Raw genomic sequence first — 144,179 nt, forward strand, 5'->3', positions numbered from 1 at the left:
AACTATTAATGCAATGGATGATGTTGTTGCTTGTTTACTACTTTACATTGTTATGATACATATATGACGTCCTCCACCCCAGAACGTTTCCGCTGTTCTCGGTTTTGGAGTGTGATAGATTGGTATCAGAGCATTGTTTATAGCGAATTAAGTATATCAACCCATAAAAGTTATACTAACTATAAATACAATGGGATTAAAAATACTCTGACCAAGAGTTTATACTTTTAAATAATAAAATACTTGATTGAGTATACGTGCCTGCATTCATACTAAAATATGTGTCACAATGACAAGAACAAAAGTATTACGATTGTTGAATATCACAGGTAAGCTTGCGGATGTATGGTCAATCCTAGGAATGGCATAGCCTGATCAACTATGCTGGTCCGAGGAGTGATTAGCACATGCCGAAGAATGGTTGTGATGTGTCAACAAGTCAAAAAACTTACCAACACTACCACAATGAGAACATTATAACATAACATAAGTCTAATATACTATAGGAGTATTTTGTGTTACTATAATTACTTACTTGAGAACTAAAAAGGATCTTCATTACTAAGTTGATGGTTTCTAAGTGGATATACTAAGGTTATATGTAACTAGGATGTCATAGACTTAGAATTTGTGAAATTCTGCTTTACGCCAGTCCCTTGTGAATTTGGAGTTGAGGTCACTTATTCGAAGGACTATCCTGTTTTGATCACATATAACTGGTATGCACTTTACAAATAATGATGTAACTAATGAAGATTATCTAATAATTATCTAGATAGTTCGTCTAATAATTAATTCTTTACCCAAATTCTCGTGTAGATAAGATGGCTTGACTCCATCCCCACGGCAACCCGTACTTCCCAAACAAAGGCAATGTTGAATTGTTCAGAGAAGAACCAGAGAATGATCATCCAATCCCTTTTGAATGATCACCATGCTGAAGACCTTTTAGATGATGATAACTCTGAACTCGAGGATGAGAACCTACCCCCGGTAGCTCCCAATTCAAACCCTAACCCTCTTCTAGCTCTTCATGGCCCGGCGCCTCCTTGGGTAGAATACTTGGGAAACATGGAGCAAAGACCAAGATCAACCTATGTCGTTTAAAGGAGAACCAAGCTTCTACAACGTAAACGAAGGGAGCTCAGCAAATAGAGCTCTACAAATCCTAATCCGTAGAGTTGCCCAAAACGAAATTCAGGGTAGGACGACTTTTCAACGTATCGAAGAGGTTAATGCCAATGAAAAAATGCATACCATTCATACCAATCGCCTTGATCACGAGTGAGAGATCTAAGAGAAACCATGAAACCCTGCTACGAACACTAGCTGAAACCCAAGCCGAAGTCATAGAACTCCAAGTACGCCAGAGGGTTGTACAAGAGATACCTGCTTGATATGGAACGTCAACTAACCAAACTAAGGGTTCACCGTAGGGGTAACCGTCACCAGTATGAGATACTTTACTTCCTTCATTGTTTTAAAGAACCATGTTCCGTATATGTTCGGTATAGTACTTTCTATGTGACTATCTTGTAGTGTAAGTACTTTTAGTTAGGACTTTATGTTGTCAAAGACTTTTCTACTCCGAATATGATGTATGACCTACAACAAGGTCAATTTCCCCAAACCTATTACATCTTAAACATCAAATATATGAACAGTCGGCTAACTTGTGTGTTATTCTTTGTTCAAATACTTTCATGATATTATCGTTGGAGTCTATCTGAAACCCTATCTAGTCAAGTTATTGGACTATGGTAATTTAACTCCAGAGTCATTTTCAAGCCACTTTTAAAGGTTGAATCATATTATCCGCCAACCTATAATACCTCGGCTTGAATGACAAACGTCTTAAGACCATTCTACAAACATACTTCTACTCTGAACTAGGACTGCATCATAGGGATGTAGGTCAAACCATCATGAACATACTTCTAATCTGTACTAGGGCTGCATCATAGGGATGTAGGTCAAACCTTCAAGACCATACTTCTACTCATTACTTAAGCGATCGAAGTACATCCAGGTTTAACCATACTCACTCACAAATTCATTTTTCTTTCCGTGTAACAGAATCATGTCGCCGAAGAAAAACGATCAACCCATCAACCAAACACCAACTCTTCAGATTGATGCGGCTACCTTTCAAGCTGCAGTCTCGGCCGCCGTGTCAGCTGTTCTGATCCACCTTAACGCTAACAATGCGAATGTTATAGGGATTGTTAACAATAATTCCAATCCAAGTAACAATCAAATACCTCAACGAGCAACAAACTACCATGACACCCCGAATCCCGAGCCCAAGAATATCAAACGAAAGTTTTGGGATAAAGTTAAAGCCAAATCACCACAAGGGGTGAGCAAAAGACAAAAAACTGTGGAAGCCTTCGTAGCCACGACATCTGTACCTCTTTCTACCATCCCTTCTGCTATCCCAATTTCCCCTAACCCAGCCAGACAGTATGCTGGAAACCTACCAAAGTGCAATAAGTGCATCTTCCATCACCTAGGTAGTTGTCGTCTGTTACACTACAACAGCTGCAACAAGAACGGACACACTACCCGCTTCTGCAGGACTCGGATCCAACACATTACTTCAACCACCAATGTCGAAATTTCCCGGATATGCCATCTATATGGCTTGATGGGACACTTCAAGAGGGACTGCCCAACAGAGAAGAATGACAGTGGAACGGGAGGAGTTTGACCTCAGAATGGAAAAAGGCAATGAAGGACCCGACTATAATAAGAGTTCACTTCCAATCGTCAGTATTAAGTATGTTGTTAAACACGTTTAAAACTAGTGCAACTCGAGTCTTATCTTTTGTGAGATCCCGTCAGTAAAGGGGACCCTCGTGCTGCGTATACTTGCCTTTTGTAGTATACCTTGTTCGTAGCAATAGTCTTGTAGTAAAACTAAAGTACTGTAACTCTATTAAAAGTTGCATTGTTGTGTTTTGTCTATAACACCCTTATGATAAAATCAAATGCCTTTATTTCCAAGTAAGTTCGATACCATCATACAATTTGACTCAATTCGATCCTCACAAAACCAGCTTCGTGATCTCTTTCTCCGAAATCACCTTTCTAAGCAGAGCCATTATTCCAGAACTATGAATTACTCATGCATAGAGTACCTTATTTTTTGTAACCTTTCCAAAGAAACCTCAGCAACCCCCCCCCCCCCCCCCCCCGCGCGAAGTACCACGTGTACAGTATGTCAAGTTCAATCCAAAGACCCATATGGTTGATCTATCGGTGAAGAATGTATACATAGGGGGCATGTAATCAAGGTTGTACATGCTTAGAATTGATGATTCCACTTTAACTTTTTTCCTCATTGGGATGTGGGCTTAAAGAAAAATCATTTATTCGACTACCTTTTCAATGTTAATTATATATGACTCGTATACCCGAAACTTTGATTGATGAACCAGGTATGAGTTCTACTATGAACTTTAGGACGGAGACAGCCCAAGACTGCGAGTGATCGTGATTCCGTGAGAATAAACTTAGAAATATCTATCCGTTTTCCTCAATTCAGGAGTAATGATACTATCTTTTAGATCTTCATGACATCTAATCGACCACAAGGTTTTGACTTTATAATCAGTATGAATTGGTTGTGTTCTTATGCAAGAGGAAAGGTCACTACCTATACCTCAAGATAGCTTAAGACACAGGAAGTTAACTATACAACACATGATCTTGAGTCAGGAGCAGCGATAATTGCTCAGAGGATCTGGAGACACTACTCGTAGGGTACAAGGTGTACTAATTTAACAATCCACAAAACATTCAACATACATTCGACCATGAAGAGTTATCACACCAGTAAGGCAAACGAAAGAAACAAAGTCGTTCCCCGATAGTGAAAGGTTCGCTGGAAGGCCATGAGAGGATCTGAATTCACATGGGAACACAAAGATCAAATCAAACTTCTATTCGTAGCTTAGTATCAATTGTGCTTAAACTCTAATTTCGGGACGAAATTCCCTCTAACGGGGGATGATGTAACAACCCGATATTTTGAGACAATGAAATGTAACACCAGTCAAATATAGGTAACAATTTAACTTTCCTAAAATCTTATTTGGGTTAAATAAAGTGGTAGGAATCATATCAAGGTTTTTGTGCATATAAAGAACACTAAAATCCGAGTTATAACGAAGAAGTTATGACTAATCTAAGATTCGCAGCAAAAATCAGCAACGCTGATAGATGTAAAACGCGAAGTATCAATACAATAATTTTTAGCCTTAGGTATCTAAATGAAAGTCTAATATATCCCAAAACCTGAGCATACATAAAAAGAATGCCCAAATCTGACTTCACATGAGGAAGTTATGATTTTTCGAAGTTTCAGACATAGCAGTAGACAGCTAAAAACTCAAAATCGAGATCGAGCGGATTTTTGCCAACATGACCTAAACGATAATCGAAGATATCATCAATGGTATTACAACGGTAAAAAGTCTGGCGAAAACAGACAGCGGATGGAGTTATGAAATTTTAATGGACTTTTCCTGTTCCGGCCTATTAAAAATATAATATTACAAATAAATTCAAAATTAGCCGACGGAGTCTACATGAAATTTGTAGTTCGTAGTCTCACCTACGTGTGGATATAAAGAACGTCGAAAACGGAGTTGGTATGAGGAAGATATGAATTTTTGAAGATTACTAAATAATTAAAATATAAATTTAATTAAAATCCGGTATTATCCGAAGGAGGAGTCATCGGACCAATCTAGATTACACCCAACGTACTCGGATGCTAGGCTCCGGCTCATCCACATTGCTCCAATGCTTCGACCGAGGATGCGGTCATGCCTGACGTTACGTACGCCCTGCATACCCTCGTACGCGAGGCTTTCAGCCACTATAAAAAGGTTACGAGGGTGCCGGCCATTTTTGCTCATTTCCTTCCTTTCTCGCGCCGAAGCTCTGTGTTTCAACCCTCAGAGTCATCCCAAAGTCCCAGTTTTCATATCCATGTTTGGAAGGAAGTTTTATGCTCCCAAGATTACTGAGAATCCCGAGAAATCCGCTTTCTCGAGTAGAAGTTCTGCTCGGTTTTCATCTCGCTTTCTTCAATCTATCAAGTGAGTTCATACACCTATAATCCACACTTTTAAATGTTTTATAAATGCTTTTATATGATTTTAAAGGGGGGGGAAAATACAAGTAAAACACACGATTATTATCGGGTGTTATATAAAGTTTTGTTATACATTTTTATCAATGGAATCATAGGTGACTTATATCTGTTATAGGGAAACTTTCGTATGCAAAATATATCACGATAACATCATATCTTTTGAAATGAAAAATGTTGTTATATATATATATATATATATATATATATATATATATATATATATATATATAAATCAAACACTCTGCTTATACGGTATGTATATGTGTCCATCTTTGGCACTACAAACATACGATTAACCTCGTACGAAAAACATCAATCTTTTGCTATACTTGCTGTTAATAAAACAATCATATGGGATTTATAACTAGTATACAAATGGATTTACTACAGGTTTAGCAGTTTTACCAAGCATATTACTTCAAATGGCTTTCTTAAACGTTTTTACTTGTTTAAAGCTCTTTATCAAACTGTCTTACACACTATAAGTTCCTTTCAAACTCTGTTACAAAGGTGTTTTCAAGCAAAGGTTTTCCTTATACTTAAACTGTCTTATCAAACAAAATGATTTCAATCGTTTTATAAACCGACATCAAGTTGATCTTTTCTCAGATATTAATCTTTTTCAAAGGTTTTACAAAACTTCTTTTATGCTTTTATATTATCAAATGCATGCCCATATATGTATAGTTATATAAGTAATGTTTAAAAGACTTGGGGGGCTAACTCACTCGATTTCCTTTTCCTCGTTGGGATGTGGCTATGGGATATCAGTTATCTGTCTCAATGTCATCTAAATATTAGTTACATATCATGTATACACATGTAGACATAAAAGTTTTCCTCAGTCAGTTCAGTACCTTTGGGTAGCAAAGGCATACTTCAGGTTATACACGTACGTTACTAGTAACAATAATAGCTATAGTTAGGAGATACTATTTACCATTCCAAGTACAAGGAATCACACCAGATTCAGTTCATTCATGAGTCTATACAATACATTACATGCTACATGAATACATTTACATGGATGCGCTTACATGAATACGTTTAGATAGATACGCTTACATGAATCCTCTTACATGGATACTTTTACCTAGATACTATATGATGAGGTACTATTACATATTATACATGTAGATTAGATCTGTCTCCTAGTACAAACGGATACTTTACGGGGCTAACAATTCCTATAACCTCTGTTAGCTACAAAGGTAAATGAACATCTACGGATGTCTACGGTTGATACTATTATAGGTATACTTTAAGGGACTAACTATTCCTACACCCAGCTGTTAGCAACAGAGGTAAATGTACATCTTCGGATGAAAACAGTTAATACTATTCGGTAATTCCTATGTCGTGTTTATCCTAGTACCAAAGGATGATATTTAAGTTATTAGTTCATTTCCTTTATTTTGTTATACATTCGCATAAACGACGAGGTAGACTAATACTTATATAATTATATTACTACCTTTATTTTGTGACACATTTACATAGTCGATGAGGTAGGCTATAGTTTTATAACAATAGTTAAACAGGGAAAAACCATCACATTTACAGTGATGCGTACTTTCAAAACAATTAGGTCTTGGTAGAAGACTACTCTTTATACTAATAGAAATCATAGGGATTTGCTAGGGTGTTCAAACGTTTTCAACTACTTTCAAACAGTTCATACTTATACATACTTCTTCCAAATGTTTACAAGTCTTTACTTTCCAGTTTTGCAAATCAAAGACACATTAATACTTATGAATTCATCAGCTTTATTGCTGATACTCGCTTTCAAAATAACTTGTATTCTCAAGTCACAATAAGACAGGTACGACAACCAGGTTTTGTGAAGACGGAGCAGTCAAGACTCGTCTTTTATATTGAATATTCATTATGTAGATTAATACTATGAAAGAACTCACATGTACTTGAAACTTATACTATTAATGCAATGATGATGTTGTTGCTTGTTTACTACTCTACATTTTTGTGATACATACATGATGTCCTCTGCCACAGAACGTTTTCGCCGTTCTCGGTTTTGGGGTGTGACACTGACTGTAGATCTCGCTGCTGAATTTAAGTGGACAACGATATCTTTGGTCTTTATCAGCAAAATGGTCTATTTAGGAATAAAATCACAATGACTTGTCACTTTTGATCTGTCAATCTATCAATATATTTTGTGTTTAAGTGGATCACAATATTGGTGATTGACCAGAGCTAAACGTGAAGGTGTGTGTTGATAAACGATATTGAATTGCTTGACAACTTTGATCCCAAAAGTTTCAGTTTTGTGCATTTTGTATCTTATTTTTGTTTTTGTTAAATTTGTTCATAATTTCCCTCTATGAACAAATTTGGGGGGGGGGGGGGGGGGAATTAAAAACAACAACATAAATCAAACATAAAAAATCAAACAAAAATCATAAAATTTAAAAAATTCAAAATTATTTTTATTTTTATTGTTATATCTTTTTTAGAAAAATCGAAAATCCAAAAATATATATTTTTTTACTTTTGAGTGTATTTTAATTTTATTTTTATTTCTTAGTTATTTCTATTGTGTGCTAAGTTTATTTTTACTTTTATTTTTATCTCAAAATTTCGCCGCGTGCACCTTCACCGATAAAGCCCTGACTTGGTGGAATGGCCGAGTCAAATCCTTAAACTTACATGTAGCCAATGCTATGGGTTGGGAGGTCATGAAGGAGCTTCTACTTGCAGAGTACTGCCCTCGAGGTGAAATGCAGAAGCTGGAACACGAACTCTGGAACCTGAAGATGAAGGGTTCCGATATCGCCGCCTACACTTCAAAATTTGATGACTGGCACTTCTCTGCCCGGAAATGGTTATCCCGGAGAGTAAAAAGATCGAAAGATGTATTTGGGGATTGACCCAGCCAACCAAGGGTAACATTTTAGTTGCGAAGCGAGATACCTACGACAGCGCCAAATGCTTAGCGCAAACCTTGCTTGACCATAGTGATGATCTTGAGGAGCGGCCCCGCCAACAAAGAGGAGTGGTGAGAAAAGAAAATTTTGGAAAAAGAACAAGAGTAAGTCTTCGTAGGAGTCCTCGAAGAAACAGCAAACTGTGGCAGTCCACGCTGCGACTACCCCTGCTGCGGTTTCATCTGTCGGATCCACAGCTCAAACACCTACCAGTAGGTATGTTGGTACCCTTCCCATGTGCAACAAGTGCAACTATCACCACCTCACTTCCAGCCCATGTCGAGAGGTGCTTTGCAACAGCTGTGGAAAAAAGGGCCACACTGCGAAAAACTGCAAGACACCAACCCAATCAACAAATCAATCTTCTGGAGTGAGTGTCGGTCAGGCCTGCTATGGATGTAGTGAATTCGGGCAATTCAAGAGGAACTGCCCCAAGGCAGCAACAGCTGACAACACCGGGAGAGTCCTAGTTATGGGACGAGAGGAGGCAGTCACCGATCCCACCGTTGTCTCGGGTACGTTCCTTCTCGACAATTCTTATGCTAGTAACCTTTTCGATTCTGGTGCGGAAAGAAGTTTTGTTAGCCATTCATTCAAACATCTTATTAAACATAATCCCCAACCATTAACCGAAACATTTACCGTCGAGAGGGCTAACGGAGAGAAAGAAAACGCTAACGACATATTCATAGGTTGTACCCTTACACTGAATGTCCAATCTTTCCCCATTGACCTAATGCCAGTTTCAATAAAGAGCTTTAATGTTATCATTGGCATGGATTGGTTGAGTCCCAATCATGTTGATATCCTGTGTTACGAAAAATCCATCCGTCTCAATCTCCCCTCTAGTCAAACTCTCATGATCAACGGCGATAAACTTAGTTCTAATCTTCGCATCATTTCATGCAACAAAGCTCAAAATCTTCTGCGAGAGGAGTGTTATGCATTCCTAGCTCATGTAATCAATGAGAAATAGGAAGTTAAAGACCTCGAGAGCACCCCCAAAGTCTGCAACTTTCCTGATATCTTTCTCGAAGAGCTCCCGAGAATTCCTCCCGAACGTCAAGTCGAGTTTCGCATCGACCTAATTCCTGGAGCTAATCATATAGCCAAATATTCGTATCGCTTAGCTCCAGCAGAAATCCAGGAATTATCCAGTCAGCTTAATGAGCTATTTGATAAAGGGTTCATCAGACAGAGTTGGTCAACCTGGGGAGCCCCGGTGTTATTTGTGAAGAAGAAAGTGTTGGATTAATGTCTAAGTCCATAACTATAATTGGTAAGACTTGACCCGACCCGGCATGGTCCATTTGGGTTGCATGGCATCATGCACTTGGATAGACTATAATGAGAGAAATAAGACACTTATGGTTATTAATATATTATAAGTTCTAGTATATTAATAATAAGAATAATAAGATTATTTAATTAGTATTGATCAAGAATTAATCTAGGATTAATTAAGTGATCAAAAGAAGACTAATTAAATATATGGGTTGATTGTGTAAATCATCCATACTTGTATAGTGGGCTAATGCTCCATGGATTATCTAGTTTGGCCAAAACCCATATGATGCTCCATGGATGCTCCATGGTGTATTTGAACCCATGGATCCAAGGAAATGGAAAGTCATGACAATTAGGGTTTACCCTAATTGTATAACTATATAAGCATCTTATTCTTGAGGAAAATCGGCTACAATTAAGTGAAAGAAAGGGCTAGCCGATTTCATGAAGTGCAGAATTCTCTCAAGTTATTCCAAGTGTATTTGGTGTTGTGTGAACCATTTGAGGTGTCACACTTGGGGCACTAGGCACTCAAGCTTCATGAAGACAAGCACTAACAGAAGGTATGTTATTCTAACTTGTGTTATTCAACGTTTAATACGCTAGAATAGAACAATACCTTGGAAAGTTGATATTTTCATGTATAATAGATAAAACATAGATCCAAGGTATTTAGGGTTGCATTTACACTTAGGAGAGTTAGAATGCTCATAACCCAACAATGGTATCAGAGCCCAGGCTTGTTTTCTTGTTATACTTGCAATAGAAGCTGAAAAATCGAGTTTTGTTGCTGTCTACCCAGCAGACTCGCCGAGTCCATGAAGGGACTCGACGAGTCCATGAAGGGACTCGACGAGTCCAAGGCAAAATGCATCCAACTCGCCGAGTTTTGTTCATGCACTCGACGAGTTGGACCCTAGACAGCATATTTTCGAGGTTTTTGGCTAGAAATGGACTAGGAACATTACCCTAAGTTGTTTTTGAACTTATAAACTTGTATTTTTTTTGATGTGGTAATGTTCGTGCTAATCCATTTTCAAAGATAATTGTCAATAGATTCATGTTTTGTATTAGTTTAAAGGCTAGACTAATTACATGAAAAAGTTTGATTTGAATTAACTTGTTCTTATGAGTTGCTTAGATTAATAGAAAAGTTAATTGAAATAGTTGCTTTCAATCCATTTTAATCTAAGAGTTGAGTATAAAATGTGTTTGTGTAACTTATCCTCAAGTTACATGAAGAGACACATTAAAGACTCATAAAACTCATAAAAGTTGGCAAAGGTTACAAAATGAAGAGTCTAGTTCTAATTAATGGGAGTTATGACTCCATAATTTATCCTCAAGTTATGGAGGACCAAGAGTCTCTTCATAAAATAAAAAAAATAAAAAAGTGTAACCTTAATTAATTCCATAAGTTATAAAAAAATAAAGAAAAGTTAATTCTTTTATTAGTTTAAAGTCTTCCATAAGTTATGGAACTTGAAGAGTTTTTTGGATTAAAAACTACTTTAAACACATTAGTTATGGAATAATTAGTTTTGAATAGTTTCAAAACTTGCCCTCAAGTTTTGGAATTTGTAAAGTTTTCTCTTATGAATACTTTAATTCCAAGTTAGCCCTTAGAATTTTAAAAGTTAAAATTCAACCCTTATACTTTATAATATTATAAGTTAATAATATATATATATATATATATATATATATATGTATAAGAGTAAAGTCGGTCTTACCGCTAGTACGCCTCATTCACGAAGCCGGTCTATAAGGTGGGTATAAGGTTGTTGCCTATAAAATGGCAACTTAATGGGTGTCCACTCTCACCCACTGCTTGCTTGACTGGTGGAGGGTCGTTAGCCGAACGGGTTTGACAGGACTATAATTCTCCCTTCATTAAAAGTATTAATGATAAATACTAAGTAACTAAACTCTTAATAATACCCAATCTTAGTTACTTAGGAAAATGTGAATAAGGTGCTAATCCATGAAATTACACTTTACACTTTGTCTAAGTCGTTAACCGGCACACTAACTTGGACTTAACAAGGTAGGTAAAGGGTGACTTAATATTTATCATAGTATCGATGGAGCGTGTGTGGTTAACTGGCACATCGATTGAGGGGTAATTTATTAAGGGTACCAAGTAATTTGCATGGTTACTTCACACCTTGTTTTGTGATCCTCGGCATCCCAGTCACAAAACCTGAAGGGCACACTCGAGATTGAAACATGCCATTAAACAGTTCAATGAATCTCAAAAGATCTAGGAGTTTCAAATCCAATTAAAACCTAATAATACATTTCGTTTATCTTGGTGGAAATTGGTGAATTGTCATTCACCTACCTTTAAATATTTTATAGCTTGGATTACGGCATACCTCTTCTAAGTTATAAAAATAGTTTGTTGGGTCCTAGCCTTAATATTTCATATTGGGTGTCATATTATGGACTATAAATCAACTATCTTGAATATCTCCCATAATATGTCTGGTTTAGACATTTATGATCTTCCCAAATCTCTTGAAACAAGCTTTCCTAAATGAAGATGATGTCCCATGGAAATCATACTTCTTTCACCTCCTCAAATTATTCTCCTAACCCACAAAGTTCAAAGTCTCTCAAACCCTATTGGCAAGTGAAGGTCTAGGTGTGGTCACATCTTGGAGATGTAGTCACATATTGACAAGCCGGGAGAGTTGGGTGTCAAAGTCTTGAGAAAGTTGTAGGTTTAACTACTTTCAAAGTCACATAGTGAGTTCTTTTGGAACACCTATGAAACAGACTATGACAAGACCCTTAATGATCTTATCTATTTGTTAAGATCAACTTCCTTAAAACTTGATGGACATTGACAATAGTGACACAGGAAATCCAGAAAAGCATTCTCTTCCCAATGGAAAGGGATCGGCCATAGTCAACTCGGTTGAACAAATGGTAAAGAGAAAAACTAAGTCTGTGATAGTCCCGTGTACCATTATCAAAGGGTCCATATGTTTATATTGCCAAAGAAAGGGTCATTAGTTGCGAAGCTGCCAAATTTACCTAAGGATGTTAAAGTCAATAAGATTGACTCTACTTCAGGTAAAGTCCACTACTCTAACTCTGTTAAGTTTCTATTCTGAGATTCCTGATACATGATGTGACTGGGTCACATGGTGATGTTTTAAGAATCAAAGAAAAAGTGAAGAAACTTAAAGAAAGAATATGTTGAATCAGATCGCGTAAATGGATTTCTATCGCATAGTTTGAAGATTTGATTCTTAAGCTACTTCTTAGGAGTTATGAGATCTTGCTTAGGAATAGATAACAACAAGTTTTCATATGGATTGTAAGGATAAGTTTTTCTGCATAATTTTAAAATAAAAGAAAATTTTTTGATTTTAGTTATTTTAAAATATCCTTACAATGGCATTTGAGGAAAAATTGTTGCTTATATGATTCCATTAATAGCAAGAGTGGAAATATGAAATTGATTCCTTCATTTGTGGTAATGTCTAAATTTACCAAATAAGGAAAGATTCTCATAATCCAAAGTCTCAATTGGACCGGGACTTGGAATCATGCAAGTTGTATAGCATGATGAATGAGAACTTTCAAGTATTGGAAAAATTAAGACTAATTACTTGTTCACATGGATGTGTGAGTCAAGTAATGGACTAAGGGATCGAGTACATAGTCATGTGCACTGATTAAGTCCACCACAAAAGATATAAGGCTATTCGTCATAGTTTACTAAAGCTCAGTAAATATGATTATACTTACAAGCTTAAGTGTAACTCTGAGACATTGGAAAAGATTCCAATGTATAACAGAGCGGATAAGAAGAATCAAATTAGGCAGAAGGATAAAAGTTTCTCAAATTTGAAAAGATGGGAGAGTACTTTAGTATCAGCTTTGTGATCATCTTAATGATTAAGAAACCATATCAAAATTAGTTCTCTAAGGAAGTCTTAGTGCATTCTTATGACTAAGAAGAAGGGATCTTGAATTGTTGAAATGGTTAAATCAAGAAGATGAGTCATACTTCGTTCCAATACAAGTCTTAGAGTCATACTCCAAGATTGTAATTTGAGTGATATGTCTTTAAGAAGGTTTAAAACACGTGTCAAATGTAAGAGTAAAAGTTTTCTACTCTTGTACATTTGAAATTGGTAAGTTGTGATGTTTTGGATAAAACAAAGACCAACTTAGGCCAATTGTGTGAAGTGTTTGTCTTGATTAGAATCCACACTATCTCTTGGATGTTTGACAAGGAAGTCTTATAGGTCAAGAGGACAGTGGGAGTCTTAAAGGTCTTGAAAGTCTCAAGAACTAATCAAGAATAGAACCTGGATTTCTTCTCTAGCACACGACTTAAGGTTTATAGCCTATCGTGTTGACATATTCTGTGCCCATTCCAATCAAATTTGGCTTTGCATATGAGTTCTTAGAGTTCTCAATTGGTTGCACAACAACTTGGAAGCAATGGTAGGCCCTTGAGCTACCAGGTGGCAAGAAGTTAAGATTGAGTTCAGTCCATATGAGTTTAGATTTGTCATTATCCTTGTCTTGTGACTATGGTTTTGACAATTCACATGGATAAGAACACATACACCATTAAATCTAAGTGTCATAAGGTTTCTCTCCGATTCATGAGAATGATGGTGAGGAAACACTTTCACTAAGTAGATTTTAGTTAGATAGCAATTGTGATATTTGCATTCTCAAAGTCGTTAGTGGAGCGTGTGTGGTTTACCGGCACACTAACCTGGACTTGTGAGAAGTGGCAAAAAGGTCTAACCATTATGATTACGGAATTCCTCTTCATAATTGTGTAGACACACAAGTGTGCTATCTAAGGGAGGGTGTATGATTTTGATAAAGTTATATCAAAACAATCCAGTATCAGAAATCTGAACTTTGGTAAGAAAGTCAATAAAGTATTGATTTCTAGAAGTCGAGCTTTCTGAGTACATGTCAAAGCTAGTGGGAGCATAAGTGTTATGCTAATAATCATCATGTTAGTGGGAGCATGATAATTATGATAATTCTTGAAAGCTAGCAATGTTAATTATAGAAAACAAAAGGTTTCAATTGTGAAAAGTTGTTTTGCTATAATTAAGGGAGAGGAAATTATACTTCATCTCAAATCTATAAGCTTAGATCGTGAGGTTTTAATCATTTAGTCAAGGATATATATGAATTTCATGTTGGAATGGCTCAACATAAGGAAATTCTATATATGGGTCCATTATTTGCGTTCTAAAATTCGATTATGATTACGGCATCCCTTTTCATAATTATGAGAACTTGGCAAATAGAAATGGAAATGTTATAGGAAAAGACTGGTTTAGTCTTTATGTGAGACATCATGAATCGTGTCTCATATGCTTCGGATATAGGATCGATTACATGTGCTATATTCATCCTTTCTAAAAGTTTCCAAATGCTTGGGGCATTAAGAAGGGAAAAGGTTTAGAACTGGATATGACTAAAAGGATTAAACAATTGTCGAGGACAATCTAAGGTTTACCAAAGATTCGTTGCTCAAGGACAGTTGGAAGTATAGTGATAATTCTGGAAGCACCATATTGACATAATCTGTAAGGAGGCAACTCTTGTTCAGAAGTGATAGTCAAAATGAATCTGGAAATGTTTCAAAGTCTGAAATATCAATCTGTGTAAGATTAAGGAAACTTAATGCAAGAAGAATATTTCCAAGGAACTGATCTCCTTTGGAATACTCTGTAATGATTGTTGCCAAGTTTTTTTTTTTTTTTTTGACTTTGTGCATAATCATTACAAGAGGATCAATGCATATAAGTTTAGAATCTAACAGATTCCAGTAAATGACATGAATTTGGAATTCTTGTATTTACAGTAAAGATTTGGGATTGTGAAAAGAGAATCATTGAAGTTATGTTCAATTGATCTAGTTCACAAAGTAAAGATCATAGACAAACATAGTATGCATACTTGGTGTGTGGCATGACTAGTGTTTAGAAAAACATAGTGTACATGCTTGGAGCATGGGACAACTATTGTTTTAAATTCAAGAATAAAGTTGATAGCTGAAACAGTATACAATGAATAATTTGTAATCATGTGGTGATAAATAAAAGGTGTTTTATTTATGTTCATAGGTTTTGATACCATATTGGATTCAATTATTATTGTGTTTCATTTTGCATGTTTTGACTTCCCGAATAAACTAGGTTATTCTTCTGGAATGACTAAGTTATTCAAACCATCCACAGTCGGTCATATGTTGGAAGTAGATATGAATTAAGACTGTCATGGGTTGGCTTGTAGAGGTCTAAGATGTTGGACAAAGGGCTACAACACTCATGAGTACTCATAAGTTCTGAGTATTGGATTCAACCCGCGCTCATTGGAATCACTTCATGGATTTTATCACGAGTGATCATGAGACGATAATATCTTATATTCTTCAAACCTAGAGATATGAGTTGTTACTATGAGTTGGTTGTACATTGATTGCACGAAATCGCATTTGGTAACTCGGTGCTATAAAACGTGCCTTTGTGTATGATTCAACAAGTAGTAGAACAAGCCATATGAGTCGAAGTTTATCCATTCCTTTTACCTTCGGGATAAAAGCGATATCTGTGGGCCCCTCGATGATTTAATGATGACAAATGGAAGTGCTCGGCCGGGCCAGGACTGATTTGATTTGTTCAATTAGTCAGTCGTCATAAATCAGAAATCGGGAAACAACAAATGGACAGAGAGAATGATTATAATCCATGTCTCAATCCATATGATATCTAGAATGGAGGAATATATGATCCCTTATCTAATGGACAAGTCATTGACAAAGGTCAGCGTTTATCGACAAGGTCAGAGTTCGACAGAAGCTTTTGAGAGCTACGATTGCCAGTTGGTTCCTGAAGTCATACGCAATAATAGTTTTAGACTTATCCAAGTGAGAGACTGTTGGATTAATGTCTAAGTCCATAACTATAATTGGTAAGACTTGACCCGACCCGGCATGGTCCATTTGGGTTGCATGGCATCATGCACTTAGATAGACTATAATGAGAGAAATAAGACACTTATGGTTATTAATATATTATAAGTTCTAGTATATTAATAATAAGAATAATACGATTATTTAATTAGTATTGATCAAGAATTAATCTAGGATTAATTAAGTGATCAAAAGAAGACTAATTAAATATATGGGTTGATTGTGTAAATCATCCATACTTGTATAGTGGGCTAATGCTCCATGGATTATCTAGTTGGGCCAAAACCCATATGATGCTCCATGGATGCTCCATGGTGTATTTGAACCCATGGATCCAAGGAAATGGAAAGTCATGACAATTAGGGTTTACCCTAATTGTATAACTATATAAGCATCTTATTCTTGAGGAAAATCGGCTACAATTAAGAGAAAGAAAGGGCTAGCCGATTTCATGAAGTGTAGAATTCTCTCAAGTTATTCCAAGTGTATTTGGTGTTGTGTGAACCATTTGAGGTGTCACACTTGGGGCACTAGGCACTCAAGCTTCATGAAGACAAGCACTAACAGAAGGTATGTTATTCTAACTTGTGTTATTCAACGTTTAATATGCTAGAATAGAACAATACCTTGGAAAGTTGATATTTGCATGTATAATAGAGAAAACATAGATCCAAGGTATTTAGGTTTGCATGTACACTTAGGAGTGTTAGAATGCTCATAACCCAACAGAAAGATGGATCCTTTCGGATGTGTATACACTACCGCGAGTTGAACAAGTTGACAGTCAAAAACCGTTATCGTCTTCCTCGAATAGATGACCTCTTCGATCAACTTCAGGGAGCCATTTTCTTCTCGAAGATGGACCTTAGATTAGGGTACCATCGGCTTTGAGTTCACGAGAATGATGTTTCCAAGACAACATTCAAGACTCAATATGGACACTACGAGTTTGTAGTGATGCCCTTCGGTCTAACCAATGCACCGGTGGTGTTCATGGACCTGATGAACCGGGTGTGTCGTCCTTTCCTGCACAAGTTCGTCATCGTGTTCATTGAAGACATACATGTCTATTCCCGAAGCGAAGAAGATCACAAGCAACACTTGAGGTTAGTGTTGGAAACACTTAGAACGGAGAAGTTGTACGTGAAATTCTCCAAATGCGAATTATGGATTCAGAAGGTAGCTTTTCTTGGTCACATGGTAAGCGAGGAGGGTATACACGTGGACCCATCCAAAATCAAGGCGATAGAGAATTGGTCGGCACCGAAGACACCCACAGAAATCCGTCAATTCTTGGGTCTTGCTGGCTATTATCACAGGTTCATCCAGAATTTTTCCAGAATCGCCAAACCTTTAACTACTCTGACACAGAAAGGTGTACCCTTTTGTTGGATTGAAAAGCAAGACACAACATTCCAAACGTTGAAGCGACCCCTGTGCAGCGCACCTATCATGTCCCTTCCCGAAGGAACTGAGGATTTTGTTGTCTTCTGCGATGCGTCTAATCAGGGCTTAGGCTGTGTGCTTATGCAGAGAGGAAATGTTATCCCTTATGCCTTGAGACAGCTGAAGGCACACGAAGTTAACTATACAACTCATGACCTGGAGTTAGGAGCAGTGGTCTTCGCACTAAAGATTTGGAGACATTATCTTTACGGAACTAAATGCAAAATCTTCACTAACCATAAAAGTCTGCAGCACATTTTCAAACATGAGACAACGGCGATGGGTAGAGCTGCTCAGTGACTACGAGTGTGAAATCTACTACCATCCCGGCAAGGCCAATGTGGTAGTAGATGCCCTTAGCCGAAAGGAGAGTTCAAGCCACAAGGCAAAGACCCTGACGATGACCATTCATTCCCACCTATCCATGCAGATCCGAGAAGCCCAGTTGGAAGCCCTAAAACCAGAAAACATGTTGAACGAAACCTTGAGAGGAATGGAGAAGAAACTTCAGATCAGAGGCGACAGAGTCTACTGTTTCATGGACCGAATATGGACCCCAAGGTTCGGAGGTTCTAGAGACGTTGTCATGAACGAAGCTCATAAGACCAAATACTCTGTTCACCCAAGTTCGGACAAGATGCACCTGGATCTTAAGAAACAATATTGGTGGCCAAACATGAAAGCCGAAATCGCAACCTTCGTGGGCAAGTCTCTGACTTGCGCCAAGGTAAAGGTCGAGTATCAGAAGCCCTCGGTCTGCTCCAGTAGCGCGAGATACCTAAGTGGAAATGGGAGATGATTACCATGGATTTCATCACCAAGTTGCCTAGATCTCCGAGTGGGTATGATACCATTTGGGTAATTGTCCAAGAGATAGTCCGACTGGATGGTGTACCTATGTCCATTATCTTTGATCGAGATAGCAGGTTTACCTCAAGGTTTTGGCAGTCCCTTCAGAAAGCTCTTGGAACCAAGTTGGACATGAGTACAGCTTATCATCCTCAGACTGACGGACAGAGTGAGAGAACTATCCAAACCCTCGAGAACATGCTGAGAGCATGTGTCATCGATTTCGGAAAGCCGTGGGACACCCATTTATCCTTGATCGAGTTCTCGTATAATAACAACTACCACACCAGTATCAACGCATCCCCGTTCAAAGCCCTCTACGGTCGCAAGTGCAGATCCCCTCTATGCTGGGCTGAGGTAGGGGACACGCAGCTAGCCAAGAGTCGAGTCCCTGACAGCGCTCTCACTGGTCCTGAAATCATCCGCAAAACCACCAAGAAAATCATCCAGATACGAGAACGACTAAAAGCTTCACAAGAAAGACAGAAGAGTTACGTTGATAAACGACGAAAACCCTTGGAATTCCAGGTTGGAGAGCATGTCCTGTTGAAGGTATCGCCCTATAAAGGCATGATACGCTTTGGAAAGCGTGGAAAACTTAACCCGAGGTACATAGGACCTTTCGAGATCCTCGCTAGGATCGGTCCTGTAGCTACAAACTTCGATTACCTCAAGAACTTAGCAACATCCATCCAGTCTTCCACGTCTCAAATCTTAAAAAGTGTCTATCCGATGAAACCCTCGTGATCCCTCTTGACGAGATCGAGATCAACGAAAAACGTAAATTTGTGGAAGAACCCATCGAAATCATGGATCGAGAGATCAAACGTACGAAACTAAGTCACATCCCGATAGTGAAGGTTCGCTGGAATACCAAGCGGGGACCTGAGTTCACTTAGGAGCGCGAAGACTCGATGAAACAGAAATATCCGCATCTCTTTCAAATTCCATGATTTGATCTAAATTCTAAATTTCGGGACGGAATTCCGTCTAACAGGGGGATAATGTCACAATGCGAAAACTTTCCGTTACTGTAACCTGTTCTCGTTAATAAGATCGTTGCGTTCCTATTTTTCCGTTAACTTTTGGTTTAAATTAATTAACTTGGGACTTCTTATCTTGACCTCATAAGTGTCGGAACACAATGAAAACACGTGAAAACATCCCAAATGTTTATTTGGAAAATTTATAGTTTCGACCACGTAGGGTTACGACAACTTAATCGGGTACGACCAAAAGCCCCGTATAAGGTCGGTATCGGGTAGATTTTGTAACAGCCCGGATCCCTAGGTATCTTTACTTTCATATTTTTGGTATTCGGTGAGGGGACTCGGCGAGTTGGAGGTCGAACTCGCTGAGTCGGGTCGCGGTTTTGGATAGATGTTTGTGTCCGGACTCGGCGAGCCCAAGGGATGGACACGGCGAGTCCGCGCTGTTTAATGAAACCCTAATTTCCCGGTCCTAAGCCCTATTTAAAGGACCTTATGGCCTTCATTTGCGGCCACCTTGAGCCCTGAGTGCACCCAAACGGCTGAGAGACTTTGTGAGTGAGATAAAGGCTATTTGTTCTTCATTTTGTGTGATTTTTGCAAGAAGGAAGGAGAAGATCAAGCTTGAACAGTTGGGGAGCTTGGATCTGCTTCTATTTCATCAAGGGAACCTTCTTGAGGTAACTTTCAGAGCTAAACTTCGTATTTTGGTTGATGTGTCAAATCTAGGGTTTCTTCTTGCCTTATTTGGCTTGAATTGGAAGTATGAAAGGTCCCATGGAGGTATGGAACCTAGATCTGGACCTTAGCAGGTCCAGAAGGCCCCAAATGACAAGCTTTATGTCCATTCTGTTGAGTTGAAAGCTAGGGTTGCCATATTAGAGGTTATTTCTCCAAAATGAGCCTTGTATGCGTTGCATGGCAACCAAGACTGAGACTTTACGTGACAAATGAGCTTGGGAAGGCCAGATCTATGTGTGTATGGAACGGATCTGACCGCAAAATCCAGTTTTAGCTGATGCATGGCATGGACTCGCCGAGTCTGAAGAACAGACTCGACGAGTCGCTTGAAGATTGTCCTTGTGACCACCCAGTGTGTAGTCCTACCGAGTTATGGGTGAGTCAGTGAGTCACGGAGAGTTAGAAAGGTTTTGATAGGTGGACCGAGTCGAGTTGGGACTCGCCGAGTTGTCCTTGCGACTCGGCGAGTTGAGTCGCGGTGGCCCCGTGATTCATGCCTAGGTGGAACTCGTCGAGTCAGGGAAGTACTCGACGAGTCAAAGGGAAAATCCTTGCGAGTTAGAGAAAACGCGTAGACTCGCCGAGTCACTATAGTGCACTCACCGAGTCCGGTCAATTTGACCAAAGACTGTTGACCAAGTCGACCAGTGTTGACTTCATGAGAATGGTCAACCCTGGTGGTACAAGTAATAATTATAGATTCATGATGTCATAGGAGGATTACAGCTCGAGGGTTCGAGCACGAGTGATTTCCAGGGTGCACGAATTAGCGAGACATATGAGGTGAGTCTTCTCACTATACTATACCCGGAAGGGTTTAACTGTGTGACTGGAAGGTCGAATATGATATGAGTTATATCCCTTATGTGTAATAAGTTATTCGTTATATGTGTCATGTATGATATGCTTGATATGGGCTGGAGGGCAATATGTTATGGGTCGGAAGGCGTGGTAATATGGACCGTAAGGTTGACGTGGGTAGGACCGGAAGGTTTACCCAGTCGGGACGGAAGTCCCCTGAGACACATGGACCGGAAGGTCAGGGCCTGGAAAGGCGTATGTGCGTAGGTTGTATTTTGGGGAACTCACTAAGCATTTATGCTTACAGTTGTTGTGTTATGTGTTTCAGGTACTAGCGAGGACCGTGGGAAGGCGCCGGCATGATCGTACACACACTCGGGGAAACCATTTTGTGATCTTTGTTATCTAATTGGTCGTGACTAAATTGTTACATTGGAACTTAAATTTTATTACTTGATATTTTGATGGTTGTAAAAATGAAAAAAATTGGTTTTGAAATTTATGACGTTACAAGTTGGTATCAGAGCCTTGGTTTGAGGGATTCGGGTACACCTTCGGGCGTAACTGAACTCAAACCGGGGATTTGAGAAAATTTTAATTAATAAATCAATAAAATTTGATAAGTGATTTCGAGACAACCAAAGAAAAAGGAGTGTGTACGGTCAGCCAGCGCCCGAACGGTAAAATCCCCAAAATACTCTTACAATATGTGTTATGAGATATGATAGAATATGATATGCATGCTAGTAGACTAGATATACATATTAGGACTAGAGTGGCCTGATTTTGTGATGCCTTAGTCTAGGGAAACCTGCTTCTATGAGGTGCTTGAGAGCGAGTGGGTAACTAGTGTATGACAAGAATAGAGTACTCAGGATTCGGGGTTTGGGGAGGAGGACTTGGGGTGAATACTGACGTGGTGTAATTGGTAGTATTGGGCCCGTACTACTAAGGACACCAGGTCAGTGGGCAGCCCAAGTAAGAATCCCTGGGTATCGGAGACTGAGTAGGACTGCGTTATCGAGTGCGATTATGCCCGATAGAGTCTCTGATATTTTTATGTTGTATTTCAGAGATATCATGGTTAGACCACGACACAGACCTGGTACGAGTAGTGTGACTGCCGAGGAGCTTCGTCAGATGATTCATGAGTAGGTAGCTGCAGCGATCCGGGCCGAGATTCCGGAGATGTGTGGGTCTATTAAGACCACACTGATGGATACATTTGATGAGCGGTACGCCGCGTTGACTGAGGCCGCCGCAGCTGTGGCCGCTGCCAGACCACAGGGAGGTGACTCGTTGCTGTTTCGGGAGTTCAGCAACACGAAGCCACCGGAGTTTGACGGGACGCATGATCTGATCGCTGCGATGAGATGGATTGCTGATATCGAGGGATGCTTCTACACTTGTTCATGTCCGGAGCATCTGAGGGTACAGTTCACCTTGAACCAGCTCCGCCTGGGAGCAAAGGATTGGTGGAAGTTCGTGACGGCGAACTTCACTCTGGCAGAGGTCTCAGCTGTGACTTGGGAGAGGTTTACTGCTATGTTCAGAGACGAGTATGTTCCCCCGGTTGGGAGGGAACGGTTGGTTCAGGAGTTCTTGACCCTCAAGTAGGGTAATGATTCTGTTACGGTGATCACGTGGAAGTTTCATGAGAGGGCGATGTTCTTCCCCGAGCAAGTGTCCACGGAACAGGCTCGGATGAGTCGGTATTTGGGAGTGCTGAGGAGGGATATCCGGGAGTTCGTATTGAACTCGTCATATCAGACTTTTGCTGAGCTTCAGGCGAATGCCAAGAAGCGTGAGATCGAGTTGGAGACCCAGGCGAGGGAGGAGGCCGAGTCTCAACAGGTGGATCGGCGGCCGGCTCAGTCTCAGCCGGCAGCCAAGCGGACCAAGTCCGCCGATTTGAGATCCGGAGGTCAGAAGGGCCGCACTTGCGGAAAGTGCGGCAAGGGTCACGAGGGGGCATGTCGATCGGGTGCTTGCTACAAGGATGGCAAGGAGGGGCACATTGCTAGGGATTTCCCCAAGGGATTCATGGTTTGCTTTCATTGCAACCATACCGGTTCGCCAGGGATCTACGCCTGCTGCCAGGGTTCCCGAGATTCGGCCAGTGAAGGCCGAGGCTCCGAAGGCACGCGGGAGAGCTTTCCAGTTAACTGCGGAGGAGGTATGCACGGCGCCTGATGTCGTAGCCAGTATGTATTCTTTCATGTATTTACCTTTATACTAAGATATTGTGCTTATATTATGATATGCGTAGGTACTTTTCTAGTGAATTATGTGCCTGCTTTGGTATTATTTGACTCGGGTGTGAGTCAGTCTTCTGTATCGTTGGCTTTTAGCCAGCACATCGGTATTGATCGGGAGGTGATGAATCGACCCCTACGAGTTGCTATAGCAAATGAGAAGGCGGTATACGCCACTTAGGTGATTCGAGGATGCGTGCTCGAGATTTTTGGGGTCGAGTTCCCTATAGACTTGGTTCCTATAGCTATGGGAGACGTCTGCGTTATCATGGGCATGGACTGGTTTAGTAAGTTTGGAGCAGTCATTGATTGCGAGAGGCAGTTGGTGATGATTCGAGACCCTAGTGGGGGAGTACTCACGGTTTACGGCGAGGGGACCCGGTGTGGGTCGGCATTTTGTTCGGCTGCCAGGACAAGGTAGAGTTTGTAGCAGGGCTGTAATGGATTCATAGCCTATGTGATGGATACTTGAGTGGCCGCGGGGAGGCACAATTTGATTGATGACGTTCCGGTTGTATGCGAGTTTTCGGATGTGTTCCCCGAAGAGTTACCGGGTGTGCCTCCGGAGAGGCAAGTGGAGTTTCGTATCGATTTGGTTCCGGGAGCGGCACCCATTACCAAAGCGCCTTATCGTCTCGCTCCACTGGAAATGCAGGAGTTATCCTCGCAGGTTCAGGAGCTGTTGGGGAAGGGATTCATTTGACCGAGTAGCTCACCTTGGGGAGCACCGATTTTGTTCGTCAAGAAAAAGGATGGTTCACACCGGATGTGTATCGATTACCAAGAGTTGAACAAGTTGACGGTTAAGAACCAGTATCCGTTACCTAGGATCGATGATCTGTTTGATCAGTTGCAGGGGGAATCTTGGTTTTCCAAGATTGACTTGAGGTCGGGGTATCATCAGATGAGGGTTCGAGAGGAAGATATCCAGAAGACTGCTTTCAGGACTCATTATGGACATTATGAGTTTGTGGTGATGCCTTCTGGGCTCACCAATGCCCTGGCCACGTTCATGGATCTTATGAACCGGGTGTGCCGGCTGATGCTGGATCGGTCGGTGATCGTATTCATCGATGATATTTTGGTGTATTCGATGACTAGGGATCAGCATGAGGAACATTTGAGGGAGATTCTTGGGGTTTTGAGATCGGAGAGACTGTATGCCATGTTATCCAAGTGTGATTTCTGGTTACGAGAGGTCCAGTTCCTCGGGCATCTTGTTAACCAAAAAGGGATATTGGTCGACCCGGCCAAGATTGAGGCGGTGTTGAGGTGGGAGGTGTCGAGATCGCCCACCGAGATCAGGAGTTTTTTGGGTTTGGCTGGATATTATCGCAGGTTTATCAAGGATTTCTCCAAGATCGCTGTGCCACTTACTAAGATGACCCGGAAGGGTGTTACGTTTTCATGGGGACCGGAGCTGCAGTCCTCATTCGAGACGCTTCGTCAGAAATTGTGCGAGGCTCCGGTGCTTGCACTCTCGGAAGGGATGGAGGATTTTGTGGTATACTGTGATGCCTCTATATCGGGTTTGGGGGCGGTGCTTATGCAGAGGGGCCATGTGATAGCATACGCTTCTAGGCAGTTGAAGCCTCATGAGTCGAGATATCCAACCCACGACCTGGAATTAGGGGCGGTGGTGTTTGCCCTCAAGATCTGGCGACACTATTTGTATGGGGTTCGGTGTACGATATACACGGACCATAAGAGCTTGAAGTACTTGATGGATCAGCCAAATCTGAATATGTGATAGAGGAGGTGGTTGGATGTGGTGAAGGATTACGATTGTGAGATCCTGTACCACCCGGGCAAGGCTAATGTGGTAGCCGACGCGGTGAGCCGTAGGGCGGATAGCGCCCCGATCCGAGATATTTGCCTGAGATTGATGGTATTGACCCTGATTTTGGATATCATACGAGGAGCTCAGGTAGAGGCTGCGAAGCCAGAACATCAGAAGAAGGAGCGGGTTGTAGGTCAGGTATCAGGATTCGTCACGGATGGTCGAGGGCTTATGTCTTTCAGGGTCGGATTTGTGTACCGTTTGTGGACGGTGCGCGTACTATTTTGATGGAGGAAGTGTTGGATAAGGTGTCTAAGTCCATAACTTATTTGGTATATACTTGACCCGACCGACATGGTCCATTTGGGTTGCATCTCATCCAAACTATTATGGATAATTTTATGAGAGTTATATACATATGTTTATTAATATATTATGAGTTATAATATATTAATATGAAGTTACGTTATTTAATTAGTTTTACTCTTAAATTAATTATGAATTAATTTAGAGATTAAATGAAAGACTAATTAGATTATGGGCTATTTGTTTTATATAGTGTGGGCTAATACTCATTTGTTAATGGGCTAGGCTTATGTGGAAGTCCATGGATGATCCATGGAGCTTTTAACCCATGGATCCTTGGAAAGGAAAAGACATGGGTTATTAGGGTTTCACCCTAACCATGCATACTATATAAGCATGCTTATGGAGCATGAAATGGAGCCTAAGAAAAAACTAGTGAACTAGTGTGTGTGTGCATGTGTGTGGCCGATTTTATACAAGGTGTATACTCTCTCAAAGTTTTCCAAGAGTTTGTGGTGTTTGTGATTCCATTTGAGGCATTCACACTATTGGTGCTTGGCCCTCAAACTCCTTAGAACCAAACTCACCAAAAGGTATGTAATCTCTTCTAACTCTTTTATGTTGAAATGTTCCCCATGCCATGTTAGATAGGTTATAAACCTTGGAAAATTATTATTTTGCATGTATTTAGACAAACATAGATCCAAGGTTTATTAGGGTTACATGCACACTTAGGAAGTGTTAGATTGCTCAAAACCCAACAGTGGTATCAGAGCCTAGGCTTGCTTGTTTGATACTTGATGCAAAATAGTGAAAAAAAAGTCGAAATCGTTGCTGTCAGCATGGTGGACTCGCTGAGTCCATTGGGGGGACTCGACGAGTCCAAGGCAAACTTCAACCTACTCGACGAGTCCGTTCATGCACTCGACGAGTAGGATTGAAAGAGTGCAGATTCTCGACTTTTGCTGCTGGAAATGGACTAGAAACATTACCCTAAATTGTTTTGGTGTTATAAAACTTATTTTAGTTGGTGTAATGGTTGTTCTAATCCATTTACAATAGCATATATCAAAATTCCATGATTTTATGTGTTCATATAATTCTTTAATTTTTTATGATCATGTTCATGTTCTTATGAATTTAGAAAATGATAGGAATTATTTGCTGAATTGTTTAGAATTAATCCTTGATCATTTATGTGTTTTAATGGGATTCATAATTTGTCCTCAAGTTATGGATTACCAAAGGTCACTTTTATTTAACACACACTTAAAACACATAAGTTACATGAAAATGAAGAGTCTTCATTTTTATGAACCTTTAATTCATAAGTTATGAAATGAAGAGTTTTGCAAAGTTACAAAACTTGCCCTCAAGTTTTGGAATTTGTAGAGTTTCACACACTTTAATAAACTTTAATTCCAATACTTAGAGTTTTAATAGTTAAAATTCAACCCTTATACTATTTATAACATTAATGGTTAATTATTATATATATGTATAAGAATAAGTCGTTTTACCGTTAGTAGGCCTCATTCACCAAGCCGGTTTATAAGGTGGGTATAAGGTTGTTGCCTATAAAATGGCGACTTAATGGGTGTATACTCTCACCCACCGCTTGCTTGATCGGTGGAGGGTCGTTAGCCGAACAGGTAGAACAATGACTTAAATCCTCATTAAAAGTATAATGAATATTATAAAATAACTAAACTCTTTTAATTCCCAATCTTAGTTATTTTAGGAAAATGTGAACATGGTGCTAGTCCATGGAATTCACACTTTGTACCTTACCAAGTCGTTGGTGGAGCGTGTATGGTTAACCGGCACACTAACTAGGACTAGTAAGGATCACGAAGGGTGACTTAATGTTTGTCATAGATCAATGGAGCGTGTGTGGTTAACCGGCACATTGATTAGGTGATAATATTAAGGGTACCAAGTGAATTAGCATGGTTATTCACACCTTGTTTTGTGATCCTCGGCATCCCAGTCACAAAACTTGAAGGGCACAATCGAGATTGAAACATGCCATTGAAAAGTTCAATGAATCTGAAAAGAATCTAGGAATTTCAAATCCAATTAAACCTAATAAATCATTTCGTTTTCATGGTGGAAATTGGTGAATCATCATTCACCTACCTTTCAAATATATTATTACTTAGATTACGACATCCCTCTTCTAAGTGTAATATATTGTGATTGGATCCTAGCCTTAATATTACATTTGGGTGTCTTATTAAGGATCCTAAATATCTAACCTAAACTTACTTTCTTCTTTCAGATGTCTTCCAACACTAATGCTTCAGGCTCTAACCCAATTGGTTCTTTCTCTCTCATGAATCTTTGTGGGAGGGTCATCTTTGATGGTTCCAACTTCATGGATTGGATTAGGAACATCAGGATGGTTACTCGTTATGAGGACAAGGAATATGTCCTCGATAAGGAGTTAAAAGAACTTGATGAGTCTACTGCTAGTCCTGAGGAGATCGCTGAATTCAGGACTCATGAGAGAGATGCTACTAAGGTGGCATGTATCATGATGGCCACGATGACAGCCGAGCTCTAAAAGTCATATGAAGATTTCTACCCTTTTGAGATGCACCAAGACCTGATGGAAAGGTACCATCAGAGTGCTCGTCAGGAGCGGTATGAAATAATCTCCTCCATAATAACTACCCGCATGAAGGACGGTGAATCCGTCACGGGCCACATGCAAAAGATGCAAAGGTATGTGGACCGTTTGCTGAAGCTGAATGTTCACATCCCCAAGGAGTTGGCAATTGACATCATTTTGCACTCCTTGCCTTCTTGTTATGATCATTTTCGAATGACATATCATATGAACAAGGAGGAAGTTACCCTCAGCAAGCTTCAAGGACTCTTGAAGACCGCGGAATCCGGTCTTAAGGGTAAAGCGGTTGTTACCTCTACTACTCCTACTCCAACAACTACCCCTGTTTTAGCTATTGGGCAAGGCAAAGGGAAGAAGAGGAAGCACCCTTCGAAGGGTACCATGGGAAAGTCTCTTGAAGGCTTCTCATCAAAGACCAATAATGGTTCTGTCACTCCTTCTGCCATTCCCAAGGATGCTGAATGCTTTTATTGCCATGAAAAGGCACACTGGAAGCGAAACTGCCCTAAGTACTTGCAGGATCTAAAGGATGGGAAAGTGAAACCCACCCATGCAGGTATTTACACTATATTTTCTAATTACTCAACATATTCTAACTCTTGGGTGCTTGATACAGGATGTGGTATTCACATATGTTCTGATTTGAAGGGCCTAAGAAGAAGTGAGGATGTGGAGCACGGGAAGATAAACTTAATCATGGGCAATAGGAAGGCTTCACCTGTTTCCAAGATTGGAGTTTATAATTTGTTGCTTAATAATGGGTTAAAATTAGATTTGAATAAATGTGTGTACTCGTCTGAAATGGCGAGGAATATTATTTCTTTTCATGCTTTGTACAAACAAGGTTTTACCTTTTTGTTTGATAATGAATGTGGTGGTATTAATGCTTTCTTTAATAATGTGTTTTATTTTAAAGCATTACCTTGTGACGGTGTGTATGAAACTGTGTCGATTGTAGACAACTTAGGAAATAATGTGTTGTATATTGATTCTTCTACTAGCCTAGATAAAGCATCATTGTGGCATTGTCGTCTTGGACATGTAAACAAGAAACGCATAGGCCAACTCCAAAAGAGTGGAGTCTTGGAATCATTTGACCATAAATCAGATGATAGTTGTGAATCTTGTCTACTTGGAAAAATGACAAAATCACCCTTCACTGGAACTTGTGAGAGGGGTGAGGGTTTGTTGGACCTAATACATACTGATGTATGTGGACCATTCAAAACCGCCAATAGGGATGCTAATCGGTATTATGTGACTTTTATTGATGATTTTAGTAGATATGGGTATGTCTACCTAATCAAACATAAGTCCGAAACCTTTGAAAGGTTTAAGGAATTCAAACAGGAAGTAGAAAATCAATTGGACATGAACATTAAGATGCTTCGATCTGATCGAGGTGGTGAGTATCTTAGTACCGAGTTCCTTGACTATCTTAAGGAGTGTGGGATTGTCTCACAATTGAATCCTCCCAGAACACCACAGCTGAATGGTATAGCTGAGAGGCGTAATCGAACCTTGATGAACATGGTTCGCTCTATGATGAGTCGAGTTTCGTTACCAATCTCTTTTTGGGGGTATGCCTTAGAGACTGCCGCCCATATCCTTAATTTAGTCCCTACAAAGAAGGTTACCAAAACACCTCATGAGATGTGGACTGGGAAGGTTCCCAATTTGGACCACATCAAAATTTGGGGTTGCGAAGCTTTCGTGAGGCGTGAAACTCATGATAAGCTTGAACCCCGAAGTGAAAGGTGTATTTTCATCGGCTACCCACAGAAATCCTTCGGTTACCTCTTCTACAGACCCAGTGAGAATGTGGTCTTTGTAGCACGAAGGGGGATCTTTCGCGAGAAAGAATTTATAAGCCAAAGAGACAGTGGGAAGCAGATTGATCTTGAAGAAATTCAAGAATCAATTGGTGAAGGAACCTCAGACACTAGCAATCAACCTGAGGAGGAAACTCCTGTTGATCCAGCTGACGAGTCTGTACCTCCGAGGCGTTCCACACGGGTTAGGAACACACCTTCGTTTTATTATGGCTTTCATATTACTATGGAAGGTGATACGTTTATTAGTGATAGTACATTGGTAAATTTGGATGGAACCCAGCAGTGTTAAGGAAGCCATGGCAGGCCCGGAGTCTGCTAAATGGAAGGAGGCTATGGACAGCGAGATACAGTCCATGTATGACAATCAAGTTTGGAACTTGGTTGACAATGTACCAGGCCGTAAAACAGTCGGGTGCAAATGGATCTTCAAGAAGAAGACAGACATGGAAGGAAAAGTGCATACTTATAAGGCTCGACTGGTTGTGAAGGGTTTTACTCAAACTCAAGGTATTGATTATGATGAAACCTTCTCGCCGGTAGCAAAGATTAAGTCTATTAGGGTTATGTTAGCCCTTGCAGCATTTCATGATTATGAAATATGGCAAATGGATGTCAAAACCGCTTTCCTTAATGGAAAGTTGGCTGAGGATGTGTACATGAATCAGCCAGAGGGTTTTGTCAGTGCAGAGTACCCTAATAGAGTATGCAAGCTTGAGAAATCCATTTATGGATTAAAACAAGCATCTCGTAGTTGGAATCTTTGTTTTGATGAGAAGGTAAAAGAGTTTGGCTTCTCGAGAAGCAAAGATGAGTCTTGTGTGTATGTCAGAGCTAGTGGGAGTATAGTTAGCTTCTTGATACTGTATGTGGATGACATACTACTCATAGGAAATGACATCCCAACCTTGCAGGAGGTTAAGTCCTGGCTTGGGAAGTGCTTTGCTATGAAGGACCTAGGGGAGGCTACCTATATCCTAGGGATAAGGATATTAAGAGAAAGGAGTAAAAGACTAATTGGAATTAGTCAGAGTATCTACTTGGATAAGGTGTTGAAAAGGTTCAACATGGAGAATTCCAAGAAAGGAGATTTACCGATCCAAAGCAATACCAAACTGAGTAAGACTCAGAGTACAGAGGCAGAGATAGCTGAGATGAGCGAATTATCATATGCTTCCGCAGTTGGCTCGATCATGTATGCTATGACTTGTACCCGTCCTGATGTGGCATTTGCTTTGAGCATGGTTAGCAGGTATCAGGGGAACCCTGGCAAGGCTCATTGGACCGCAGTAAAGAACATTCTCAAGTACCTGCGAAGGACTAAGGATTGGGTCCTCACCCTTGGTGGCAGTGATGACTTGAAAGTATTAGGGTATACTGATGCTGGTTTTCAGACTGATAGGTATAATTTCCGCTCTCAGTCGGGCTGGATCTTTACCTTAAATGGAGGGGCAATTTCTTGGAAGAGTTCCAAGCAGGAGACGGTCGCTGATTCGACTTGTGAATCAGAGTATATAGCAGCGAGTGAAGCAGCGAAGGAGGCGATATGGCTAAAGAACTTCATCGGAGACCTTGGAGTTGTACCAGCTATTAAGGAACCTATAGAGATTTTCTGTGACAACAATGGTGCGGTTATCTTAGCCAAGGAACCAAGAGATCATGGAAGATCCCGACACATTGACAGAAAATATCACTTCATGAGACAGAAGATTGAAGAAGGACTCCTTGTGACAAGGAGGATATCGTCGGATGAGAATCCTGCAGATCCCCTTACGAAGGGACTGACGAGGGTTAAGCATTTTCAGCATGCGAGACGCATCGGGCTGAGGGACGATATTAGTTTTACAGATTAGATAGTTTTCCTGAAACTTGTAAAATGTAATTGACGTTTGATGATGAATAAAATTTGTGATTTATTTATGAGTAAAGTGTTACTATCATTGTCAATTATTTACTATTGTTTCAGTTTTGCATGTTTTGACTTCCAGAATAATTAATTTATTCAAACCTCCACAATCGATCATACGTCGGAAGTAGGTATGAATCAAGATTGTCATGAATTGGGTTTGTAGATGCCTTAAAGGTGTTTAGACATGGCAATGGTTGCTGCAACATTCATGAGTACTCATAAGTTATGAGTATTGGTATAAACCCACACTCACTTGTATCACTTCATGGAATTTATCTCGAGTGATCGTGAGACGATAACATCATATAAATCTTTAAACCTAGAGATATGAGTTGTTACCTATAAGTTGGCTGTGCATTGATTGCACGTAAACGCATCAGTAACTTGATGTTATAAAACATGCCTTTGTGTACAATTCAATAAGTAGTAGAACAAGCATATCAGTCGAAGTTTATCTGTTCCTTCTAGAAATAGAAGCGATATCTGGGCCCCTCGATGATTTTGTGTTGACCCATGTACCAGGTCTGGTCAGAACTAAACCGATGTGTTCAGTGAAGTTCTTCGTCAAACAAATCAGAAAATCGAGAAACAACTGCTAGATAATAAGCAAGACATAGTTCCATGTGTTTGTCCGGCTGATATCATGAGAACAGAGGATTATGTGATCACTTATCTAAAATGGCGCTTCATAGTTCGACAGAGTCTTCATTTTTCGAGGGAGTTTTCAAGAGCTACGATTGCTGGTTGGTTCCTGAAGTTATAGGCAAATACAGTTACTAGACTTATCCAAGTGGGAGTCTGTTGGATAAGGTGTCTAAGTCCATAACTTATTTGGTATATACTTGACCCGACCAGCATGGTCCATTTGGGTTGCATCTCATCCAAACTATTATGGATAATTTTATGAGAGTTATACACATATGTTTATTAATATATTATGAGTTATAATATATTAATATGAAGTTACGTTATTTAATTAGTTTTAGTCTTAAATTAATTATGAATTAATTTAGAGATTAAAAGAAAGACTAATTAGATTATGGGCTATTTGTTTTATATAGTGTGGGCTAATACTCATTTGTTAATGGGCTAGGCTTATGTGGAAGTCCATGGATGATCCATGGAGCTTTTAACCCATGGATCCTTGGAAAGGAAAAGACATGGGTTATTAGGGTTTCACCCTAACCATGCATACTATATAAGCATGCTTATGGAGCATGAAATGGAGCCTAAGAAAAAACTAGTGAACTAGTGTGTGTGTGCATGTGTGTGGCCGATTTTATACAAGGTGTATACTCTCTCAAAGTTTTCCAAGAGTTTGTGGTGTTTGTGATTCCATTTGAGGCATTCTCACTATTGGTGCTTGGCCCTCAAACTCCTTAGAACCAAACTCACCAAAAGGTATGTAATCTCTTCTAACTCTTTTATGTTGAAATGTTCCCCATGCCATGTTAGATAGGTTATAAACCTTGGAAAATTATTATTTTGCATGTATTTAGACAAACATAGATCCAAGGTTTATTAGGGTTGCATGCACACTTAGGAAGTGTTAGATTGCTCAAAACCCAACAGGAAGCACATCGATCAAAATTCTCGATTCATCCCGGTGCTACGAAAATGTATTTGGATCTCAGGAAAGGAGTTCTAGTGGCCCTATATGAAAAGGGATGTCGCTTGGTTTGTCGAATGATGCTTGACTTGTCAGCAGGTCAAGGCCGAGCACCAGCGACCGCACAGTAAGCTGCAACCGCTAGAGATTCCCGAGTGGAAGTGGGAACAAATCACTATGGATTTCATCACCAAGTTACCGCGGACTGCGAGGGGAGTCGATGCGATTTGGGTAAGTGTGGATAGGCTGACGAAGAGCACTCATTTTCTAGCCATCAGCGAGAGCTCTTCTGCGGAGAAGTTGGCCGAGTTATATGTGAGGGAGGTAGTATCACGACATGGAGTGCCGATCTCGATTATTTCGGACCGTGACGTGCGTTTCACTTCCAGGTTCTGCAAGAAGTTTCATGAGGAGTTGGGTACTAGGTTACATTTCAGTACTGCATATCATCCCCAGACAGACGGTCAGAGTGAGCGGACGATTCAGACGCTCGAGGACATGCTTCGGGCATGTGTGTTGGATTTCGGAGGAAGCTGGGACACCTATCAACCTTTAGCAGAGTTCTCGTATAACAACAGTCATCATTCGAGCATCGGTATGCCACCCTTTGAGCTGTTGTATGGGCGGAGGTGTCACACCCCCATCTATTGGGGTGAACTAGGACAGCAGGTTATGGGTAGCACGGAGATCGTACTTCAGACGACCGAGCAGATTCAGCTGGTCAGGCAGAGGTTGTTGACCGCTCAGAGCCGACAAAAGAGTTATGGAGACAGACGCCGGTTCGAGCTTGAGTTTCAAGTTGGTGATCTTATACTCCTAAAGGTCTCTCCTTGGAAAGGAGTGATTCGATTCAGGAAGAGGGGCAAGTTGGGGCCCTGGTATATTAGTCCTTTCCGTGTGATCGCGAGGGTGGGCCGGGTAGCCTACTGTTTAGACTTGCCAGCAGAGTTGGGGCAGATTCACGACACTTTCCATGTGTCGTAATTGAGAAAGTGTATAGCCGACGAATCGGCGGTGGTTCCGTTAGGGGATATTCAGGTGGATGCGAGCCTGAATTATACTGAGAGACCAGTAGCCATAAGAGATCGGAAGATCAAGGTTTTGAGGAACAAGGAGGTACCCCTGGTATTGGTTCAGTGGCAGCATCGGAAGGGATCAGAGATGACTTGGGAGCCGGAACGTGAGATGCGTGAGCAGCATCTGGAGCTATTTGCCTAGCGGGACTTCGAGGGCGAAGTCTTGTTCTAGTGGGGGAGAATTGTAACAGCCCGGATCCCCAGGTATCTTTACTTTCATATTTTTGGTATTCTGTGAGGGGACTCGGCGAGTTGGAGGTCGAACTCGCCGAGTCGGGTCGCAGTTTTGGACGGATGTTCGCGTCCGGACTCGGCGAGTCCAAGGGATGGACTCGGCGAATCCGTGTTGTTTAATGAAACCCTAATTTCCCAGTCCTAAGCCCTATTTAAAGGACCTTATGGCCTTCACTTGCGGCCACCTTGAGCCCTGAGTGCACCCAAACGACTGAGAGACTTTGTGAGTGAGATAAAGGCCATTTGTTCATCATTTTGTGTGATTTTTGCAAGAAGGAAGGAGAAGATCAAGCTTGAACAGTTGGGGAGCTTGGATCTGCTTCTATTTCATCAAGGGAACCTTCTTGAGGTAACTTTCAGAGCTAAACTTCGTATTTTGGTTGATGTGTCAAATCTAGGGTTTCTTCTTGCCTTATTTGGCTTGAATTGGAAGTATGAAAGGTCCCATGGAGGTATGGAACCTAGATCTAGACCTTAGCAGGTCCATAAGGCCCCAAATGACAAGCTTTATGTCCATTCTTTTGAGTTGGAAGCTAGGGTTGCCATATTAGAGGTTATTTCTCCAAAATGAGCCTTGTATGCGTTGCATGGCAACCAAGACTGAGACTTTACGTGACAAATGAGCTTGGGAAATGGAACGGATCTGACCACAAAAGCCATTTTTAGCTGATGCATGGCATGGACTCGCCGAGTCTGAAGAACAGACTCGACGAGTCGCTTGAAGATTGTCCTTGTGACCATCCAGTGTGTAGTCCTGCCGAGTTATGGGTGACTCAGTGAGTCACGGAGAGTTAGAAAGGTTTTGACAGGTGGACCGAGGCGAGTTGGGACTCGCCGAGTTGTCCTTGCGACTCAGCGAGTTGAGTCGCGGTGGCCCCGTGATTCATGCCCAGGTGGAACTCGTCGAGTCAGGGAAGTACTCGACGAGTCAAAGGGAAAATCCTTGCGAATTGGAGAAAACGCGTAGACTCGCCGAGTCACTATAGTGCACTCGCCGAGTCCGGTCAATTTGACCAAAGACTGTTGACCAAGTCGACCAGTGTTGACTTGATGAGATTGGTCAACCCTAGTGGTACAAGTAATAATTATAGATTCATGATGTCATAGGAGGATTACAGCTCGGGGGTTCGAGCACGAGCGATTTCCAGGGTGCACGAATTAGCGAGACATACGAGGTGAGTCTTCTCACTATATTGTACCCGGAAGGGTTTGACTGTGTGACCGGAAGGTCGAATATGATATGAGTTATATGCCTTATGTGTAATAAGTTATTCTTTATATGTGCCATGTATGAGATGCTTGATATGGGCCGGAAGGCAATATGTTATGGGCCGGAAGGTGTGGTAATATGGACCGTAAGGTTGACTTGGGTAGGACCGGAAGGTTTACCCAGTCGGGATGGAAGTCCCCTGAGACACATGGACCGGAAGGTCAGGGCCTGGAAAGGCGTATGTGCGTAGGTTGTATTTTGGGGAACTCACTAAGCATTTATGCTTACAGTTGTTGTGTTATGTGTTTCAGGTACTAGCGAGGACCGTGGGAAGGCGCCGGCATGATCGTACACACACTCGGGGAAACCATTTTGTGTTCTTTGTTATGTAATTGGTCATGACTAAATTGTTACATTGGAACCTAAATTTTATTACTCGATATTTTGATGGTTGTAAAAATGAAAAAAATTGGTTTTGAAATTTATGACATTACAAGTTGGTATCAGAGCCTTGGTTTGAGGGATTCGGATACACCTTCGGGCGTAACTGAACTCAAACCGGGGATTTGAGAAAATTTTAATTAATAAATCAATAAAATTTGATAAGTGATTTTGAGACAACCAAAGAAAAAGGAGTGTGTACGGTCAGCCAGCGCCCGAACGGTAAAATTCCCAAAATACTCTTACAATATGTGTTATGAGATATGATAGAATATGATACGCATGCTAGTAGACTAGGTATACATATTAGGACTAGAGTGGCCTGATTTTGTGATGCCTTAGTCTAGGGAAACCTGCTTCTATGAGGTGCTTGAGAGCGAGTGGGTAACTAGTGTATGACAAGAATAGAGTACTCAGGATTCGGGGTTTGGAGAGGAGGACTTGGGGTGAATACTGATGCGGTGTAATTGGTAGTATTGGGCCCGTACTACTAAGGACACCACGTCAGTGGGCAGCCCAAGTAAGAATCCCTGGGTATCGGAGACTGAGTAGGACTGCGTTATCGAGTGCGATTATGCCTGATAGAGTCTCTGATATTTTTATGTTGTATTTCAGATACATCATGGTTGGATCACGACACAGACCTGGCACGAGTAGTGTGACTAACAAGGAGCTTCGTCAGATGATTCATGAGGAGGAAGCTGCAACGATCCGGGCCGAGATTCCGGAGATGTTTGGGTCTATTAAGACCACGCTGATGGAGACATTTGATGAGCGGTACGCCGCGTTGACTGAGGCCGCCGCCGCTGCAGCTACCGCAGCTGTGGCCGCTGCCAGACCACAGGGAGGTGACTCGTTGCTGTTCCGGGAGTTCAGCAACACGAAGCCACCGGAGTTTGACGGGACGCAGGATCTGATCGCTGTGTTGAGATGGATTGCTGATATCGAGGGGTGAGTCTACACTTGTTCATGTCCGGAGCATCTGTGGGTACGGTTCGCCTTGAACCAGCTCCGCCTAGGAGCAAAGGATTGGTGGAAGTTCGTGACGGCAAACTTCACTCTGACAGAGGTCTCAACTGTGACTTGGGAGAGGTTTACTGCTATGTTCAAAGCAAGTATGTTCCCCCGGTTGAGAGGGAACGGTTGGTTCAGGAGTTCTTGACCCTCAAGTAGGGTAATGATTCTGTTACGGTGATCACGCGGAAGTTTCATGAGAGGGCGATGTTCTGCCCCGAGCAGGTGTCCACGGAACATGCTCGGATGAGTCGGTATTTGGGAGTGCTGAGGAGGGATATCCGGGAGTTCATATCGAACTCGTCATATCAGACTTTTGCTGAGCTTCAGGTGAATGCCAGGAAGCGTGAGATCGAGTTGGAGACCCAGGCCAGGGAGGAGGCCGAGTCTCAACGGGTGGATCGGCGGCCGACTCAGTCTCAGCCAGCAGCCAAGCGGACCAAGTCCACCGATTTAAGATCTGGAGGTCAGAAGGGCCGCACTTGCGGAAAGTGCGGCAAGGGTCACGAGGGGGCATGTCGATCGGGTGCTTGCTACAAGTGTGGCAAGGAGGGGCACATTTCTAGGGATTTCCCCAAGGGATTCATGGTTTGCTTTCATTTCAACCAGACCGGCCATCGGAAGGCCGAGTGCCCCCAGCTTCGCCAGGGATCTACGCCTGCTGCCAGGGTTCCCGAGATTCGGCCAGTGAAGGCCGAGGCTCTGATGGCTCGCGGGAGAGCTTTCCAGTTGACTACGGAGGAGGTCCGCGCGGCGCCTAATGTCGTAGCCGGTATGTATTCTTTCATGTATTTACCTTTATACTGAGATATTGTGCTTATATTATGATATGCGTAGGTACTTTTCTAGTGAATTATGTGCCTGCTTTGGTATTATTTGACTCGGGTGCGAGTCGGTCTTTTGTTTCGTTGGCTTTTAGCCAGCACATCGGTATTGATCGGGAGGTGATGAGTCGACCCCTGCGAGTTGCTATAGCAAATGAGAAGGCGGTATACGCCACTGAGGTGATTCGAGGATGCATGCTCGAGATTTTTGGGGTCGAGTTCCCTATAGACTTGGTTCCTATAGCTATGGGAGATGTCTGCGTTATCGTGGGCATGGACTAGTTGAGTAAGTTTGGAGCAGTCATTGACTGCGAGAGACAGCTGGTGATGATTCGAGACCCTAGTGGGGGAGTACTCACGGTTTATGGAGAGGGGACCCGGTGTGGGTCGGCGTTTTGTTCGGCTGCCAGGGCAAGGCAGAGTTTGCAGCAGGGCTGTAATGGATTCATAGCCTATGTGATGGATACTCGAGTGGCCGTGGGGAGGCCCAATTCGATTGATGACGTTCCGGTTGTATGCGAGTTTTCGGATGTGTTCCCCGAAGAGTTACCAGGTGTGCCTCCGGAGAGGCAAGTGGAGTTTCGTATCGATTTGGTTCCGGGAGCGGCGCCCATCACCAAGGCGCCTTATCATCTCACTCCACCGGAAATGCAGGAGTTATCCTTGCAGCTTCAGGAGCTGTTGGGGAAGGGATTCATTCGACCGAGTAGCTCACCTTGGGGAGCACCGATTTTGTTCGTCAAGAAAAAGGATGGTTCACACCGGATGTGTATCGATTACCGGGAGTTTAACAAGTTGATGGTTAAGAACCGGTATTTGTTACCTAGGATCGATGATCTGTTCGATCAGTTGCAGGGGGCATCTTGGTTTTCCAAGATTGACTTGAGGTCGGGGTATCATCAGATGAGGGTTCGAGAGGAAGATATCCAGAAGACTGCTTTTAGGACTCGTTATGGACATTATGAGTTTGTGGTGATGCTATTTGGGCTCACCAATGCCCCGGCCGCGTTCATGGATCTTATGAACCGGGTGTGCTGGCCGATGTTGGATCGGTCGGTGATCGTATGCATCGATGATATTTTGGTGTATTCGAGGACTAGGGATCAGCATGAGGAACATTTGAGGGAGATTCTTGGGGTTTTGAGATCGGAGAGACTGTATGCCAAGTTTTCAAAGTGTGATTTCTGGTTACGAGAGGTCCAGTTCCTCGGGCATCTTGTTAACCAGAAAGGGATATTGGTCGACCCGACCAAGATTGAGGCGGTGTTGAGGTGGGACATGCCGAGATCGCCCACCGAGATCAGGAGTTTTCTAGGTTTGGCTGGATATTATCGCAGGTTTATCAAGGATTTCTCCAAGATCGCTGTGCCACTTACTAAGATGACCCGGAAGGGTGTTACGTTTTCATGGGGACCGGAGCTGCAGTCCTCATTCGAGACGCTTCGTCAGAAATTGTGCGAGGCTCCGTTGCTTGCACTCCCGGAAGGGATGGAGGATTTTGTGGTATACTGAGATGCCTCTATATCGGGTTTGGGGGCGGTGCTTATGCAGAGGGGCCATGTGATAGCGTACGCTTCTAGGCAGTTGAAGCCTCATGAGTCGAGATATCCCACCCACGACCTGGAATTGGGGGCGGTGGTGTTTGCCCTCAAGATCTGGCGACACTATTTGTATGGGGTTCGGTGTACGATATACACGGACCATAAGAGCTTGAAGTACTTGATGGATTAGCCAAATCTGAATATGCGACATAGGAGGTGGATGGATGTGGTGAAGGATTACGATTGTGAGATCCTGTACCACCCGGGCAAGGCTAATGTGGTAGCCGACGCGGTGAGCCGTAGGGCGGATAGCGCCCCGATCCGAGATATTTACCTGAGATTGACGGTATTGACCCCGATTTTGGATATTATACGAGGAGCTCAGGTAAAGGCTGCAAAGCCAGAACATCAGAAGAAGGTGCGGGTTGTAGGTCAGGCATCAGAATTCGTCACGGATGGTCGAGGGCTTATGACTTTTCAGGGTCGGATTTGGGTACCGTTTGTGGGTGGTGCGCGTACTATTTTGATGGAGGAAGCACATCGATCAAAATTCTCGATTCATCCCGGTGCTACGAAAATGTATTTGGATCTCAGGAAGGAGTACTAGTGGCCCTGTATGAAAAGGGATGTCGCTTGGTTTGTCGTGAGGTGCTTGACTTGTCGGCAGGTCAAGGCCGAGCACCAGCGACCGCACGGTAAGCTGCAACCGCTAGAGATTCCCGAGTGGAAGTGGGAACAAATCATTATGGATTTCATCACCAAGTTACCGTGGACTGCGAGGGGAGTCGATGCAATTTGGATGATCGTGGATAGGATGACGAATAGCGTTCATTTTCTAGCCATCAGTGAGAGCTCTTCTACAGAGAAGTTGGTCGAGTTATATGTGAGGGAGGTAGTATCACGACATGGAGTGCCGATCTCGATTACTTCGGACCGTGACGTGCGTTTCACTTCCAGGTTTAGGAAGAAGTTTCATGAGGATTTGGGTACTAGGTTACATTTGAGTACTGCATATCATCCCCAGACAGACGGTCAGAGTGAGCGGACGATTCAGACGCTTGAGGACATGCTTCGGGTATGTGTGTTGGATTTCGGAGGAAGCTGGGACACCTATCTACCTTTAGCAGAGTTCTCATATAACAACAGCCATCATTCGAGCATTGGTATGCCACCCTTTGAGCTGTTGTATATGCGGAGATGTCGCACCCCATCTGTTGGGGTGAGGTAGGACAGCAGGTTACGGGTAGCACGGAGATCATACTTCAGACGACCGAGCAGATTCAGCTGGTCAGGCAAAGGTTGTTGACCGCTCAGAGCCGACAGAAGAGTTTTGCAGACAGACGTCGGTCCGAGCTTGAGTTTCAAGTTGGTGATCTTGTACTCCTAAAGGTCTCTACTTGGAAAGGAGTGAATCGATTCAGAAAGAGGGGCAAGTTGGGGCCCCGGTATATTGGTCCTTTCCGTGTGATCGCGACGGTGGGCCGGGTAGCCTACCGTTTAGACTTGCCAGCGGAGTTGGGGCAGATTAATGACACTTTCCATGTGTCGCAGTTGAGAAAGTGTATAGCCGACGAATCGGCGGTGGTTCCATTAGGGGATATTCAGGTGGATGCGAGCCTGAATTATGCTGAGAGATCAGTAGCCATCATAGATCGGAAGATCAAAGTTTTGAGGAACAAGGAGGTACCCCTGGTATTGGTTCAGTGGCAGCATCGGAAGGGATCAGAGATGACCTGGGAGTCGGAATGTGAGATGAGTGAGCATCATTCGGAGCTATTTGCCTAGCGGGACTTCGAGGGCGAAGTCTTGTTCTAGTGGGGGAGAATTGTAACAGCCCGGATCCCCAGGTATCTTTACTTTCATATTTTTGGTATTCTGTGAGGGGACTCGGCGAGTTGGAGGTCGAACTCACCGAGTCGGGTCGCGGTTTTGGACGGATGTTCGCATCCGGACTCGGCGAGTCCAAGGTATGGACTCAGCGAGTCCGTGTTGTTTAATGAAACCCTAATTTCCCGGTCCTAAGCCCTATTTAAAGGACCTTATGGCCTTCATTTGCGGCCACCTTGAGCCCTGAGTGCACCCAAACGGCTGAGAGACTTTATGAGTGAGATAGAGGCTATTTGTTCATCATTTTGTGTGATTTTTGCAAGAAGGAAGGAGAAGATCAAGCTTGAAGAGTTAGGGAGCTTGGATCTGCTTCTATTTCATCAAGGGAACCTTCTTGAGGTAACTTTCAGAGCTAAACTTCGTATTTTGGTTGATGTGTCAAATCTAGTGTTTCTTCTTGCCTTATTTGGCTTGAATTGGAAGTATGAAAGGTCCCATGGAGGTATGGAACCTAGGTCTAGACCTTAGCAGATCCATAAGGCCCCAAATGACAAGCTTTATGTCCATTCTTTTGAGTTGGAAGCTAGGGTTGCCATATTAGAGGTTATTTCTCCAAAATGAGCCTTGTATGCGTTGCATGGAAACCAAGACTGAGATTTTACGTGACAAATGAGCTTGGGAAGGCCAGATCTATGTGTGTACGGAACAGATCTGACCGTAAAGCCAGTTTTAGCTGATGCATGGCATGGACTCGCCGAGTCTGAAGAACAGACACGACAAGTCGCTTGAAGATTATCCTTGTGACCACCCAGTGTGTAGTCCTGCCGAGTTATGGGTCACTTAGTGAGTCACATAGAGTTAGAAAGGTTTTGACAGGTGGACCGAGTCGAGTTGGGACTCGCCGAGTTGTCCTTGCGACTCGGCGAGTTGAGTCGCGGTGGCCCCATGATTCATGCCCAGGTGGAACTCGTTGAGTCAGGGAAGTACTCGACGAGTCAAAGGGAAAATCCTTGCGAGTTGGAGAAAACGCGTAGACTCTCCGAGTCACTATAGTGCACTCGTCGAGTCCGGTCAATTTGACCAAAGATTGTTGACCAAGTCGACCAGTGTTGACTTGATGAGAATGGTTAACCCTAGTGGTACAAGTAATAATTATATATTCATGATGTCATAGGAGGATTACATCTTGGGGGTTCGAGCACGAGTGATTTCCAGGGTGCACGAATTAGCGAGACATACGAGGTGAGTCTTCTCACTATACTATACCCAGAAGAGTTTAACTGTGTGACCGGAAGGTCGAATATGAAATGAGTTATATGCCTTATGTGTAATAAGTTATTCGTTATATGTGCCATGTATGATATGCTTGATATGGGCCAGAAGGAAATATGTTATGGGCCGAAAGGCGTGGTAATATGGACCGTAAGGTTGACGTGGGAAGGACCGGAAGGTTTACCCAGTCGGGACGGAAGTCCCCTGAGACACATGGATCGGAAGGTCAGGGCCTGGAAAGGCGTATGTGCGTAGGTTGTATTTTGGGGAACTCACTAAGCATTTATGCTTACAGTTCTTGTGTTATGTGTTTCAGGTACTATCAAGGACCGTGGGAAGGCGCCGACGTGATCGTACACACACTCGGGGAAACCATTTTGTGATCTTTGTTATGTAATTGGTTGTGACTAAATTGTTACATTGGAACCTGAATTTTTTTACTCGATATTTTGATGGTTGTAAAAATGAAAAAAATTGGTTTTGAAATTTATGACGTTACAGATTTCCACCGAGCCTCAAACTCAAACCATAGATAAAGTTGAGTGGGCCTCATTTGTAGCTTTTTCACTCTCTCTCTCTCTCTCTCTCTCTATACAAACTTAATCTTTGATCCAAAATTACCCCTTTCAAGCTCCAATTTGGTATGTAATCCATCCTAGCTCATAGTACAACATGTTTCGCTTTCAAATTCATGTTTAAATCATGAAATAGGACCAAGAACATGTGTTTACGGCCCAGGAACAGCCCCAAGTCGAAAACACACATAAATGGGGTTATGGAGCCCCCAAACCCTTCCAAACCACTTCTGGAGCTTAGATATGACTTAGGGGCTTACAAGATTGGACTTAGAACACCAAAACCTTAACATTTGAGGGGTAAACATGAGTTTACTGACCAAGACCATGCTTGGACCGTAAACATCCTTTCTTAGGCTATAAACACCTTTTAAGGTCTTAAAATGCCCCTTAAACACCTCCTAAGCCTTGGAATAATGTATAGAATAATCTACCATTGTGTTAGGGACCTTAAACATGAAAGAAACCATCCCCTTAGGATATTACGGCTGTAAACCCACCAAGAAATGGTTCCTAGCCATAAACACCTATAAGGTGGTCAAATGGTGCCCTAACTTCCTTCCATGGCTTGTACTTTGGACTAGAAACACTTGTGCTTAACCTAGGACCACCAAAACACATAAAGAGAGGGTACTTGAGATTTTACGGCCGTAAACTCATAGTTTACTGCCGTAAACTCCTTAAATGGTCCATATGTTGATCAAGTCCTCTTCCAATGCCTTAAAACTGAGCCTAGCATCACCCCACAAGTGTTGTAAGACCATTTAGAAACCAAGAACCCACCACCCATGAGTTTACGGCCATAAACTCATGGGGATATGGTCTTACGGCCATAATCTCCATTAGGAGTTTAGTCTTGAAGAGCAAACTCCATATCTAGGCCCTACACACCCTTAGATGTTACCCAGGTCACTCCTAACACTTGAAATAAAGTGTTTTCGCGCTTCGTAGTGTACTGTCTTATCTAATTAGTAGTTCAAACTCTAATTAGATACAATTATGTATCTCTTCATATTACATAGGAACCTCGCGTGTACTCAAGCCCCGAAATGACCATTAGCATCCAACCGACACGCTTCTCGTCCGGTGAGTTCATACCCCTACACCTTTTTCCGTGTTTTCAATGTTTTCAGGGGGAACACAAGCAAAAGTACAGAAATATCTTCTACTCAAACTTATTATTTCATTTGAACTGTTACATATTCCGTATGCTTTTAACACTGAAAATTGTATTAACCAAACGTTTAACCTGCAGAGTTAGTTTTCAAACTGTTTGTGAAACTCGTTATAAAATGTTAGATTTTATATTTCACAAATGAATTTCCACATCATTACTGTTAAAATCATGAACATTAGAACTTTAAAAGTCCTTGATAACACTCCCCCTAGATACGAGAGTGAAGGACTAATAACATTAAACTTAGAACTTTAGACCCGTCCTTGATAACACTCCCCCTAGTTACAAGAGTGAAGGAATAATGATATTAAACTTAGAAATTTCAACATGTCCTTGATAACACTCCCCCTAGATACGAGAGTGAAGGACTAATAAAATAGAATTTCCCGTTTTATTTTCTTTTAATTCATTAATCTTAAGATTGGAGACACGTCCTTGTAACAATCCCCCTAGTTACGAGAGTGTAGGACTACCCCTGTAACCAGAATCTCCTCGAGGGAGAACGTGACTTGATTGTATAGATCTATACGGGATTGACAACCCCACACCTGGCTCCTAGCTACAGTCGGACCGAAAGTTTCAAGGTTGACAAAAGTCATAAAACGATATTGGCCCCGTTCCGAGCCTTATCTAGTCTATTGTATGGTTATGGAACTCACAATTTAGATTATGAAAACTTTTCTACTTACTTATTTGTAATGACTGAAATTTCGAAACAATTAAAACTTTTCAAAAACAACCCATTTTAATAACGTTGTTACAAAAAGGTTTTCAATACATTATTTAACAGAGTATTTTCCCAGGTCCATTTCATAAAACACCAACGCGAGGAATGGTACGATCACGCCTTTGCCTTGCCACAGACTCCTGAGAACCTGAAAACATAAAAACCACAACTGTAAGCCCGAAAGCTTAGTGAGATACCCCCAAAATACCAACCACATATACGCCCTTCCAGGCCACAACCTTCCGGTCCAAAACATATCGCCTTCCGGCACATAGCGTAATGCCTTCCGGCCCATAACACATAGCCTTCCTGCCCATATCATATCGCCTTCCGGCCCGCAACATAGAAGCATACATATCATGACAGAACATTGAACAATCATGCACATAACATGTAATCATATAACAGTTCACAGTTAGCAAATTGATCAACAGATCACACAACATATCATTACTCTAACCAAGATACCAGCCTAGCCGATCACTAGCATAACATCACCCTATGACTCATCCAACATACTAATTATGCACATACACCTTTCCAGGCCATGACCTTCCGGTCCACATCGCATTGCCTTCCGGCCCACAACATGTAATGCCTTCCGGCCCATAACGTAACGCCTTCCGGCCCATTTCCGCAATATCATACAACAGACAATTACTCGGATTTCCATCTGATAAAAAGGGGCGGCCTTGGTGCCTTACCCTATAGATATAGTGAGGATAACTCACCTTGAAACTGCCGACTGAACAGATAACCCAAACTGCTCCGATCCCTGATACGATCTCCACCACTAGACAGCCACCAATGCACTGAACTCAAAACCATAACCAACAATTACCAAAATACCCCTGGAGACCACTGGTCAACCCTTGGTCAAAGACTGGGTCAAAGTCAACCCCTGACTGACCCTACTCGCCGAGTCAACCCTATGACTGGCCGAGTTCCCAACTCAAAACTTCACTCAATCCGCGACCTAACTCGCCGAGTACCCCGAGACTCGCCAAGTCCAACAACTTTGATTCCATTCGCACATAACTCACCGAGTCATCCCTTGACTTGCCGATTCTTCGACTCAACCAGAAGATATTGGGACTCCTCGACAAGACTCGCCGAGTCCAAGAACAGACTCGCCGAGTCTAAGGCTATCTTCAACCCACTCGCCGAGTTGTTCATCCAACTCGTCGAGTTCCAGACCATCTTCATCCAACTCGCCGAGTTGTTCTTCCAACTCGTCGAGTCTTAGCTCGTCTTCAAGCAACTCGTCGAGTCCACCCATGTGACTCACCGAGTACCACCGGTCTGAATCCAAACAGAAGCGTTCCAGACCATGCAATTGATCCAAAACATAGATCTAGCCTCTTACAACTCATCCATCACGTAAAGTGGCAATCTTTACGTGAATCCAGAGAGATCTATGCATTTTGCACATTAGGGCTAAGGTTTAGGACAAGATAGCTTCATCCAACACTCAACACAGGGACTTTCTTGCATTCTAACCCTCCTCCATTCCAGATCTGAGGTAGCAACCTCAGATCCAACCTTTAGACTCCAAAATAACCCAAGATAAGTTTCCCCCCAAACCCTAAAATGAAGAGACAAGACAATAGTAGCTTAAGAAAGAGATTTTACCTTCAAAGGGTGCCCTAAACTGCAAGGAAACTCAAATCCAAGCAAAACCCCTTGCTCCACACCTTCAAACTTCCAAACTTTCTCCAACAATTACTTCTCCAAGCTCCAATCCACTCAAAATGGTGCTTCTCCACGATTTTAGGGCTTCAAGGACTCAAAGGGGTGATAAAGAGGCTAGGGACGAAACATAAGGCTCTTTATATAGGGCTCAACCCCGGGAATTAGGGTTTTCTCCACTCAGCGCCTACTCGTCGAGTCCATCTCAATGACTCGCCGAGTCAGCTATTTAACACGCGACCAAGTCGCGACTCTACTCGCCGACTCCATCCATGGACTTGACGAGTCACTCTTTCCCAAATTACACTTTTAGCCCTTCCACACAACTCTTGCTATTTCGGGATGTTACAATTCTCCGCCACTTAAATTAGGCTTTGCCCCCGAAGCCTACAGCAATACAACTCCAAAGATGTTCCCACAGCACGCCATCTGGCCATTATCGGACCAGGTCCCACAAGGCATACCCGTCGAAACTCGAACACACTTTCCCCTCCTTTACGGTGTCCTGACCACCGTCTCGGACCGGGCACCGACTGTACCCTCTGATAATCACACTCAATAATCGAGAATTACCCGAGATGCATTACTGCCCCCAAATCTCAATAATCACTCGACCCATAAGGGTTAGAAAACTTTGAACCGTCGGATCCCCGATCCGAATCCCACTTTATCCAATACGGGACAACTGAGAGACCCATTCTCAATCTCAGAGCAACTCCCACGAGTTCTCCCCTTGCAACCGCATACACATGCTGAACTAGTCCTAACACCCTCAGGTTGGGAAAACCTAATACACTGATAATATCCTCAAACATCCCCCGGAATAAGCCACTAATACATACCCCATACCCTGATCAAAATCACACCGAGAGTTCAAGACTCTCTCCCTGCATCCTTTCTGAGCCTCTTGGCTCTACACCTGCGGAATTTCCCTTGCAACCTCAGCAAGCATCCCAAAACGGATGAGCTCCTATTCCACTGCCGCAAACATGCGGCTCAAAAACCATACTCGAATCACTCTAATCACAACTCTGCTCTGCCTCTTTCACTTCTGTGAACTTGCACCCCCTCTCGGAGTTACACCTCACTCTCTCTTCCTTTACCAAGGAAGCCACTCGACCACAACGTCACTCCGACAAGTGCCACGGTGCTCGCCCAACGCTACACCACCCTTTCATAGCATATCCGCTATCCATCCAACACACATATTATGACGCTCATCGCAGGGGACCCTCAAGCCCATGCACTATCTCAACTCACCAAGATCACTACCCGGGGCCAGATCTTCTAATGCAACACACTACGACATACCCAATCCATATCATCAAACTGATCCAACAATACCTGCAGAGTCTTCAGCATGACTGGACCGTCTTACCAAGCCTTCAGTCCATTCGGGACCGCTCAATAAGCATTCATCATTCCGAGCTATCGCCCCCGGAAATCCTCCCATGCATACCGTTCTAGCCCTCTAGGGGTTTCCGAACTCTAATTCCATCATACATACTCGATCCCGGCCTGCTCCCAGGCCTCCACAATCAAATGCCCTAGGTCGGTATCCCGCCCTGCATGCCCGACACTCGCTCCTATCAGCCTATATTCTGGGCTGACAGAACACTGCTGAATCCCAACAGCTAAGCACTCTAAAATACTCATCGATCTCCCAGAGAGTTCTCCAACTCTCCCCCACTTATAGCACTGATTAACAACCACCGGTCGCCATCACCGACCTTACAGAACAACCCTCCACAAAGAGAACACTTACACGCGGACTGCTTCCCACAAGCATAAACAATCTTCAACGAGATCTCATATCAACACTGATTAACCCGCTCGAAAGAAACTCAACTGTATCTAACTACTCCTCGGGAAGCCGATGCTACCCGACCTTTAACCCAATTTCGCACCTCCACTAATAACCCTCACGAATGATAACCAACGAAAGCACAAAACACCAAGCTATAACCATACCCAAACCTCAGGGAACAACGGATACCAAGATGAAAACCCGAATCACAATCCATAACCATGCCAAACCCTCAAGGAACAACGGATGCCAAGACGAAAACCCGAATCACAAATCCATAACCATGCCAAACCCTCATAACGACGAATACCGCATCAAAACCACACAAAGTTACCAACACAACAATACACCATAATAATCGCAAGATAACATGACATCCAGAAAGAAACATACCCGCAGTTGTATCCGGCACTGCTCTGACCTCCTCTGTCGCAATCTAATAAGCACGTCCCTGACCCCTTGGGGGCTCCGCTCCACCCTGACCTTCTCCTGAAATCCTCAAAGTGGCCGGTGCTGGAGCCTGCACCGGTCCCGCGCAAAACTGTGGACAGTTGACCCTCATACGTCCAACCCGATGACAATGATAGCAAATCCTCAAATCCCAAACCGGTGCTGACCGCCGACAATCCCTGGCATAGTGTCCCTCTTTTCCGCACTTGCGGCATGCACCACCGGACCTGCAAACTCCGGTGTGACTCCTCCCACACTTCCCACAAGTGTGGCTGCTTCGATCCCCCATCCTGGAATCAACGGTCTTAGACCGTTTCGTTGTCGGCTCCGACTGAACCGGGGCTTGCCTCAGCTCACGCAAGTGCAACTCAATCTCTAACTCACGCCGCCTGGCGGCCTCCTACAACTCCAAGAATGTCCCGCACCTCTGTGCGGACACAAACTGTCTGACGTCTCTCTTTAGCATACCCAGATATCGGGACATCTGAGACTGCTCCGAAGCGAACTCAGGGCAAAACATCGCCCTCTCAGTGAACATTCTGGTGATTTCTGTCACCGACTCCGAATCCTGCTTCACCTCGAGGAACTCCCGAGCCAACCTCTCCCTCTCTACATGCGGAACATAACGAGTACTGAACATCTCTCTGAACTGATCCCATGAAATCACAGCCCTCTGCGCATCCAAATATGACCCCGTGGTCAACCTCCATCAATCCTTTGCCCCGAGCCTCAACAGGTTCAGAGCACACTTCACCCTCTGATCAGCAGGGCATGAATTCATGAAGAAACACCCCTCCACGTCCGATAACCATCTCATAGCAACAATCGGGTTCTGAACTCCATCGAAGGTGGGAGGCTCCATATTATCGAAGCCCCGATACTGAAAATCCCTATCAGCTCCTCCCCCTACTGCTGCTACAGCCACTGTAGCCGCCGCGGCAGCCGTCTCCGCGAGAGCCGCATAGCGCTCATCAAAATACTCGACCATGGCGGTCTTGATCAACCCAAGCAACTCCGGCAACTCATCCTGGAACAATGCAACAACCTCATCATGCAGGATCTCGTGGATCCTCGCATATAACTCGCACGAGCTCATCTTACCAATAATCTCGTGCGGTACTGACCCGTCCGCAACTCCTCCTCCTGCACCCGATCCTGACCCGGATCCGCTTCCAGCATGCCTCGAAATCTCCATACTGAAAATATATTAGAAAACCTCAGACTCTTCCCACCATCCCGGGAACCAACTCTCAACCCAACCCTAGAGGTCATGGTTTCCCTGATACGCGTATGGGTCCTGTGCTTTCAGTAGTACGGGCCCATACTACCTTCCACACCTACCCATATTTGTATGAAGTACTACCACAACACCCTAGAGAACATGCATAACAACGCTCAACCCTCACCACTAGAGGAACACTGAGAATCTCCCATAAGGAACCCTAGGCTACAGGCATCACAATCAGGCAACATTAACATGAATTCCTGAAGATCCCGAGCCTAACTCTAGCATGCTGTTCTATCAAAGCTCAATAAAACAAATGTTATGAATGGTAATTTGGGGTTACTTACTGGCTCCGGCTGATCATACCTCCGCGTCCTCTTTTTTTCTTAATTTTAAAACCATTTTAATTTCTCTTTTAAAACCTTCCTCGATTTGAGACTGGAGTCACACAAGTGTTCCTCCAATTCACTCAAACCAAGGCTCTAATACCAACTTGTAACGACTGAAATTTCGAAATAATTAAAACTTTTCAAAAACAACCCATTTTAATAACGTTGTTACAAAAAGGTTTTCAATACATTATTTAACAGAGTATTTTCCTAGGTACATTTCATAAAACACAAACGCGAGGAATGGTACGATCACGCCTTTGCCTTGCCACAGACTCCTGAGAACCTGAAAACATAAAAACCACAACTGTAAGCCCGAAAGCTTAGTGAGATACCCCCAAAATACCAACCACATATACGCCCTTCCAGGCCACAACCTTCCGGTCCAAAACATATCACCTTCCGGCACATAGCGTAATGCCTTCCGGCCCATAACACATAGCCTTCCGACCCATATCATATCGCCTTCCGGCCCGCAACATAGAAGCATACATATCATGACAGAACATAGAACAATCATGCACATAACATGTAATCATATAACAGTTCACAGTTAGCAAATCGATCAACAGATCACATAACATATCATTACTCTAACCAAGATACCAGCCTAGCCGATCACTAGCATAACATCACCCTACGACTCATGCAACATACTAATTATGCACATACGCCTTTCCAGGCCATGACCTTCCGATCCACATCGCATTGCCTTCCGGCCCACAACATGTAATGCCTTCCGGCCCATAACGTAACGCCTTCCGGCCCATTTCCGCAATATCATACAACAGACAATTACTCGGATTTCCATCCGATAAAAAGGGGCGGCCTTGGTGCCTTACCCTATAGATATAGTGAGGATAACTCACCTTGACACTGCCGACTGAAAAGATAACCCGAACTGCTCCGATCCCTGATACGATCTCCACCACTGGACATCCACCAATGCACTGAACTCAAAACCATAACCAACAACTACCAAAATACCCCTGGAGACCACTGGTCAACCCTTGGTCAAAGACTGGGTCAAAGTCAACCCCTGACTGACCCTACTCGCCAAGTCAACCCTATGACTCGCTGAGTTCCCAACTCAAAACTTCACTCAATCCGCGACCTAACTCGCCGAGTCACCCCGAGACTCGCTGAGTCCAACAACTCTGAGTCCATTCGCACATAACTCACCGAGTCATCCCTTGACTCGCCGATTCTTCGACTAAACCAGAAGATATTGGGACTCCTCGACAAGACTCGCCGAGTCCAAGAACAGACTCGCCGAGTCTAAGGCTATCTTCAACCCACTCGCCGAGTTGTTCATCTAACTCGTCGAGTTCCAGACCATCTTCATCCAACTCACCGAGTTGTTCTTCCAACTCGTTGAGTCTTAGCTCGTCTTCAAGCAACTCGTCGAGTCCACCCATGTGACTCGCCGAGTACCACCAGTCTGAATCCAAACAGAAGCGTTCCAGACCATGTAATTGATCCAAAACATAGATCTAGCCTCTTACAACTCATCCATCACGTAAAGTGGCAATCTTTACGTGAATCCAGAGAGATCTATGCATTTTGCACATTAGGGCTAAGGTTTGGGACAAGATAGCTTCATCCAACACTCAACACAGGGACTTTCCTGCATTCTAACCCTCCTCCATTCCAGATCTGAGGTAGCAACCTCAGATCCAACCTTTAGACTCCAAAATAACCCAAGATAAGTTTCCCCCCAAACCCCAAAATGAAGAGACAAGACAATAGCAGCTTAAGAACGAGATTTTACCTTCAAAGGGTGCCCTAAACTGCAAGGAAACTCGAATCCAAGCAAAACCCCTTGCTCCACACCTTCAAACTTCCAAACTTTCTCCAACAATTACTTCTCCAAGCTCCAATCCACTCAAAAATGGTGCTTCTCCACGATTTTAGGGCTTCAAGGACTCAAAGGGGTGATAAAGAGGCTGGGGAGGAAACATAAGGCTCTTTATATAGGGCTCAACCCCGGGAATTAGGGTTTTCTCCACTCAGCACCTACTCGCCGAGTCCATCTCAATGACTCGCCGAGTCAGCTATTTAACACGCGACCAAGTCGCGACTCTACTCGCCGACTCCATCCATGGACTCGACGAGTCACTCTTTCCCAAATTACACTTTTATCCCTTCCACACAACTCTTGCTATTTCGGGATGTTACATTATTAGTTCTATATACGTGTTAAAACTAATGTACATTTCAAGGATAACCAGGTTTTTAGGAAACTTCACTCAAACACTTTAAGTATGGTAGATACATGTACATTACATTCAGAACCGATAACCAACTACATACTTTTAAGGAAAATAAGGGTTTTTCCTGGGATAACTGAATTGTTCATTACCAAACTGTACAACAAACGGATAACTAAAGTTTACTTATAAGAAAATATGGGATTTTCTTGGGATAACATTCAATTTCAAAAAACAAATCGCTTATGAACACACCAGCTTTATGCTGATTTTCAAACTGCTTCTATTCTCAGGTCCACATTAGACAGGTACATTGCGATCTTTTGGAGAAGATGGAGCGTTTTAGTAGACTCATCTTTACTTTTGTTCATTTTGGATGTATATATCTATAATCATGTATAACTTTACTTTCAAACAAATGTAAATATTCCTATGTGATGTAATCTTTTGTGTATACTACGCTTACTATGTACATTGGTTGTGATACTTTACATGAAGTCCTCCACCCCGGAACGTTTCTGCCATCGGTTTTGGGGTGTGACGCTACAAGATGCATTAAAGTTACTTATTATCTAGAACTGGGGATCAACACTTCTTCGATGTACGGACTTGTGTAATTAATGTTGTTGCTAATAAGATGACTGGGGGTTTTGATAAATTATTTCGGTGTGAAATTGTTTTTCTTTCTTATCCTCTCTGTCAGTCATATGTTACCCCCTTTGCGTGATCGGAAGATCCGACCTGGGATGCAACATGTACACTCTATTTCTATGCATTTCTATATATGCTTCTCTCTATGTATCTATGTCATACATATGTTGTCCGGCTGTGTGATCGGAAGATCCGACCTGGGACACAACATATGAAACTTTCTGTATCTCTAACCCTCTATCTATGTTAGTCATATGTAGTTCCCTCTGTGTGATTGGAAGACATCCGACTTGCGATACAACATATGCATCTCTATATCCATCTTCTCTCTTAAATAATTGAACACTCACCAAAAGTAAAGAGTTCTTTGGAATTCCTTGATTTCTAGGGTATGTCGTGAAATGGGGAACACATCTAGTTGACTAAAAATTGAATTAACTAAAGGCTGACTGTAGATCTCGCTGCTGAATTTAAGTGGACAATGATATCTTTGGTCTTTGTCAGCAAAATGGTCTATTTAGGAATAAAATCACTATGACTTGTAACTTATGATCTGTCCAACTTGTCAATATCTTTTGTGTTAAAGTGGATCACAATATTGGTGATTGACCAGAGCTAAACATCCAGGTGTGTGTTGATAAACGATATTGAATTGCTTGATAACTTTGATCCCAAAAGTTTATGTTTTGTAAATTTTGTATCTTATTTTTGTTTTTGTTAAATTTGTTCATATTTTCCCTCTATGCACAAATTGGGGGGGGGGGGGGGGGGGGGGGAGGGGGCGGGGGGAATCTAAATAACAACAAAAATCAAAAATAAAAAATCAAACAAAAATCATAAAATTTAAAAAATTCAAAATTATGTTTATTTTTGTTGTTATATCTTTTTCAGAAAAAATTGAAAATACAAAAATATTTTTTTTACTTTTGAGTGTATTTTTAATTTTATTTTTATTTCTTAGTTATTTTTATCGTGTGCTAAGTTTATTTTTACTTTTATTTTTATCTCAAAATTTCTTTTGTCTTGAAAAGCGAATTCAGAAAGAAGAAGAGACTCAAGGAAACTGTATCGGAATTTTCTGAACAAGGAGAAGAAAATTGAAAAGGAATTGACGGTCATTACACTTCACACTACTTTCACAATGAATTGAATGAATGAAACCGTTTAATTTATTAGTTAGGTAGTTACTTTCTGTTAATTGTCGTATCCAAGGAATTGAATGATTGAAAACTGTACAAATTGTGAGTTAGGCAGTTTGTTTTTAAGAACTGTCGTATTTAAGGAATTAAAGTAAGAAATTGTACATATGTCATGACACCAGGACAATGCACCTCGTAAGGCATGGTTATCGTTGAACATCTCGCAAATGGCCAATTTAACTTGTTTAACTTGAAATTTTGAATTGAGATCCTTGATCTTGGATATATAGGGGCTAATATCAAAATATCCATGAGTAGTTCTCTGATACCACTTGTAAGTCGCGAATTCTCCTAGGAATCGATCGGATTCACTTTGATTGTGCGGAATCCCAATCAAGTGAATAATGCAAGATAATATGAATAAGAACAAGATAATTAATCTTCAATGCATATGATATATTGATTAATCTTCCGGTACACAAGATTTTGATTATGCACTGTTTTCTCTTGTTTTCTCACTAATTCACATCTCAAGCAATATAGCAGCCCCTTGAACGTCCGCACTCTATTTAGGCCTAAATAACACTATTTATACCTAGAGCTAATAACCAAGCCCAAGCCCAAAACCTAAACAAAACAATATAAAGCCTAACCGAAATCACATGAGATTTCGGTCCATTTACAAAGGAACTCATGGGGATTTCAGCCCTAGACCAAAAACCATAAAGGCTTAGCAAATCATAGTATAAAACATAAATTACGACCTAACAATGACTTTGGGCTTAGTTGGTGATGTATTTTAGGGGAGAGGCCAAATTCGTAAAACTAGTAAACTTAAAGGTCAGGTTTAATTATTTTGAATCAGACTTTAAACAGTGTCATCCTCTTCCCCTACAATCACGATTTGCAGGTCGAGAAGAGGGAACGAGATCCATCTAATGGGTCTCTTGGCTTCATTGGCATCGACACATAAAAATAAAAAGAAAAGGGACAATGGTGGCGTTGCTTACACTGACAGCAGGAGTTGGCGATGACGGTGGCCGGAACATCAATAGCAGCTAGGGTCAGCAAAAACCGCATAGCAACTAAAATTAACCACATAAACAAAACTGATAAATTGGAATCACAATAAAAACGATCGTGAGGTATTCTATTTTTCAAAAACCACAAATTTGTGGTGCAGTGTGGCTATTAGTTTTTAAAACTCGCAAAAAAAAAAAAAAACACCACACCACACCGCATATATTATATACATTTTTTTATTAAGTATTAATATATTAAATATTAAAAATAAGAAAAGTTTTATGGATGAAAGAAGGATAAAATTCTAGATGATAAAGTTGTTGACTTTTTGTTATATTTAACTTTGAAAAATGATGAAATTTGACAATTTAAAGATATTTATTGTTAATTACTAGTGATTTGATGTTTTTAAGATATTAGTTATTTGTGATTTAAGTTAAGAGGCAATTCTTAATCTAACCTAATTAAGAAAGTAATTAACCATTTTTAGCCAAAAATTAAAAATTATACCAAAATAGTCCATGAAACCGTAGGTAATTAGAATGGGCTACTGTTTCGGCAAATGGTCTACTGTTTCGTGATATGTATTAAAAAAATCATTTTGAACTTTTAAAACCGTAGTTTTTTTTTTTTGAAAACCTACATTTTCCTCTCAAGAATCTACGGTTTCCCAAACCGTAGGTTATGGTTATTGGTTATTTTCTACAGTTTTATTATTATTATTATTATTATTATTATTATTATTATTATTTAATAAATGGAGAGTAGGTTTTTGAGAATTATTTTCATAAAAATATATTGTTTGTAAAATATAGAGTAGTTTTTTAAGAATTATTTTGATAAAAAAAAATATTGTTTGTAAATTGTAGAGTAGTTTTTTGACAATTATTTTGTTATAAATTTTTTTTTTGTAAAATATAAAGTACTTTTTAATAATTATTTTTATAAAATTATTTTTTGCTAAATGTGGATTATTTTTTTGAATTTGTTGACTACTTTTTTGGTAAATTTGACATTTTTTTTGTAAATTGGACTACTTTTTGCTAAATTTGATTGCTTTCTTGGTAAACTTGACTACTTTTTTATCAAAGTTGACTACTATTTTGAACCTACTATATATGATAAATATTCCATATTTTTGGAATTATTTCATATTTGGGAAGTTTTCTTCACCAACTTCTTTTTACTCAAAATTAACATAATGAGTTGTAACGAGTATTTTGTATTGCTTATTACAGATGGAAGATGGGAGCTTATTAAATCCCAATTATCATATGTTTGGCCACCGGGATACAATTCGAGAATGTTTTATTTAGGTGTTGAATTTTATGAAACCACCACGTTCATTGAATTTGTTCATTTTGTGAAGTGCAAGATGGGTTTTCCTAAAGAATCAAAAGTTAGTCTAGCTTATCAACATCCCGAACAACTATATTATTATGGTAATGTTGATGATCGTGATATTATAAAGCTGATCAAGGTAATAAATGTCATTGGAGAAAATATGTATCTGCATATGTGGTAGTTGAAGAAGGCGTTTGGGGTAACGAAGTGGCTGATTGTAGATGTCGATTATAGTTGTGAGGTATCGAACGTCATTGATAGTTTCGAAAGTTTGTAATTTTACTATAAGGCCACTTTTATGTATCCAAGCCTTGATAGTTCAGTCCCCTTATATTTTTTGCATACTTTCACGATCCCTATAAATAGGGGATGTATATTTGGGATAGATATATTATTTCATATTTGGGAAGTTTTCTTCACCAACTTCTTTTTACTCAAAATTAACATAATGAGTTGTAACGAGTATTTTGTATTGCTTATTACAGATGGAAGATGGGAGCTTATTAAATCCCAATTATCATATGTTTGGCCACCGGGATACAATTCGAGAATGTTTTATTTAGGTGTTGAATTTTATGAAACCACCACGTTCATTGAATTTGTTCATTTTGTGAAGTGCAAGATGGGTTTTCCTAAAGAATCAAAAGTTAGTCTAGCTTATCAACATCCCGAACAACTATATTAGTATGGTAATGTTGATGATCGTGATATTATAAAGCTGATCAAGGTAATAAATGTCATTGGAGAAAATATGTATCTGCATATGTGGTAGTTGAAGAAGGCGTTTGGGGTAACGAAGTGGCTGATTGTAGATGTCGATTATAGTTGTGAGGTATCGAACGTCATTGATAGTTTCTAAAGTTTGTAATTTTACTATAAGGCCACTTTTATGTATCCAAGCCTTGATAGTTCAGTCCCCTTATATTTTTTGCATACTTTCACGATCCCTATAAATAGGGGATGTATATTTGGGATAGATATGAACTCTCATTGTATTGTCTAAACTCTTTGTACGTGTTGGAAGTATAATTGAGCCAAACAGATATTATTTAGATCTCGTGTTCATCAATCATTCTTTACTCTGATTTCGTTATTCAAACTCGATTTCATGTCAACTAAATTTGGTATCAGAGCAAGATTAATACAGAATCATTCTGATTTTCTGAATTTTTGTAAAAGTTTTGAGTCTCATTTCAGATTTCAATTTTCCGCCCTATTACATCAGAAATTCATCTTAGATTGTCTGTTGTGAATCGATTTTGCGTTCTAGTTGTATAATCGAGTGGTCTATTGCAGAATTCTGAGTGTTTTACTTGTTTGATTTCAATCTAACTCAAGCTTTTCTCAAAAAATTTTGTACAACAATGGCGAACTTTAATGTGAACACGATGACACCTTACTTTCATCTCCTTGGATCATCGACGAAAATTCTAATGCTAATTCCTGAGTTCTATGATTAGTGGACTGATCGGATGGAGGATTATTTGAACAAAATTGATGGAGAACTATGGAAGTGTATTATTGGTGATGTTCGTCCTCCTACTGATGTTCAAAGTATTGGAACTTCTGCTACCAATCAAACTGTCTCTGAATAGTCTGAGAAACTGTTGAAGATATGAGAGAACTCAAAGGTGATCTTCCTCCAACCGTTTACAATTATGTGCGTAGTTGTAAAACGCCAAAGAAATTTGGGATACTCTCAAGGAAAAGTGTCAAGGAAGTGAGAAAACGAAAACCAGTTCTATAAAAAATGTATGTTTAAATTAGGAGAATTCCAGCAAAAGTAAGGAGAGACAATTGAATATTATTATGATCGTCTGAATTAGATAATCTTCAAGTGTAATCGATATGGAGTCATTCGATCAACAATGGAGTTCAATCTTACATTCATAATGGGTCTTCGAAAGGAATGGAGGAACGTGAGCCTGATAATTAAGACACAACAAAGATTTGATTACTTCTATCTGAATGATCTTTACAACGTGATGAAAGCTCATGAATTTGAAGTCAATGAAATTGCTAAGGAATCAAAGATCAGTTTGGGTGGTCCAATTGCACTTGTTTCGAAAGTTAATGGAAGAGAAGGCGAGAAAGAGGTTGCTGAGAAAGAAAGTTTGGATGATGAAGGCCTAATCGTCAACCCTGATGACAAAGTTGTGGCATGTTACTCTAACAATCAAGTAAAGAAATTTTTCAAGAATTCATTCAATGAAAAGTCAAAAACAAGTGAAGTGAAGGGAAGTTTTGTTGGAAAGTCAGGGAGTGATGAGAAGAAAGCTAAGAAGAAGGAGGTTTGTGTTGAGAAGGAGAAGAAATAGAAGAAGCTGAAAGGTGATTCGGGATTTGACTGCCATTATTGCAATGGGGCGAATCACATTGCCAATGATTGTATGCTGCGAAGCGAGAAGAGAAGAAAAAACAAGGTCAAAGACGAAGCTTACTATGTTGAGATATTGGAAGAGGTTCGTGCTAAGACAAAGGGAATGTCTCTAATGGCCAAAGGTATGGAAGAAGAACATGGAGCATACCAACTTTGGTCATCTGGTTCTGATGATGATGAGATGTGAAACCCTACACATGGGGATCTGTTCGTGATGCATGAGGAAGAAGATCAGGAGAAAATAACTGGGAAGTGCTTTTTTTTTACTTCTTCACATAAATCACCAATGACTTCTCAGGTACGTTCTCTTTTACAATCTTTTAATATCCCTTCAAGTGCATATAGTTTGATTATATCTGAGTTTAATGCAGTAATTACTTATGTTAATGATCTACTTATTTCTGCTAGTAATGATGTTAAGAAGTCAAACACTCAACTCTTAGAAACATAAAGGATGGTGGATTCGAAAAAAGCAAAAGTAGAATACTTAGATCTACAAATAACAAATCTCATGTATGATAGGGATAATTCGAGTGAAAATGTTAAGCTGTTATTAAAATAAAGAAATATTTATTGTAATTCAGCTAAACGTTTATATGGTAAATTGACTGCATTGCATCATTCTTCAGACATTAGCAAAGAACAACATATGAAACTTTTTCCCTTTTTAGCAATTGAAAGGGAGAAAATTGACTCTATTTCTTATGATTCTCAAAAGACTATTGTTGAATTTTATAGGGTTCCAGATATAAAGATATGCATATGGTATAGTCAAAATTGATGAATGTCAAAATCTTAATGAATTACTTGATATTGTAAATGAAACCTTGACCAAGCATGAACAACTGAAGATTTTGAAAAGAAATGAGATTTCGAAAACTGGCTCTCAAACTAATTTGTTGATATCGAAGATGATTCTGATGATATTAGTGAAACTGAAGGAGATTGGCATTGGTTCAAGAGTTGGGGGAAGCGCATCAAATAAAAGATATGATGATGTGAAAGTTTTTGGGAGGGTCTTATCTACTCAAATTTCAACTTCTTTTCCCAAGGTGACTATAATTTTATCTTCTACAACAACTACATTGAAACCAATTTCTAAATGAGTAGTTATTGGGTCGGATGAGGGAGGTTAATGTTTGTCAAAACCACCTCCTTCTACTGAAGAATTGTTGAATAAAGGGAAGGGTATTTCTATAGAGCCTACCAAAAAAGAAAATAAATCAGTTGTTGAACAACAAATCGAGAAGCAAGGTTTCAAATTCAAAGTATTCTTCGACAGAGAGCCAATGATCCTCCAGGTCTAAACAAAGGAGATCCTTCAAAACATTATACTTATGAGTTTATCGAAGCCTGAGTTGTTACAGGGGAGATGGGTGACTTTGAGAAGGTTTAAAAAAAGAGTTATGTTACAAAGAACACCAACTTTAATCAGTTGGATTTTCCTATCAATCATATGATGTTACCAATTCGAGATTGCTGATAAATTCAAGGATAAAATTTTGTTCAAACAGATGAAGTACAGATTTCATGTTGTTCTTGGAAAAAGGGAAGAAGAAATTTGGTCCTTATTCAAGATATTTTGGGTTCTTAGTATATCCAAAGACGATTTCTTCGAGGGTATGTTGCAGAATTATCGATATCATACAGTCCGAGCAAACAATGTTACTTTTAATTTCTTAGTTGCAGAGTTTCCCTTGATGAATCTTCATGATTTACTGGTTATGGCCAAGATTTTGAAGTCAGTTGATGTGTCGAAGTTGCAGGTGACTAATAGAGAAGATTTTTTACTGGGGTTCACACATATAAAAGTTTTCATCAATGGCTATTATGGTGCTTTAGCTTTAACTGACATTGAGTTAGCTACAATGTTGGGAAATCAAATTTCATTTCCCAAATCATTGACAAAGAACCAAGTCAGTTTGAAAGACTATGAATATGGGGAGATTTGTCTAAAACCTCTTGGAATTGTGTTTATTAGTAAGAATAAGAAGGGCAACAACACAAATTTTTATTCCAAGTGTTTGATGTTAAGAGATACACTGCTACTCATTATACAAATTTGTTAGTTCGATTGAATAGTTGTGCCAAGAATAACAACAAAGAAAAGGCTGAAATCAGAAAGGTTGCCAATCAGTACGCTGAAGTTCGAAGGATTTTGCATCAAGCTGCTCAGAGTTTAATGACTTGATTCGTCAATGCTCACAAAGGGGGAGATTGTAGATATCGAATATAGTTGTGAGGTGTCGAATGTCATTGATATTTCCAGAAGTGTGTAATTTTATTATAAGGGAACTTTTATGTATCAAAGCTTTGATAGTTCAGTCCCTTATATTTTTTGTATATTTTCATGAACCCTATAAATAGGGGATGTATACTAGGGGTATATAAGAACTATCATTGTATTGTCTAAACTCTTTGTATGTGTTGGAAGTATAATTGAGCCAAATATATATTATTTAGATCTCAGGTTCATCAATCACTCTTTACTTTGATTTTGCTATTCAAACTCGATTTCATTTCAACTACACTGATAGAGGAAAGGAATATGCAGGTAATTTATCAATTGGAAAATGGAGCAACACCCCAATAGGTAATTTTAAAGGTACTAGTAAAATCCAATATCATAGTGTCACTGAAAATATAAACATAGTGCCAGAACCAAATATGTATGTTACACCCGAGAATTATAAGTATATCGGTGATAATGATATTGGTACATATGTTAATGATGTGGGTGAAAATCATTACTTTGACCAAAAAAAGAACTACTCGTGGTCAATAAGGTCGGTAATGAACCTGGAAAACAAGAAGTTCCATTTTTGCATTATGGTGAACTAAAAGGATACAACGAGTTTGCAGATTATGACAAGTGGGATATATCTGGCCTAGAGAGTGATTCTAACGGAGCAGAATTTGATGATGAACCTAAACTTATTTATTCAGATACCATGTTTCATGGTATGCCCCCATTGCCTTAGTGTCCTATACAGAATGATTTGAACATTCTATGTTTGAGAGTGGATATAAATAAAGAGATTGAGGGTTTAGACAATTTTATAAAAAAGAGTTGCTCAAGCTTGCAATTGGAAGACAATGCATGGAACAAGATAAGCAGTATAAGACTACCAGATCAAGCAAAGAAAGGTTTGAGGCGGTTTATTTGGTAGAGAATTGTTCTTAGATGGTTAGGGCAACGGTAATCGAATCGACTACTACTATCCAAGTCACAAAATGTGACAACCCGATATTTCGAGGCAATATGATGGAACGCAAGTCAAATTTATGTCAAAATTTAACTTTCCTAAAATCTTCTTTGGGTTAAATAAAGTGGTAGGAATCGTATCAAGGTTTTCGTACATATAAAGAACCCTAAAATCCGAGTTATAACGAAGAAGTTATGACCACCCGAAGATTCTCGGCAGAACCGGCAATACTGATAAACGTAAAACGCGAAGTTTCAATACAAAAGTTTTTGGCCTTAGGTATCTAGATGAAAGTTTTAGATATCATCAAAACCGTAAACGTACGTAAAAAGAACGTCCAAATTTGACTTCATATGAAGAAGTTATGATTTTTCCAAGATCCGGATATAGCAGTAGACAGCTAAAAACTCGAAATAGAGATCGAGAGACTTTTGGCCAAAACAACCTAAATGAGAATCAAAGGTCTCAACAATAGTAGTGCAACGATGAAAATTCTGACGAAAACGGACATCGGATGAAGAAGTTATGGATTTTTAACGGAATTTTCGTGTCCCGACGCGTTAAAAATAAATAGTTAAAAATAAAGTCAAAATTAGCCAATTAAGTCTAAACGAGACTTGTAGATCATTTTTTCAGCTATGCGTGCTTATAAAGAATGTCGAAAACGGAGGTCGTACGCGAAAGTTATGGATTTTACAAGTTCAGGGTCCAAAATCCGAGGCTGTCAGGCCCCCACGACGTGGCTCAGCTTGGTCGCGACCCGGCAAGTGACTGAGGTCGTCCAATCAACGGAGGAGGATATGTCTTGCTCCCCACGATGTGGCCAACCTTAGCCACGACGTGGCACACCAGAAATGCCCCTATAAATAGATTTCAAGGGCTCCGAGTTCCATTGCTCAATTCCCTTCTTTCTCGCGTCGAAACTCTGCGTTTAAGCCCCCGAGACTCTCCTAAAGCCCCAATTTTCACCTTCAAGTCCCGAAGGAAGGTTTTGTGTTCCCGAGATTCCCGAGAATCCCAAGATTTTCCCGTATTTTCAACTCTTCCTGTCGAAGTCCTGCTCGATTCTTCTCTCGACTACTTCAATCAAGTGAGTTCATACCCCTTTCAAACACACTTTAAATACATTTTAAATGCTTTTATACTCTTTTAAGGGGGGAATACAAGTAAACATACGGTTATTATCGTGTATTTTATAAAGTTTCACTTCGCTTGTTTTACCGAATAAATCACTTGGAACTCATTACTATTATGGAAAACTCTTGTCATACTTTGTGTGCATTAGACTTATGCAAAGTATATAATGATTTCAAAGTACCTTTCATCGCTAAGTCGTTTTATACATTCTAAAAACGTATGATTTATTCTTTGTCAAACATTGTGAAAAAGGATAAACTTTGCATACAAAACCTCACTTTAATACATGCTTAGTTGAGAATCCATGAGATGTGTATATCTTCAAACATCACTTTTCTTTATTAGAAAGTAATGCTGCAAGTCCTGTCTATAACCAGAGTCTCCCGTTTGGAGAACGTGTCAAATGTGTATAGATCTATACGGGAAGTCATGATCCCGCGCCCTGACTGTTAGCTACAGTCCGTCCTTTGGGGTGACAGTTGTCATAACGCTGCGACGCCTGAAGAACGTCGTTACAGGCATATTATGTTTATTATGGTTATAAAACTCATCGGATATATAATTATTAGGGTATTATGCTTTTATGAACGAGTAGCTTTTAAAACTATTCTTCATCTAACAAATGCGATCTTCATATAGCTTTATTATATAAAACGATGACACAACTTTTAAGAATGTCGGTTTCTTGCGATTTTCGGTCTTAGAGACTGCCAGTTATGTTAGGAAAATAAGGGTTTTTCCTGTATACAAACCAAACAACTAATAGGAAAATAAGGGATTTTCCTGGTGCAATTATTTACAACTTATAACACGAACATTCATATGGATTTCATACTTTTATAAGAAAATAAGGGTTTTTCTTGGAAAACACAACAATTCATAGCTCAACCATTAGGGAAAATATGGGACTTTCTAGATCTAATACATTCACTTTCAACACAACAAATCACAACTCTTTACATTTGAAATACTGCGTTTTCTGGAAAACATACACGAACTTTCGAATGGCGTACATTTCTCAAAACACTACTCATGAACTCACCAACATAATTGTTGACACTTTTTCTTTGAAATAACTTGTATTCTCAGGGAACCGCTAAGCAGATTTGGAAATCAACTTTTGGGGATTAACGTTCTGACGTTAATTACTTCTTTTGAAAGATGTTTATGTATTTAACTTTTAAACATGTAACGAATACAATTATGTAAACATTTTGGAAACTTTAATATATAAGGTGGTGTGTACTTTCCTTTCTATGAACTGTTATGATACTGAATATGACGTCCTCCGCCCCTGAACGTTTCCGCTGTTCTGGTTTGGGGTGTGACAGATTGGTATCAGAGCATTGTTTATAGTGAATTAAGTATATCAAAACCATTTTTGGTATACAACTATAAACACAACTGGGCAAAAACACTCTGAGTAAGAGTCATACTTTTAAAATTAAATTTATTTAGTTTTTGTAAAGTTGGCATGCATTCATTTCATATTAATAACATGGTCAGTATCATAATTAAAACAATATAGAAGTATTATAAATAAGTTGTGCAGTGCAGGTATGCCTTGGGACATGTAATCGGAAATGGGAAGAATGTAGCCTGATCAACTATATTTGTCCAAGGGCCGACTAACGTATGCCAAGGAGTGTCTACAATGGAAAAAAAATTTAAAACTTACCAAAAGCATATCGTTAAAGAATACTAAGGGAGTATTCTAGTGCCTTCAACCCTTAAACTTAAGAGGAATTCCATGTACTTTAGCTTATAGTCAATTCTTAACCCTATTCTCGTATAGACTCAAATGGTTGGATTCCATCACCCCGGTGACCCCTACTACCCCAACAAAGGTAATGGAGAAGGGATAGAGAATGATCCTGAAGAAGGAATGCAAGAAGAATCAGACTCAGATCCAGAGAACAATAACCTACCCTTAATGGCTCCAATTCAAAATCCTAATCCTCGATCGGAATTTCATGGCTCGACACCCCTTTGGGCAACTAACCTGAATAGGTGGAGCCGCGAACAGGATCAACCCCTTCCATTTATTGGAGATAGACTAAAAAGCACTGAAAACACACACGTAGAATGCACTATTTCACTAACGAATGTCTTACAATGAGAAGTACCGACATCAGCATTCGACATGGATTGGTGTGGCCCTACCCATACCAGTTCCATGTGTTATAAAAGACCCTTTCAGTTTAACCATCGACTAACGAAACTCGATCGATTTATAATGACAAACCCGACACAAACACCAATTGGTTTCTACTTTCAAAACCCCGAAGTACTCATGTGAGGAATCTTTACAACCTTCCCATAGTATCCCCCAACAGATCATTTAGAAATACCTCAACGGGCAACAAACTACCACGAAACCCCGAATCCCAAGCCCAAGAATAACAAACGAAAGTTCTGGGTTAAAGCTAAAGGAAAATCACCCCAAGAGGCGAGCAAAAGACAACAACATGTGGCAACCTTCGCAGCCATGACATTTGTACCTCCTACTACCATCCCTCCTGGTATCCGAATTGTCCCTACACCAGCTAGACAGTATGCCGGAAACCTACCGAAATGCAATAAGTGCGGCTTCCATCATCTGGGTAGTTGTCGTCCGTTACACTGCTTTAAATGCAACAAGAACGGACATACTACACAGTGCTATCGGACTCGGACCCAACACATTACCTCAAACACAAATGTCGAAATATCTCGAATATGCCATCTATGTGGCGTAATAGGACACTTCAAGAGTGAATGTCCAACATAGAAGGACGATGGCGAATCCGGAGGAGGTTGACCTCAGAATGGAAAGAAGCAACGAAAGAACCTACTATAGTATACGTTCACTTCCAATCGTCAGTATTATCTATGTCTTTTTAAAACATGTTTAAAACTAGTGCAACTAGAGTCTTATCTCTTGTGGGATCCCGTCGGAATAGGGATGCTCGTACTGCGTATACTTACCTTTTGTAGTATACCTTATTCGCAGCAATAGTCTTATAGTAGTCTAAAGTGCTGTAACTCTGTGGATGGTTGCACGGTTGTGTTTTGTCTGTAAACAACTTACATTCAAATCTAATGTCTTTAAGTTTCCTTATGATTCCGACATTATCATATGACTTGAGTCAATTTAATCTGCACAAAAACAGCTTCATACGTACATCTCTTCCTCCGAAATTTTCTTTCTAGCAAAGCCGTCATTCCAGAATACCAAAGTACTCGTGCATAGAGCACTTATTGTTTCTCATCCTTTCCGAAGAAAAATTCAACAAACCGCCCCGAAGTACCACTCGTGTAGTACGTCAAGTTCAATCCAAACACCCACAATTTCAAGCCTATTTATATACGGCTCAAATACCCGAGACTATGATTGATGAACCAGGTATGGGTTCTACTATAAACTCCAGGACGGAGACTTCCCAAGACTATGAGTGATCGTGCTACCATGCAAATAAACTTAGAAGCCCAACGCATGCCCTTTCTGTCGATTGGGACCAGGAAGACAGATAGAACAACAGTACCTATCCTTTTCCCTTAATTCATGAGTAACCATACCTTATTTTAGATCTTCACGACATCTAATCGACCACAAGGTTTCGACTTCATAATCAATACAACTAGGTTGTGTTGTTATGCTAGAGGAAAGGTCACTGCCTATACCTCAAGACAGCTTAAGACACAGGAAGTTAACTATACAACGCATGATCTTGAGTCAGGGGCAACGGTAATTGCTCTAAAGATCTGGAGACACTACTTGTAGGGTACAAGATGTACTATTCTCACAGTACACAAAAACATTCAACATACGTTCGACCAAGAAGAGTTGTCATGCCAGTGAAGTTAAACGAAAGAAGCAAAGTCGTGTCCCGATAGTGAAAGGTTCGCTGGAATGGCAAGCGAACGACCGAGTTCACTTAAGGACACAAGAAGCAAATAAAACATCTATCCGTAGCATGTTTACCTGTTCGTTTTAAACTCTAATTTCGGGACGAAATTCCCTCTAACAGGGGGATGATGTGAAAACCCGATACTTCGAGTTAACATGATGGAACGCAAGTCAAATTTAGGTCAAAATTTAACTTTCCTAAAATCTTATTTGGGTTAAATAAGGTGGTAGGAATCGTATCAAGGTTTTTGTACATATAAAGAACCCTAAAATCCGAGTTATAACGAAGAAGTTATGACCAACCAAAGATTCTCGGCAAAACCGGCAATACTGATAAACGTAAAACGCGATGTTTCAATACAATAGTTTTTGGCATTAGGTATCCAAATGAAAGTTTTAGATATCATCAAAACCGTAAACGTACGTAAAAAGAACGTCCAAATCTGGCTTCATATGAAGAAGTTATGATTTTTCCAAGATCCGAATATAGCAGTAGACAGCTAAAAACTCGAAATAGAGATCGAGAGACTTTTGGCCAAAACAACCTAAATGAGAATCAAAGGTCTCAACAATAGTAGTGCAACGATGAAAAGTCTGACGAAAACGGACATCGGATGAAGAAGTTATGGATTTTTAACGGAATTTTCGTGTCCCGACGTGTTAAAAATAAATAGTTAAAAATAAAGTCAAAATTAGCCAATTAAGTCTAAACGAGAGTTGTAGATCATTTTTTCAGCTATGCGTGCTTATAAAGAATGTCGAAAATGGAGGTCGTACGCGAAAGTTATGGATTTTACAAGTTCAGGGTCCAAAATCTGAGGCTGTCAGGCCCCCACGACGTGGCTCAGCTTGGCCGCGACCCGGCAAGTGACTGACGTCGTCCAATCAACGGAAGAGGATATGTCTTGCTCCCCACGACGTGGCACACCAGAATTGCCCCTATAAATAGATTTCAAGGGCTCCGAGTTCCATTGCTCAATTCCCTTCTTTCTCGCGTCGAAACTCTGCGTTTAAGCCCCCGAGACCCTCCTAAAGCCCCAGTTTTCACCTTCAAGTCCCGAAGGAAGGTTTTGTGTTCCCGAGATTCCCGAGAATCCGGAGATTTTCCCGCATTTTCAACTCTTCCTGTTGAAGTCCTGCTCGATTCTTCTCTCGACTACTTCAAATCAACCACTTCAATCAAGTGAGTTCATACCCCTTTCAAACACACTTTAAATACATTTTAAATGCTTTTATACTCTTTTAGGGGGGAATACAAGTAAACATACGGTTATTATCGTGTATTTTATAAAGTTTCCCTTCGCTTGTTTTACCGAATAAATCACTTGGAACTCATTACTATTATGGAAAACTCTTGTCATACTTTGTGTGCATTAGACTTATGCAAAGTATATAATGATTTCAAAGTACCTTTCATCGCTAAGTTGTTTTATACATTCTAAAAACGTATGATTTATGCTTTGTCAAACATTGTGAAAAAGGATAAACTTGGCATACAAAAACTATCACTTTAATACAGGCTTAGTTGAGAATCCATGAGACGTGTATATCTTCAAACGTTACTTTTCTTTATTAGAAAGTAATGTTGCAAGTCCTGTCTATAACCAGAGTCTCCCGTTCGGAGAACGTGTCAAATGTGTATAGATCTATACGGGAAGTCATGATCCCGCACCCTGACTATTAGCTACAGTCCGTCCTTTGGGGTGACAGTTGTCATAACGCTGCGACGCCTGAAGAACGTTGTTACAGGCATATTATGTTTATTATGGTTATAAAACTCATCGGATATACAATTATTTGGGTATTATGCTTTTATGAACGAGTAGCTTTTAAAACTATTCTTCATCTAACAAATGCGATCTTCATATAGCTTTATTATATAAAACTATGACACAACTTTTAAGAACGTCGGTTTCTTGCGATTTTCGGTCTTAGAGACTGCCAGTTATGTTAGGAAAATAAGGGTTTTTCCTGTATACAAACCAAACAACTAATAGGAAAATAAGGGATTTTCCTGGTGCAATTATTTACAACTCATAACACGAACATTCATATGCATTTCATACTTTTATAAGAAAATAGGGGTTTTTCTTGGAAAACACAACAATTCATAGCTCAACCATTAGGAAAAATATGGGATTTTCTGGATCTAATACATTCACTTTCAACACAACAAATCACAACTCTTTACATTTGAAATACTGCGTTTTCTGGAAAACATACACGAACTTTCGAATGGCGTACATTTCTCAAAACACTACTCATGAACTCACCAACATAATTGTTGACACTTTTTCTTTGAAATAACTTGTATTCTCAGGGAACCGCTAAGCAGATTTGGAAATCGACTTTTGGGGATTAACGTTCTGACGTTAATTACTTCTTTTGAAAGATGTTTATGTATTTAACTTTTGAACATGTAACGAATACAATTATGTAAACATTTTGGAAACTTTAATATATATGGTGGTGTGTACTTTCCTTTCTATGAACTGTTATGATACTGAATATGACGTCCTCCGCCCCCGAACGTTTCCGCCATTCTGGTTTGGGGGTGTGACACAAAAGTTGTTAACCAACACACATGTTGTGCAACAAACTTGGAGTCTAATCATTGACAATCAAAGAAAAAGGTACTCGGACACTTTATCATTGAAGTATTGGTCCGAGATTATAATAGAGTTTATCGAGTTAATGAAATTGTGAGAGACATTGATTTGAAAATTCCAATCAATATCACATACCAACAGGCGTGGCGGGAAAAACAATATGTGTTGTTGATGTTAAGACGTACCAAAGAGGATTCATTCACCAAACTACCATCGTATGTGCACAACTTGGTCAAGCATAATCCAGGAACTGTTACTAGATATGAATAGACAATGTTGATCGGTTTGAGTTTGTTTATATCGCGTTGGGTTGCTCGGCAAGCAGTGATATTTTTTTTATAAAAAATATAGCATATGAATCGTAATTGGTATTTGTTAATGCAATTACAAATAATTGTAGGTACACGTGTTCATCAAATGTTATAGGCCGACCCTAATAATTGATGTCGGTCACCTAAAGGGTGAATTCAAGGGTATGATGTTGCTTGTGGTGACAATGGACGGTCAAAACCTAAATATGTATGTTTCTTATGAAATATGCAAAAGTGAATGTACGGAGACATGGTCGTAGTTCCTTCAAAAACTACGTAAACTTATAGGCAACATGGAGGACCTTATATTCATATTTGATAGGGCTCCATCAAAAGCGACGTCAATTGCAAATATATTTCCTAACGTCCCTCATGGAATATGTGGTATCCATCTGTATTTCAATATTTCAGCAAAGTTCTGAAGCGGCGATACAATACACGCATTATTTTTGGAGACAAGCAAAGCTTATACTATTAGAAAAATCGATAATATATGTAACACCCAATTTCCCAGGTATATTGATTTATATTGTATTTCTTTAATTATGTAAGGTGACTCGACGAGTTGGTGCTTAGACTCGTCGAGTCTGGTCTCGACCGGATGACGTAGTTAATGAAAGGACTCGACGAGTCAGGGGAGTGACTCGCCGAGTCAGAGCTGACGAAAGAAACCCTAATTTCTCGGGTTTGGGACCTATTTAAAGGCCCTTATGGCCTTTATTTGCGGCTACCAGTCGATAGAGAGAAACCCTAGAGTGCTTGAGCATTTTGAGAGAGAAAGGAAGCCATTCTTGACCTTTGTGGTGTTGTTTAGCAAGAAGAAGGAGGTCCTAGCCAAGAGGAAGCAAAGGAGGTTTCTATTCTATGGATTTGAAGCTACGATCATCGCATTTGAGGTAGTAATTTGGCTCTTCTTATGCTTTATGAAGAATATATGGATTTAGGGTTTCTTGTGCCCTTTGTTAGGTTGATTTGGTGTCCAAATAGTCCCTTATTGGTGATGAGGCTTTGGATCTAGATCCATAGAGGTCCAGAGAGCCTTACTCATCGAGCTTTATGATGAACAATGGAGGTTATGACCTTGGGTTATGGTATTTGGGGCTAAATCATCATATATGGTCATCTAGATGTTGTATGTGCATCAAGATAGAGACTTTACGTGATTATTGAGCTTGGGAAGGTTAGATCTAAGGATTAGAGGAATAGATCTGACCTAAGAAGGTTGTTTGAGGTTGTGCAAGAAATGAACTCGCCGAGTCCATGAGCAGACTCGACGAGTCAGAGCGGGTTGTCCTGTGACTCAGATCAGTGGATGACTCGCCGAGTTGGGTGAGTGACTTGGTGAGTCAGAAAGGATTCAAAGGACTCGAGTTCACGTACGGACTCGACGAGTCTATGCAAGACTCGATGAGTCGAGTCAAAGGTTGACCGTTGACCAGGGTTGACTAGTGTTGACTTAATAGTGTTAGTCAAACTAAGCCAAGAAAGTATTAATTAGAGATGTCCTTATGATATAGGAGGATGATAGGTCGGGGAATCGAGCACGAATGATTATCCGACATCAAACGAGGTGAGCCATACCCGATGGGGGTAATAATGTGTGATCGGAAGGTCTTATCTGTATGATGTTTATGTGATGCATGTTATATATGTGATATGTTATGATATGAGTATGATGATATGGACCAGAAGGTCAACTGAGTATGGGTCGGAAGGTCAACAGAGTTATGGGATGGAAATCCCCTGAGCCACTTGGATCGGAAGATCCTATATAGTTATGGCCTGGAAAGGCGTATGTATTGTATGTGGTATTTTGGGGAACTCACTAAGCATTTATGCTTACCATTTGTGTTTTATATGTTTCAGGTACCAGTGATGATCGCGGGAAGGCACCGGCATGATCAGTACACACTTGCAGATGATATGTTTTGAGATCTTCGGATATAGATTATGTATTGTGTTTTTGTGGAAATATTGGATACATGATTTTGGAATGATTTGGAAATGAAATGTTTTTATTAAAAATTAAATGAAAAATTGTTTGAAATTTAACGGTGTTACAAATTGTTATCAGAGCCTTGGTTTGAGGGATTCAGATTCACCTTCGGGTGTATTTGAACTCAAACTGAGGATTTGAGAAAGATTTTCATAAAATAAACAATTTTTATAAAGATTAAAAGAATTTGGAAGATACGCAAGGAAACAGTGTGTACGATCAGCCAGCGCCCAAACGGTGATTTCCGAAATTATCGTTACATTATGTGTTATGAGATATATTGAAATGTGTTATGCATGCTAGAGTAGGCTAGGTATTCATATTAGGACTAGAGTGGCCTGATTTGTGATGCCTTAGCCTAGGAAGATTTATGTTGCCATGGGATGCTTTAGAATGAGTAGGTAATAATGATGTGCTATGAGAGTCTACCGAAGGGTAGTTTATGTGTGGAAAGAGATAGAGTACTTGTGACTTGGAATCCTTGGAGGATGCCTTGGGATGAATACTGGTGCAGTGTGGAAGGTAGTATTGGGCCTGTACTACTGGAAACACCGGATCAGTGTGCAGTCCTAGTAGGAATCCTTAGGGTACTAGGAATCAAGTAGGGTTGGGGTTATCGAGTGCGAGTATACTCGAGCGAGTCCCTGGTATTTTTTATATTGTATTTCAGAGACATCATGGTTGGGACGCGCCATAGACGAGAGACCAACGAGGGAGGGGGGAGCGATGAGTAGCTCCACCAGATGATTCATGAGGAGGTGGATGTTGCCATCCGAGCTGAGATTCCAGAGATGTTCGAGTCTATTAGGACCACACTGATTGAGACCTTTGATGAGCGGTAAGTTGCTCTTACTGATGTTGTTGTTGTTGCGGACACTGCAGCTGTCGCTGCCACCAGACCACAGGGAGTGACTCGTTGCTGTACCGGGAGCTCAGCAACACGAAGCCACCAGCGTTTGATGGGATGCAGGACCCGATTGCTGCAAAGAGATGGATATCTGACATTAAGGGATGCTTCTACACCTGTTTGTGTTCAGAGCATATGAGGGTTTGGTTTGCGCTGAACCAGCTTCGCTTGGGAGTGAAGGACTGGTGGAAGTTTGTGACTACGCATCATTGGCCACCATGTTCAGAGACGAGTGCGTTCCCCCGGTGGAAATGGAATGGTTGGCTCAGAGGTTCTTGACCCTCAAGTAGGGTACTGAGTTAGTTACTATGATTACCAGGATGTTTCATGAGAGGGTGATGTTCTACCCTGAGCACGTGTCAACCGAGCAGGTACGTATGAGCCGATATCTGAGCGTTCTGAGGAGAGACATTCATGAGTTTAGAGCGAACTCATCATATCGGACATTTTCTGAGCTCCAAGAAAATGCTCGGAGGAGGGAGATTGAGCTGGAAACTCAGGCCAGGGAGGAGGCCGAGTCTCAGAGCAGGGATCACCGACCAGCACAGTCTCAGTCGGCGGCCAAGCGGGGAAAGCATGCCGATTTGAGATCTGGGGGGCAGAAGGGCCACACTTGCGGGAAGTACGGCAAGGGTCATGATGGGGTTTGTAGATCCGGTGATTGCTACAAGTGTGGCAAGGAGGGGCATATTGCCAAGGATTTCCCTAAGGGATTCATGGTTTGCTTTCATTGCAACCAGACCGGACATCGGAGGGCCGATTGTCCGCAGTTGAGGGGGGAAGCACAGAGAACACCACAGGGATCTTCCGCTGCTGCTACGTGAGCTATTGAGGGTCGGCCGGTGAAGGTCGAGGCGCCGAAGGAGAGAGGGAGAGCGTTCCAGTTGACAGCAGAGGAGGTCTGTGCAACACCTGACGTCGTGGTTGGTATATATTTTGTTCATATTTATTTATGCTGTAATGAGATCCTGTGTTTATATTATGTTATGCATAGGTACTTTTCTTGTGAATTTTGTACCTGCTTTGGCATTATTTGACTCGGGTGCGAGTCGGTCTTTTGTGTCATTAGCATTCAGTAGGCACATCAGTATCCAGCAAGAGGTGATGAGTCGACCTTTGCGTGTTTCTATAGCTGACGAGTGAGCGGTGTATGCCACAGATGTTATTCGGGGGTGTGTACTTAAGATCTTCGATGCTGGGTTTCCGATAGATCTGGTCCCGATTGCGATGAGGGACTTATGTGTTATCGTGGGCATGGATTGGTTGAGCCGATTTGGGGCAGTAATAGACTGCGAGAAGCAGCTGATGATGATCCGAGATCCTAGTGGGGGAGTGCTGACAGTTTATGGTGAGGGGACTCGTAGTGGGTCAGCATTCTGTTCGGTTGCCAGGGCGAGGAAGTGTTTGCAGTAGGGCTGCAAGGGGTTCGTAGCCTATGTGATGGATACACGGGAGGCTTCAGGGAGGCCAAGTTTGTTTGGTGATGTCCCAATAGTGCGTGAGTTCCCGGACGTATTTCTCGAGGAGTTGTCGGGTGTGCCTCCCAAGAGGCAGGTGGAGTTTCGCATCGATTTGATTCTGGGGCCGCGCCTTATCGCCTAGCACCGCCGGAGATGCATGAGTTATCCTCACAGCTGCAGGAGCTGTTGGGGAAGGGGTTTATTCGTCCGAGCAGCTCGCCTTGGGGAGCGTCGATCCTCTTCGTTAAGAAGAAGGATGGTTCACACCGGATATGCATTGATTACCGGGAGTTGAAGAAGTTAACGATTAAGAACCGTTATCCATTGCCAAGGATTGATGACTTATTTAATTAGATGCATGGGGAATCTTGGTTCTCCAAGATTGATATGAGGTCTGGATATCATCAGATGAGGGTGCGTGATGAGGATATCCAGAAGACGGCGTTTAGGAGGCGTTATGGGCACTATGAGTTTGTGGTGATGCCTTTCGTGCTCACCAATGCGCCAGCAACATTCACGGATCTCATGAACAGGGTATGTAGGCCAATGCTGGATCGATTGGTGATTGTATTCATTGATGATATTCTGGTATATTTTAGATCCTGGGAGCAGCATGAGGAGCACTTGAGAGAGGTTCTTGAAGTGTTGAGATCGAAGAGGCTTTATGCCAAATTCTCCAAGATTGAGGGAGTGATGAGTTGGGAAGTGCCAAACTCTGCTACCAAGATCAACAGTTTTCTAGGATTGGCCGGTTATTATCGAAGATTCATTCAGGATTTCTCCAAGATTGCAGTGCCACTCACTAGGTTGACCCGGAATGGTGTTGCATTCTCATGGGGTCCAGAGCAGCAGCCTCGTTTGAGACTCTTCGCCAGAAGTTGTGCAAAGCCCCGGTGTTATCCCTTCCAGAGGGAATTGATGATTTTGTGGTTTACTGCGATGCATCGATATATGGGTTAGGTGTAGTGCTTATGCAGAGGGGGCATGTGATAGTGTATGCATCGAGTCAGCTGAAGCCTCATGAGGTGAGGTATCCCACTCATGATCTGGAGTTGGGGGCAGTAGTGTCCGCCCTTAAGATCTGGTGCCAATATTTGTATGGAGTTCGGTGTACCATACACACGCACCACAAGAGTTTGAAGTATTTGATGGATCAGCCCAACTTGAACATGCGGAAGAGGAGATGGTTAGATGTGGTAAAGGATTATGATTGTAAGATCCTGTATCACCCAGGCAAGGTGAATCTGGTTGGTGATGCCCTAAGTCAGAGGGTAGAGAGTGCCCCGATACGAGGTATGTGTATGAGGATGATTGTGATGACTCTGGTGTTGGATGCCATCCGAGAGGCCCAGGAAGAGGCTGTGAGGCCGGAGAACTGTAAGAAAGAGCGAGTGATTGGGCAAGTATCTAAGTTTATGACTGATAGCCGAGGGCTTATGACATTTCTTGGTCATATTTGGGTGTCGTTTATTGGTGGGGCATGTAGCATCTTGATGGTGGAGGCGCATCAATCGAGGTTCTCATTCCATCCCGGGGCCACCAAGATGTATTTGGATCTGAAGAGAGATTATTGGTGGCCATGCATGAAGACGAATGTAGCGTGGGCTGTAGAGAAGTGCTTGACCAGTCGTCAGGTTAAGGACGAGCACCAGCGTCCGCATGGTAAGTTGCAGCCACTCGAGGTTCCCCAGTGGAAGTAGGAACAGATCTCTATGGATTACATCACCAAGTTACCCAGAACCCCAAGGGGTGTCGATGTGATTTGGGTGATAGTGGATCGACTGACGAAGAGTACCTACTTTCTTTCTATCAATGAGATCTCTTCTACGGAGAAGTTGCCAGAGATGTATGTGAGGGAGATAGTGTCTCAGCATGGGGTACCGATTTCGATTGTGTTTGATCGGGATATACGTTTTACTTCCAGTTTCTGGAAGAAGTTTCATGAGGAGTTGGGTACGAGATTGCATTTCAGCACTGCCTATCACCCTCAGACCAATGGTCAGAGTGAGTGGACTATTCAGACTTTTAAGGACATGCTTCGTGCAAGTGTATTGGAGTTTGGAGGGAGTTGGGACACATATCTGCCTTTGGCTGAGTTTTCCTATAACAACAACCATCATTTGAGCATCCGTATCCCTCCTTTTGAGTTGTTATATGGGAGGAGGTGTCGGACTCCCATTTGCTGGGGAGAAGTAAGGCAGCGAGTGATGGGTAGCACAGAGATAGTAGTAAAGACCACCGAGCAGATTCAACAGGTCAGACAGAGGTTGTTGACAGCCCAGAGCCGTTAGAAGAGTTATACGGATAGACGACGGTCAGAGCTCGAGTTTCAAGTGGGTGATTTCGTTCTCCTGAAAGTCTCACCTTGGAAAGGTGTGATTCGATTCAGGAAGAGAGTCAAGTTGGGGCCTCGGTATATTGGTCCTTTCAGGGTGACCGCCAGGGTGGGCAGGGTAGCATATCCTTTAGAGCAACCTGCAGAGTTGTGTCAGATCCATGATACCTTCTACGTGTCTCAGTTGAGGAAGTGTATCATCGATGAGTCGGCAATGGTTCCATTAGAGGACATTTAGGTGGATGCGAGCCTGAACTATGTTGAGAGGCCGATCGCGATTCGGGATAAGAGGATCAAGGTTTTGAGAAACAAGGAGGTGCCATTGGTTCAGGTCCAGTGGCAACATCGGAAGGGGTCTGAGCTTAATTGGGAGCTGGAGTTAGAGATACGTGAGCAGTATCCAGAGTTATTTGCTGAGCGAGACTTTGAGGGCGAAGTCTGGTTCTAGTGGGGGAGAATTGTAACACCCATTTTCCCAGGTATATTGATTTATGTTGTATCTCTTTAATTATGTAAGGTGACACAACGAGTTGGTGCTTAGACTCGTCGAGTCTGGTCGCGACTGGATGACATAGTTAATGAGGGGACTAGACGAGTCAGGGGAGTGACTCGCCGAGTCAGAGCTGACGAAAGAAATGCTAATTTCTCGGGTTTGGGACCTATTTAAAGGCCCTTATGGACTTCATTTGCAGCTACCAGTCCATAGAGAGAAACCCTAGAGTGCTTGAGCGTTTTGAGAGCGAAAGGAAGCCATTCTTGACCTTTGTGGTGTTGTTTAGCAAGAAGAAGGAGGTCCTATCCAAGAGGAAGCAAAGGAGGTTGCTATTCTGTGGATTTGAAGCTAAGATCATCGCATTTGAGGTAGTAATTCGGATCTTCTTCTGTTTTATGAAGAATATATGGATTTAGGGTTTCTTATGCCCTTTGTTAGGTTGATTTCATGTCCAAATAGTCCCTTTCTGGTGATGAGGGTTTCAATCTGGATCTATAGAGGTCCTGAGAGCCTTACTCATCAAGCTTTATGAAGAACAATGGAGGTTATGACCTTGGGTTATGGTATTTGGGGCTAAATCATCATATATGGTCATATAGATGTTGCATTCGCATCAAGATAGAGACTTTACGTGATTATTGAGCTTGGGAAGGTTAGATCTAAGGATTAGAGGAATAGGTCTGACCTTAGAAGGTTGTTTGAGGTTGTGCATGAGATGAACTCGCCGAGTCCATGAGCAGACTCGACGAGTCGGAGCGGGTTGTCCTGTGACTCAGATCAGTGGATGACTCGCCGAGTTGGGTGAGAGACTCGGTGAGTAAGAAATGATTCAAAGGACTTGAGTTCACGTATGGACTCGACGACTCTATGCAAGACTCGACGAGTCAGGTCAAAGGGTGATTGTTAACCAACGTTGACCAGGGTTGACTAGTGTTGACTTAATAGTGTTAGTCAAACTAATCCATGAAGTATTAATTAGATATGTACTTATGATATAGGAGGACGATAGGTTGGGGAATCGAGCACGACTGATTAACCGACATCAAGCAAGGTGAGCCTTCTCACTATGTCATACCCGATGGTGTAATTATGTGTGACCGGAAGGTCTTATGTGTATGATGTTTATGTGATGTATGTTATATATGTGATATGTTACGATATGAGTATGATGATATGGACCAGAAGGTCAACAGAGTATGGGTCGGAAGGTCAACAGAATTATGGGATGGAAATCCACTAAGACACTTGGATCGGAAGATCCTATAGAGTTATGGCCTGGAAATGCGTATGTGTTGTATGTGGTATTTTGGGGACCTCACTAAGCATTTATGCTTACCGTTTGTGTGTAATGTGTTTCAGGTACCAGTGATGATCGTGGGAAGGCATCGGCATGATCAGTACACACTTGCAAATGATATGCTTTGAGATCTTGAGATATGGATTATGTATTGTGTCTTTGTGGAAATATTGGATACATGATTTTGGAATGATTTGGAAATGAAATTTTTTTATTAAAAATTAAATGAAAAATTGTTTGAAATTTAACGGTGTTACAATATGATGAAAAAAATTAAAAAGGTAAATGTTGGTGTATGGGAATACCTACAAAACATCAATCCAGAAAGATGGGAGATGGCACATTTTCCTGGGAATTGGTATTTTCTTATGACATCTAATAGTGCGGATTTGATAAATTCAATGTCAAGATTTGCAAGAAAGACATAAAATATTCATGTTGATTGAGTTTTTACGTGCAACAATGCAAAAATGGAGTTTTCAGAAGCGTAATTTAGAAAGTGCTAATATTTTATATATAATAGAACTTGAAATGTTATTTTTCTACTCGTATGATATTATGAAATTATGCCTATTTTTTTAGTTGAATCAAAAAACAACACTCACCCCATGGTCTGATACGATTATAAAAGCAAATAAGAATGCTTGTAATAATTGGATGGTGTACCCTATCTCAAATAGTAGATTTAAAGTGAAAAGCTCAACTCACAAAAGTGTGATTGGTGATTTCCAACAAAGAACCTGTACATGTAGGCAGTGGCAAATAGATTGCCTACCTTGTGGCCATGTCATAAAAGTGCACACAATGAACCGTTACGAACATTGTTCATAATTTGCTTTAAAAGCTCACTTTACAGAGGAAAACTTAGGATGAGTGTGTGAACCCTTTGCCAAGTCCACCTGAGTGGGAGATCCCTGATGATTTGATGATTATGAGGCCACCCATAATGGAGGATTCCGGTCAGGTAGGCAAAGAAACATTGGTCATATTCTATCGCAAGGTGAGCGTCCTATACGATAAGAATGTTCAACACATGGTGAATTTGGACACACGAGGAATGATTGTACGGGTAAGGGTTCGGGGAGCGGATCTAAGGGATGAAAAAATCCTCACAAAAGGGGATAATGACTAATGAATTGGCTTCCGGAAGCAGGCCACAGAATGAAAAGCGTGTACCATACTTTTGATTTCGATAGCACATTTGATTTAAATTATCCATAGATTAATGTAGGAAAGTAATGAATTCCCGTATTTGTAATTTTTATTGTGTGTATTAAACTGAACTTTTGAGATAATTAATTAAATCTAGTACCTCACTTATTATCTACTTTATTCTATGAAAAATAAAACAAACATAAAACATTATAGAAAACGAGATACACCAGTAGCAAACATTACACAATATATTTCACATAAAAAAGCCTTCTACATGAAATATTTGTTGTTTTTAACTAGAATCCAAGCATCCTCATAGTTAAAGTCACTTCCCTCACACTCGCAAATGTAATGATCTTTAACAATTTCTAGAAGATCTTCCTCGTGTTTGTAATTATAGTTACTATTTTTAAGATGATGATGCCATTGATTGAACCATGTGATTTTTTTCCTTTAAATCCATCCACTTACCAACAATATATGCTTGAACCAGGTGTTTTCCTGCTCCCAAAGAGAGGTTAAACATAACTATTATGCGGGTCCGCTCATTACCTTCAAAGCAATCAGGATTAACCATGGTTGTTACACCCTCGTAAACGTTCATCCTACATCTTATTATGACCATCACATCTCTTATCGTCCATGGATGTGGAGTATTAGATGGAGCAACTGCATCGAAAGAAGTTGTTTGATTGGAGGCCATTTTTGAATTTTTTTTGTTAGTTTGTTTAATATTAAAGGGGTAGTTAAATAAGAAAAAAGACAGATAAAACAATTATATGGATTCCCAGAAATACTGTTTGAAACGACAATGCTACAGTTCGAAATGACAATACATTATGCAGGCTACAAAGTAGTAGTCAAATTCTATGAAATCGTAGTCAAATAATGTCAAAGAGTAGTCCAATTGTCAGATACCTTACACAGAAATATTGTTTTAAATGACAAATCTATTATACAAAATGACAATACATTATGCAGGCTAGAAAGTAGTAGTTAAAGTCTATGAAACCGTAGTCAAATAATGTCAAAGAGTAGTCTAATTATCAGATACCTTACACAGAAATACTATTTGAAATGACAAATCTACTGTTCAAAATGATAATACAATATGCAAGCTACAAAGTAATAGTCAAAGTCTATGAAATAGTAATCAAATAATGTCAAATATTAGTCAAACTGTCATATGCCTTACACACAAATACTGTTTGAAATGACAATGCTACATTTCAAAATGACAATACATTATGGACCTTGCATTTCGGATTTTAATTTGGTTTTCCGTCTCCTAAATACATATGTGTCTGCATGTGGTAATACCCTTACTTTCACAACCTTAGGCACACCAAGTAAATGGTAAACGTCTCTTATAACTGATTTGAAATGAGTTTCTTTGACACTGATCATGAAGAAAGCTTTAACAACTTGCCTGTTTACCTTCATAACCTAAGGCAAACTTACCCGCGTACTCACACTCACATCAAAACGGATTTGATGGATCGTTTCCAAGCCTGTTTTCTGGCTATTGGATGGGTGGTATATTTGTTTTCCAAATTTCTGTTGTTTCTTTACATTTGATAATGTTTCTATATTTAAACTAATTGGTTTGCACTCCCAAAAAATACAGGTCCATGCATTCATAAATTGTTTCTTGTCTGTCATCTTCATAGGTAGTCTTCGTCTTAGAGGAGACTACCTAAAAACAATGTTTGTCGGAACAATTATGTTTACCTCAATGCTTTTACCATAATATTATGTTTTAAGGCCGATTTTCATGTTTTATATGTTGATTAAATTGTTTCTACATAATTGTTCGTTGGAAAATATCTGGGTTTTAAATCCGATATCGTTACCACATTGCTTTTACCCTCCAAAGTAGACTTTGTGTTGTTAAAAAAAGTCACAAAATAACATAAATTGCCATTTTTAGTTTACCAAAAAAGTAAGTTTTTATGTCTAATTTTCATGTTATGTTGATTAGGTTCTTTGTACATAGTTGTTCGTCGAAAAATATACGGATTTCAAATCCAATATCGTTACTTCATTGCTTTTACCCTCCAAAATAGGTTTCATGTTGTTAAAAACGAGATAAAATAACATAAATTGTCATTTTTATCTTACCATAAAAGTATCTTTTTAAGTTTGATTTTCATGTTTTATATGTTGATTACGTTCTTTGTACATAGTTGTTGTAACATCCGAAAATTTCAGGTGTTATATTTATTCTTTTTATTTTGAGTTTTGAGGAAGAACTCGGCGAGTTGGCGCGTAGACTCGCCGAGTAGAGATGCGATTTCTCATCCGGATTAATGACCGGACTCGACGAGTCGCATTAGTGGACTCGGCGAGTCAACGTTGTTTAATGAAACCCTAATTTCTCGGGTTTGGGGCCTATTTAAAGGGCCTTATGGCCGTCATTTGTGCTCACCAGCCCCCAGAGCGAAACCCTAGTGTATTTGAGCATGTGGAGTGAGAGAAGGAGCCATTATCAACCTTGGAGGTGTTGTTTAGCAAAGGAAAGGAAGATTTAGCCAAGAGGAAGCAAGAGGAACAACTTCCTGAAGATTTGAGGTCCAGAACATCACATTTGAGGTACCATTTTCGAACCCTTTTCTGTTGAGGTGATGTTCATATTGATTTAGGGTTTTTGAGCCCTTTTGTTCCTAGATCTAGTGCCCATTTTGTCCCTTAAGCGAGTCAGGTTCTGGATCTGGACCCTTGGAGGTCCAGAGTGTCCCTTTGTCCAAGCTTTTTATGAATCCATGGAGGTTTTGCTTTGGGGTCTTTGTGTTTGAAGTCAAAACACCATTTATGAGTCATTAGGTGTGATATGAGCGCTAAGATATGAACTTTACGTGATAAATAAGCTTGGGAGGACTGGATCTATGAGTTATTGGAACATATATGACCTCAGAAGGTCGTTTGGGGTTGTGCATGGAATGCACTCGCCGAGTCCATTGGCAGACTCGATGAGTTGGTGCGGGTTGTTCACAGATTTCGAATCAGGGGTTGAGTAACCGAGTTGGGTGAGTGACTCGGTGAGTCGGAAGGGACTCAGAGGAAATGGGGTCCTCGTAGGGACTCGGCGAGTTGGGGTTCACCATTGACCATTGACCAGAGTTGACCGATGTTGACTTGATAGAGTTAGTCAACCTTAATTAGGAAGTGTTAATTAGAGATGTATTGTGTTATAGGAGGACTATAGCTCGGGAGATAGAACAGTAGTGATTTCAGGGATTTACGAATTACCGAGATACGCGAGGTGAGTCTTTTCACTATACTTTACGTTGAGTAGGTAAACAGAATTATGCGATACAGTGCTTTATGTATACTGTTTGTTGTACTGCATTCTTCTATGTTATTTATGATGTGCATACTTGCAGAGTTAGAACCTGAGGGTTCACAGAGTTTGGGTGCACGGACCCACAGAGTTATAGCCTCGAGTGGCTAATATGTGTTATATGCGGTATTTTGGGGAACTCACTAAGCTTTGTGCTTACAGTGTTTTGTGTTATGTGTTTCAGGTACTAGTGAGGATCGCGGGAAGGCGCCGGCTTGATCAGTACACACACGGGATTTTTATGATACGAGATCTTGGGATATTGTTATATGTTATACATTGAGTTTCAAACAATGATGTTTTTATGATTTACAAATGAATTATGTTTTTGTAAATGCGAAAAATTGTTTTGGAAATTTACAGTGTTACAAGTTGGTATCAGAGCCTTGGTTTGAGGGATTCGGGTACACCTTTGGGAGTATTTGAAATCAAACTGAGGATTTGGAAAATATTTTCAAAAGAAAACCAAATTTTCTATAAGAAGTAAAAGATTTTTAGAGAAACACAGGGCAGAAATGTGTGTACAATCAGTCAGCGCCCGAACGGTGATTTCCCAAAATACCATTATGTTATATGTTTATGAGATTGATATGATGTATTCTCTTGCTAGAATGGGCTAGGTATTCCTATTAGGACTAGAGTACCCTGATTTGTGATGCCTTAGCCTAGGGAGAGGTGAGTTGCTATGAGATGCTTGAGAGTGAATAGGTAGCAGCGAGGAGCTTATGAGAGATCTGTTATAGAGTTGATTATGCATAGTAGAGTACTTGGAATTTGGGATCCGAAGAGGAGGACTTGGGGTGTATACTGATACGGTGCGGACGGTAGTATTAGGCTCGTACTACTGAAAACACGGCGGCGGTATACATTCCAAGTAAGAATCTTTGGGATGCCATGGGTCAAGGAGGGATGAGTTATCGAGTGCGAGTATACTTGAGAAAAATTCTAATATATCGTATGTTGTATTTCAGAGGTAGATCATGGTGAGGACACATCTTATGCCAAAGAGCAGTGGGGCTAGTGATGAGGAGATCCGTCGGATCATCCATGAGGAGGTGGCTGTGGCCATCAGGGCAGAGATACCAAAGATGTTCGGGTCTATTAAGACCACGTTGATTGAGACTTTTGAAGACCGTTATGCAACTCTTTCTGAGGCTGTTGTTGCAGCGGCCACCGCAGCTGTTGCTGCTGCGAGGCCGCAGGGTGGTGATGCGTTGCTGTTCCGAGAGTTCAGAAACACGAAGCCGCCAGAGTTTGATTGGACGCAGGATCCGATTACGGCGATGAGATGGGTGTCTGATACTGAGGGTTGTTTCTACACATGCTCGTGCCCGTAGAACTTGAGGGTTCGATTTGCGCTGAACCAGCTTCGCCTGGGGGCGAAGGACTGGTGGAAGTTCACGACAACACACTATTCTCCAGCAGAGCTTGCTGCGGTGACCTGGGGGCGAAGGACTGGTGGAAGGTCCGCGTAGCTCCCGATGTTGTGGCTGGTATGTATTCTTTCATGTAATTATTTAATGTTTAAGATTTTATGCTTATATTATGATATGAGTAGGTACTTTTCTTGTGAATTCTGTACCTTCTTTGGTGTTATTTAACTCGGGTGCGAGTCGATCTTTTGTATCGTTGGCTTTCAGTCGGCACATCAACATTAGTCGAGAGGCGTTGAGTCGACCTCTGAGAGTTTCCATCGCCGATGAGAGAGTTGTATATGCCACGGAGGTGATTCGAGGATGTGTACTCGAAATTTTGGGTGTAGAGTTTCCTATTGATTTGGTCCAGATTGCGATGGGGGACGTCTGTGTCATTGTAGGCATGGATTGGTTGAGCAGATTTGGAGCAGTTATCGACTACGAGCGACAACTGGTGACTATACGAGACCCTAGCGGGGGAGTTGTTACGGTGTACGGCGAGGGTACACGTTCTGGGTCAGCGTTTTGTTCGGTCGCTAGAGCGAGGCAGTGTCTACAGCAGGGTTGTAAGGGATTTGTGGCGTACGTAATGGATATGTGGGTTGATTCAGATAGGTCAAGGTCAGTTGAGGAGGTTCCGATAGTGCATGAGTTCCCAGATGTATTTTTAGAGGAGTTGTCGGGTGTGCCTCCCGTGAGGCAAGTAGAGTTCAGTATCGATTTGGTTCCCGGGGCCGTGCCAATCGCCAAGGTGCCTTATCGCCTTGCACGTCCAGAGATGCAAGAGTTATCCTCGCAGCTTCAGGAGTTGCTGGGAAAGGGATTTATTCGGCCGAGCAGCTCGCCGTGGGGAGCGCCTATCCTTTTTGTCAAGAAAAAGGATGGTTCACACCGGATGTGCATTGATTACCTGGAGTTGAACAAGCTGACGGTCAAGAACCGTTACCCGTTGCCGAGGATCGATGATTTGTTCGATCAGTTGCAGGGAGCATCTTGGTTCTCCAAGATGGATTTGAGGTCTGGATATCATCAGGTAAGGGTGCGAGATAAGGACATCCAGAAGACAGTGTTCAGGATGCGTTATGGGCATTACGAGTTTGTGGTGATGCCTTTCGATCTCACCAATGCCCCAGCAGTGTTCATGGATCTCATGAATCAAGTGTGCAGGCCGATGTTGGATCGGTCGGTGATCGTATTCATCGACGACATTTTGGTATATTCGAGATCTAGAGAGCAGCATGAGGAGCATTTGAGGGAGATCCTCGGAGTTCTGAGATCGGAGAGGCTTTATGCCAAATTCTCCAAGTGTGATTTCTGGCTGCGAGAGGTCCAGTTCCTAGGTCATCTCGTTAACCAGAAAGGGATATTGGTCGATCCGGCCAAAGTTGAGGCAGTGATGGGTTGGGAGGTGCCGAGGTCACCCTCCGAGATCAAGAGTTTCTTAGGATTGGCAGGTTATTATTGGAGATTTATCAGGGATTCTCTAAGATTGCAGTGCCACTCACCAAGTTGACCCGGAAGGGTGTTGCTTTTTCATGGGGCCCCGAGCAGCAGGCCTCCTTTGAGACGTTTCGCCAAAAGTTATGTGAAGCCCCGGTGTTAGCCCTCCCTGAGGGAATGGACGACTTTGTGGTATACTGTGATGCGTCGATCTTGGGGTTGGGAGCGGTGCTGATGCAGAGAGGGCATGTGATAGCATACGCATCGAGGCAGCTGAAGCCTAATGAGACTAGGTATCCTACCCATGATCTACAGTTGGGGGGTAGTGGTGTTCGCCCTCAAAATTTGGCATCACTACCTGTACGGGGTTCGGTGTACGATATACACGGACCATAAGAGCCTGAAGAATTTGATGGATCAACCTAACCTAAATATGTGGCAGAGGAGGTGGTTGGATGTGGTCAAGGATTATGATTGTGAGATCCTGTACCATCCGGGCAAGTCTACTGTCGTAGCCGATGCACTGAGTCGCAGGGCGGAGAGCGCCCCATTGCGAGATGTATGTTTGCGATTGACCGTGATGGCTCCGGTGTTGGATACCATTCGTGAAGCACAGGCTGAGGCTGTGAGGTCGGAGAACCGGAAGAGAGAGCGGGTTGTTGGGGTGGTATCGGAGTCCGTTACCGATGGTCGGGGCTTATGACATTTCAGGGGCGTATATGGTTGCCGTTTGTGGGAGGGACGTGTACCATTTTGATGGAAGAGGTTCATCGGTCGAAATTCTTGATCCATCCTGGGGCCACTAAGATGTATTTAGACCTGAGGAGAGAGTATTGGTGGCCTTGTATGAAGAGGGATGTTGTGTGGTTTGTTGAGAGGTGCTTAACCTGCCGTAGGGTTAAGGCCGAGCACCCGAGACCGCATGGTAAGTTACAGCTGTTGGAGGTTCCCGAATGGAAATGGGAACAGATCACCATGGATTTTCTCACCAAGTTTCTGAGGACTGCTAGGGGTGTCGATGCAATTTGGGTGATTGTGGACAGGTTGACGAAGAGCGCTCACTTCCTTGCCATCAGTGAGAGCTCTTCTGCTGAGTGGTTGGCAGAATTGTACGTGAGAGAGGCGGTATCACGACATGGGGTGTCAATCTCGGTTGTTTCAGATCGAGATGTTCGTTTCACTTCCAGATTTTGGAAGAAGTTCCATGAGGATTTGGGTACAAGGTTGCATTTTAGTACATGCATACCACCTGCAGACTGATGGACAGAGTGAGCGGACGATTCAGATGCTCGAGGACATGCTTCGAGCATGTGTGCTAGATTTCAGCAGAGCTGGGACACGTATTTGCCCTTAGCGGAGTTTTCCTACAACAACAGCCATCATTCGAGCATTGGTATGCCGCCCTTTGAGCTGTTGTATGGGAGGAGGTGTCGGAACCCCATTTGTTGGGGAGAGGTAGGGCAGCGTGTGATGGGAAGTATAGAGATTGTGCTGCAGATGACAGAGCAGATACAGCGAGTCAGACAGAGATTGTTGACCGCTCAGAGCTGCCAGAAGAGTTATGCGGATAGACGACGATCCGAGCTTGAGTTCCTGGTCGGTAACTATGTTCTCCTGAAGGTATCTCCTTGGAAAGGAGTGATTTGATTCAGGAAGAAGGGCAAGCTAGGGCCCCAGTATATCGGGTTGTTTAAAGTAATCGCGAGGGTGGGCAAGGTAGAGTATCACTTGGAGCTACCTGCGGAATTGGAGCGCATTCATAATACCTTCCATGTATCTCAGTTGAGGAAGTGTATAGCCGACGAGTCGGCAGTAGTACCGTTAGAGGACATTCAGGTGGATGCAAACCTGAACTACACGGAGAGACCAGTTGCGATTGTGGATCGGAAGATCAAGGTTCTAAGGAACAAGGAGGTGCCTCTGGTTCAAGTCCAGTAGCAGCATCGGAAGGGGTCGGAGCTTACTTGGGAACCGGAGCGTGAGATGCCGGTGCAGCATCCGGAGCTATTTCAGGGATGAGACTTCGAGGGCGAAGTCGGGTTCAAGTGGGGGAGAATTGTAACATCTGGAAATTTCAGGTATTATATTTATTCTTTTTATTTTGAGTTTTGAGGAAGAACTCAGCGAGTTGGTGCGTAGACTCGCCGAGTAGAGATGCGATTCCTCATCCGGATTAATGACCGGACTCGACGAGTCGCATTAGTGGACTCGGCGAGTCAGCACTGTTTAATGAAACCCTAATTTCTCTGGTTTGGGGCTTATTTAAAGGGCCTTATGGTCGTCATTTGTGCTCACCAACCCCCAAAGCGAAACCCTAGTGCATTTGAGCGTGTGGAGTGAGAGAAGGAGCCATTATCAACCTTGGAGGTGTTTTTTAGCAAAGGAAAGGAAGATTTAGCCAAGAGGAAGCAAGAGGAACAACTTCCTAAAGACTTGAGGTCCAGAACATCACATTTGAGGTACCATTTTCGAACCCTTTTCTATTGAGGTGATGTTCATGTTGATCTAGGGTTTTTGAGCCCTTTTGTGCCTAGATCTAGTGCCCATTTGATCCCTTAAGCGAGTTAGGTTCTGGATCTCGACCCTTGGAGGTCCAGAGTGTCCCTTTGTCCAAGCTTTTTATAAATCCATGGAGGTTTTGGTTTGGGGTCTTTGTGTTTGAAGTCAAAACACCATTTATGAGTCACTAGGTGTGATATGAGCGCTAAGACATGAACTTTACGTGATAAATAAGCTTGGGAGGACGGGATCTATGCGTTATTGGAACGGATCTGACCTCAGAAGGTCGTTTGGGGTTGTGCATGGAATGCACTCGCCGAGTCCATTAGCAGACTCGACAAGTTGGTGCGGGTTGTTCATAGATTTCGAACCAGGGGTTGAGTAACCGAGTTGGGTGAGTGACTCGGTGAGTCGGAAGGGACTCAGAGGAAATGGGGTCCTCGAAGGGACTCGGCGAGTCGGGGTTGACCATTAACCATTAACCAACGTTGACCGGTGTTGACTTGATAGAGTTAGTCAACCTTAATTAGGAAGTGTTAATTAGAGATGTATTGTGTTATAGGAGGACTATAGCTCGGGAGATCGAACACTAGTGATTTAAGGGATTTACGAATTACCGAGATACGGCTTCTCACTATACTTTACGTTGAGTAGGTAAACAGAGTTATGTGATATAGTGCTTTATATATATTGTTTGTTGTACTGCATTCTTCTATGTGATTTATTATGTGCATGCTTGCAGAGTTAGAACCTGAGGGTTCACAGAGTTTAGGTGCACGGACCCACAGAGTTATAGCCTCGAGTGGCTAATACGTGTTATATGCGGTATTTTGGGGAACTCACTAAGCTTTGTGCTTACAGTGTTTTGTGTTATGTGTTTCAGGTACTAGTGAGGATCGCGGGAAGGCGTCGGCTTGATCGTTACACACACGGGATTTTTATGATACGAGATCTTGGGATATTGTTATATGTTATACATTGAGTTTCAAACAATGATGTTTTTATGATTTACAAATGAATTATGTTTTTATAAATGCGAAAAGTTGTTTTGGAAATTTACAGTGTTACAGTTGTTCGTCAGAATATATTTGACTTTCAAATCTGATATCGTTACCTCATTGCTTTTACCCTCCAAATAAGGATTTTTGTTGTTAAAAACGACATAAAATAATATAAATTGCCATTTTTAGCTTACCATAAAAGTATTTTTTTAAGTCCGTTTTTCATGTTTTATGTGTTGATTATGTTGTTTCTACATACTTCTTCGTCGGACATATTAAAAATAAACATAACATAAAATTGAAAACAAATTAGAATTACAAATAAACATAACATTACTAATAAACATAACATAAAACTGAACGGAAATTAGAATTACAAATAAACATAACATTACAAATAAACATAACATTACAAATAAACATAACATTAATAATAAAACATAATATAACATTCTACTAATGTGCAAATGGTAGTAAGACGACCATTGTTCAACTGGTATTTCCCAATGCAGAAGGATTGGAATACGATTGACCATCTCATCTTGGAACGCATTTCGACACACCATAGAAGTCAACTTATAATTTACCAATTGATGTATATCTTCAACTGTAAGCCTTCTTAGTGATGTTATACCATGTTTAAAAGGTATGCTGCATTTTTTCCATTTGCCGCAAGTACAAATACCACGTTCAACTTGTACTATTTCAGTGGTTAAATTTAAACTCACTTCAAATTTGTCACTACCAATATGTATAACCTCATAACCATTAGACTGGTTCATTCTTCTTTCAAGCACGTGTTGTTCATAAGGGGTAAGATGATCATGCATTCCTCCTGTGAAATTAATTGACTTACAATTAAAAAGAATACTAAGGGGAAAGTTAAATAACGAATATTTATTACCTTCGAATTCAGCTCATTGCGCGTACACTATTTGTATTGACTGATGGACCACGACAATGATTGACATTATTGGTAACTCGTGTGTGTTTGCTGTTAGACAATTCAATCCAATTGGAATGTTGATGTATTTCACATTGAAACAGACTTTAGAAAAAAAAAAAAAAAAGGCTCGAGCCCATTTTACAATTGCAATATTTTCAAGCCATTGAAGATCATTCTCATTAACCTCATTTCTTAATTTGTTCAAACAAATGTAAAATTCAGACACTGTACGTTTTTCATGTCTTCCAGAACAATTGTTCCACAAATGTACTTCCTGTGGAAGCCCAAACTTTACCGACTATATTTTTACAACAATACTGATGATACGAATCTGGGTATACTAGTCGAATGACGTAGTCTATGGAATCATACATATGGCTTATGAAACCAACTTCACTAGTGTCACCTAAGCATTCATTCAACATTCTCATGAACCAAGTCCAAGCCTCGTCACAGTCTATGCTTCCCAAAGTGAATGTTATGATCAGGGGTTCATGATTGCCATCCAAAGCAAGAGCAACATACATTGTCGTTATGTTGACCCCAATAAACGGTAGGGTTTTATAAAATGGAAATGTTTTTTTATTAAAGGAGTGTCTCACAACCTATTAGATACTTAAATTGGTTTCCACAAATTAGAAAACTGTTTGGGATACAAATTTTGTTCATGGTCGATAAAATCCCCTCTAATTTTAACAACATTTGTTAGACGGTCCCATTCTGTTTGAAGCTTATCAAACTCTGTATGTACATATCGAATCCACTTCTTAGCCTCTTTGGTTTTTTTGTAGTTTCAGCAATCCATTTTTCTTTTTCAGTTACTTGATCTGCTAACTCGTTTGCATGTTGGTTCAGTTTGTGAGTAATTCGACAGTCCCTTTCGTCAGCTTCTTTGGTGGACTTCATAGCTTGGAAAATGTCGTCAGGCATGTTATCTGTGAGAGGAAAATGTGGGCCTTCTGGAATTGGGTTGTTATCTGTCACACCCCCGAACCAGACGGTGGAAACGTCCGGGGGCTGTTGTGACTCAATTGAATACCATCACAATGAATATACATGAAACATAACATTATACATCACCAAGCATTGGAATGATACAACTGGTAGCGTTCACATCCATTACATCGTTTCAAAATATTACATTCCAAAATACATGGTTCATTGTTACTTAAACAACCGCAAAACAATCATAGAATACCGTCCTTTCTTCACTTATCTGTTACCTGAGAATACAAGTATTTTGAAAAACGTCAACATGTGAAATGTTGGTGAGTTCATAAGTAACGTTTGAAATCCGATGTTTGTAATGTTAAAAAAAAACCACCAGAAAATCCGATATTTTCTGAAATTAGAATAGCGTAAAAATATGTTAACATCCGTGAGTATGCTTGTTTGAATTCTATAGATGTAAGCGTAAGAGTTGTGAAATTCGACATGTAGTTCATAAGTGTACTTGTTGAAAACCCTAGGAAAACCTGACGCTTTCCTATCACTTTGCTTTACTTAGTTTGTGTACTGTTATTTCGTTACGTTAGAGGTATTCGTTGAGCTCCGGAGGCATTGAGTATACAGTGGGTGGTGAATTGTTGTAACGTCCGTTAATGAAAACGTACAGTCGACAACCGTACCAGCGATCCCTTGGGCGTCGCTTGCACTTATTCACACAACTCAATCCTCCCGGACTTGTGTAGTCCCACGACCGGAGAGAACAAGAGAAGGTGCGAAACCCTCGGTATTTCTCTGCGTCGTTCAAGACCATTGCAATTGCGAAGGGCCCGAAGCCCAACCCGCAATCATGAGTTCCCAACTTTACTAGCAGCACTGAAGGACCCTTGGGGACCAGCAGCATGTTTGCCATTGAAAGTCCTTTTACACGCGGTCGAGTCGTATTAGACCCAACTACATGTAAGCAAGTGTCCTTTGGGCCTAAAGATCATGTCATCGGGCTAGCTAGGCTCGACAAGCATGATTTGCAACTTTTGGGCCTAAGGAGTGTACGTCGACGTATTGAGTAATTCCACGAGAGTAAAGAGTTCCAAGAGTTCCATATGTGTATTGAGCGTTGTAGTGTTAGTAGTTTTGGATTTGTTATTGATTCGAGACCGAATCAATTCGTTTGGTAACGATTGTTGGTGATATTGTGTATTGTAATTTATCGAGAGTCGTAGTGTCAATCTTTGTTCACAACGAGTGTATTGAATTATCATTGAAAATTTTCTGTTTACAACCCCTCTTCATTTTGTAAATTTACTTTTTCACCCCTTTAGGTAAAATAATTTTCGGTTTAGTCCTTAAACCATTTTTCTTGACATTTTAACACCAAAAATTATTGAAATTAATATTTTTCAGCATACTTTTCATTGAAAATAGTTTAAGTCCCTGAAATTGCAGTTTTCTCGGTTGTAACCCCTCTTTTTCGCAATTTTTACATTTTTGGCCCAAATTGGAAAATTTTTGCAACTTTGGTCCTTTTTAAATTTGAAAAGCATTTTAAACCTTTGAAAAGTACTTGTGACACTAATGGTCCATTGTTTTACAGAAAAACACAGTTTTGGCCCTCCAAAACAGAAAATTTCGCATAATGGGCCCTATTGGGCCGAAATTGTCATTTTTAGCCCATTAAGCTTGAAATTTATGCTTTTAATCCTCCAAATAGTATATTTTCAGAAAATACATTATGGAAACTGTTTTGACTCGTCTCACCCATCCGATTTCATAATATTTCATTTTTGGCCCTTCAACTTTGTATTTTTAGCATTTTGTGTCAAAAAAAAATGTGTTTTTAGCCCAAGATAAGTGTTGTCAAGCCATTTGGCTATTTTTCTTGGTATACTTTGCATGTAGTAGTATATTTTATGCTAGTATAAGATATATCTCGGTTTTTAGCAATTCATAACTAGATCTAGCATCCAAATCATACAAAACATACATATAAGCATAGAAATCAACCAAAACATACACATAATGATGGATCTACACCTTTGCTTGTATTCTCCCCCACAAAAACTTATAAAAACCGAAAATAAGGGGGTATGAAGCTCACCTTGGGTGTTGATTCGGTTTTTGAAGAAAGAATGGAAGAAATGAAGTGATTTTTCGGCCCTAGCACCCCTTGATGAAGATCTCGAGTTTATGGCGTTTTCTAGGAGTATGATCACCAAAGAAACTTGTTTAGAATAAGAGATATCATGTGAGGGGGAAGTTTTGAAGTTTAGACATGGAAAAACTTACCAAAGGATGATGATAATTCTTGAAGAATCCTCTTGAAACACAAGCCAAATTTCGAGATTTTAGATGGAGAGGAAGAGAGAAGTCTTGAGTGATCTAGAGAGAGTTTGTGAGAGATTTGTGTGTGTGTGTGTGTTGCTCACGGCCGAAACAAGAAGAGAGAGGGAGAAATAGACATGAAGTGATATGCATGGATACATGGAATGGGTTGCATGGAGATCCAAAAGACAATAATGAGGTGTCAATTACAAGTCAACTCTCTTCATTTCTTCTTGGGCTTGGGCCTTGGGCCGAGAATTTGGAGGGAAAAAGGGAAAATTTGGGCTTTAATGCCCACAAGCCCATGTGTATATTAAGTTGGATGAGTTTTAACCTAAAAAAAAATATAATATGATTTTTACACTTTGTTGGGCTAGTTTAGGTTAATCATGGTTCCAAATTTTGAATTTATTTCATTCTAGGCCCAATATAGCCCAAAATGTTGAAATAAATAGATGTGGGTCCAATTAGAGCCCATTTAAGGGTTCTAAGCCCATGATAGTCAAATTGGAAGCTTATTGGTCCATTTAGGTCCAATAAGGAAGTCCTAGTCCAAAATGGACCTAATCAAGAACTTCCAGGGTTTCCAATTGCTTGATGTAGTGAATTGGGGTTTAGTTTTCCATTGAGTAAGCATCATACATGCTTTTGAGTTTTTGAATTCAACATTTACTTGAGTATAGTGATTACAAGACACAAAATTTCTAGTTGTGACATCATCCCCCCGTTAGAGGGAATTTCGTCCCGAAATTCTGTTTGAAAGCTAGATTTGAGAATGCTAGAATAGGTGAGGGTACTTTTGCTTCATTAGGTCTTCGCGTTCCCACGTGAATTCTGGCCCACGCCTTGCGTTCCACCGTACTTTCACAATCTGGATGAGACTTTGCTTAGTACGCTTCACTTCCCTGTCCATGATTTCAATTGGTTCCTCAACGAACAGGAGATTCTCATTGATTTCGATTTCGTCAAGAGGAATGACTAGTGTTTCATCTGAGAGACACTTCTTCAGATTAGAGACATGAAACACGGGGTGTACACCGTTTAGCTCTGCGGGTAGTTGCAATCTGTATGCTACTGGACCAATTCGAGCGATGATTTCGAAAGGTCCAATGTATCATGGATTTAGTTTTCCCCGTTTCCCAAAACGAATGACTCCTTTCCAGGGCGAGACTTTTAACAGTACTCGATCACCGACCTAAAATTCTAAGGGCTTTCGCCGTTTATCAGCGTAGCTCTTTTGTCGGTCACGCGATGCTTGCAATCGAGCTCTGATTTGAACGATCTTTTCCGTGGTTTCACGGATGATCTCCGGTCCCGTTAGTGCTTTGTCCTACGTATGGGTTTTTGGTAGCTGGGTGTCACCTACTTCAGCCCAACATAACGGTGATCTACATTTACGCCCCGTACAGTGCTTCGAAAGGAGCCACCTTGATGCTTGAATGGTAACTATTGTTGTATGAGAACTCGATTAAGGGTAGGTGGGTATCCCAAGACTTTCCAAAGTCTATCACACATGCGCGGAGCATATCTTCGAGCGTTTGGATGGTTCGCTCGCTTTGACCATCCGTTTGTGGATGATAAGCGGTGCTCATATCGAGGTTTGTTCCCATCGCCTTATGAAGTGATTGCCAAAATCGGGACGTGAACCTACTGTCCCTATCCGAGATGATAGATGTTGGTATTCCGTGGAGTCTCACGATCTCTCGAATGTATAAATGCGTCAATCTCTCCATCTTGTACGATTCTTTAATTGGCAGGAAATGGGCGGATTTCGTCAGTCGGTCGATTATTACCCATATGGTGTCTAATCCATCCGACGTTTTGGTTAGCTTGGTCACGAAATCCATAGAAATCCCCTCCCATTTCCACTCAGGGATTGCCGGTTGCTATAACAATCCTGAGGGTTTTTGGTATTCCACCTTTACTTTGGCGCACGTAAGGCACTTACTGACGTAGGTCGCGATTTCCGCCTTCATGTTAGGCCACCAATAGTGTTGTTTAATATCCAAATACATCTTATCGGAACCGGGATGAATGGAGTATCGCGTCTTGTGGGCTTCCTTCATGACAACATCTCTAAACCCTCCAAGTTTAGGGACCCAAATACGGTTCATGAAATAGTATACTCCATTCTCCTTTGCCTCCAGGTTCTTTTCCATTCCACGCAATACTTCGCTTGCTCTATTTTCCATCTTCATGGCCTCTGACTGGACTACTGCAATTTGAGTGGCCAGGTGAGATTGAATGGTTATCGAGAGTGTTTTCGTACAACGATTAGAGTACTCCTTCCGACTTAATGCATCAGCTACCTCGTTGGCCTTGCCTGGATGGTACTTAATCTCACACTCATAATCGTTTAGCAATTCAACCCATCTTCGTTGCCTCATGTTCAACTCCTTTTGGTTCAAGATGTGTTGGAGACTCTTGTGATCCGTGAAGACGGTGCACTTTGTACCGTAAAGGTAATGCCTCCAAATCTTTAGGGCAAAGACTACAGCTCCCAACTCTAGGTCATGGGTCGTATAGTTTACTTCATGCGTCTTTAGCTGGCGGGATGCGTAGGCTATCACTCTCCCACGTTGCATGAGAACGCAACCTAAGCCCTGATTTGACGTGTCGCAGTAGACTACAAAATCTTTTGTTCCTTAAGGCAGAGATAGTACAGGTGCGCTACAGAGAGCTTGTTTCAAGGTTCGAAACGCAATCTCTTGTTTGTCTGTCCATTTGAATGGTACGCCCTTTTGCGTAAGCGAGGTAAGTGGCTTGGCGATCTTAGAGAAGTTTTGAATGAATCTCCTATAGTAGCCTGCTAAACCCAAGAATTGACGAATTTCCGTGGGCGTTGTCGGGATTGCCCATCCTTCTACAGCTTTGACCTTAGAGGGATCCACATGGATTCCATCTTGGCTGACTACATGACCTAGGAAGTTCACACTTCGCAGCCAGAACTCACACTTAGAGAGTTTGGCGTAAAGTTTTTCTGATCGCAGAGTTTCTAAGACTTGTCGAAGATGTTGGCCATGCTCTTCCTTGCTTCGAGAATAGACGAGGATGTCATCGATAAAAACAATGACAAAGTTGTCGAGGAACGGTCGGCAGATTCGATTCATTAGGTCCATAAATGCAGCAGGGGCATTCGTTATACCGAAGGGCATTACGACAAATTCATAATGTCCGTAGCGAGTTCGGAAAGCGGTTTTTGGAATATCCTCTTCCCGGACTTTGAGTTGGTGGTATCCGGACCGTAGATCTATTTTAGAAAAATAACTAGCTCCTTGGAGCTGGTCAAATAGGTCATCGATTCGTGGGAGTGGGTAACGGTTCTTGATTGTGAGTTTATTTAACTCTCTGTAATCGATGCACATTCTAAAAGATCCGTCCTTCTTTTTGACAAAGAGCACCGGAGCTCCCCATGGCGATTAACTAGGTCGAATAAATCCCTTGTCCAAAAGTTCGCTGAGTTGGATGGATAATTCTTGCATCTCGGCAGGAGCTAGCCGGTAGGGTGATTTAGCGAGAGGAGTTGCTCCTGGAATGAGGTCGATTCGAAACTCAACCTGTCTCTCTGGGGGTACTCCCGGAAGATCTTCAGGAAACACGTCCGGAAATTCACACGCTACGGGAATGTCTCGAACGTTAATCTCCTCCTTGGTTTTATCCACCACGTGAGCCAGGAACGCCAGATTGTTCCTTCGTAGATATTTTTGTGCCTTGATGCACGAAACGAGGCGAAGGTTCATGCTAGATTTGTTTCCGTAAATTACTAGGGTTTCGTGATTTGGAAGACGAAGACGAACGGCCTTCTCATGGCACATAATTTCGGCATGGTGGGGGCTTAACCAGTCCATGTCGATGATCACATCGAAACTCCTAATTGACACTGGCATTAGATCTATTCGAAAGACGTGTTGATTAAGAGTTAGGGTACATCCGGTGTAGATTTCCCCAGTGGATTTGGTTTTCCCATTGGCCATTTCCACCGTATAGGTTTCATTTAGCTTTTGGGGCAGTTGTTTTAATAAATGCTTAAATTTATTGCTTACGAAACTTCGCTCCGCTCCGGTGTCAAATAAGATGCATGCATAAGTGTGGTTTAAGGGAAACGTACCGGTAACAACAGAGGGGTCTTGAATAGCCTCACCCTGACCCATGGTCAACATCCTTCCTGTTCCTCCATTTCTTAAATTGTTGTTGTTAGGATAGTCTCGGCGGATGTGTCCAGTCCTCCCACATCCGAAGCAGGTGTGGCTAGGCCCTGCGTTATTACCGCCGGCATGGGTGTTGTTGTTGCTGCGATGGTTGTTGTTGTTGGTTCCCTGATTTTGGTTCTGGGGAGGGTAAGTCTTGCAGTACTTTGCAGTGTGTCCCCTTCGGTTGCAACTGGTGCACTGAAAATCCTTGCATTCTCCATTGTGATGGAAACCACACTTGTTGCATTTGGGAACATTACTGGAATAAGGTCTGGAAGCATTTGAAGTGGCTGAGGTTGGAGCATGTGGTGCGGCTGAAACCGGTGCGGTAACAGCATTAACCGCCACTGTCTGCTGCTTCTTGGAGGTGTCGAGGCCCTGGCACCCCTTCCTCTTATTGTTCTTTCCCCTCTTGCCATCACCTTCCTTCGTCTTCTCAGCCTCCACTGGCTTCTCTCCCTTCTTGTTGTTATGGTCATACAACCTTTTTGTCAATCTTTTCGCACTGTCAAATGTTTCGGGGTTTGCAGCTATCATATTCCCTTGAATTGGTGATGTGAGTCCCCAGATGAATCGCTCAATCTTCTTTCCTTCCGAGGTGATCATACCCGGGCACAGCAGAGATAGTTCGCTAAATCTCGATATGTAGGCATCGATATTCGCGTTCTGCACAGTGAGGTTCCATAGCTCTTGCTCCATCTTCTGTATTTCGCCTCATGGGCAGTACTCAGCCATTAACATTTATTTCATCTCTGTCCACGGCATAGAGTTGGCTATAGGGAGCGTCATGGATTCTACATGTCCGTTCCACCAGGTGAGCGCTTGATCCACAAAAGTGCAGGCCGCGAACTTCACCTTCATGTGCTCAGGGCAGTCGCATATCTCGAATACCGACTCCACCTTTTCGATCCATCGCTTCAGAGTAATCACCCCTCCCGTGCCATTAAAAGTTCGTGGTTTGGCGTTTGTGAAGTCCTTGTAGGTACATGTCTTGGTGGGTCCTTGATTGATTCCGTTGTTCGAACTTCCGACTCCTTTCCCATTGACTCCTCCATTGTTCCCTTGGTGAATTTGCGCAATCGCTGCAGTGACTGCTGCGGATACAGCTGCCTGGAACGCGGCTGAGTCAACTTCAGGTGGGGTTGGTCCTGGGTTTCCGCGAGTAGCTCGGGGGGGCATCTTTCTGTCACAAAACGGAAAGATGTTGAGGGTATGTGGTTTCTGTGAGGTCGTGATCCTACTGACTAGGTGCATGGTACGAACTTAAACACTACTACCATTGACCGATCAATCATAACTTCTCAACACATAGCAATTTGTAATATCGTAACAAAACACGTAAAAATTTATTAATATTATCCGCATTTGATACATGAAAATTTTGCTTGTAAGAGCATACATGAGTGATACTAGTTCGACAGCATAACGACCCTATGAGTAGTGTAGTCACTTAAACATAGAGTCGGAGTACATAGCATATTTCCTAACGACCTACTAAGATAAGTCTATCCCTAACCGCGATGAGCTGCGTCCGGAGGTGGTGCCGAGGATGTGGATGCTCCCTGAAGACGAGCCACCAAGTGTTCTGCATCCCGAAGTCGAGACTCCCACCGAACCTGCCTCATGTGAAACTCTCGAAGGACGTCACGCATCTCCTGCTCTGCACGCTCGACCCTAGTCCTCAACTGGCGCACCTGATCAGCAGTGTCCTGGGCAAGGTCACCCGTATTCCGTAACCGTTTCACCATGACTGGAAGGGCTCGATCAGCCGGTCCTCCGTCTCTCAGGTCAAAGAACTCGCGTGACATGTCGTACGGGGGTCGCTGTCCCTGCTGTCTGCTCCATCTCCAAAGATCAATACCCCAGGGAGGTGTAGGACCAGTGGGGCCTACACGATAGGCAGGCACCCTGATCGGGTAAGGGGGTTGATGACTTCGGACTCCGCATCCGAATCACCCCTTTCACTATCATCAGTATCCTCCTGGAGGCTTCCTTCATCTTCCTTTGATTCGGCAGGCTCGCCCTCAACTTCAGCCTCTGGTTCCCCGTCAGATTCCTCTTCGGGGTCTTCCTCAGGCTCCTCCTCAGGCTCTTCCTTGGGCTCCTCCTCTAGCCATCCGTTGTTCCCCTGGTTAGGGAAGTAGGGGTCTCCAGGGTGATGAAAACCAGCCATGCGGTCTGCGAGAGTGCGTAATTATGCTAACGTTATTCCTAGGATGCTACAATTATCGCATAGATCAAGTAGGCGTTCTCTTTTCGGTGGTAGGGGTATAGTTTTAGATTCCCTAGCTATCCATATCTCATCAGGACGTGTGTTAGTTATACTTTGGAGAGAGTGTAGTTGATCAGGCTACATCCACTCCTTGGTACCACTAAGAACAGCCCTGAATTTAACCGAGACACTAGTATTATTTTTGTTTGGTTCGGCGTTATGTTCCTATTCCTAATGCAAGCAAGGGTGTTTTATTTACGTGTTTTGTTCAGAGTTATGTTAGTCCCTCTTTTTGGTTTATAGTTGCATATCAATTTGTGGCTAGATATGCTAGTTCACTATAAACAAAGCTCTGATACCAACCTGTCACACCCCCGAACCAGACGGCGGAAACGTACGGGGGTTGTTGTGACACAATTGAATACCATCACAATGAATATACATGAAACATAACATTATACATCACCAAGCATTGGAATGATACAACTGGTAGCGTTCACATCCATTACATCGTTTCAAAATATTACATTCCAAAATACATGGTTCATTGTTACTTAAACAACCGCAAAACAATCATAGAATACCGTCCTTTCTTCACTTATCTGTTACCTGAGAATACAAGTATTTTGAAAAACGTCAACATGTGAAATGTTGGTGAGTTCATAAGTAACGTTTGAAATCCGATGTTTGTAATGTTAAAAAAAAAACCACCAGAAAATCCGATATTTTCTGAAATTAGAATAGCGTAAAAATATGTTAACATCCGTGAGTATGCTTGTTTGAATTCTATAGATGTAAGCGTAAGAGTTGTGAAATTCGACATGTAGTTCATAAGTGTACTTGTTGAAAACCCTAGGAAAACCCGACACTTTTCTATCACTTTGCTTTACTTAGTTTGTGTACTGTTATTTCGTTACGTTATAGGTATTCGTTGAGCTCCGGAGGCATTGAGTATACAGTGGGTGGTGAATTGTTGTAACGTCCGTTAATGAAAACGTACAGTCGACAACCGTACCAGCGATCCCTTGGGCGTCGCTTGCACTTATTTACACAACTCAATCCTCCCGGACTTGTGTAGTCCCACGACCGGAGAGAACAAGAGAAGGTGCGAAACCCTCGGTATTTCTCTGCGTCGTTCAAGACCATTGCAATTGCGAAGGGCCCGAAGCCCAACCCGCAATCGTGAGTTCCCGACTTTACTAGCAGCATTGAAGGACCCTTGGGGACCAGCAGCATGTTTTCCATTGAAAGTCCTTTTACACGCGGTCGAGTCGTATTAGACCCAACTACATGTAAGCAAGTGTCCTTTGGGCCTAAAGATCATGTCATCGGGCTAGCTAGGCTCGACAAGCATGATTTGCAACTTTTGGGCCTAAGGAGTGTACGTCGACGTATTGAGTAATTCTACGAGAGTAAAGAGTTCCAAGAGTTCCATATGTGTATTGAGCGTTGTAGTGTTAGTAGTTTTGGATTTGTTATTGATTCGAGACCGAATCAATTCGTTTGGTAACGATTGTTGGTGATATTGTGTATTGTAATTTATCGAGAGTCGTAGTGTCAATCTTTGTTCACAACGAGTGTATTGAATTATCATTGAAAATTTTCTGTTTACAACCCCTCTTCATTTTGTAAATTTACTTTTTCACCCCTTTAGGTAAAATAATTTTCGGTTTAGTCCTTAAACCATTTTTCTTGACATTTTAACACCAAAAATTATTGAAATTAATATTTTTCAGCATACTTTTCATTGAAAATAGTTTAAGTCCCTGAAATTGCAGTTTTCTCGGTTGTAACCCCTCTTTTTCGCAATTTTTACATTTTTGGCCCAAATTGGAAAATTTTTGCAACTTTGGTCCTTTTTAAATTTGAAAAGCATTTTAAACCTTTGAAAAGTACTTGTGACACTAATGGTCCATTGTTTTACAGAAAAACACAGTTTTGGCCCTCCAAAACAGAAAATTTCGCATAATGGGCCCTATTGGGCCGAAATTGTCATTTTTAGCCCATTAAGCTTGAAATTTATGCTTTTAATCCTCCAAATAGTATATTTTCAGAAAATACATTATGGAAACTGTTTTGACTCGTCTCACCCATCCGATTTCATAATATTTCATTTTTGGCCCTTCAACTTTGTATTTTTAGCATTTTGTGTCAAAAAAAAATGTGTTTTTAGCCCAAGATAAGTGTTGTCAAGCCATTTGGCTATTTTTCTTGGTATACTTTGCATGTAGTAGTATATTTTATGCTAGTATAAGATATATCTCGGTTTTTAGCAATTCATAACTAGATCTAGCATCCAAATCATACAAAACATACATATAAGCATAGAAATCAACCAAAACATACACATAATGATGGATCTACACCTTTGCTTGTATTCTCCCCCACAAAAACTTATAAAAACCGAAAATAAGGGGGTATGAAGCTCACCTTGGGTGTTGATTCGGTTTTTGAAGAAAGAATGGAAGAAATGAAGTGATTTTTCGGCCCTAGCACCCCTTGATGAAGATCTCGAGTTTATGGCGTTTTCTAGGAGTATGATTACCAAAGAAACTTGTTTAGAATAAGAGATCTCATGTGAGGGGGAAGTTTTGAAGCTTAGACATGGAAAAACTTACCAAAGGATGATGATAATTCTTGAAGAATCATCTTGAAACACAAACCAAATTTCGAGATTTTAGATGGAGAGGAAGAGAGAAGTCTTGAGTGATCTAGAGAGAGTTTGTGAGAGATTTGTGTATGTGTGTGTGTTGCTCACGGCCGAAACAAGAAGAGAGAGGGAGAAATAGACATGAAGTGATATGCATGGATACATGGAATGGGTTGCATGGAGATCCAAAAGACAATAATGAGGTGTCAATTACAAGTTAACTCTCTTCATTTCTTCTTGGGCTTGGGCCTTGGGCCGAGAATTTGGAGGGAAAAAGGGAAAATTTGGGCTTTAATGCCCACAAGCCCATGTGTATATTAAGTTGGATGAGTTTTAACCTAAAAAAAATATAATATGATTTTGAATTTATTTCATTCTAGGCCCAATATAGCCCAAAATGTTGAAATAAATAGATGTGGGTCCAATTAGAGCCCATTTAAGGGTTCTAAGCCCATGATAGTCAAATTGGAAGCTTATTGGTCCATTTAGGTCCAATAAGGAAGTCCTAGTCCAAAGTGGACCTAATCAAGAACTTCTAGGGTTTCCAATTGCTTGATGTAGTGAATTGGGGTTTAGTTTTCCATTGAGTAAGCATCATACATGCTTTTGAGTTTTTGAATTCAACATTTACTTGAGTATAGTGATTACAAGACACAAAATTTCTAGTTGTGACATTATCCAAACCAACATAGCAATCTTTTCTTCATAATGCCAAACACCAAAGTATTGTTGTAATGTGTTACGTTTAGGATGTATGTTAGTTGCATATTAATAGTGTGAGACCAACATAGAAGTATTGTTTGAAATGAAAAATCTATTGTTTGAAATGAAAATACATTATGCAGACTAGAAATAGTAGTCAAAATTTATGAAACCATAGTGAAATAATGTGAATGAGTAGCCAAATTGTCCTATACCTTACAAAAAAATATTGTTTGAATTTTACAATTACTATTTATTCCAGATGTTATTGTTTGTTAAAGAAGACTAGATGTTGCAATGCAACTTCTTTGAATTTTACCACCTAATGTTTAGTAAATAATTTTTTATTTTTACCACGTAATGTAATATAAATGATATGGTTTTGTAAAATGGAAATGTTCATTACCAACTACAATTTCGCTTACAAACATAAACAATTACGATTTCAAATATTATATGCTTACATAGGGATTAAAACCACAATCTTAAGTTACTCTACATCTATTCAAAATAATAAGTAGTAGCAAATAATAGTCAAAAAGGATTACATAGGAAATAAAACGACCATCAATGGATCTAGTATTACCCATTTAGATGGAGGGGAAACAACATTCACATTTCTAGTCTGGTATGTAGTTCGAAACACATCAGCCCGATAATATATTTGAACCATATCGGTTAGTTCTGTGTTGTTTGTATAACATGTTGCGGCAATAGCATGACCACATGCTATACCCAGATTGTGCCATTTCCCACGAGAACATGTGTGTCGATTCAGATCTACAACACATCTTTTTAGATCAAAAACTCAGAAAATATCCGAGGGAAACAAAGACAGGATCTTAGGTGGGATTTTAGTTGCTTTCCATCGTTGATACTTTTGCATCCTCCTGTGAAGGACCATCTCTATGTAATGGGTGAATACGGAGCTCAACATCCTAGAAAAGTAAAACAATAATCAGTTATGGATATTTTTTTGGTTTATAAAAAGTTGCTACATTGCCTCCCATGACACTACGTTCTACAAACGTTTGTTGGATGTACTGAACAACTGAATCAATTAGCATTATTATCGATACATTGTGTTGAGTAACCGATAACACTAATAGGAAATCTAGAATATTAATGTTTAGTACATTCCAACATATATTAGGGAAATAGGCCCGTGCCTATTTCATATATCTGATGTTGGCAAGAACCTCATGTGCAGTATAACTTAACTTAGAAAATGATTGTTGAAAATCTTGTGTGGTATATGCTTTGCATACACGGAAGAACAAGTAGTATAAATTTATGCTTTGACCAATTCTTAAGCGACAATAAGTCAACACACTCTTAGAAGAATAACCATGATAAGCATCAGGGAATACCTGACCCACACAAGAAGAAATGGTATCGTCCATATTGGTTATGAACGCAACTTCCCTACCCTCTATGATAACATCCTTCAACCTCATAAGGAACCAAGTGCAGGAGTTAACATTATTTGCCACCCTGATACCAAATGTTATTGGAGTAGTGTTGTTGTTTCCATCCATAGCAACTGCTATGAACATTGCATTAAGATACTCTCCTCTAATCCAGACACTGCCTATGAAGATGATCGGAAGCATGCATCCTAATAATGCGTTGATCTATTTCATATTTTGTACAATAGAATTATTAGTTTTTAAACCAATATAAATCTTTTTATCATAAAAAATAAACAAATAGAAAGTACATTACCACACATCGAATAGCGACAAAACATAGTTAGAACCGATCCAAAACATCGGTTTTGATGTAAGTATGACTATGGGGATTTGTATGATGAATGTTGTGGAGGTAAATAGGCAAGTTGGTAAAGCTTTCTTCATGGTCATTATATGAGAAACTCATCTTTAATGTTGACGAGTTAAACAAGAAACTTGGTGAAATATTGTGATAAGGATAATTGAAATCACTTCAAAAGCTATTAAAAGAAATGAAGTAGTAGTCAAATGCTAGTAGACGATAGTCAATACCTATAACACAGTAGTCTAATTACAAGCATATGTCCAAAATTCATTGTATGATAAGACAACACATAAAGTAGTAGTTAAATGCTAGTAGACAGTAGTCAATACCTATAACACAGTAGTTCAATGGCAATCATGTGACCAAAATTCACTGTACGAAAAGACAACACATAAAGTAGTAGTCAAATGCTAGTAGACAGTATTAAATACCTATAACACAGTATTCTAATTACAATCATGTGTCTGAAATTCACTATACAATAAGACAACACATAAAGTAGTAGTCAAATGCTAGTAGACAATAGTCAATACCTATAACACAATAGTCAAATTACAATCATGTGTCAGAAATTCAATGTAGGATAAGACAACACATAAAAATGTAGTCTAATGGCAGTTTATAATTGAAGAGATTTACTTGTCCACACTAATAAAAATTTACTTCTAATAAACCTAAGAAATGGCAAATTGTAGTTGTGGGGTTCAAGGTATTATAAGGACCTCAAGAACTACCAACAACCATGGACGGTTATTTTACGCTTGTCCTAAAGAGGTATTTGGGTTATCATCTAATCATTTATATTGTTATTTATTATTGAATATTTATATAATATACATAATGTTTTTGATATTTGTTTATCAGCCACCACAATCTGCATTTATTTGTTGGGTGGATGAAGCAAAAGATAATAATTTGTGGATAATTTCTAACTTAGCTCGATCGAAGAAGAAGCTTCAAAGCAAAATACTACACTTGAAGATAGCTTTACTTTGTAGTTGGATTTTCTTTTTTGGTGTTGTTGTCTACAAGTTGTAAGCTAAATGTCCATCACCTAACTTTATGGATCACTTATCAGTTACTCTATGTAAAATGTAATGTATGTTATTATTTGTAATGGTTTATGTTTCCATGTAAGCTAATTTTTTGTGCTATCTTTTTCATATTGTTTTGTACAAGTTGTAATCTATTTTTTTCTGATTTTTTTTTACTGTAGAACACATGTTGATTACAAATAAAAAGTTCAAAAATGGCAGACATGAACATTGCGTTGAGTAACCGATAAAACAAACATGAATTCTGGAATATCAAATATTGATTACATCAGATAGAAATTAGAATTAGGGAAGGGAAGTTCTAACATAGATAAGCTCCCTACCATACATTTTAAGCTACAAGACAAACTTCATACGAGATTAGAAAATAATTAAAAATAAGATAGATTCTTCATAACATTCCAAGAATCAGCATTGACAAACTCTCTACCATTAGATTCCAAACGAAATAACTCCATAGTCGCTAGTAAAATTATTTGTTCGTCCTCATCCAGACGTGCATTTTAGATCTCGTTATGAATTCTATGAAAGTGCTTATCATGTCGTTTCACTTGTAACATTTTTAATTTTACATCTTTTTTGTGCGGTAATAACCTCGACCCATTTCATAATAAAACAAGTGAAAGACACGCCTCCAAAAAGAACTAGTACGACATTATGGGGACCATGTGGATAAGCTTCTTCTATGATGGAAATCCAAGCATGTATCAAAATGCCTTCTTCTTGGGTGTTCCATGTTAGTGGTACAATAGGGTCTATTTTTTATGATACAAACTAATGTCATATTACTGAATTGCTATATAGACAAGTATAGAATCTATTAGGTTGCATATAGTACATGTTATTCTGTGAAATCTTACACAAAAACACATCAAAGGTATCTAGTTTACTATTCGAAATAAATACAAATATTGCATCCTATGGATAAAGGGTCACAAGACTATAAGACGGTGCTACTTATATAAATTAATTCAACAATCCAAACATGTTAGGTTGTTAAGTTACGATACAATACTCATTCAAATATAGTTATTTCACGGTAACATAATTAGATTACTAACATAGGTAAACTGAAAACTCTTACAAAATTTATTTGTTTTCTACCAACCACTAATAAAAACATACATAGAGATATATTACCATAAAATTACTAATAAAAGACATACATAGAGATATATTACCTTAAAATTACTTCAACAAACAAGCTCATCATTAAAATATTACTCATCTTCTTCCCACATTGAAAACTCGTACGGATACTCTTTTTTCATAGCATTGACTTTCTTTTTTGTTCTCTCCAAATTGTACTCACGAAGTGTTAATTCATTCTTTAGCTTTCGAACAATTTCTTCACCAACGCGGATAGAACTCTCGGTATATTGGATTTCTTGCCTAGTAGTTATTATCCAATTCCTTTTATGGTCAATGTCCTCCTAATAGTTGTCTAGAAGGTTTCGTTGAAAAGTAAAATCCTTGTAAGCCTTATCCACATCAACTTCTCTTTGTAACAACACTTTTTTTCATTTCCTCATCCATCTTCTCCCTGTAGGGAGGGGGATTGGTTGAGGCATTATGAGCAATTGACTCAAGAGGAGGCATAATGGTGGATGTAAATGGCCAATTAAATTTTCCCAATATCATTTTGCATCTCCTCTAATCTTTCTGTCATTTTCACACTCCAATTTTTTTATTGTTTCATTGATTTATGAATTGAAAACACATTTACATTATATATGACATTAGATAATAGTCAATGGCTAGAAGATAGTAGTCAAAACCTACAAAACAAGTAGTCAATCGCATAAAGTAGTATTCAAAACCTATAAAAAAAAAGTAATCAAATTACAATCATGTGTCGGAAATTCATTGTACGATAAGACTACACATGAAGTAGTAGTCAATGGCTAGTAGATAGTAGTCAAATCATATAAAAATTTAGTCAGATTAGAATAATGTCTTGGCAAATCACCTTACGAGATGACAACATCTAATATAGTAGTCAAAGGCTATTTGACAGTAGTCAAAGCCTATAAAAAGTAGATAAATTGTCAATTATATATAGACACTTATACGCATGGTTCTAGGATTTACAAATCGTATACTACTCATTATTCTATAACCATCATACACATAAAATCATGTCTAACTCTCAAGAAAAATGGTGGTTGATGCCACAAGAGAAGCGATTGCAACTATTAATAAAATAAGAAGACATCATATGACAACTCGAATCTTTTTCCGTTACCATTAGCCGATTTCCGTTAACAAAATTTGAATTTTATTGGGTACCTTCAAATTCCTTTGGTTTGGAAGAATCATTTAGTTATATGATTGAACTTTATATAAGAGTCGGGACCAAAACCACGTGAAGTTTCTAGTTTTCCTTCGAACAAAACAACAGTTCACGGCCTACCTGGAGTTCACGGCTGTAAACCCATTTACGGTCGGTGCCAGGTGGCCCCCACCACCGAACATACACCCCATCCTATATATATATATATATATATATATATATATATATATATATATATATATATATATATATATATATATATATATATGGGACCCCCACCTTCATTTGAACCTTCTTGGCCGAAAACTCTCTCATTCTCTCTCTCTACCTCTCGACCGTAAACCCCAAAACACCCTCATTTCTTCTGAAAATCATCAAGAAATCACCTTTGGAGGTTGTTTTGGAGCATCTAAAACGCATTTTCACCGAATCCAACATCATTGTTCTGGAGTTTATGGCCATACACCCTTCAAATCTTCAAAGACCGCAGACAGTTCACGGCCGTAAACCCTTCAAGAGGTTGTTCACGGCCGTAAACAGTTCCAGGCCTTAAGCCCACCTTCACAGCTGCAAACTCCTTCACACCATGAATCTTGGCCGTGAACCCACTTTTCCACCTCGATCGAGTCCTAGTAACATTCCTAAACCAATAATAAGTGTTTTCCAACACTATAATAAATGGTTTTGCTAATAAAATAGAATTAGGTAATTAATTGTTGATTAGGATCCCGTTGAGTGTCATGTACATCAACCCAAGGGTCTTCATTTCTAGTTTCATTGTTCGACATTCCACGCAACCAACAGTGAGTTCATACACCTATGCTTTTACTATTTTTAACGTTTTCAACGGGGATACAAGCCAAACACAAATGATTTTTGTGAACTTGTACAAAAGAATTTCAACAGGTTTAAAACTTAGGCAATTGATACAACCAAAAAAATTACATGTTTGACAAAAAAAAATTAGATATTTTATCCCTTTTGTAACATGCCGAGCATAAGGGACGTTTTCAACGTACAACCATAATTACTTAGTTTTCATATCAATACACGAACCAAGTACACAATATGCATGCCAACTAAATAGGTACAGTTTGGGATTTCAATACACAATTTTACAAATTCAGAGCTTATACAATAACAAACATATAAACTATGATGTGTTTAGTTTATGATATACATTATTACTTTTGGATTTCAATGGTACAACACTAGATAATTATTTCAGTATAACTATTGTTACATTACAAGTATACAAACGGATGCAAATACAAGAGAACAATTCAGAACCACACGTAAACTAGTTAATATAGGATTGTGATACATCTCTTTAATTGTACCCTTCGGGTACGTAATTGTCACAACTAGCAAATTTGGGGTTAGATCTTAATCCATGTACAAGATGATTCCTCCATGTAAACTTACAAAATCTCATCTAGCGAAATTCAAAACTCCAATGCCATTTTAGTTCATACTTTCACATATTGTGATTCAAACCTAAAACTAGATCCAATAATCCAAACCCAATCATTTTTAGGCCTTAATCCATAAATTCACAAGATAAAACCCATATTGGACCAAAACTCTCTTAGTGGGCCTTATTAGGCCATAAACAACCATCTTGAACCTTATTAGGCTGAAAACCCACTTATTTAATCAAGTTGGGCAGAAAACTCCTTGGACCAAGTCAAATTCGAAGCCCATTATTTTTGGGCCAACCTTGGCCAAATACCTTTCCTAATTAGTTATGGTCATGAGTAAAGAATAAATAAATAAATAAATAAATAAGAAGTGGTTTATAATTGTGACACCTCACAATTACACCACATATAAACATACTAATTACATATCATGTATCCATGCATGAACACTTTGACCAACATGTAAGAACTCCACCATTTCCCTCTCCTCCTTAAATTCGTCCAAACCTCCCCATTTCACCTCATTCTTCACTTCAAGCAACACAAGAACCCTCTCATATCCCTCTCTAGAACACAAAGAAGTTCTTCTTTTTCTCATCTAAAAATCGTGACTTTGGTGGGGTATTTCAAGAGCTTTGCATCAAGTATTATCATCTTGGTAAGTTTACTTCACACTTAAGATGTTTAACTCCATTCTATGCTAAGATCTTTCCTTAAAATCCATATTAGTTTTGGGTTTATGCTCTTAGATCCACCATTATTTTGAGATCTCACCAAAAACTCAAGCTAGGTTCAAAGTTCCATCTTCTTCTTCATCCACATCTCAAAAACCCCAAATGTGAGTTCATACCCCCCTTGTTTTCGGTTTTATAATGTTTTTGGGGGAGAATACAAGTGCTTTTGTGTTAGATCTATGTAACAACGTAAATTTTAAACCAATTTTTCATTTTTACAAACATCAAAACATCGAGTAATAATTTAAGTTCCAATGTAAACAATATTGTCACGACCGATTACATAACAAAGATCACAAAATAGTTTTCCCCGAGTGTATGTACGATCACGCCAGCGCCTTCCCACGGTCCTCGCTAGTACCTGAAACACATAACACAACAACTGTAAGCATAAATGCTTAGTGAGTTCCCCAAAATACAACCTATGCACATACGCCTTTCCAGGCCCTGACCTTCCGGTCCATGTGTCTCAGGGGACTTCCGTCCCGTCTAGGTAAACCTTTCGGTCCTACCCACGATAGCCTTACAGTCCATTGTACAACGCCTTCCGGCCCATAACATAATGCCTTCCGGCCCATATCAAGCATATCATACATGGCACATATAACGAATAACTTATCACACATAACACATATATCTCATAGCATATCCGACCTTCCGGTCACACAGTCAAACCCTTCCGGGTACAGTATAGTGAGAAGACTCACCTCGTATATCTCACTAACTCGCGAATCCTGGAAATCACTCGTGCTCAAACCCCTGAGCTATAATTCTCCTATAACATCATATATCTATAATTAATACTTGTACCACTAAGGTTGACCATCCCTATCAAGTCCACACTGGTCAACTCTGGTAAACAGTCAATGGTCAATTTGACCGGACTCGGCGGGTGCGCTAGAGCGACTCGGCGAGTCTACACGTTCTCACCAACTTGCAAGGATTTCCCCTTCACACGTCGAGTACTCCCCTGACTCGATGAGTTTCACCTGGTCACGAATCACGGGGCCACCGCGACTCACCTCGTCGAGTCGCAAGGACAACTCGGCGAGTCCCAACTCGACTCGGTCCACCTGTCAGTCCCTCTCTAACTCTCTGTGACTCACTGGGTCACCCATAACTCAGCATGATAACTCACTGGGTGGTTTTAAGGACAATCTTCAAGCTACTCGTCGAGTCTGTTCTTCAGACTCGGCGAGTCCATGCCATGCATCAGCTAAAACTTGCTTCTGCGGTCAGATCCGTTCCCTACACCCATAGATTTGGCCTTCCCAAGCTCATTTATCACGTAAAGTCTTAGTCTTGGCCGCCATGCAACACTTACAAGGCTCTTTTTGGGGAAATAACCTCTAATATGGCAACCCTAGTCTCCAACTCAAAAGAATGGACATAAAGCGTATCATTTGGGGCCTTCTGGACCTGCTAAGGTCCAGATCTAGGTTCCATATCTCCATGGGACCTTTCACACTTCAAATACAAGTCAAATAAGGTAAAAAGAAACCCTAGATTTGACATATCAACCAAAACATGAAGATTAGGTCTGAAAGTTACCTCAAGAAGCTTCCCTTGATAAAATAGAAGCAGATCCAAGCTCCCCAACTCTTCTAGCTTGATCTTCTCCTTCCTTTCTTGCAATAACACACAAATTGGTGAACAAATAGCCTATTATCTCACTCACAAGGACTCTCAGCTGCTTTGGTGCACTCAAGGCTCAAGGTGGCCGCAATGAAGGGCCATAAGGTCCTTTAAATAGGGCTTAGGACCGGAAAATTAGGGTTTCATTAAACAGCGCGGACTCACCGAGTCCATCCCTTGGACTCGCCGAGTCCAGACGTGAACCTTCGTCCAAAACCGCGACCCAACTCGGCGAGTTCGACCTCCAACTCGCCGAGTCCCCTCACAAAATACCAAAAATTTGAATTTAAAGATACCTGGAAATCCGGGCTGTTACAATTCTCCCCCACTAGAACAAGACTTCGCCCTCGAAGTCTCGCTCTGCAAATAGCTCCGGATGTTGCTCACGCATCTCACGCTCCGGCTCCCAGGTCATCTCTGATCCCTTCCGATGCTGCCACTGAACCAACACCATGGGTACCTCCTTGTTCCTCAAAACCTTGATCTTCCGATCTCTAATGGCTACTGGTCTCTCAGCATAATTCAGGCTCGCATCTACCTGAATATCCCCTAATGGAACCACTGCCGATTCGTCGGCTATACACTTCCTCAACTGCAACACATGGAAAGTGTCGTGAATCTGCCCCAACTCTGCTGGCAAGTCTAAACGGTAGGCTACTCGGCCCACCCTCGCGATCACACGGAAAGGACCAATATATCAGGGCCCCAACTTACCCCTCTTCCTGAATCGAATCACTCCTTTCCAAGGAGAGACCTTCAGGAGTACAAGATCACCGACCTGAAACTCAAGCTCGGACCGGCGTCTGTCTGCATAACTCTTCTGTTGGCTCTGAGCGGTCAACAACCTCTGCCTGACCAGTTGAATCTGCTCGGTCGTCTGGAGTACGATCTCCGTGCTACCCATAACCCGCTGCCCTACCTCACCCCAACAGATGGGGGTACGACACCTCCGCCCATACAACAGCTCAAAGGGTGGCATACCAATGCTCGAATGATGGCTGTTGTTGTAGGAAAACTCTGCCAAGGGTAAATATGCATCCCAGCTACCCCCGAAATCCAACACACATGCCCGGAGCATGCCCTCGAGCGTCTGAATCGTCCGCTCACTCTGACCGTCTGTCTGGGGATGATATGCGGTACTAAAATGCAGCCTAGTACCCAACTCCTCATGAAACTTCTTCCTAAACCTGGAAGTGAAACGCACATCACGGTCTGAAATAATCGAGATCGGCACTCCATGCCGCGATACTACCTCCCTCACATATAACTCCGCCAACTTCTCCGCAGAAGAGCTCTCACTGATGGCTAGAAAATGAGCGTTCTTCGTCAATCTATCCATGATCACCCAAATCGTATCGACTTCCCTCGCAGTCTGCGGCAACTTGGTGATGAAATCCATAGTGATTTGTTCCCACTTCCATTCGGGAATATCCAACGGTTGTAGCTTACCGTGCGGTCGTTGGTGCTCGGCCTTGACTTGCCGACAAGTAAAACACCTCTCGAAAAACCAAGCGACATCCCTTTTCATACAGGGAAACCAGTACTCCTTCCTTAGATCCAAATACATTTTTGTAGCACCGGGATGAATCGAGAATTTCGATCGATGTGCTTCCTCCATCAAAATAGTATGCGCACCGCCCACAAGCGGTACCCAACTCCGGCCCTGAAAAGTCATAAGCCCTCGACCATCTGTGACGAATCCTGATACCTGACCTACAACCCGCTCCCTCTTCTGATGTTCTGGCTTTGCAGCCTCTGCCTGAGCTCCTCGAATAATATCCAAAATCGGGGTTAATACCGTCAATCTCATACAAATATCTCGGATCGGGGTGCTTTCCGCCCTATGGCTCAATGCGTCGGCTACCACATTAGCCTTGCCTGGGTGGTACAGGATCTCACAATCGTAATCCTTCACCACATCCAACCACCTCCTCTGTCGCATATTCAGATTTGGCTGATCCATCAGGTACTTCAAGCTCTTGTGGTCCGTGTATATCGTATACCGAACCCCATACAAATAGTGTCGCCAGATTTTGAGGGCGAAAACCACAGCCCCCAACTCCAGATCATGGGTGGGATATCTCATCTCATGAGGCTTCAACTGCCTCGAAGCATACGCTATCACATGACCTCTCTGCATAAGCACCGCCCCCAAACCCGATATAGAGGCATCACAGTACACCACAAAATCCTCCATCCCTTCCGGGAGTGCAAGCACTGGAGCCTCGCACAATTTCTGACGAAGCATCTCGAATGAGGACTGCTGCTCCGGTCCCCATGAAAACGTAACACCCTTCCGGGTCATCCTAGTAAGTGGCACGGCGATCTTGGAGAAGTCCTTGATAAACCTGCGATAATATCCAGCCAAACCCAGAAAACTCCTGATCTCGGTGGGCGATCTCGGCACCTCCCACCTCAACACCGCCTCAATCTTGGCCGGGTCGACCAATCTCCCTTTCTGGTTAACAAGATGCCCGAGGAACTGGACCTCTCGTAACCATAAATCACACTTGGAGAACTTGGCATACAGTCTCTCTGATCTCAAAACCCCAAGAATCTCCCTCAAATGTTCCTCATGCTGATCCCTAGACCTCGAATACACCAAAATATCATCAATGAATACGATCACCGACCGATCCAGCATCGGCCGGCACACCCGGTTCATAAGATCCATGAACGCGGTCGGGGCATTGGTGAGCCCAAAAGGCATCACCACAAACTCATAATGTCCATAACGAGTTATGAAAGCAGTCTTCTGGATATCTTCCTCTTGAACCCTCATCTGATGATACCCCGACCTCAAGTCAATCTTGGAGAACCAAGATGCCCCCTGCAACTGATCGAACAGATCGTCGATCCTAGGTAACAGATACCGGTTCTTAACCGTCAACTTGTTCAACTCCCGGTAATCGATACACATCCGGTGTGAACCATCCTTTTTCTTGACGAACAAAATCGGCGCTCCCCAAGGTGAGATACTCGGTCGAATGAATCCCTTTCCCAACAGCTCCTGAAGCTACGAGGATAACTCCTGCATTTTCTGGTGGAGCGAGACGATAAGGCGCCTTGGCGATGGCCGCCGCTCCCGGAACCAAATTGATACGAAACTCCACTTGCCTCTCTGGAGGCACACCCGGTAACTCTTCGGGGAACACATCCGAGAACTCGCATACAACAGGAACGTCATCAATCGAATTGGGCCTCCCCGCGGCCACTCGAGTATCCATCACGTAGGCTATGAATCCATTACAGCCCTGCTGCAAACTCTGCCTTGCCCTGGCAGCCGAACAAAACGCCGACCCACACCGGGTCCCTTCGCCATAAACCGTAAGCACTCCCCCACTAGGGTCTCGAATCATCAACAGCTGTCTCTTGCAGTCAATGACTGCTCCAAACTTACTCAACCAGTCCATGCCCACGATAACGCAGACATCCCCCATAGCTATAGGAACCAAGTCTATAGGGAACTCGACCCTAAAAATCTCGAGCACACATCCTCGAATCACCTCAGTGGCATATACCGCTTTCTCATTTGCTATAGCAACTCACAGGGGTCGACTCATCACCTCCTGATCAATACCGATGTGCTGGCTAAAAGCCAACGAAACAAAAGACCGACTCGCACCCGAGTCAAATAATACCAAAGAAGGCAAATAATTCACAAGAAAAGTACCTACGCATATCATAATATAAGCACAATATCTTAGTATAAAGGTAAATACAAGAAAGAATACATATCGGCTACGACATCAGGCGCCGCGCGGACCTCCTCTGCAGTCAACTGGAAAGCTCTCCCACGAGCCTTTGGAGCCTCGGCCTTCACTGGCCGAACCTCGGTAACCCTAGCAGCAGGCGTAGATCCCTGGCGAAGCTGGGGGCACTCGGCCTTCCGATGGCTGGTCTGGTTGCAATGAAAGCAAACCATGAATCCCTTGGGGCAATCCCTAGCAATGTGCCCCTCCTTGCCACACTTGTAGCAAGCACCCGATTGACATGCCCCCTCGTGACCCTTGCCGCACTTTCCGCAAGTACGGCCCTTCTGACCTCCGGATCTCGAATCGGCGAACTTGGTCCGCTTGGCTGCCGGCTGAGACTAAGCAGGCCACCGATCCATCCTTTGAGACTCGGCCTCCTCCCTGGCCTGGGTCTCCAACTCGATCTCACGCTTCCTGGCATTCGTCTGAAGCTCAGCAAAACTCTGATATGGCGAGTTCGATACGAACTCCCGGATATCCCTCCTCAGCACTCCCAAGTACCGACTCATCCAAGCCTGCTCCGTGGACACCTGCTCGGGGCAGAACATCTCCCTCTCATGAAACTTCCGCGTGATCACCGTGACAGAATCATTACCCTGCTAGAGGGTCAAGAACTCCTGAACCAACCGTTCCCTCTCCACCTGGGGAACGTACTCGTCTCTGAACATAGCAGTAAACCTCTCCTAAGTCACAGCTGAAACCTCTGCTAGAGTGAAGTTCGCCGTCACGAACTTCCACCAATCCTTTGCTCCCAAACGGAGCTGGTTCAAGGCGAACCGTACCCTCAGATGCTCCGGACATGAATAAGTGTAGAAGCATCCCTCGATATCAGCAATCCATCTCATCGCAGCGATCGGATCCTGCGTCCCGTCAAACTCAGGTGGCTTCATGTTGCTGAACTCCCGGAACAGCAACGAGTCACCTCCCTGTGGTCTAGCAGTGGCTACAGCTGCGGTAGCTGCAGCGACGACGGCCTCAGTCAACACGGCGTACCGCTCATCAAATGTCTCCATTAGCGTGGTCTTAATAGACCCAAACATCTCCGGAATCTCAACCCGGATCGCTGCAACTACCTCCTCATGAATCATCTGACGAAGCTCCTCGTCAGTCACACTACTCGTACCAGGTCTGTGGCGTGGTCCAACCATGATGTCTCTGAAATACAACATAAAAATATCAGAGACTCAATCGGCATAATCGCACTCGATAACGCAGTCCTACTCATTCTCCGATACCCAGGGATTCTTACTTGGGTTGCCCACTAACCCGGTGTCTTTAGTAGTACGGGCCCAATACTACCAACTACACCGCGTCAGTATTCACCCCAAGTCCTCCTCCCCAAGCCCCGAATCCTAAGTACTCTATTCTTGCCATGCACTAGATACCCTCTCACTCTCAAAGCACCTCATAGAAGCAGGTTTCCCTAGACTAAGGCATCACAAAATCAGGCCACTCTAGTCCTAATATGAATACCTAGTCTACTAGCATGTGTATCATATCATATCATATCTCATAACACATATTGTAAGAGTATTTTGGGGATTTTACCGTTCGGGCGCTGGCTAACCGTACACACTCCTTCTTCTTTGGTTGTTTCAAAATCACTTATCAAATTTTATTGATTTATTAATTAAAATTTTCTCAAATCCCTGGTTTGAGTTCAGTTACGCCCGAAGGTGTACCCGAATCCCTCAAACCAAGGCTTTGATACCAACTTGTAACGACGTAAATTTTAAACCAATTTTTCATTTTTACAAACATCAAAACATCGAGTAATAATTTAAGTTCCAATGTAAACAATATTGTCATGACCGATTACATAACAAAGATCACAAAACAGTTTTCCCCGAGTGTATGTACGATCACGCCGGCGCCTTCCCACGGTCCTCGCTAGTACCTGAAACACATAACACAACAACTGTAAGCATAAATGCTTAGTGAGTTCCCCAAAATACAACCTACGCACATACGCCTTTCCAGGCCCTGACCTTCCGGTCCATGTGTCTCAGGGGACTTCCGTCCCGTCTGGGTAAACCTTCCGGTCCTACCCACGACAACCTTACGGTCCATTTTACAACGCCTTCCGGCCCATAACATAATGCCTTCCGGCCCATATCAAGCATATCATACATGGCACATATAACAAATAACTTATCACACATAACACATATATCGCATAGCATATCCGACCTTCCGGTCACACAGTCAAACCCTTCCGGGTACAGTATAGTGAGAAGCCTCACCTCGTATATCTCGATAACTGGTGAACCCTGGAAATCATTCGTGCTCGAACCCCCGAGCTATAATCCTCCTATAACATCATATATCTATAATTAATACTTGTACCACTAAGGTTGACCATCCCTATCAAGTCCACACTGGTCAACTCTGGTTAACAATCAATGGTCAATTTGACTGGACTCGGCGAGTGCACTAGAGCGACTCGGCGAGTCTACGCGTTCTCACCAACTCGCAAGGATTTCCCCTTGACACGTCGAGTACTCCCCTGACTCGACGAGTTCCACCTGGTCACGAATCACGGGGCCACCGCGACTCAACTCGTCGAGTCGCAAGGACAACTCGGCGAGTCCCAACTCGACTCGGTCCACCTGTCAATCCCTCTCTAACTCTCTGTGACTCACTGAGTCGCCCATAACTCGGCATGACAACTCACTGGGTGGTTTTAAGGACAATCTTCAAGCTACTCGTCGAGTCTGTTCTTCAGACTCGACGAGTCCATGCCATGCATCAGCTAAAACTTGCTTATGCGGTCAGATCCGTTCCCTACACCCATAGATATGGCCTTCCCAAGCTCATTTATCACGTAAACTCTCAGTCTTGGCCGCCATGCAACACTTACAAGGCTCTTTTTGGGGAAATAACCTCTAATATGGCAACCCTAGTCTCCAACTCAAAAGAATGGACATAAAGCGTATCATTTGGGGCCTTCTAGACCTGCTAAGGTCCATATCTAGGTTCCATATCTCCATGGGGCCTTTCACACTTCAAATACAAGTCAAATAAGGCAAGAAGAAACCCTAGATTTGACATATCAACCAAAACACGAAGATTAGCTCTGAAAGTTACCTCAAGAAGCTTCCCTTGATGAAATAGAAGCAGATCCAAGCTCCCCAACTCTTCTAGCTTGATCTTCTCCTTCCTTTCTTGCAATAACACACAAATGGGTGAACAAATAGCCTATTATCTCACTCACAAGGACTCTCAGCTGCTTTCGTGCACTCAAGGCTCAAGGTGGCCACAATGAAGGGCCATAAGGTCCTTTAAATAGGGCTTAGGACCGGAAAATTAGGGTTTCATTAAACAGCACGGACTCGCCGAGTCCAAACATGAACCTTCGTCCAAAACTACGACCCGACTCGGCGAGTTCGACCTCCAACTCGCCGAGTCCCCTCACAAAATACCAAAAATTTGAATTTAAAGATACCTGGAAATCCGGGCTGTTACAATCTTTGTATATGTGCATGTTTATGTGTTAAACTTTTAGATCTTTACTTGAAAATGAAGTTTATCACTTAGATCTTCATAAAAACCTTGAGAAAAGTATGTGTTATCACATATAAAACATGTAAACTTGTAGATATGGGATTTATACACTTAGAATAGCAAAAACAAGAGTTGTGAACAAACTTAGATAACTTAAACTAAAAAATCTTCCCTTGACAGAAACATTTTAGTCCAATCTCGAACTGTCTTGACCTCCTTAATGGTAATATTTTTCAAAACTATTTTACATGCAAAAATTTCAGGTTACTAATTTTAAAATGACTACTCTAACGTTTTCATACGATTTTTCTACTATTTTTGGCAAATTTTACAAAACTACCTATCCGATTTGAAATAATTTCGAACCAACCTGTGAAGGTGAGCTATTTCACACTTGTTAAAGGACAATAAAAATTATGATAAAAACTGTGAACAAAGTAGGCAAAATTTCCATACTTCCAGAATTTACGGATCCAAATTTTGACTTCAGATGATTTTCCTACAAATTTTCCAACAACTAGGTCAGAAAAGCCAAAAACTAGAAAAAATGTGTATTACACAAAAATCAAGCCAAAAATGATATTTTTGACAAAAATGGGTTTAAAATGTTATTTTTACCACAAAGTAGTCAAAAACACAAGTTTTCAACAAAATGGGGACTAAAGTGTTATTTTTACTATAATTTGTCCTTAATTGAAAATTTTGTGGCTTATTGGGCCAAGAACATCATTTTTACAAAAAGTGGGCTTTTTATATCAATTTTTTAAATAATCGAGCTAAAATAAACAAAACAATAACAAACGGGGGGTTAAAAACGATATTCATATCCTTATTAGGCCTAGAAATAATATACATGTTTAGTGGGCTTTAGTGTCCTTTTACATGCTTAATGGGCCTTGGTGTCCTTTTGCATGTTTAGTGGGCCTTAGTGTCCTTTTACATGTGTATTGGGCCCAGGATAGACATTCGTATTCCTTTTGAGCCTGTAAATAATAGACATCTATAGTGGGCCTTAGTGGTCCACTTACATGTTTATTGGGCCTGGGAATGAATTTTATATGTGATCTTCTTACTTTTTTCGTGTAAATTTCGATTAAGGATCTAGTGAGACCTGTCGGTTGACACCAGAGTGTATGGCCGTAGCCTGTAGTTATAATCAGAGTCTCCTGGAGGGAGGGCGAGAGTCTGTGTATAGATCTATACAGGGGTGACTCCCCCACACCTAAGCTATTCGCTACAGTTAGACTTGGCCAGTCTAGGGTGACAAAATCTTGATCAAAACCGGAATTTGGAAAATGTCATGACAGGCGAATTAGTCACTATCATGTATGGTTATAACGACTCACTTAGAGGAATTAACGTTATAAGATTTATGGGAAACCATCCTATGTTCTTTTTGGATAAAACGGGAAACCTTCTTTTTGATAAAACGGAAATCTATAAGCACCGGTACTCAACCACGGGGGTTGAGATTCCAACATCATCTAACGCAGACAACATCGGGTTGTCTAGAAATCATTCTCTTTCTATTTTTTTAAACATTAACACACATGCATTAATATAAGATCGGACACAAATATTTCAAACCATTTCTTATTAGAAAATATCGGATTTTTTAATGCACTGTGAAAACTATTCTAAACAAGTACAAAAACCATTTTTATTTAAAATTGCTTATGAACTCACCAACTTTTTATTTGATGCTTTTCAAAATGAGTTGTATTCTCAGGAATTCCAGTAGCAGGTAATAAACTTGACTATGAGGTCAAGTGGTGCAACTTCAAGAAATTTTACTTTCTTATTTTTGTGTAACTGATGAACAAATTCAATATGTAAACTATGTAAGCGTGTATCTTCAATGTATGATGTTTGGTTGCTATGTTTCATTCATATTCAATTATTATGATACTATACACGAAGTCGTCCGCCCCTGGATTTTTCCGCCGTATCGGTTCGGGGGTGTGACAGGTTGGTATCAGAGCATTGTTTATAGTGAACTAGTATATCTAACCATACAAGATATACAACTATAAATACAATGGGACTAAAAACACTCTGACTAAAAGTATACCTTATGAATATAAGTATCTTCTAAAAGTATACATACTTGCTAGAACCGTATCATAATAAGAACAAAACAAAAGTATTTAGATATTGAACACTACAGTCAAACCTGGGCAGTTATGTATTCATATCTGGGATAAATAGAGCCTGATCAACTGTATTTATTCGAGATACGACCAACATGTGTTTGGGAGTGATGGTGGTGTTGCAACAAGCCTTAAACTTACAAACCCTACATGAAAAGGAGAATTAGCACCAAACCTATGGTTTAAAATACTATAGGAGTATTTTATGATACTAAACAATAACAACAATTCTAAAAACATATCGATTTGGTACATCAAGAAGCCCTAGGATCAAACATGTAATCTTGTAGTAGCATTTTAGAATCCCATATGACCTCCACACTTAAATCTTCTACATGTATCTCATACCTCCACTCTTGTGAAGAAAACATGACTGAGCTTCACCCCGTAGACCCCTACTACCCTACGGTAATAGCCAACGAATGGATCGAGGGAGAACAACAGGAAGTGCAAAGGGAGAACCCAGAAACGGGTCCTGAAGAATACCAAGAGATGAACCACGAGGGAAAGGATTTTGATGAGCAGTCAGACATGGATGAAGATGCCAGAGAGATCCTTAGTGAGCCTTACCCCCTCGGAAGCAATACCGATCCAACACGCAGAACAAGAAGACCTTACCAATCATCTTCACCCCTTAGAAAAGGAGGCGACCACCCTAAGGCAATAACTCATGGAAGCTGAGGCTAGGGTAGCCTTAGCAGAGCAGAGCGTAGAAGAGGCCACTCGTGAGATGAGCGAAATGGTTAGACACCTTTACACTATTTAGGCATATGAGAGTCATCACACTAAGTCCTAGGTCTACCATGTAATTCGGCACAACTAGTAGTAGTAAATCAAGAGAGGTACGCCCTACGAGAACTCATGTAACCTGAGCTAGCTTAAGGATCTAATATCTATAATCTGTTAGGGTAACTTAACATTTGTACAATACTTATTTCTACATACTACCATTACTCTATCATAGGGATGTAAGTCGAAACAACGAGAATCGTACAACAAAACATGTGATTTATATACGTACATGCATAAGTTCATATCTATAATCATATATGAGATATTACTAGAAATAACCATAGTTACTCATGAACCTGTTTCTCATCATGCAACGGAATCATGTCTGCCCATGGAAACAACCAGCTAGCCGGTAAAACACCAGTTCTGCGGATGGACCCTGCAACCTTCCAAGTCGTTATAATAGCTGACGTGATAGCTGTCATGGCATAACTCAATGCCAACAATCCAAATGGAAATGGAAATGGTGTCGATAACTCCAACCGTAGAATCAACCAAGGAAACCAACGAGGGACAACCTACCCACACACCCCAAACTCCAAACCTAAGGTCATGAAGCGAAAGCGGGGGAACAAAAAAGGAAGCGGATCGAATCAAGGGCCTACCAAAATGCAACAAGTTATAGCAGCCCCTAACCCTACTAGCCCCTTACCCAAGCACCAAGAATACCATATCATGGAAACCTCCCGCTCTACATCAAGTGTTGCTATCATCATCATGGAGTCTGTCGGGAATTGCATTGCAATAGATGCAACATGAAGGGGCACACCTCCCGCTACTGTAGGGCCCCGACCCAATGCGTCAATCCAACCCTCAACCCAGAAGTGAGTCCAGTATGCCATACATGCGGTGAAACAGGGCATTTCAAGAGAGATTTCCCAACATAAAGGAATGATGGGGGAGTGGAAGGAGTTTAACAAAAGGACATGATGAAGCAACAAGGAAACCTACTGGGGTTACCAATACATTTCGAAACAACAATAATTAAGCATTGCATTTTCACAAAAAAAAAATTACAATTAAAAATCATAATCATAAAGTACTCCCTCATCTGAACTAATCATATCCTTCGTAGAAAACTAAAGTTCCTTGAGAAATTTATGATAACTTAGTGTAAACGTAAGGCCGTGTGTAATTAATATTCTACAAACTTAGAGTACGTGGACCCGCCCTGATTCTTGTTCCTTGTCTGACTGTGGATTTAGGGCATGGCTACTTAATCTACAATATTTTCAATCTTGAATTATGTACGACTAGGCTACATCAAACCATCATAGAGAGGCCTAATAGAAATCAGGCTACGAAATCACATCGTTTATATCAAGGCACTCGTATTGCTCGGACACCCAAAAATTCAAAGCGAGATAACCACAGTAGTAATACCAAGAACAAAATAGGTAACATAACAAAAGTGTACATAAAACACACTATCATTTCAAACAACTATCCCTTTTCAGATCTATCCAACACCTATTACAATAAGGAGCCCAACAGTGTCAATTGGCATAGGATGACTTGATCCTCACCATACGAAACTCGTGTACCAACAAGACTCTTCACATTCACCAATCGATTAATGAAACTCCTACAACTTATAACGACAATCTCCGAATCATCCCGAGCATCTAGACCCTTAGGTAACCATGCAAGTAATACCACACTCATTTCTAGCCCATAATAGGGATAAGAAACGAGGAGCAAAGGACACCAAGGGTACCTAGAGATTTATAACCTCCCTAAGATGTCTCCAAAGTCCTTCCGTAAATATCATCTACATGTCAAGTTGAATTCGAAGATCGAATCAACTCATGGAACCATCTTAGTAGCCAAGCCACTAAGACCACTTAGCACCAACATAAGCACCAAAGGTATCTGATCGATGGAACGACCCAGTAAGTATGAAGTTATCAAATCAAGACTTGAACCTCGTAGAATGCCTATCCAACCCATAAATAGGTAAGGCTAAGTTTCCATAGGACCACTGACTACTAAGGATCAAATGAACCCATCCTCAAGGATCGATATCTCCTATCCCAAATCAAGGATTTACTCGACCTACTTGTAGAAACAAGCAAAGATCAACCTTCCACTAGTTCAAAACCTCGTAGTAAGAAACTCCTATGGAAACCTAAGAAGTATGAGTCCAACTATACCGCACACAACCTTAACTTGGTGACAATAAGTGTTCGCTTTAAAGTTTAGGAGACACTACTTAGGGAACGTCAAGTACACAAATCCAAAATAGCCATAACAACCCATTCACCTTACCATATAAGACTCAAATGCAGAATACCTCTGTTTTGGTCTGAGATGACCAACACCCAACTAACCAAAGGAACAAAGTCAAAGGCATGTAGCAAAGGTCCACTAGATCACTAAACAAGGACTTAAATTCTCCTAGGAACTGATAAAAGGACAATGCCAGTAAACGACAGAAGTCTTTGGTATTCCAAGTCAGTGGCCTTGTGCTACTAAAATACCTATTTGGAATGAGATAATAAGCTTTGGGAAGAGCATAGGAAAGCGAACCTGAGATACACGCACCTTTTCCTTGATGCTTGAAATGCTGCTTTAAAATGAATTTCGGGACGAAATTCCCTCTAACGGGGGGATGATGTCACAACTAGCAAATTTGGGGTTAGATCTTAATATGTGTACAAGATGATTCCTCCATGTAAGCTTACAAAATCTCATCTAGCAAAATTTAAAACTCCAATGCCATTTTAGTTCATACTTTCATATATTGTGATTCAAACCAAAAACTCGATCCAATAAGCCAAACCCAATCATTTTTGGGCCTTAATCCATAAATTCTCAAGATAAAACCCTTATTGGACCAAGACTCTCTTAGTGGGCCATATTGGGCCATAAACAACCATCTTGAACCTTATTTGTCACACCCCAAAACCGAGAACGGCGGAAACGTTCTGGGGCGGAGGACGTCATGTAATGTATCACAACAATGTAAAGTAGTAAACAAGCAACAACATCATCCATTGCATTAATAGTATAATTTTAATTACAAGTGTGTTCTTTCATAATATACAACAATAAAATGAATAATCAGAAAATAAGACGAGTCTGGACTGCTCCGTCTTCACAAAACCTGGTCGTCGTACTTGTCTATTTGTGACCTGAGAATACAAGTTATTTTGAAAGCGAGTATCAGCCAAAAAGTTGGTGAATTCATAAGTATTAATGTGTTTTTGATTTGTAAAACTTGTAATGAAAGACTTGATATTATTATGAAAGAAAGTTCGTATAAGTGTGGAAATGTTTGTAAGTAATCGAAATCGTTTGGTAAACCCTAGAAATCCCTATGATTCCTATTAGTATAGATGAAATCTTCTACCAAGACCTAGATGTTTTGAAAGTAGTCTTCTACCAAGACCTAGCTATTTTGAAAGTAGTCTTCTACCAAGACCTAGCTGTTTTGAAAGTAGTCTTCTACCAAGACCCGACTGTTTTGAAAGTAGCCTTCTACCAAGACCCGACTGTTCGACAATTATTATTAATATAAGAAATTGTATCCTTTGGTACTACGATACTCAAATACAATTCACCTCATCTGTTATGTGAATGAGTCACAAGATAATGGTAATAATATAACTAACTTACATATTATCTCTTTATACTAGGATAACTAACAGTGTTAACTTTAGACATCCGTAGATGTACATTTACCTCTATTGCTAACAGCTAGGAGTAGGAATAGTTAGTCCCTTAAAGTATACCTGTAATGGTATCAACCGTAGACATTCATAGATGTGCATTTACCTCTGTTGCTAACAGTTGGGTGTAGGAATAGTTAGTCCCTTAAAGTATACCTATAATGGTATCAACCGTAGACATCCGTAGATGTGCATTTACCTCTGTTGCTAACAGCTGGGTGTAGGAATAGTTAGTCCCTTAAAGTATACCTATAATGGTATCTAGACATATAATATATAATAGTAATTCGCCATATAATATCTATGTAAAAGTATTCATGTAAAAGTATTCATGTAAACGTACTCATGTTAGCGTACCTATGTAAACGTACTCATGTATCATCTAATGTACTCATGTATCATGTAATGTACTCGTATAGACTCATGAATGAACTAACTCTTGTTTGATTCCCTGTACTTGGAATAGTAAGTGGTATCTCCTAACTATACCTATTATAGTTACTAGTAATGTACGAGTATAACCGGAAGTATATCTTTGCTACTCAAAGGTACTGAACTGACTAATGGAACCTTTATACCTATATATGTATACATGATATATAAATAATATTTAAATGACCTTCGGACGAGTACCCGATATCCCACCAGACCACATCCAAATCGAGGAAAAGGAAACAGGGTGGGTAGCCTTCCTAAGTCTTTTAAACATTTCTTATATAACTATACATATAGAGGCATGCAATTTGACAATATAAAAGTGTAAAAGAAGTTTTCTAAAACCTTTGAAAAGTTTAATAATAAGAAATGATGACCTGATGTCAGTTTATAAAATGATTGAAAGTATTTTGTTTGATAAGACAGTTTAGTATACGGAAAACCTCTGTTTGAAAACACATTTGTAACAAAGTTTGAAAGGAAGCTTACAGTGTGTAAGATAGTTTGATAAAGAGTTTTAAACATGTAAAAATGTTTAAGAAAGTCATTTGAAGAAATATGTTTGGTAAAACACTTAACGTATAGTAAATCCATTTGCATGCTAGTTATTAATCACATGTGATTGATATAATAACTAAACACGATTCAACTTGTATTCCCCCCCCCCCATAAAGCATTTATAAACATTTACAAACATTTAAAAGTGTAATTAAGGGGTATGAACTCACTTGATTGAAATGGTTGATTTGAAGTAGTCGAGAGAAGAATCGAGCAGAACTTCGACAGGAAGAGTTGAAAACACGGGAAAATCTTGGGATTCTCAGGAATCTCGGGAACACAAAACCTTCCTTTGGGACTTGAAGGTGAAAACCGAGGCTTTGGGAGGGTCTCAAGAGCTTAAACGCAGAGTTTCAGCGCGAGAAAGAAGGGAACTGAGCAATGAAACTCGGAGCCCTTGAAATCTATTTATAGGGGCATTTCTGGTATGTGCCACGTTGTGGCAAGGTATGGCCACGTCGTGGGGAGTCAAACTTATCATCTTCCATTGATTAGATGCCCTCGGTCACTTGCCGGGTCGCGGCAAGCTTGTGCCACGTCGTGTGGGCCTGACAGCCTCGGATTTTGAACCCCGAACTTGTAAAATCCATAACTTTTGCGTACGAGCTCCGTTTTTAATGTTCTTTATATGCACGCATAGCTGAAAACATGATCTACAACTCTATTTTAGACTTCATCGACTAATTTTGACTTTATTTTTAATTATTTATTTTTAACGGGCCGGGACACGAAAATTCCGTTAAATTCCATAACTTCTTCATCCGATGTCCGTTTTCGTCAGACTTTTCATCGTTGCACTACTATTGTTGATACCTTTGATTCTCATTTAGGTTGTTTTGGCTAAAAGTCTCTCAATCTCTATTTCGAGTTTTTAGTTGTCTACTGCTATATCCGAATCTTGGAAAAATCATAACTTCTTCATATGAAGTCAGATTTGGACGTTCTTTTTACGTACGTTTACGGTTTAATATTATCTACAACTTTCATTTAGATATTTAAGGCAAAAAAACTATTGTATTGAAACTTCACGTTTTTCGTGTAATCGGTGTTGCCGGTTTTGCCGAGAATCTTCGGTTGGTCATAACTTCTTCGTTATAACTCGGATTCTAGGGTTCTTTATATGTACGAAAACCTTGATACGATTCCTACTACTTTATTTAACCAAAATAAGATTTTAGGAAAGTTAAATTTTGACCTAAATTTGACTTGTGATCCATCATATTGTTTCGAAATATCGGGTTGTCACATTATTAGGCCAAAAACCCACTTATTTAATCAAGTTGGGCCGAAAACTCCTTGGACCAAGTCAAATTCGAAGCCCATTATTTTTGGGCCAACCTTGGCCAAATACCTCTCCTAATTAGTTATGGTCATGAGTAAAGAATAAATAAATAAATAAAATAAGAAGTGGTTTATAATTATGACACCTCACAATTACACCACATAAAACATACTAATTACACATCATGTATCCATGCATGAACACTTTGACCAACATGTAAGAACTCCACCATTTCCCTCTCCTCCTTAAATTCGTCCAAACCACCCCAAACCTCCCCATTTCACCTTATTCTTCACTTCAAACAACACAAGAACCCTCTCATATCCCTTTCTAGAACACAAAGAAGTTCTTCTTTTTCTCATCTAAAAATCGTGACTTTGGTGGGGTATTTCAAGAGCTTTGCATCAAGTATTATCTTCTTGGTAAGTTTACTTCACACTTAAGATTTTTAACTCCATTCTATGCTAAGATCTTTCATTAAAATCTACTTTATTTTCGGGTTTATGCTCTTAGATCCACCAACATTTTGAGATCTCACCAAAAACTCAAGCAAGGTTCAAAGTTCCATCTTCTTCTTCATCCACATCTCAAAAACCCCAAACGTAAGTTCATACCCCCTTTGTTTTTGATTTTATAATGTTTTTGGGGAGAATACAAGTTCTTTTGTGTTAGATCTATGTATATGTGTATGTTTATGTGTTAAACTTTTAGATCTTTACTTGAAAATGAAGTTTATCACTTGGATCTACATAAAAACCTTGAGAAAAGTATGTGTTATCACATATAAAACATGTACACTTGTAGATATGGGATTTATACACTTAGAATAGCAAAAACAAGAGTTGTGAACAAACTTAGATAACTTAAACTCAAAAATCTTCCCTTGACAGAAAAACTTTAGTCCAATCTCGAACTGTTTTGACCTCCTTAATGGTAATATTTTTCAAAACTGTTTTACATGCAAATATTTCAGGTTATTACCTTTAAAATGACTACTCTCACGTTTTCATACAATTTTTCTACTATTTTTGGTGAATTTTACAAAACTGCCTATCCGATTTGAAATAATTTCGGACCAACCTGTGAAAGTGAGCAATTTCACACTTGGTAGAGGACTATGATGTTGGGTTATGAGCATTCTAACACTCCTAAGTGTACATGCAACCCTAAATACCTTGGATCTATGTTTTCTCGATTATGCATGCAAATATGACCTTTCCAAGGTATTCATCCTAACTAGCATAATAACATTGATTCATATAAATATCTCAAGTTAGAATTACGTACCTCTTTGATGTAGAATGTCTTCATGAAGCTTAAGTGCCTAGTGCCCCAAGTGTGACACCTCAAATGGTTCACAAAACACCAAATACACTTGGAATAACTTGAGAGAATATACACACTTCATGAAAATCGGCTAGCCCTTTCTATCACACATAGTGGCCGATTTTGTCAATAATAAGATGCTTATATAGTTAGTGACAATTAGGGTAAACCCTAATTTTCATGGCTTTCCATTTCCTTGGATCCATGGGTTCAAATATTCCACGGAGCATCCATGGATCATCTTATGAGTTTTAGCCCAACTTGACAATCCATGAAGCATTAGCCCACTATACAAGTATGGATGATTTACACAATCAACCCATATATTTAATTCGTCTTCTTTTGATCACTTAATTAATTATAGATTAATTCTTGATCAATACTAATTAAATAATCTTATTAATATATTAGAACTTATAATATATTAACATATCTTAAGTGTTATTTCTCTCATTATAGTCAATCCAAATGCATGATGCCATGCAACCCAAATGGACCATGTCGGGTTGGGTCAAGTCTTACCAATTATCGTTATGAACTTAGACGTTAATCCAACAAATAAAAAATATGAGAAAAATTGTGAACAAAGTAGACAAAATTTCCAAACTTCCAGAATTTACGGATCCAAATTTCGACTTAAGATGATTTTCCTACAAATTTTCCTACAACTAGGTCAGAAAAGCCAAAAACCAGAAAAAATGTGTATTACACAAAAATCAAGACAAAAATGATATTTTTGACAAAAATGGGTTTAAAATGTTATTTTTACCACAAACTAGTCAAAAACACAAATTTTCAACAAAATGGGGACTAAAGTGTTATTTTTACTATAATTTGTCCTTAATTGAAAGTTTTGTGGCTTATTGGGCCAATAACGTCATTTTTACAAAAAGTGGGCTTTTTATATCAATTTTTTAAATAATCAAGCTAAAATAAACAAAACAATAACAAACGGGGGGTTAAAAACGATATCCATATCCTTATTAGGCCTAGAAATAATATACATGTTTAGTGGGCTTTAGTGTCCTTTTACATGCTTAATGGGCCTTGGTGTCCTTTTGCATGTTTAGTGGGCCTTAGTGTCCTTTTACATGTGTATTGGTCCCAGGATAGACATTCGTATTCCTTTTGAGCCTGTAAATAATAGACATGTATAGTGGGCCTTAGTGGTCCACTTACATATTTATTGGGTCTGGGAATGAATTTTATATGTGATCTTCTTACTTTTTTCGTGTAAATTTCGATTAAGGATCTAGTGAGACCTGTCGGTTGACACCAGAGTGTATGGTCGTAGCCTGTAGTTATAATCAGAGTCTCCTGGAGGGAGGGCGAGAGTCTGTGTATAGATCTATACAGGGGTGACTCCCCCACACCTAAGCTATTCGCTACAGTTAGACTTGGCCAGTCTAGGATGACAAAATCTTGATCAAAACCGGCGTTTGGAAAATGTCATGACAGGCGAATTATTCACTATCATGTATGGTTATAACGACTCACTTAGAGGAATTAACGTTATAAGATTTATGGGAAACCATCCTATGTTCTTTTTGGATAAAACGGGAAACCTTCTTTTTGATAAAACGGAAATCTATAAGCACCGGTACTTAACCACGGGGGTTGAGATTCCAACATCATCTAACGCAGACAACATCGGGTTGTCTAGAAATCATTCTCTTTCTATTTTTGTAAACATTAACACACATGCATTAATATAAGATCGGACACAAATATTTCAAACCATTTCTTATTAGAAAATATCGGATTTTTTAATGCACTATGAAAACTATTCTAAACAAGTACAAAAACCATTTTTATTTAAAACTGCTTATGAACTCACCAACTTTTTATTTGATGCTTTTCAAAATGACTTGTATTCTCAGGAATTCCAGTAGCAGGTAATAAACTTGACTATGAGGTCAAGTGGTGCAACTTCAAGAAATTTTACTTTCTTATTTTTGTGTAACTGATGAACAAATTCAATATGTAAACTATGTAAGCGTGTATCTTCAATGTATGATGTTTGGATGCTATGTTTCATTCATATTCAATTGTTATGATACTATACACGAAGTCGTCCGCCCCCGGATGTTTTTGCCGTATCAGTTCGGGGGTGTGATAGTAATAAATCCTATCATTTATTATAACCAGAGTCTCCTGGAGGGAGAGCATGAGATTTGTGAATAGATCTATTCGGGACTGACAATCCCACACCTGAACTGCTAGCTACAGATAGGCAGGCATGCCTGGGGTGACAAATGTCATATATTTAACACTTGAAGAATGTCGTAAAGGTCACTAGGTCATATCAAGCATGTTTATACGACTCACAATAGTATAAACTAACCTTTTTTACGGGATTTCATTCTTCATTAGTTTTATTTTAATTAATAGAACTACTATACATTACACTAGAGGATTTCAGGGATACAATACATGGTTTTATTTTAAATAATAAAACTACTATACATATTGGTGGTAGCCAGGATTTTCAAACAGAACATACTATACATACCAGTGGTACCCAGGGTTTTCAAACAGAACGCACTATACATACTGGTGGTAGCCAGGGTTTCCAAATAAAACATACTATACATATAAGTGTTAATCAAGGTTTTTGAACAAAATACAATAACAAACATACGTGTTAGAAAATATTGGATTTTCTTGGAAGACATGCATACATTTTACAGAATTCAATGACTGGTTTCTCACTACAAAAACATTCTTATGAACTCACCAGCTTTATGCTGATACTCTTTCAAAAATCGCTTGTATTCTCAGGAAATCAGTAGACAGGTACCTCGGCAGACTTTTGAGAAGACGGAGCATATAGAGTCTCGTCTTTATTTTGCTACTTTTGATGTATATAAATATGAATCAAATAGATGTATATATATATATATATATATATATATATATATATATATATATATATATATATATATATATATATTCAATGTAATGGTTGTGTTTACTTTGATTACTACGATGCAATTGTTGTGATACTACAAATGATGTCCTCCACCCCCGGACGTTTCCGCCGTTCCGGTTTGGGAATGTGATAGATCAAGTGAAAGATTAAAGGCATTGAAGAAGACAGCAAACAGTTGGATGAATTACAAGCCGATATTTGGTCTAATATGAGGTCGGTTCAAGACAAAGAACGCGATAAAAAAAAACTGCAAGGGTTTGGGTGCCAGATGCAATAGAGTACGCCAACAAAGAAGAGGTTAAAATGGAAAAGGTTCTAAAAAACATACAAAAAAAATTACAACTGGGTACTTCAAGGAAAAGCAAAATATCCGACTGATTTTCCAAATCTTTAAATTTAATCATTTTTTATTAATCAACTAGTAAGTTTATGTATCATTTATAAGTTTATCTATGTATTATGTTTTATATATTTATTTACTTGTTTGTTATGATTAATCTGTGTAATATGTACTATTTTCTTGTTAGTTTGTTATGTAATAATGTTTAATGTTTAATAATTAGGAGACATTTTGTTAACATAAACTAAAATAGAACATTACCAATCATGTTGAAATATTACACATTAAATGTCACTAAAAACCTACTAATCAAACTAATTTAAAATCACCTTTCTAGAAGATCCATAGCATATCATGTCCATCCTAATGCGAAACTGCATAGTAGCAAACTAGCAATAATAGGTGTTGTCAATATACTAATCGGTCGACCTGAACCAAGTTGCTCCATGTGTATCAACATAAATACACCGCACTCTCCAAACATCCCTTCTTGTTGGGGCACGTCCGTAACATCCATAACAGTAATGATACTTTCTGAACCGGAAAATCCATGTGGTTCCAGTAGCCAATGTCTAGTAGAATTTGGTCCATAAGCTCTTCAAACTGCACAAAATCAATTATATTCACAGCGCCAATAGATCGGAAGTTTTCGTACAAATTCAATGACAGCATGTCCATCCATAACTCGTCAAGTACCCACTGATGTGGGTTGATGCATATTGGAAAATAAACCTATTAACATACAATCGTTGCAATTAATTAGAGTGTTTAATTAGTGTAATATGATAATTTAATTGACTCATATATTATTTTTTTTACTCACACGGTCAACTTCTAGCCAAGATTTACATGCATCCAACGGATCAATCGGATTTCCCATAGCACTTCCTGCCCACTGGTACATCTCAAATGCACTGAAAAATGACGATGGCATGATTGTTCATCGAGCATCATTCGGTCTCCGCTCATTCAATAGTTTTCCCCATATGTCAACATGTTGCAGTTAAATTTAATTTAAACATAAGGAACTTATAAATTATTTATATTTTAAATATAAAGAAATGTCTTCATACCGCTTCATAAAAAAAATCCCAAGTCACTTGCATAAAAAATGAGATCCCAAAACTTTGCTTCCATTTTTTCATTATATAACTGATGTTTCATAAAAACGGTTGGTTTGTTTCTCATATATAAAGAATGGGCATTACAACTCGGCATCACAAACGGCTCCAATAAAAGTGTCCGGGGGTCGCTAGCAAATTCGGGGGGTGGTGGTTCGTTGCGTATTACCCCACCTATACGATATCGGGGGACCGTTTGAATCTACATTATATATGTAGTCAATAAATATCCATATTAATAAAATTATAGTAAATATAATTTTTAAAATACTTACCGAAATGTATGGAGAGCTAAGATATTGAAACCTACGGTTTTAATATTTTTTTCGCTTTTTTTAAAGGTTATCCTCATATACAAAAACTACTCCTAATCAACAATACGGTAAATTTTGATTAAAAAAAAATGGTTGTACCTCATTTGTTCTTCGGGTGCTCCATTGAGAGAAAAAAGTAGGTAAACCAAGAAAACAATAATAAAAAGTAACTTAATCTGAAAATTTATATATTATATACTATGAGCCAATAGGCCACGAAAAAAGTAGACGGGTCGGTGAACAGTAATCAGTTGCTACGAAAGAGTAGTTTTTTACCGTAGTCAACCCTGACCAATCTACTATTTTGTGGGCTACTTTTGGTTAATGTGTTTTTTTTACTATTTTTTTTATAAGTAATTAGTGTTTTAGGTTAGATTAGTAATTTCCTCTTATTTGATTTGACATTATTTTTTCTTTAATATTTATTTATTTTCCCCTTCGGTATTTATTTATTTTCCTTTTTTATTATTCAATTTATTTTCTTTTTGCTATTCATAGCTTTTCATTAATTTAGAATTCAACCTACAGCATCCGCGAATTTTAATCGAGTAATACCAACATCTATGTAACCTTTTGTTGTTTAGAAATATATGACTAACATCTAAATGTTGAATTTCTATGGATTGGGTTTCCTGTCATCTAAATATGGTTGATTATGTCTGTTATTTTCATTGCTAAAAATATGGTGTTATTATTCAATCATTATCTAAGTAAACAAGGTTCTATAGTGTGCACTTTGGTATAGCCAACAAGTCATCTTGAATCATGGATTAGTTATCATAACCGTCACTTGGTATAGCCAACAAGTCATCTTGAATCATGGATTTGTTATCATAAAGATTCATTATCATAGCCGGTGGAAAGGGGGGGGAACCAAGGTCTGGTTTTGTAAGGGCCCAAAATAAATTAATATATTCAATTGCAGCCCATCTTTATGTTTTAGCCCATATCTTTTCTTAATGGGAAATGACATAAAAACCTTTAAATTTTTAAATTTCTGTCGGTTTTACCCTTGGTGATTTTTTATGTCAATTAAAGCCTAACATTTGAATAAGTTTTGTCATAATTAACTTTTATCAGGTTTCTAATAGGCTAGCCGGTTACCATTTCCAAAGTGTATGATATGTCGTCTTAACTCCCCCAATACCCACCGTTAACCTCTAAACTAAAAAGCAACAACAAAAGTCGCAGCATCCATGTAATCGAGCACCTGCACACACTGCAATTACAGTTGATCAACGGGAACATTTGAAAGATAGAGATGAATTGTTTCTTTGGATTTGGTTTGGATTTATCGTCGACCCTTATTACTTCTCCAGATCAAGTGTTGCACATGGTGTATGTGCGTGTTTTTGTTTTTCTTCCGATCATTCCAAAATCACGACTGACGCCGCCATTAGTTTCTTCTTCAATGCCCTTTTCTTCACCGACTCTGATAAACTTGGCTAGGTCTATTAATCGGATTTGTAATAACACATAAACCGTCACAAACAATGCTTTCTTTTTTCTCTGTTTATTGGGTATTTCTATGTCTTTGTGTGTTTTCCTTGATGAAATCGGACATGGGAGGAGATACACACGGATTGGAGATACATAGAGAAAGGGATTGTGATGTTAGGTTATGAAGGAGGCTGTAAGATTTGCCATTGATGTCCCATTAATGGAGACAGAGGTGTCACCAGAGAAGACACATGCCTCTGTCGCCGATTGTACACATCTCACCCATGGAAACAAAATTACTCTTGCTGTGAAATGTACCAGGTACCACCTCCTTCTTCATCTAAAATTACTCTTGATGATTTTCGGATCTGCATACCGATTTTTCCAGTTCTTCAACTAAAATCAATTTTGACAAAGCACCTCTATGAGTTCTTGCAGAACAGAACATGGTTGCTTTTGATTTCTTCAATTTTGAGTATACTAGTTATTGACCTTCAATTTCTTTGACACATCTGCAAATATAGATAGAGGTCCACAAAATACAAAATGAAGATGTATAAAATGTAGTCGATTCGACGCCTAGATTCAACTAAAGGGGAGGGGTTGTGATTTTAAAGGGTTTGAAATTGGTTGCATTTGTTCGTGAATGTTGAGAGAAAGAAAGGAGATGTGGGTCTATTACTCTAGTGTAATAAAGACATGTAGTATTCAGGTAGCCATGGTAACCAGTTGTTATGAGGCAAACCTGTTAAAAGTTTTAAATGAAAAAGTTAGTGCAAAATATGAGGCTTTAGTTGACATAAAAAATTACCAAGGGTAAAACCGACAAAATTTTAAAAACTTGAGGACTTTTATGGCATTTTCCCTATCTTAATCCACAAATGTAGATAGCAGGTTGGCACTTGGCAGCAAAGGCTTAGCGATTATTCTCAATTGGCGATTATTATTGATTAGTTGATTATTAGCGGCCTAGGTATCAATTCGTTGCAGCATAAGAGAAGGAGAAGCATTGAAATTGATCATTCATAACTTCATATCAGGTAATTGTCTAATTGATTATTCACTTATTCAGATAATCAAATTAATAGTTTTATTACTTTATAATTGAATGATGATTAATGAGAAATTGAACTTGAATCATAATCAGAATTCACTAATTCAATTAAGATTGAATGTTATTTATGAGATTATTTGATTGAATTTTGAAATTAAGTTGAAATAAAAAATCTGATTATATGATTTAATGTTGAAATTTTGTTGAAAGTTGGAATTGTGATTATTATAAAATTATCTAAAATCTGAAATTGTTTATTTGACTGAATGTTGAAATTTTGTTGAAATTTATTAGATGTTGAAATCAAATTATCGGATTATGTTTTTTGTATTTAGTTGAATATTGAAAGTTGAAAGTAATGAAATTGTAGTGATGAAGTCTAAAAAACATTTGGTAGTCAAAAACGTAAAAAGAGAAAACTAGAAGAAGAATAGAGAAAGGATAACATTGGTGCTCTAGATAAGTTTATTCATAGACAACCTGTTGAAAAGCCTGTTGAAGAGCATGTTGAAGAGTCTAACACCAAAAAGTTGTAGAAATAGAAGTAGAAGAGGCAAAAGAGCAAGAACCCGTTAAAAAGCTTGTTGATATATGTGATCCAAGAAGGTGGGAAAAACTTAATTATGAAGAGCTTAAATTTTTGGTTGAGAAAGGTCCTAAAAAAGATACTAGTATTATGTATGGTCCCTACAATAAATCTGATAGACTATTTTCTGCAGGTTTATATACTAGAACTTTACCAAATTTGGAGAAGTGTGATAGAGAATGGCTAGTATATTCGAAAGAGTTCGATAAGGTATTTTGTTTTTGTTGTAAAGTATTTAGAAAATGGATTTATAAAGGTAAATTTGGTGACGAAGGTTATTCGGATTGGCATCATGTTACTAGTAGTGTTAAAGAGCACGAAATTTCCTTGGATCATCTCACAAATAGGAATAAGTGGTTTAATATGCGTAAAAGATTGAACTTGAATGAAATAATTGATAAAGTTCAATACAAGCAATTCAAGAAAGAAAGAAATTACTGGAAACAAGTCCTTTTGCGAATCATTGCAGTAGTGAAGTTTCTTACTAAACATAATTTAGCATTCTGGGGATCAAACGAAAAGTTATATCAAAAAGGTAACTATAGATTGTATGTTTTTTTTTTCCAATTCCAACAAATACCTCTTTGTTAATTATTATAATTGATTCCACTTCTTATTTGTTAGATATATTTAACAGTTAATGGAAATTTTTTGGGTCTCATTGAAATGTTGGAAGAGTTTGATCCAGTTATCAAAGAGCATGTGCGACGGATCACAAATGACGAGCTTCACGTGCATTATCTTGGGCACACGATCCAAAACGAACTAATACTTTTGATAGCTCAATAAATTAAAAAATAATTTATCAAGACGATAAAGGAAGAAAAGTACTACTCAATCATACTTGATTGTACTCCCGATTCAAGTCGCCAAGAACAAATGACTATAATAGTGAGGTATTTAAAGTTATCATATAATTATGTTACTGTTGAGGAGACATTTTTAGATTTTTTGAACGTTTATGATACCTCTGGAAAAGGACTATTTGATATTACACTTGAGGAGTTAAAGTCTTTTGGTCTTGAAATTGATGATATGTGTGGTCAAGGCTATGATAATGGAGCAAACATGAAATGAAAACACCAAGGAGTGCAAAAGAGATTTTTAGATATAAATCCTAGAACATTTTACACTCCTTGTGGTTGTCATTCTCTTAATCTAACATTATATGATATGGCTAACAAGTGTGTTAAAGGAAAGAACTTTTTTGGATTCATCCAACCCATTTATACTATCTTTGCAAATTCTACTAAGAGGTGGGAAATCTTAAAAGATGATGTAAAGTTTAGAGTCTTAAGTCATTGTGTCAAACTCGTTGGGAAAGCCGAGTTGAGAGTGTAAAGGCTATTAAAATGCAACTTGTTGACGTACGAGAAGTTTTACTTCAAGTTGGAGAAAAAGATAATGATGTTGCAATTGCAAGTGAAGCAGCTTCACTAGCAGAAAAAGAACTTGGTGGCTTTGAAATTTTGGTATCAACTGTTATCTGGCATGAAGTGCTAAACCATTTGAATATTGTGAGTAAAAAGTTATAGTCAAAGGATACGCATCTTGATAATGCTATTACAGAAATAAACAAATTGATCGGGTACTTCAAGGATTATAGAAAAACTGGTTTTTTAAAAGCGATTGATGGAGCTAAGGATATTGCTATTGAAATGGGTATTGATCCAAGATTTCCATAAAAGCGTTTGATTGAAAGGAAAATAATGTTTGATGAGAGTTCAAGTAGAGAAGAAGTTTCATTTACACATAAAGAGAATTTCAGAGTTAATTATTTCTTATACATTGTTGATCAAGCTATTTCTTCTCTGGAGACGAGATTTGAACTATTCAAAGAGTATGACAAAGTATTTGGTTTTTTATTTCCACATAATTTGAAGAGAAATGAAGATAACGATCTTAAGTCATATTGTCATCGTCTTGAAAAACCACTCAAGTTTGAAGAAAGATCGGATATTGATGTCGAGGAACTTTATACGAAGTTGAAATTATCTGAGACATTGGAAACCAATCAATTTAGCAACCCTATAGATGTTTTGATGTTTTTGAAAGAACTTGATTATTTCCAAAATGCAAGCATTGCATATCAAATATTGTTAACTATTCCAGTAACAGTTGCATCTGTAAAAATGAGTTTTTCTAAGTTAAAGTTATTGAAGTCTTACTTACACTCCACAATATCCCAAGAAAGACTTAATGGTTTGGCGATGATATCTATTGAGAACGAAATCTTGAAGAGTTGCTCAATCAAATTGCTATCAAGAACGCTAGGAGAGCTTCATGAATTGTCGGTTAACTGTTACGATATGTAATTACATTAAAATACTATGATTTTGCTATGTTTATTGCTATAAAGTTTATCGTCGTTTTAAAAAAAATTAGTTTATGTAATTTTAATTTGTTACACTTTAAGGCTTAAGGGTCTTTTTTTCCAGCTCATCCAATGTATTTGAATTTTCGGGACTGGTTCTGTTCATTATGATGGTTGGTTACAAGAAACATATCTAATAGTGCCTATTGTTTTGTTATTTTTTTAATATAAATAAATCAGATTTTTTATTAGATAGAAAACATAGTGTTTCGAATAATTGTTTGTCACCAAATGCACCATGCAAAAAATTGAAATATATGGTTGATTTGTCTAACATTTTAAGTTTATTAATATTAATTATTTTATTATCTAATTATTATTATTATTATTATTATTATTATTATTATTATTATTATTAAAGTTTTCAACAAATGGAATAGTAAATTTATCATTTTTTTGGCAAAATTAGTCCCTGCACTTTCCTCCTTATTCTTTACCCATTTTGATACTTTTGGTTCTTGCAATTAATATTTTTACACTCTTTAGGAGTTTTTTAATTTTTAAAGTTTGGCCACAAAACTTAAACGGTTTGATAACTTTGATCCATTTTCTTACCATTTTTTGGTAGAATTGGTCCCTGCACTTTGCTCCTCATTCTTTACCCATTTTGTCACTTTTGGTCCTTGCAATCAATATTTGTACACTTTTTAGGAACCTTTTAATATTTAAAGTTTGACCACAAAACTTTAACGGTTTGACAACTTTGATCCATTTTCTAAAAAGTTGCTAATTCCTACCCCTTTAATTCTTTAGCCGTTTTGACACTTCTGATCATTGCAGTCAAAACTTTTACATTTTTTCATAAAAACATGAAAAAACGGTCTGGGGCAAAGCCCGGGCTTTTTATTCTTGGACTTTCTACGTCTGTCATATTTATCGATTCGGAAACAACATTGAAAGCTTCTGACCCCCGCGTAACGGGCAGGGCCGGCCCAAGGGCTGGGCGAGCTGGGCCACAGCCCAGGGCATCACAAAAATAGGGGGCATCAATTTTGGACCTACTATTATGGATATCATGGGTCTAATACTAATTTGAGTCCAAATATTGATCCACATGTGAGTCTGGTAGTAGGGCACCGCCTCAAGACAAAAGCAAATTAATATGAAGCGACAATTAAAAAAAAAACAGAAGACGAGGAGACACCATCGCTTCACGCCAATTTAGGAAACGAGGAGGCTGCTTCATCAACGTCACTCCCCCTAACGCCAATTCAGGAAACAATAAGATCTCTTAAACTCGTCTACTGGAAGTCATACCTGTGTTTTTATTTACCTGAACTTACAGCTGTTTGTACTTTTAAGAGACTATATTTGCATCCAAATGGAAATGAGAATGAAATGGGTTTCACTATGCGTGACTTTTGTTCATATGGTAAACATCAATATCTAACATGACTGCAATCTGAAATTTATTCAGTGGTTAGTCCTTTGTGGTCATAATTATCAATCTCTTGTGTGTGGGTTTCACTTGGTTTACAGTTTTCTTTGGTTATCTCTCATATCTGTGTAAATGTTGTCTTCTGTTTCAATGACATGGGTTCACCGGATTGGTTGTAATTGCTGTCATCTGGAACATGTTTTTTCAAAGGAATAAGGAATCATAATCTGGAGTCAGCTCACATTGTGATAGCTCAAGCCGATTTCATTGTTTGCTCCAAGATTCGAGATGGCATTACACTATTTTTATGTCACTGGATCAGGACGAGTATAAGTGTTTTACCCAAAAAAAAAGTCCATTGTACCCTCTGTGTTGGAAAGGATTGTTTGGATAACAAGATTGCCAAAAACACTTTTTAACCGTTTTGCCCCTGTTGTTTTACAATCATTGTATGCTAGTTTTTTTAGCAATGTTATTTTTTTGACCTCTACATTTGTTGCTTTAGTTTGTTTGTACTTAGATCTGCAGCTACTTTTTTGGTTTTTTTGGTTTATATATTTGCTTTTTCCTTGTAGTAGTATTCTATGTCCTTAGTGGCATTTTAGTTCATGCTACTTGTGTTCTTTTGGTTTTAACTGTTAAGATGTCTTTTAGTTAAGGCTACATGGTATATATATGTATGGTGTATTTTTAATATATAAATATGACTTCATTGTGATTGTATGGACATACCCTATGAGGGCATCATTAAACACTTTCGCCCTAGGCATCAAATATCATTGGACCGGCCCTGGTAACGGGGTAACCTTTCTAGTAATACAATTAAAAAACAACATAAGACAAAAACCAAAAATCATAATAAAAGGGTTGTACGTATATAATCACCTACCAATATGGTCACAAAATATATCAATCATATATATATATATATATATATATATATATATATATATATATATATATATATATATATATATATATATATATATATATATATATATGTTCAAGTTCATTTGAGACCATTCTAATTTTGTGAGACCGTGAGATCAAATCTAAAAATAATTTTAAAATGCAAAATAAATGGAAAAATCCAAAAATTCTTTTTTTAAATATTATTTTCGGAACTTGAATTAACTAAAAAAACAAAAAAAAATAAAACATAAATAAAAAATCCCGTTTTTTTTTTTTTAAATACGTGAAATATTCTAAATAGAATATTACACTGACATATTCTAAAAAATAATTAACTAAAAAAAATTTTAAAAAATAAAAAATAAATAAAAAAATGCGTCTCACGGTCTCACAAAATTAGACAGTCTCACACACACACACACACACATATATATATATATATATATATATATATATATATATATATATATATATATATATATATATATATATATATATATATATATATATATATATATATATATATATATATATATATATATATATATATATACTAATTTACAAGTGCCACATGAAAATTACTTTGTTCCTATTGGTGGGATTTTTTTTTTTTTTTTTTTTCTTATAATGGTTTATTTCAATATAAATTGCATTAGTTTTTACCAAATGAAGCATGGACTTTATATTCTTTCAAAAATAATGAAAGTGAATGTATAAACAAAAAAAAATAACAATTAGACTTGTACTCGTTTTCACTTGAATAAAAATAAAAAATAGTAATAAAAAAGTAACCAACTATCTATTTTGGTATAAATCTTGGTCGTGTGATAAAAACAAAAGAACATTAAGATAAACATAAAAAACAATGATGTGTATTGATTTATATTATGAAAGGCTGTGGACATTTTCCCATTCAATTAATTAAATTAAAAGGCATGTGGATATTTTCCCATTCCATTAATTAAGGGTAATTCTATATACACGAACAAAAGTTTAAATGCACGATCATTTGATTGATTATGTTTTTAGTCAAATTTTATTTTTAAATTTAAACAAATTGTTTACATAATACGCATTTTCATTTGTTTTCATTTCTGTTTAACTATATATTTCAAAATTCATCTTTTACTTGTTTAAA

At 40.1% G+C, this 144,179-nt stretch overlaps 1 long non-coding RNA gene across 5 annotated transcripts; it reads left to right on the forward strand.

Annotated features, from left to right (window-relative positions):
- The first annotated feature begins 136,380 nt into the window (after positions 1-136,380).
- On the forward strand, positions 136,381-140,799 carry LOC145037411 (uncharacterized). Of its 5 annotated transcripts, none has more exons than XR_013678831.1 (4): positions 136,381-137,777; positions 138,162-138,587; positions 138,652-138,912; positions 139,002-140,799. It is a non-coding gene; the product is annotated as an uncharacterized LOC145037411 (long non-coding RNA). The 5 variants fall into 5 exon arrangements; XR_013678829.1 differs by having other exon boundaries at positions 138,162-138,397; positions 138,511-138,912; XR_013678832.1 differs by having other exon boundaries at positions 136,381-137,058; positions 137,625-137,777; positions 138,162-138,912.
- Positions 140,800-144,179: the final 3,380 nt, after the last annotated feature.

The sequence above is a fragment of the Lactuca saligna genome, chromosome 3, assembly GCF_052625555.1.
Source record: "Lactuca saligna cultivar CGN05327 chromosome 3, ASM5262555v1, whole genome shotgun sequence".
NCBI lineage: Eukaryota > Viridiplantae > Streptophyta > Magnoliopsida > Asterales > Asteraceae > Lactuca > Lactuca saligna.